General features: G+C 45.2%; 1 protein-coding gene across 3 annotated transcripts; it reads left to right on the top strand.

The window, feature by feature from the left end:
* Window positions 1-41669: 41669 nt before the first annotated feature.
* Window positions 41670-140589, top strand: CDC42EP1 (CDC42 effector protein 1). Of its 3 annotated transcripts, XM_029590049.1 has the most exons (4): window positions 41670-41837; window positions 73680-73761; window positions 73866-75000; window positions 136541-140589. In XM_029590049.1, the coding sequence occupies exons 3-4, from the start codon at window positions 74583-74585 to the stop codon at window positions 137467-137469; spliced, it is 1347 nt and encodes a 448-aa protein (XP_029445909.1). In that variant the 5' UTR covers window positions 41670-41837; window positions 73680-73761; window positions 73866-74582; the 3' UTR covers window positions 137470-140589. The 3 variants fall into 3 exon arrangements, with proteins under 3 accessions (XP_029445909.1, XP_029445910.1, XP_029445908.1); XM_029590050.1 differs by lacking the exon at window positions 73680-73761 and having other exon boundaries at window positions 73933-75000; XM_029590048.1 differs by lacking the exon at window positions 73680-73761.
* The last annotated feature ends 3590 nt before the right edge of the window (window positions 140590-144179 follow it).

Raw genomic sequence — 144179 nt, 5'->3', positions numbered from 1 at the left:
TTCTTTTTTATTTATTATGATGTTTAATTATGATATATGTTTTTGTTTGAAGGCAAGGAAGGGATAAATATGATGTAAAAGTTTGAAACTCCATGTTAATTATAGAAAAACTAATAAACAATAAATTAAAAAAAAAAAAAAAGGTGTGATGATGTAAAGTTGGAAGGAGGGAAATCCCTAGCTGTTATGGCTGTGGGCCCGGCTAGGGCTAGTGAACCCCCCCACAAGGGCAGGCCAGGACTTTAGGACAGATGCAAACAGGTCTAAGGATCTTTGCCCTTGTTGCATCCGTCAGTCTCAGACGGCTTCGCCCGACATGCCTCATCTCTATTTCAGCCTTCTACACTAGCCTCGAGAGAATGGCATCCGTAGCGTCTCCTTGCCGCACCCTCCGGCGTCCCCGGAGTGGCTTTGGTGCGGCTTCCCACCATGTTGACCTGAAGCCTCCTAGGGCGCGTACGCGCGCACGCCTCACATCCTATAGCAGTGTTGATGCGAACCTCGGGGGCGTCCCCCTCAAGTGACGTCACTGCTTCCAACTACAAAAGGTTGCCCATTTGCTGACTCTCACCGAGTTAGCAACGGATTGGATTTGTTCCGGTCTGAAGCTGCTCTGCTGCTGCTGGAAGCTATCTTCACCCTCCGGGGTTCTACTAACTTGGGTACCCGCTCCTCGGGGGCCCTTTGCTTATTTCCAGGTGCCTATCCTGAATCCAGGTACTCGCTCCTCGAGGGCCTGTGTGTCTATCCTGGTGCCTGCTACCAATTCTTCTACCTGTTGGAACACTACCTATCAGCTACAGAGAGTGAGTACTACTTCTCCCAGTCTGTTCATCTACAGCTCCTCGTTGTCCATGGGGCATGGGGCCCTACACCACCATTGTGGAACGGGACTCCTCTGCCGAGGATCTCAGACTGTTGTTACCTATCCTCTCTCTACTGCTTATTGGGAACTCTATCTACTCAGCTACAAGGGAGTGTGTAATAACATCTGCCAGTCTGTCTCTCCTACAGCGCCTCACTGGATATCTGCATCGGGGCCTTATACCACCATTGTGGGACGGGTCTCCTCCGCCGATAGCCTTTGCCCTCACTATGTCACAGGGGCCGACCAATGGCACCAGTAGCCCCTGTGACATAGTAAGGTCATAGGCTATCGGTGCCATTTTGAATACCAGCAGCCGATGGCGTGAGTACAAGAGATGGCTCCCGGACTCCCTGCTGGACCACCAGGAAGTTTTGGTAAGTTTTGGGGGGATCAGGAGGGTGGGGGGTTGTAGTTAATTCAACTTTAGCCGGGAAACAAATAAGAATGAACGCATGAACGTATCGGGGGCCCCCCTTGCCAAATGCAACGTATCTGCCCCCCGACGAATACGAACACCGAATGCAACTTATGCCGTCCCTCTGCACATCCCTACCGCCAAGGATCACAGACTGTTGCTGTCTAATCCCCTCTCTACTGCCACCTCTGGTGAACCATACAAGCTGCATAATAAAGATTTATTCTCTGTGTTTGTGCATCTGAGTCTAGCCTGGTGCTATAGTTCCCTACGGGGCTCCTCCCATTGGGCATCACTATCACTATTACTCCTAAGAATCACCAAACACCTCGATATCATAACAGATTGCTAACTCCATGGATTCGGCTCAGCTCACCGAGTTGCAGGCCACTCCAGGCCTGGCCCAGCGAATCATCGAACAACAGAACTCGCTGGATAGCTTGACTGTGGCCTTTAATCTACTGCACTCACAGATGAACGCTTCTACTACGTCAGGTAAAGAAGAAATACCGCCAGAAGTGACGGTTAAAACAGTTGTATCCCTCTCTGCTCCTATTCGCTTCTCAGGGGAAGCCTGGAGATGCAGGGGATTCCTCAATCAATGCTGTATGCATTTTGCACTTCAACCTAATAATTTTCCCACAGCTTATGCCAAGACCGTCTTATCTGGACGGAAGGGCACTAGCTTGGGCTTCTCCGCTGTGGGAGCGAGATGACCCCATCCTGAGGGACCTTGCTGGGTTTCTGGAACTGTTCAAATCCGTGTTTGATGACCCTGCCAGGTACACAACCACAGGATCCACATTGGTTCATCTACAGCAAGGTAATAAACCTTTACCAGACTTCGCCATTGAGTTTAAGACTTTGGCGTCAGTGTTGAATTGGGACTCGAGATGCCTGAAGACCCTTTTCTTTGAAGGCCTGAACTCCCGGCTGAAAGATGAATTGGTGGCTCGAGAAATGCCTGAAACCTTGGAGGACCTGATGAAGTTAGCCACAAAAATTGGCCAACGAATTCGGGATAAGGTTCAAGAGGTTAAAGGTTCCAAGAGACCTAGCCAGGGAGAAATCAGAGTCAAAACTATACCTAAGCCTATTCAGTCTAAATTGGTTGCTGGTGAAGAAGAACCTATGCAACTAGGCCGTAGTCACCTGACTTCTAAGAAGAGAAGAACGCGGAGAAGATTAGGCCTCTGCATGTATTGTGGTCAAGCAGGCCATGCGGTTCAAACATGCCCTTCTCTCCGGGAAACGGTGAGACCTAAGTCCTGTGGGATGACTCTTCTTAGGTCTAACTGCACCTTCTCCTCCACGCTCTCTGTCAGCCTCCTTGATAAATGGACCACTTGAATTCCAGACTCTTGCCCTAGTGGACTCCGGGGCAGGAGGGAATTTTATACTGAGACGTCTAGTGGAACATCTGCATATCCCCAGTATAACTATTTATTTATTTATTTATTTATTTATTTAGCGTTTTTCTATACCGGCATTCGTGATTAGAAACCACATCATGCCGGTTTACATGCAACAAGGGGTGAGAACAAAAAACGGAACATAAACAAGTGCAAAGAGATCAAAAGTTACATTACAACAAGGGTCTTAAAACTGGGAAGAGAATTAGAATAAGAGAGCTGAGCAGTTAGGATTACATGAAGCCTCTGCTTCTGTTATCCTTTATCCATGGGGAGCCCTTACCGGGTGAAGTAACCCTACAAACAGAACCGGTCAGTTTAAGGACTGGAGCTCTTCATACGGAATCCATTTCCTTCTTCGTGCTAGAAAAGGCTATGCACCCCTTAGTACTTGGGTTACCATGGCTACAAAAGTACATGCCTCAATTCAACTGGGCTACTCTGGAGCTTTCACGTTGGGGCCCAGATTGTCATGGCAAATGTCTGAAGGAAGTTTCACCATTACCCTGTATGCCTATGACTCCGTTGATGCCTGGGCTACCACTCCAATATGCATCATTTCAAGATATGTTCTCTAAAGAAGCCACTGATATACTTCCCCCACACAGATCTTATGACTGTGTGATCAATTTGAAACCGAATACCGAACCACCTAAGGGAAGAGTTTACCCCCTCTCGGTGGTGGGAAATAAAGCGATGACTGAATACATCCAAGAAAATCTGCAAAAGGTTTCATAAGGCCATCCAAGTCTCCTGCAGGAGCAGGGTTTTTCTTTGTGGGGAAGAAGGACGGAACCCTATGTCCATGCATTGATTATCGTGGTCTAAACGAGATCACGGTCAAAGACCGCTATCCCTTACTGCTCATCTCAGAGCTGTTTGACAGCCTACAGGGGACTAAGATCTTCTCCAAGCTGGATCTTAAAGGAGCATATAACCTTGTTCGTATTCGTTCAGGTGACGAATGGAAGACAGCTTTTAACACCAGGAACAGATACTTTGAGTATTTGGTGATGCCCTTCGGCTTATGCAATGCCCCAGCTGTCTTCCAAAACATGATGAACGACATCCTGCGTGACCTACTCTACCAATGTGTCATTGTCTATTTGGATGACATCCTGATCTTCTCTCAAGATCTGAATACCCACATTATGGATGTCAAGAGAGTGTTACAAAGACTGCGGGAGAGCCGTCTATAAGCTAAGCTGTCCAAATGAGAATTCCACAAGGAATATGTACCATTCCTAGGGTACATAGGGTCTAACAAGGGGTTCCAGATGGACCCACAGAAGCTGGAGAGCATTCAGAAATGGTCCCAACCTACTGGTCTAAATGCTCTCAGAAGGTTTCTGGGATTTACAAATTACTATAGAACCTTCATTAAGAATTACTCCTCACTGACTGTGTCTTTAACAGCTCTGACAAAGAAGGGTGCCAATGTTGCCAATTGGTCTATAGAGGCTGTCACTGCTTTCCAAAAGCTGAAGGACGCTTTCTCCAGCAAGCCATGTCTCCATCACCCGGATCCTACACGCCCCTTTATTGTCAAGGTGGATGCCTCTGATGTTGGCGTAGGGGCTGTATTAAGTCAAACCAGTGACTCCAAGATCCTGCGGCCATGTTCCTTCTTCTCCAGACAATTCACACTGGCTGAGAGGAACAATGGAATTGGAGATAAAGAATTATTGGCGATAAAGATGGCATTCGAAGAGTGGGGACCCTGGCTCGAGGGTACTCAACACCAGATTACGGTTTTTACTGACCATAAAAACCTAGAATACCTTCGTCACGCCCAGCGCCTCAACCATAGACAGGCGAGGTGGTCCCTGTTCTTTAACAGGTTTGATTTCATCTTGAAGTACTGACCTGGAGATAAAAGCGTCAGAGCGGATGCCCTATCTCACTCCTTCCTATCTGAAGATGTGCCTGGTGCTCCACAACACATAATTGAACCTGAGAGAGTCATTCTATCAGCTACTCACCCACTACCTGCGGGCAAAATGATTGTGCCTATCAACCTCCGGAAGAAAGTACTAACATGGGCTCATGACTCTAAACTGGCTGGACATCCCGGTCAACGGAGAACCCTGGCAAAGCTGCAAAAATTCTACTGGTGGCCGTCTAAGAGAGAAGACGCCTTCGCTTATGTAGCGGCCTGTACCAACTGTGCCAGACAAAAACCTCCGTCCGGACATCCTTGGGGTCAGCTACAACCTTTACCCATACCGGATGAGCCCTGGACTCACATCGCCATGGACTTCGTGGTAGACTTACCCCTCTCCGGGGGCAACAACACTATCTGGGTAACAGTGGACAGATTCTCAAAGATGGCTCACTTTGTGGCTCTTCCTGGCTTACCATCTGCCAGTGAACTTGCAAAGCTTTTCATCAGCCACATATTCCGCCTGCATGGAATACCGAAGCATATCGTCTCAGACAGAGGCATACAATTCACAGCCAAATTCTGGAAGGCTCTTTGCAAGAAGTTTGATAACACTCTCAACTTCACTTCATCTTACCATCCGCAATCCAATGGCCAAACTGAGAGGATCAACCGTACCCTCAAACAGTTCCTCAGAGCCTACGTCTCTTCACGCCAGAATGACTGGGCTGAACGTCTACCGTGGGCCGAGTTTTCCATCAACTCTCATCCAGCAACATCTACTGGATCAACACCATTCGAAGTGGTATATGGACGACTACCTTCATCACCTTTGCCACTTCTGCTTTCAGTGTCGTCCCCGGCAGCACAAACCACTGCCGATGAGATTCAACAACTTTGGAAGAAGACAAAGGAAATGCTCATCAAAGCTGGAATCTGAGCAAAACGAGACTATGACATTCATCATGGCAAGGCTCCTGAACATAAGCCTGGTGATAAGATCTGGTTGTCTACGAAGCACCTTAGATTGAAGTTGCCATCTGCTCGCTTTGCTCCACGCTATGTTGGACCATTCCCAATCCTCTGACGTCTGGGCAATCTCTCCTACAGTCTCAAACTTCCTCTAGCAATGATGATCCATAACGCGTTTCACGTCTCATTACTGAAACACTCATTCTCAACAAATTCAGCACCAAGACACTAGATCTCCCTTCTGTTTACACAGAAGAGGACATTGAGTACAAAGTAGACGCTATACTTGATGTAAGGATGAGAGGCAGAGTATGGGAATACTTCCTGTCATGGGAGGGCTATGGACCAGAAAATAACTCATGGGAGCCTATGTCTAACATTCTGGACAAAGAGATGCTGAACCAGTATCATCGTGCACATCCTCGGAAACCAAGACCAGGTAGGGAGTCTGGAGAAGGTCCTTTGAAGGGGGTACTGTTGCGTCCGTCGGGCTCAGACGGCTTTGCCCGACATGCTTCACCTCTATTTCAGCCTTCTCCACCAGCCTCGGAAGAATGGCGTCCGAAGCGTCTCCTTGCCGCAACCTCTGGCGTCCCTGGAGCGGCTTTGGTGCGGTGTCCCTCCATGTTGACCTGAGGCCTTCTAGGGTGCGCGCGCATGCCTCACATCTTATAGCAGTGTTGGCGTGAACCTCAGGGGTTTCCCCCTCAAGTGACGTCACTGCTTCCGACTACAAAAGGTTGCCCATTTGCTGACTCTCGCCGAGTTAGCAACGGATTGGATTTGTTCCGGTCTGAAGCCGCTCTGCTGCTTCTGCTGCTGCTGGAAGCCACCTTCACCCTCTGGAGTTCTACTAACTTGGGTACCTGCTCCTCTGGGGCCCTTTGCTTATTTCCAGGTGCCTATCCTGAATCCAGGTACTCACTTCTCGAGGGCCTGTGTGTCTATCCTGGTGCCTGCTACCAATTCTTCAACCTGCTGGAACACTACCTATCAGCTACAGAGAGTGAGTACTACTTCTCCCAGTCTGTTCATCTACAGCTCCTCATTGTTCATCTGCATGGGGCCCTACACCACCATTGTGGAATGGGACTCCTCTGCCGAGGATCACATACTGTTGTTACCTATCCTCTCTATACTGCTTTTTGGGAACTCTATCTACTCAGCTACAAGGGAGTGTGTAATAACATCTGCCAGTCTGTCTCTCCTACAGCGCCGCACTGGATATCTGCATCAAGGCCTTATACCACCATTGTGGGACGGGTCTCCTCCGCCGAGGATCACAGACTGTTGCTGTCTAATCCACTCTCTACTGCCACCTCTGGTGAACCATACAAGCTGCATAATAATGATATATTCTCTGTGTTTGTGCATCTGAGTCTAGCCTGGTGCTACAGTTCCCTACGGGGCTCCTCCCCGTGGGAGTCCCTATCACTGTTGCCCCTAAGAATCCATCAAACACCTCGATACCATAACAGGCCTATACCAGCCACCTCCCCTGCAGGTTGAGCCCTTGGGTTCTGGCGGCCAGCAGTTCTTAAGACTATGGCTGACGTAGAGGTGCAGGCAGTACAGGACTGGAGACTTGACACAAGGCGAGGCTGGAATCAGGCAGGCGTGGAACTGGAGTCTGGACCCAGGTGCAAGTAAGAGTGGAACTCTGGAACAGACTGGAACAGACAGACCAGGATAAAAGAAGGACTGGACAAAACAGAAACAGGTAAACATAAGAACATAAGAAAATGCCATACTGGGTCAGACCAAGGGTCCATCAAGCCCAGCATCCTGTTTCCAACAGTGGCCAATCCAGGCCATAAGAACCTGGCAAGTACCCAAAAACTAAGTCTATTCCATGTAACCATTGCTAATGGCAGTGGCTATTCTCTAAGTGAACTTAATAGCAGGTAATAGCAGGTAAACAAAAGCAACAGACTGGAAACCAGGCCAGAGAATGTCTCCAGGCAGGACTATAGCAGAAGGCTAGAAAGACCACAGGACAAGGCAAGGGCAGAAGGCCTGGGAAGGCCAAGTTGCAGTCCAATGCAGGACAGGGCCAAGCAGAGAGCTAGAGAAACTCAATTCAAGGTAGTGAGCAAAGCCAGAGGCAGGTTAAATAGGCAGAGCCCTGCTGAGTCATGGGATCTGGGCAGGGTTGCCAAGTAGTCAAGAAAGAACAAGTGCTATTTGCAGAAAAAAACAAGCCCAAAACAAGTCCAAAACATGTGAGATTAATACTTCTTTTATTAGAATATATTTATATACAGAAAACACTTTAAAAATACTTTTGTGAGTCTAATGGAGGAAATACAGTGGCTTGAAATAGTATTCAACCTCCTAAAATGTAAGCAGATTTGTGTGGATTACAAAAGACACTTGTATAGATTGTTATAGGCAGTATGTTTATTGCAAACCAGTATGCTAATTCCACCCCCCCCCCCCCCATCCCCTCCAAACAAGTCTTAGGCCCCTCACACTCATTTCCCCCCTCCCAGTACATCTCCAGCCCCCTTCACACACATTTCTCCCCCTCCAGGTACCTATTCTCTTTCATTGTTGCCAGGTGAGTGCTTCACTCCCTTCAGCGTTCAGCCCTGCCATGCTACATAAAAGCTTCCTCTCCTGGAGGTTCAGAAAATTGTGGTGCAAGGCAGCAAGAGTACCATGCCATGCTACGCCTGACTTGGTCACGCAACCCTGCTGGGCATCCTTCCTGAGTGCCTGGACTGCCAATTGGCTGCCCCAGTGCCTTGAGACTGCTTGTTATAGGCCTGAATGAAAAGTGGGTGGGCCAATGATAGGAAAAGGAGGGCACAAGTCCTGCCCACCAAACCCAAAAAATGTGATTTGGAGAAAAAAACCCCCGCCCAATTATGAGCAACCTGCGAATACAAAAAAACCCCCAAAAAAGAATGGCTATAAAAACAAGCACAAACTCATGGGAAATAAGCGAGGTTGGCAACACTGGATCAGTGAGACTATGACTGGAGTGAGAGTAGGAGCAGCTCCATGGGGACCTATAGTGGTTGGGGGACTGCATAACAGGCAGAATCACAACAGTAGCATTGCTGAAATAAAACAATTAAAAAAAAAATCTAGCCTTTGCTTATCCCGCCCTCACCTGATGCAGCTTATTCTATCCAAGGGGTTCCAGTAGTCTAAATGGGTAAAGAGAGCCCTGCTGGAGCCCAATCTGAAAAATGTCACCGGCCGGGCCGGAGGCTGGCACCACTTTATCGTATGGCCATGCAGCATCCAGCTGTACAACAAAATGGTGCTGCCTCAGGGCCACCTGGCACCATTTTCAAATCAGCACCCAGCAGGTTAGGAACAACTGGGGATTGCTTCTGCCTCATTTGAATACTGGAACCCATGGATGCAGTAAGCTTTGTTGGAAGGGTAGATGATAGGAGAAGGCCTGGGAGTATTTAATTGTTTTATTTCTATGGTGCTGGTGGTGGGGGATAAAGTGGGAGATTAGTGGTGGGAGACTGAGGCAGGGTCCCAGGCTGCATTATGAAACGGAATGAAAAACCCAATTAATTTTATTGGGTATTTTTCATTTTCAAACAACACAGAACAAAACAGAGTGTTTCATTGAAAATTTTTTATATCGTTTGAAAACAAATGCACAGCCCTACCTACCAGCAGACATGGTGGCAACCAAAGACAGAATTCAGGGACACTTGGGATGGGGGTGGACGGTTTGAGATGGGGTTCTAGAGAACTATTTTCTGAAGAACAAACCAAAACTCAGTAAACCCTGGAAGTAAAAATGCTGTCCTTCTCAAATACTTATTTCCAGAAATAATTGTCACGGCCAGTGCTGAACAGAAGCTGCTTTTATGGTGTTAAACGATCCAAACAGGACTCCCCATTACCACAGAAAATGGCTGCTGGTAAGTAACCTGAAATGGTGCTGTGAACATGAAGGAGCTGCAATCCCTGAAGGAACCAAGGACTAAGAATCAAAGTGCAACTAAAGAAATTGAACTGGAGGTTGTCTTCCTTACAGTGCAAGTCTCTTTATTTCAAAAGAAAGAGGAGAAATTGAAGGAAGGTATTTCCTGCTCAGAAGATGCTGTGATACTGCTACAGGACAAAGTCAAAATCATTGCTGAACTGAAAAGGGATGCCAAAAGATGCAAATCATAGAAGTCTGAAAAACAATCTGAGAATTTGGGGGATCCCATGACGAACCACTCCAGTGAAATTTATGGAGACATTTCTGCCAAAGACACTGGAAATTCAGTTGATGAAAGACTTGGCATGTGAAAGAGTGCATGGAGTGGCTTCCCATAGAACCAGCCATAAAAAAAAACCATACACAAGACACATGGTGATTCATATCTTGATATAATCTCAGCTATTGAAAAACCCTCTGCTGTGAGAAGGAAAGATTTTAAATTGTCACAAATCTAAATAAAGTCACAGGGCAGAAAAGGAAGAAGTTTGACTCTGAAAGCAAGGATTGTGCTATTCAATGAGGGTGAAAGTCACTGGGGCTGATGTGATATAACCCGCGCTAAAATCAGAGTTAGATTTTAGCGTGGGTTTTATTTTACACGCATGCTAAAATGAGTGGTCCCCGCAGGATGCAGTAAGAAAATTCTTTTTCACTCAGCACAGAGTTAAGCTCTGGAATTCATTGCCAGAGGATGTGGTTACAGCAGTTAGTGTAACTGGGTTTTAAAAAGGTTTGGATAAGTTCCTAGAGCATAAACTGCTATGATGGTAATTAATAAGCAATAGTAGCTTGTGATCTGTCTAATGTTTGGGTACTTGCCAGGTTCTTGTGGCCTGGATTGGCCACTGTTGGAAACAGGATGCTGGGCTTGATGGATCCTTGGTCTGACCCAGTATGGCAATTTCTTATGTTCTTAATGACGTAGTAATAGACCATGTGGCCATGCTACCAATCATAAACTTATAAACTATGCAAAAAAAAAAAAGTGATCCTCTCCCCAACTTAAAAAAAAAACTTAGCAGGGGACTGAGCTGAACACCCCTACCCTCCTGAACCCCTCTCCCTCAAATATGCCAAACCGCTCACCTTAAAAAACAGTAGCGTCAACACTTGGGTTGGGGGTGCCAAGGCTCGTCAGTCCAGTGGGCTACCATCCAAACCCCCTCATCTTAAAAAAATGAAATTGCCACAAGAAAACTTCATCTTCCACCTTTCTGAACCTATTTTTAACAATCAGAACACTAAAAAAACCAAAACAAACCTACACCCCAAAAGGCCCTGCCTCCTCTGACATCCTGCTCCTTCAGCTGAAAGCCTTTTGATCCCTCCACGGTGAAATTCAGTGAAAGACCAAGCCCCCTTTTTGTAAGGTGGGAGCAGGATCTGCCTGTTTGGGAGGGGAAGGAGGACGTGCAGGAGTTGGGTTTGGTGCTGTGGGAAGCTTTACGTCTGCCTCTGTGCAGGCGTTAAATTTCCCACAGTAAAAGGAGTTGTGCCAGGCAGCCTCCTGCTTAGTCTGCCTCCTTGCACTGCAGGGTAACAGCTAATAAGCCTTATTACCCTGTAATTAGCAGGAGAAGCGCTAGCCTTACCACTGGTTTTATAGTGCTGGTTTTTCTGTCGCTAAAACTCCCATTACATGCCGGGGTTAGGTTAGTGCTGAAAAACCTGCACTAAATAGGTAGAAAAACCCGCGGTAAGGTCAGCGCGGCTTATTACATTGGCCTCACCGTGAAGAGAGAGGGTGATTTTCAAAGGCATGTCACTGGGTAATTGACCTGTCTGAAATAACCCTGCGTTCCCCCAGCACAGACTTCTGTTGCACGTCACCTTTTAGCCAGGTGGGGGGGGGGGTTTGGAGGAAACAGTGCACATGTATCCCCTCTCCCTGGCTCAGTGCTCACACAAATAGTAAGTGCAAAGTATGTGAGCCCCTTCTACCCACACACTTTATGCAAGCTAATTTGTAAAGAGAAACCACCCAGGAAGTTTCTCTTTCAAAATGATCTGCAAAGCATGCACGCCGAAAGTGCACATTTAACTTTCCAACTAGGGTGGCCTTACTGAATATTACTGAATATTGCCTCCACTAAGACAAAGCATTGAGGAGTTCTGAAGGGCTACAAGATTACATTGATTCTCTTTCACAAAACAAAATGGAGACTGATTCATAGGTGCAGAAGAAGACAAACGGAGAATACCAAGGCGTAGAAGTGAATTCTATGTACTCAAATCCTGACTACCAGTTTACCCAGCCAGTTCTGATTTGCATGATTATCATTCCAAACAGGATTTGAGTTTACGTGAGCTTCTTGATTACAACTACAGAAAAGCTGCGAGTACCTGAGAGACTGAGGAGGAATTACTGTGAGTCAGTTCATATGAAAACGGTAGAGTTTTGGATCTGCTGGCAGATTTGTTACTGGGGATAGCGAAGTCTGATTACAAATAAGAATTTATTGTAACAGCTACGCATTGTGAAAAATCTTACAGAGATTTCCTATGAAATATAATGGACATTCAGAGAATGCATCATAGTAACTTAGGCCTAAATGTAAGTTTGCAGATATGTACCGATATATAACTTTAAATGTGAGTCAAAAAGTCTTGCCAATGACCTATGGCTTTAACAGAAAATATGGAGATGAAGTCATGAGAATGTACAAAGTAAACACGATCTTTGGGACTATGTTTTTGCTTATAACATGAACTGACCTAAAAGTGACAATCTTAATGGGGGTCATTACCCAAGAAACAAAGATGGTTGGAAAAACCAGAGAGACAAAGTGAGTCCTACTGATGTGGAAGCCTTTGAGTGAACTGTTGCAATGCATGTGATGATCATGATGATATGATTCATGAAGATGTGACAATTGGTAAATCCATGTATTGAAAACTGTTGTATATTCAATCCAATTTATTCAGTTTATAGTCAATTTTTTTTTCCAAAACTCAAGGCAGATTTACCAAATTAAAAGAGGGAATACAAAATAAAAAACACTAGAACCATTACAGCATTAAAAAATAACAATACTAATACAAATACAAACACAAAAGTAAAAACAATCAATAACTTCTTTAGCCTATAACCAAATAGCAACATCCAGAGGCAGATTGGTCTGTCAGGGGATCAAGAATCCCCCTGCTGGCCAGTGTGGTGCAGGAGGAAAGGCAGTGGTAATGGCAGCCTCATGTTCTGTCTGATTCCGCCCCTTTAAAAGCACAAGGGTTTGCAGGCTGGTGGCATTGCCTCTTTAAGAGGGTAGACTCAGGATGCCTTGCTTTCACTGGTTAAAATAGCAGCCAGCAGAGGAGCTGAGGAATGGAACAGGAGCAGCAAAGTCCAACAGTGAGGTAAGAAGGGAGTGAAGGAGATTAGGACACTGATGGGCAGAGAGTCTGGGAGGATGCCCCCTTCTACATTCTCAGTGCCCCTCCTTCCGGTCTGATTTATTTTGCCACCTCCTGCTCCCGACAATATCCACATAGAATAATATAATTAAACCTAAAAGATAAAAGCATTTACATATAATTGCAAATTTGTTCAAGGCCAACAAAAAAACGTACATAGGAATATGTGAATTTAACTGTAAAAGCAAGAAAAAGATCTACTTTAATTTGCAAAGTATAAAGGCTTCCAGAGAATTCCTGCGACAAGTAGCAAACATATGGAGTAACATCATGATGTGCATCTGTTAGTAAACACACCACTTGACCATTAAATGTAATGCATTGAGCTTTGTTAATGACCATGGCTTCCTTTGAGAATTTGGAGGAAGGATCATATCATACAGGGCATATTTTTTACGCAATCTGGATTATAAAAATAAATATATAGGTCTTAAAAGATAACATAAGAGGACATTTATTTATTTATTTTATTTATTTATTAATCGCTGACAGATTTCTAAGAATGGGGAGAGGTCTGCAAGTTTAATGTCAAAGATTATCGGCAGTACATAACAAAATATGTTTAATATTAATAGACATAAATTGTATGTAGTTAGGTAAGATACCGCAGTGTGTCAAAATGCTGGAATCTGAGAGGGCTCGTACAGTCTCAAAATGAATTAGTTTTTATGTTATTGAGGATGGTATGGAATTGATTCAGCGACGAGGCTATGGAAAATGGTTCATGCATACAGTAATCTAGGTAAAACGAGTGAATGGGACTGATGTTTCAAGGGAAGGGAAGGCAAAATGCAGAAATGTGTCTGGAATAAGTGAAATGATGAGGCTGAAAAGTGACCGAGTGACAGAGAAATAGGCAGGCCAGTATTTAGGAATAGGCCAATGTAGGTAACTGCCTCTGGCACCAAATTTTTGTAGGTGTCAGAGAGGCCGCTACCACTGCCATGCCTAAATCATGGTGCTTCCCTCCTCTAGCCTCCAGTTCAGCAACAACAGCAATTGAAGATTAAGAAAATCCAACGCTGGTTCAGCACAGGGCCTTCTGCAGCCCTCCCGCACTGATGGACACTGTGATGCTCTGCCTCATGCACAAGTTTCCAAGGTAGCAGAAAGCCCATTTGGGAAGAGGAGGCGAGGCGTTGCAGGGCTGGGCAAAACGCACGAAGCTGCAAGGGGCCCCGCACTGAATTTTCTTAATCTTCAATTGCTGTTGCTACTGACTCAGAGCCAGCACCGCTATAGGAAAGTGCAATTTGAAGGTTGGGGGATGGACATCTTGAGAGGAGGATTTGACAGGAGGATAATATCCCCCTATACACACCCCTCCCCCCATTACATATATGAGGGGAAAACCACCTTAATGCGGCCTTGGAAATAGGAAGCCATTTGTTTTCTTATAGACTGATTCCAACACATAGTACTGCATTGCTGTTTTTAGATCTTTGGGGGGGGGGAAGTGAGGTCTTTCATGGGAAATGCGAGGTGTGGGAAGAAAAGGTTGAATAGCAGATTCCTCCTGCAACGTCTTCTGAATGCATGGCCAAATGTTTGATTTAGGGTAATTTTACGGTTCAGACCTGCTGCTGGCAGAATTCACTTGCAGAAATTGGAGAAAGATTTTGGGGTAGATCTTAAAAGAAGCGCGCACGGGGTACATTTGTGCGCTCTACCCGGCACGCACAAATGATCACCCAATTTTATAACATGCGTGCGCATGTTATAAAATCCAAGGTCAGCGCGCGCAAGGGGGTGCACACTTGTGCACCTTGTGCGCGCCGAGCCCTAGGGAAGCCCCGATGGCATTCGCTGTTCCCTCCAAGGCCGCTCCGAAATCGGCCTTGGAGGGAAACGGGAATGCCATCGGGGCTCCCTTGGGCCCTGATGGCCCAAGGGGAGCAGCCTCGGAGGGAACTTTTCTTCCGTTCCCCCCCACCTTCCCCTCCCTTCCCCTATCTAACCCACCCCCCAGCCCTACCTAAATCCCCCCTACCTTATTTCAAGGAGTTACACCTACCTCGCGCATGATATAAAATCCAGGGGTCAGCGCGCACAAGGGGGTGCACACTTGTGCACATTGAGTGCGCCGAGCCCTAGGGGAGCCCCGATGGCTTTCCCTTTTTCCTCTGAGGCTGCTCTGAAATCAGAGCAGCCTCAGAGGGAACTTTTCTTCCGCTCCCCCCCCTTCCCCTCCCTTCCCCTCCCTTCCCCTATCTAACCCACCCCCCAGCCCTACCTAAATCCCCCCCCCCCACCTTATTTCAAGGAGTTAGGCAGGCGTAACTTGCATGCAAATCTCTGGCTGTGCCGGAGGCCTCGGTCCCACCCCCGGACCAGCACCACGCCCATGACCCCGCCCCCTTCCCGCTCCTTTTTCAAACCCCCGGGACATACGCGCATCCCAGGGCTTGCGCGCGTAACCCTTTGAAAATCTACCCCTTAGTGTATGGTGGTTGCTGATATTGAAATGATGTTATAAAGATAGATGATGATGTACAATATGCTGGTAATATCCTCCCAGATATCTTAGTGCTGTTTTGTTCAAAATAAGGTCCAAATTCAGAAGCACTTTGCTGGATAACTCAGAAGTTATCCGGTTAAATGAATATTTGGACACTTAGCCAGCTAAATTCTAGCTGGATAACTTATTATCTGACTAAATTTGGCTGGATAATTTAGGGATATTCCAGGGGCATAATTGGGAGTAGCTGAGATAGCCAGATAACCAGCGGCGGATTCCCGATGAAGACTGGCCCGGGGATTCGCCACCCAGGAGATACCACATGGTCTGCCAAGCGCGGCTCTGTCACAGCAGCACTCGGCAGACCACGTGACTAGCGCAACCGGCCCACTAGGGGCTGCCCATTCACCCGATAGGCCAATCCGCCCCTGCAGATAACTCATTCAACTAAGTCTGGTTGTCTCGAAGATCTATCCTAAAGTTAGACAGATAGACTTATCTGGTGATAGCTGAGTATATTCAGTGACACACATGCACTGCTGAATATACAGGCTAAGTTAGCCAGATAGTTTTATCCAGCTAACTAGCTGAGCCATAGAGTAGCTGAATTTGAACCCCCGAGTTTATAGAAAATTCTTGTGAATTTAATAAAAATATATGACACAAAGAAAGATGCTTGGAGTAGATACAGAGGATGGTGATATAGGGCAGGGAGAAAAGATGATTAGGGACAGAGCAGAGTCAGTGCTGACCCAGTAAACACAAGCAACTGGTCAAATTTGGTGGACCAAGATGTCCTTATGTGCCAGTACCTACTATTATACTATAATATTATCTAGTCTATGTCCTGTGTATTAAGGACATTACGCTATCAAAGACTGGACTGCAGGTCCCAGTCAGCTAAGCATCCATCCTTAACTGCTTCAGTATTACAGTTTGTTGACTCTGCAGAAAGGTATACAATGCAAGCCCAATTTGCAGGCAAATTTCAAACTATCCATCTTGGTGCAAAATCTGCGGGTACTTTTTACCTGTAGACCTTGCACCAAATTTCAAATGTGCGTGCATTCACATTCACCTTGAAAATTGCCACGAGTACAAAGTACCTGTGGACTTTTGCCCCTGCTTTTCATGCAGGCAAAATTTGTGCTGGAAAATAACGCACGTAGATTTGAAACGTCCGCCTGTGCACGTTCTTTCGGGGAACCAAGGCCTGCGCGGACTTTCGGCCAGACCAAGCAGCAATTTTCAGACAGCCAATCGATTCAGGTAAATGATTTTGGAATGTGCCCGCCCTGTGACTGGGGAGGAGGGGATGAGAGGAGAATGGGAATTTCTATTAGAAAAAGACTTGTTCATTTAAGAACAATGGAGGGAGTGCTGGTGGAATCTGTCTGCATTCCAATGGCTTTGGAAGGTGCCTTTCCTTGTCCACCTTTTCCATTTCTGCTACCTCTCCTTCTTGTCTTGCTCCTCTCCATTCCTCCTTCCAGTTCATCCCCCACTTATTATGAAAACATATCTTCACTCTCTCTCCTCCCCCCCAACCAGTTTCCTTCCCTTCTCACACACACAAATACACATTACCCCATCAGCCTCCTCCTCTCACAGAATGTTATTCTTATTATTATTGTTTAAAATTCCTTCATCTGTGTTGCATTTTCCCTTTTTGCTATTCTGGAAATATAGGCAAAGCAGCATGGGGGAAGGGTCAGGATAAACTGAACCTGCTCCAAGTTTTATGGTTCTCCCCCACCCACCTACACCATCAACCCTTCCCTTTCCCCCCAGCCCCATAAGAAAAAAAAAATCCTGAGGAAAAAAATCAGACTTAAATGTTATTGGTTCAATCCAGAGAATAAATTCCAGAGAGCTCAATCAGCATCTGTTTCTCATATGTTTACCGATTCTGGTTTATAACCATTATGCAACATACAATCCTTTTTTCATCCCCCCGACAAGGCCACCAATCATCTCTCTGCCCACACACACACACACACAACAAGCCCATACTCTTCCACCAGAAATCCTAGTACCTCTGCTTGCAATCAGAGAGCCCTGAAACCCTGTTCCAATTATAACATTTCATCAGATGCGATGCCTATCGGAGAACTTCAGGGAGAGAGACAGAAAGAGAGACCCACACACAAATGGACACACAAGAAGAGAAAGAGATTATTAGCTTTATGAGGCAGGGAATTTTCTTCTCTAGTGCACTTATGTGTTTACCTTGCACATCATTGGCATTATCTTACAATAACAAGATGGGGAAAATATCTGGCTGCATTAAGAAGGATCTGTCTGCCCCCAGTTGGATCCCTGGGTCAGGTTTTCTCCTGCTAGGGTTGGCTGGGGTCGAGGATGCTGCAGAGAGGGAGTCATGGTAATTGCCAAAGGGTGACACCTAGTGGCCAGATTCAGAGCGCAGGATAGCAAGGTTCCAGAAGGAGCCTTTCGTCATGCCACTGGCCCAGGCTGTCAAGACAATGACTGACTAATTGTAAGTTGGTAGTAGATATACAATAAGGGATAAATCCCCAGGAAGTTATGAATGAAGGTGCATGGCCTCAGATCTCAGCCCCAGGAGCAGGAGGAAACTGCTGAGTAAAAAAAAAAAAAAAAAAAAAGGAAAAGGAAGGACCTATCTGCCTTCATCCTTTTATTCACAATGGGCCAAAGCTTCTCACAGAGGTGGGGGAAAGGGGAGAAGCAGTTTCCTATAAATTCCAAACTTATACCCTTTGGGTCAGAAATGGAGGGGGGGGGGTCCTATTTTCTGGCTTTGAGCTCCAGAATGAGGCTGAATGCACCGGTTATATCCCATACCCCCTTTCAAACATCCCTTTCTCAAGGGGAGGAGTTAAGATGGCGGCATGACAGTAGCCACAGTTCTGAGCTGTTCTGCTTCTCTGGTTCTAATACCTTCAATCTTGCTATGCGTCTAAGTGAAAAGGGAAATTTTAGGTTTTTCCAGCTGAAACCCAGCTACTCCCAGGTCAGCGTTCCATTAATGAGTGTGCTACCAAACCTCCTGCTGTAGGGGACATGATCCTTGTTGATGGGCTTGCGAGAGGAACATTGATCTTGTCTGGGGAAATATTCTCGAGTCCCTCTGATCTTAAACCATTGCCAGTACAATGTTTTACCTCCCCTGTTATGGCACTCGTGTCCCTGATTGATAATCTCATTGGAGCCGCGTCAGAGGGAGTTGCTGTGGGCGGTTTGGAACCATGGCTTCGACATCAGATGATGTGAGTTCTAAAGTGGACCACCTGGAAGCCTTGCAAACTGGTGTTTCTCTGTGTGGTGAGTCCACTCTTTCTGCTCCTACGATGCTTCAGTGTCCTCCTGTGTCTCTACATCATACGGGAGGTTCACAGTTTGTAGCTCCATTTTTTAAACCAGCCGTGGCGACTCTGGACTCCATTTGGGAGTTGGTAGGCAAGTTGGGGTTTGAATTCCATGAGTGTTCTACCAAAGTCTCTTCAATTTATTCAAGATTAGACTCTCTGACTCAGGATCATAACTCCCAACTGATATCAGGATTCAAACTTTGGAAGATGATATGAAAAGTGTCCAGAATGTTAATGCTACAATGATCCAGAAATGAGGGGCTTTAACCAGGAAAGTGGAGTTTATTGAAAACCGTTTAAGCCATTTAAATCTGTGTTTTTTAAACTTTCCTAAAATTATTGGAGAATTGCCAAGAATTACCTTACGGAAGTATTTAATTGAAATATTACATATTTCCCCAGAAAATATTCCTTCTTTTAATAAAGTCTATGTTCTTCCGTTTCAATGTTCCAGAGTTAAAGAGGTGCAGTCTCCACCTGATTTGGAAAACTTAACTGTGTTCCTGGAATCCTCCACTCTTGAAATTGCTGAAAGGGCATCGTTACTGGTTTTATTTGTTTATGCCAAAAAATAAACGTATGCTGAGTTAACATTCAAGTGGTTGTGTGCAAACAAAAACTATTAGATAATTAAAGCATAGAAAGTCATTTTAATCAGGGAAAATCCAAAGCATAGTCCTTGTGAAATAATAACTTCATAAAGTATCCTTGAAAAGTAGCGGCTTAATCAAGCTGCCTAAAGCTCAGTCCCCTGACACGGGACCGTGTTTCGCAATGCTACATCAGGAGGGACAGCAACAAATTCAATTAAAGTACCCTGTAAACAAAAATGAGAGTGACAGAAAATATAGTAAAACACATGTCCAGAAAAGGCATAATGCAAGAGGCATACAAAATCAAAGTATTATACATACCCATTATAAAAAGGCTGTATAAGAAAACAAAAACCAGTTCTATCATTGATAACAAATCCCTTTTTATGGTATTTCTATTTATGTGCTTATATCCTTATGGTTTCTGTGCAAAGTTTATTTGCTTTGTAATTATGATAAATGATTAATATATATAAATTTAAAATAATCCCTTTCCACAATACACCCAAGACATTTCAGCATCGATCTTCATGTCCATTCCCTTCCAAGGACCTACCCTCACCACACACACCCACCCAACAACCTGCCTCCACATACAAATACTTGGTGTGAAGGAGGTTCCCTAGACCTCCTTAACCTGTGCCTGGTCCACCTTAAATCCCATAGAGGGAGAGAACTTTGTGGGCGGGACCCACCTGGGGAGGATAAGAGTCAGAGCCCAGCTGGGATCAGTAGGTCAGGCCCAGGTCTCCAGGAAAGGCAACTCCTGTGTAACATCGCTGTCCTAACACTGAAGTCTGTGTATGACTTGTGAGTATTGAGAGTACATTTCCTGAGGTAAGGCAGTCTACTAATCTGCATAAGCTGAAAGTGCAAATAAAGGTAAAAGTGTTTGTGAAAAGGCTGGAGACAATGTGTGGTTTTTATGCCCCCAAAAAAGCAAGCGGAGAGTAAGTCCACACTCGATATATAATTATATAAGGAAGTAGAGAAAATTAGAGTAGTCCTTACAGCTTTATAATTTTTATGTCTTTATTCAAAAGAGACTCCTCAGTCTTAGATTGATAAACTGGTGCAATAAAGGTTGATGTCCCCCGACATGGATACCGTATTTCGCCCCACAGCCTGCATCAGAAGGGACAGTAGACCAAAGTTTATCTACTTTCATAGATTGATTCTGTGATTCTGTTGGTCTACTGTCCCTCCCGATGCAGCCTGTGGGGCAAAACACGGTATCTGTGTCGGGGGACATCAACTTTTATTGTACCAATTTATCGATCTAAGATTGAGGGGTCTCTTTTGAATAAACGCAGAAAAAAAGGACTACTCTAATTTTCTCTACACTCTACTTCCTCATATGGTTTATGCCCCCAGCCTGAAAAGTTCCATTCAGAATCCAACACTTGGGTTATAGACAAATCCATGTTTCACTGTGTCCTCTCGCAACTCCCTCATATCCCTTCCCTCTCATAAAACTATTTTGGTCCAACATGCAACATCCACATTCCAACACTTTTCCATCTTGAGGGAAACAACCTCGCTTTAATGCTACTAACATCTTCCCTTTATTCTTTTCCTTAGTAGATGCTGTGGTGCCAAGTTCCAACTCTTTTCATTTAGATTTAGTTTGTTATCACTATACTTCGATATATTTTTCTGAAAGAAAAAGAAATCACACAATCCCCCCACCCCCCATTTGCCATTCAACAAGTTGATAGCTTTGAGCACATCAAAGCATCAGCCTCAAAATCCCAGGGGCGCACAGCAAGGCCTATAGTGCGTGGAGGTAATGATGAGGGAGGGGAAAGTTAGAGAGTTGGAGAGATGGGAAAAGCCCACAGTCTTTAGGGATATGGAGCATGACGAATAGATCTACTCTGGCACCTCTTCCTGACCTTATGGATGATTACAAAGGGCTGCATTTTCAAGGGATTTAGCCTCCACCAAACTACAGAGTTAGGCAGCTAGATCCCATTGGGAGGGGAGATAATTACCCCCTCCCCCCAATAGTGGCTAAATTTAGCCATTCAAAAAATGTACAGTCTTTGGGGCAGAGTTAGATTGGTGAAGGGCAGTTGGCACTCAAACCTAGGCATTGCCATAGAAGGCCTAAATCTACATGGTTCAATTATGGAGAATTTTCAGCCACAAAAACTAGTCACTAATGCTAAGCTGAAAATTACCTAAACTTAACTGGCTAAAATCAGGGCTCCTAAGCTGAATGCTGAGCAGTTTTTTTAAAATGGACTCTATGTGTCAAGTAAGTAGAGGCATCAATGTTCTCTGCTACTTGTAGTAGTGGCAAACTTTTCTATGTAGGTGTAGATGCAAATTTCATGTTTCTGGCACTATCATGTGTACTTGAAAATGCTGAATGAATTCCTTGCAGCTTCCTCTACAGTAAGCAAATCCCAAAAGTTACCAAGAATGTCTGTAAGACATGGTTAAGGTGCAAGAGATATCCTAGCTTGGAGATAGGGGGAAGAGCTATATGACTCTTAATAATTCACAGATTTCTCTTCATTGAAAAAGTCATGGGACATGGGAAACAGGCATCTCTGGATCTTCAAGTCAAATAAATAACAGAAAAATAAAGAATATGTCAGAGACAGTAACAGGAGGCATGATGTCGGGATCAAGGTGCTTGGGGAAGAAATGGCTGATCTCAAGACACATCTGCCTGCATTCAGAGAACAATAGTCTGTAAAGCTTGTATGATGAGAAGTTTCTCTTCTGAGACCTTGCTATTCATTGGGACCAGGGGGCTTATGTTTGGTTGCGTATTCAGATCCTTTGGGAGATGGATCACAACTCACGTTCTTTTATGGTTTTTTGAAGAGGACAGCAGATAACCTACATGCTTTCTGCGGACATGTCTCTCCTCATGGATCCAGACAGCCTTTAGTCAAGAGCTTGAGAATTCTATTTGGCACTCTTGTCTCAGCAGTCTTGATGCCTGCAGGATTTTATGGGAGGGGCTTTCCATAATCAGTTGAGGTGACAAACATTTAGCCAAATTTTCTGAAGCCCAGCATTCCTTGCCCCATGGAGTTCTATCTTAGTCCAGCTCTTCTGGAATAAGTGCTAGTAGAGGCCCTTGAAAGGGTGCTACCACTGTCATTCCATTGCGTAGTATTAACCTTATTACTAAAGAAAAGAGGTCTTTGTGATGTGAAACATCACTACCTGGTTTTACTGCTCTGCACAAACTATAAGATCCTGACTAAAGATATCTTGCTGTGACTGAAGTCTGTGCAGGCAGACATGATTCGCCCCAACCAGTTCTGCAAATTCCTGGTCTGTAATCTGATTCACCTTTCCCAAAGACTAGTATGTTATTCAAATTTCTAGCATTAGATCAGGAGACAGTGTTTGCAGGATAATTTCATAGAAAACCTACAGGCATTTTGATTTGGCCGATATCTCGTTGGACTTCTCCAACATCTGTTTGGCTCTGTAGATTGCTTTATAAAGATCAACTGGTCCCTGAGTGTGCCTCTGGCATTTGCTTAAGGGTGCCCTCTGTCTAGACTCCATGCAATGTCCATCAAGCCTTTCCTACACCCGTTATTCAGGAAGCTTACCATACTTGTGCTATATGAACCTAACTTGCAGATGCCTCTCAGTTTTTCCTAACAATGTGCTACTCAAGGCCCAAGATAAGGTTGTTCAGGACAGAGTGCAAGATCACCAGCAGATCTATTCTATCACATCTTCAGCAAATATCGACTGGGCCAATTGTTCTGGATTTTTAGAAAGATGACAGGTGGATGGGCTCCCTGATGACTTCCATAACCTAGAATTGAGCAGATTACCTGCCAAATACTAAAAGTCCACTTACTGACTGTGAATTCCATGATCTTTGTCAACTGGCATGAGCTGAAAGACAATATGGCTACTCAACTGAGGACATGGACAGATTTGCTGAAGTTGCTGTCCCTCAATGGCAGGGCCTTGGTAACAAACCAGCTCTGGCAAGCATGCTCCGGCAGCAGTTCATTTCCCCAAGTCTGACTCCTGAGTTCTTAGCCCAGACCCAGAAAAAGTTGTGGATTTCTTCTGGGATGGAAAATACTGGATGTTGGCAGGTGTTCTGAGCCTCCCTCTAGAAGGTAGGGCCTGGTATGTATCCAAATCCAGGTTCTTACTTGCCACTTCCAGACCAAGCAGAGGCTCATATATACAGACCCACCTCCACATACACTAGCCTATTATTTCCTTCACCAGTTGCACATCCTGTAATATGACTGGTTACTTTTCTGTATCCATCTTACAGGGTCATTCATCACAAAGCGTTAGGGCTCTAAAGCCCGTGATAATGCCATAACACCCGCGATAATGCCATAATGCATGCGTTATTTTTTTGCATTGTGCGATGAATATGCAAATTCAGAAAATTTAGTCAAAGGGGAGTAGTTTGGGTGGAGTTAATGAAAATGAGGGGTGTTTATTATTGTGTATGGTATGCCTGATTTGGGGGGAGAGAGAGAGAGAGAGGGAGAGAGCCTCTAGGATAGCACATATATTAGTCATCTATTTATATCACTATAGGAGGGTCATCTAGTAACTCGACGTGATGTTTTGGTTGTGGTCTAGGGTTTGGGGGCCAGTTTTACATGCACAGGCAGATGAATGAACTGCATAGTACACATCAGTGAAGATTTGACGTGATTTGGAATGAGGAAAGGTACACAAAGATGAGATTTCTACAATGTACTCTCGCCCTAGCTTGACAGCTCCCAGGTACAGAGTGCATCAAGCTAGGGCAAGAGTACATTGTAGAAATCTCATCTTTGTGTACCTTTCCTCATTCCAAATCACGTCAAATCTTCACTGATGTGTACTATGCAGTTCATTCATCTGCCTGTGCATGTAAAACTGGCCCCAAAACCCTAGACCAATACCAACAATACCAAACCCTCACCTCAAGTTACCAGATGACCCTCCTATAGTGGTATAAATAGATGACTACTATAAAAGTCTTATAAAGAGAGTCTCTCTCTCTCTCTCTCTCTCTCTCATTACCCTAGCCACACCCCTTTTTTAATTACAGACATTATTCATGCAAAATTTATAGCATTTTGATGCATCTAGGGGATGGGTTGCTAGTCTTCTCTGAAAATCTGATGAGTTGGTTTGTGATCTCTGCATTAAAAGAACCACCTGTGATCATAATCACAGAATTCCTCACTAAACCTCTGCTTTACATCTCCTGGTGCAAGCATGCTCAGATCTTCCATGGTTTGCCATCAGCTAATATCAGTTAGAGTAACAAAGGTAGGAAATCCCATGGATTATGACTGATTAGATGCCAACAGTGACCCTAACAAATCTCATGGGTCTAACAGTCCCTTGTGTCACATCATCTGCTCCAGGAGAGCAAGGGTGCTTCATCTCTTGACTAATGTATCTTCCTCGAAAGGTTCTGGAGACTTGAGTTCCCTATCCACTTTTTCTTTTTTTTAATTTTATTGAAATTTTCAAATACAGACAATAGTTATCACTTATTCAGAATAGTACAATAAATCATAACGGTGAAATAAACAATGTCTGTGGATTTGTTTCTCTTTCTTCATTAACAATTGACTCAACTAGGTAACCCCCATTCCCTCTTCCCTGTCCCCTCCCCCCCCCTCATTCCGCTATATTTTCGGTACGTTGCTGTCCTCTATTGTGTATATTCGGAATGGTTTCCGCAATCCAGTGAGATGGTTGGTCCTGAATTTGTCTTTTAATTGTAGCTCCATGCTTAGAAGTCCTCAACAACCAATGAAGTGACTATGTGTTTATCCCCCCTGGGGAGCTTAATGTTCGCCAAACCAGTATATGGGAGGGTAGCGATCGTGTTGCACCGCTGTTAAGAAATCCAGATGACGGTATACTTGCAACTTCGTCTGTACCTCACTCAAGGTGGGAATTCTATTGGATTTCCAATACTGGGCAACAGCAATTCTGGCAGCTAGCAAAATATACATACATAATCTCTGCTGATATCTATTTAGAGCCTTAATAGGTGCATTTAACAGGGTGGACAATGGAGCTAACAATACTATGGTCTGAAATATCTGATTCATCCAGTGATTAATAGATTGCCAAAATGGAACTATCATCCCCATCCACTTTTGAGTCACAATTCTCCAAATTTGCTTATCAGTCAAGCCACAGACTCCCTCAGCCTTCCCATCCCAATAAACTTTCCAGGTTGGCAGAATTTACTAGGGATGTGAATCGGGCTTCGGATGATTGAAAATATCACACGATGATTTTAAAATTGTCAGAAATCGGGGGCTCCGCCAAAACGATAGGAAAACCCCACGATATTGATCATGGGGGTTCTCTTATCGTTTTGGGGGAGGGCGGGAAAAACAGCACACAAAAATAACCCCTAAACCCACCCCGACCCTTTAAAACTAATCCCTTAGCTTCCCCCACCCTCCTGACCCCCCCAAAAACTTTTTACAGGTACCTAGTGGTCCAGTGGGGGTCCCTGGAGTGATCTCCTGCTCCCAGGCCATTGGCTGCCACTAATCAAAATGGCCCTTTGCCCTTATCATGTGACAGGGTATCCGTGCCATTGGCCGGACCCTGTCACATGGTAGGAGCACTGGATGGCCAGCTGCATCTTGTGCTCCTACCATGTGACAGGGGCTGACCAATGGCACCAGTAGAGCCTGTGACATAGTAAGGGCAAAGGCTATCGGCGCCATTTTGAATACTGTCAGCCGACGATCTGAGTGCAGGAGGTCGCTCCTGGACCCCCGCTGGACTTTTGGCAAGTCTTGTGGGGGTCAGGAGGGTCCCCCAAAACTTGCCAAAAGCCCTTGGTGGTCCAGCGGGGGTCCAGGAGGGATCTCCTGCACTCGGGCCATTGGCTGCCAGTAATCAAAATGGTGCCAATAGCCTTTGCCCTTACTATGTCACAGAGGCTACCGGTGCCATTGGTCAGCCCCTGTCACATGGTAGGAGCACAAGACAGGGTCCGGCCAATGACACTGATACCCTGTCACATGGTAAGGGCAAAGGGCCATCGGAGCCATTTTGATTAGTGGCAGCCGACGGCCCGGGAGCAGGGAGATCACTCTAGGGACCCCCACTGGACCACCAGGTACCTGTAAAAAGTTTTTTGGGGGGTTGGGAGGGTGGGGGAAGCTAAGGTATTAGTTTTAAAGGGTCGGGGTGGGTTTTTTGTTTATCGGCTTGGGCGCAGCCGATAAACAAAACCGCGATCGGGCCCGATGAAAAAAACCCCACATGTGAATTGGAACCGGAATCCGAACCGATTCCGGTTCCGATTCACATCTCTAGAATTTACCCCAACTTGATTCTTCATCCATTTAATGCAGAACCTCTAATCACTGATGTTGCATATCATAAGAACATAAGAAATTGCCATGTTGGGTCAGACCAAGGGTCCATCAAGCCCAGCATCCTGTTTCCAAAAGAGGCCAAACCAGGCCACAAGAACCTGGCAATTACCCAAACACCAAGAAGATCCTATGCTACTGATACAATTAATAGCAGTGGCTATTCCCTAAGTAAACGTGATTAATAGCAGTTAATGAACTTCTCCTCCAAGAACTTATCCAAACCTTTTTTGAACCCAGCTACACTAACTGCACTAACCATATCCTCTGGCAACAAATACCAGAGCTTAATTGTGCGTTGAGTGAAAAAGAATTTTCTCCAATTAGTCTTAAATGTGCTACTTGCTAACTTCATGTAATGCTCCCTAGTCCTTCTATTATCCGAAAGTGTAAATAACCGATTCACATCTACTCATTCAAGACCTCTCATGATCTTAAAGACCTCTATCATATCCCCCCTCAGCCATCTGTTCTCCAAGCTGAAAAGCCCTAACCCCTTCAGCCTTTCCTCATAGGGGAGCTGTTCCATCCCCTTTATCATTTTGGTTGCCCTTCTCTGTACCTTCTCCATTGCAACAATATCTTTTTTGAGATACGGCGAGCAGAATTGTACACAGTATTCAAGGTGCGGTCTCACCAGGGAGCAATGCAGAGGCATTATGTCATTTTACCCGTTTTATTAACCGTTCCCTTCCTAATAATTCCTAACATTCTGTTTGCTTTTTTGATTGCTCCAGCACACTGATGCCTAGATCTTTTTCTTGGGTGGTGGTTCCTAATATGGAACCTAACATTGTGTAACTACAGCAAGGGTTATTTTTCCCTATATGCAACACCTTGCACTTGTCCACATTAAATTTCATCTGCCATTTGGATGCCCAATCTTCCAGTCTTGTAAGGTCCTCCTGTAATGTATCACAATCCGCTTGAGATTTAATTACTCTGAATGATTTTGTATCATCCGCAAATTTGATAACCTCACTCATCGTATTCCTTTCCAGATCATTTATATATATATATATATATATTGAAAAGCACCGGTCCAAGTAGAGATCCCTGAGGCACTCCACTGTTTACCCTTTTCCACTGAGAAAATTGACCATTTAATCCTATTCTCTGTTTCCTGGCTTTTAACCAGTTTGTAATCCACGAAAGGACATTGCCTCCTATCCCATGACATTTTAGTTTTTTTAGAAGCCTCTCATGAGGAACTTTGTCAAATGCCTTCTGGAAATCCAAATACACTACATCTATCAGTTCACCTTTATCCACATGTTTATTAACCCCTTCAAAAAACTGAAGCAGTTTGTTAGGCAAGACTTCCCTTGGATAAATCCATGTTGACTGTATTCCATTAATCCATGTCTTTCTATATGTTCTACGATTTTGATCTTTAGAATAGTTTCCACTATTTTTCCTGGCACTGAAGTCAGGCTCACTGGTCTATAGTTACCCAGATCGCCCCTGGAGCCCTTTTTAAATATTGCGGTTACATTGGCCACCCTCCAGTTTTCAGGTACAGTGGATGATAGGTTACAAATTTTAACTATTAGATCATAAATTTCATTTTTGAGTTCTTTCAGTACCCTAGGATGCATACCTTCCGGTCCAGGTGATTTGCTACTCTTTAGTTTGTCCATATGGCTTACTACATCTTCCCGGTTCACAGTGATTTGGTTCATTTGATCTGACTCATCACCCTTGAAAACCAGCTCCAGAACTGGTATCTCCCCAACATCCTCATTAGTAAACATGGAAGCAAAGAATTCAGTTAGTCTTTCTGCAATGGCCTTATCTTCCCTAAGAGCCCCTGTAACCCCTCGGTCATCTAATGGTCCAACCGACCCTCACAGGTTTCTTGCTTCGGATATATTTTAAAAAGTTTTTATTATGAGTTTTTGCTCTATGGCCAACTTCATTTCAAATTCTCTCTCACCTGTCTTATCAATGTTTTACACTTAACTTGACAATTGTTATGAATCAGCTCCTGTGGAAGGAGGAGTTAGCAATCTGTTATGCTCTACTTCTTAAGAAGGGAGGAGTTAGCAATCTGTTACGAACTGGCTCCTGTGGAAGGAGGAGTTAGCAATCTGATATGCTCAGCTCCTGTAGAGGGAGTAGTTAACAATCCGTTAAGGTATAGACTGCGGAGTTGCAATCTGTTATGAATCTGTTGCTGAAGACTCCTGATGGGAAGGAGTAGCATTCTGTTACCAGCGGAGTGCTTGGAGAGGGCACTCAGCTGTAGAGGAATGTAGATAGGTGGATCCTTGGGCCGATGGCAGATGACTGCGCCCCCAGGAGGATATCCTGAGAGGGACCACCGGCTAGGCTTGGGTATGGAGACAGACACAGATAATTCTTTTATTAGACAGGTTAGTAGAACCACCAGAGGTGGCAGTAGTGAGCTGATATGCCTGGCAGGGCTGAAGTCCCTCAGGTACTGGAACAGCGATCCCAGGATTGCTGAGCTATGGAGAAACTATAGATAGTGAGTAGACAGGGTATGCTGTGTTCATAGCCAGAACTAGATGACAAAACTCACATAAGGTCTCAAGGAAGCTCAGTAGCTGTAAAGGGTTAGGCCCTCAAGGAGCGAGTACCTGGTTCCAGGGAAAGCTCTGAGAGAGCGATGGTAACTCACAATGTCTGTATCTGCGATAGCTTCCAGGCAGTAGAGAATCTTCAGAGTGTTCAGGAACATGGGCCCTCGAGGAGCGAGTACCTGGTTCCAGGGAAAGCTCTGAGAGAGCGATGGTAACTCACAATGTATCTGCGATAGCTTCCAGGCAGTAGAGAATCTTCAGAGTAGTCAGGAACATGGGCCCTCGAGGAGCAAGTACCGGTTCCTATCTGCAATCTGCAATCCCCTCAACTCTCCGGCTCGAACACTGCTCCAACATATTCAGGAAGAAACTAAAGACTTGGCTCTTTAGACAGGCCTACTCTGAGACCTCAGCCTCCCTGTCAACACCCCTCTGAGCCCTTTCAACCCTGCTCCTTTTGTAATTAATTTATCCACAATGATTGCTTAACCCAAGTTATTTGCCTTCACCTGTTATTACTTTGGTTGTTCCGTTTTTCTTCTTGCCTGTTCTGCTTCTCCGGTTTTCCCCCTCCCCCTATCTGTTTTTTGTAATTCCTACTCTTTTAAGTTACAATGTAAACCGGTATGATGTTGTATACTAATGTCGGTATATAAAAGTCCTAAATAAATAAATAAATAAAGAAAAATCTGAAATAAAGAAAAGAGAGCGAGGCTCCCGAGGAGCGGGTACCCCTGGTAAGTCTGAAGAGGCAGAGTTGCTTGGGCGAATCCTTGCTAACTCAAATCGGTAGCAAATACTGAGACCTTTTATATTGGAAGTGGATGACATCATCCCAGGGGGATGCCCCCGAGGTTCGCGCCCTTGCTGGCCCATCAATCAGATCACGCGCACGCCCTTCGTCATCAGGCAACATGGCGGATCCGCAGTGTCATGCTGGTCCGGGGACGCCGGAGGAAGACGGCATGAAGACGCCGCGGCAGCTAACCATCCATCAGACCCAGAGGGAGTCGCCACAGAGGTAAAGAGGGCGGAGTGAAGGTGTCGAGCAGCGACGGACGCATCAATGCTTATGTTTTATCCTATTTTCTTCAGATGGATCCTTCTTCCAATTTTTGAAGGATTTTTTAAAGCTAAAATAGCCTCTTTCACCTCACCTTTTAACCATGACGGTAATCGTTTTGCCTTCCTTCCACCTTTCTTAATGCATGGAATACATCTGGACTGCGCATCTAGGATTGTATTTTTAAACAATGTCCACACCTGACCATGCATATCCTCTCCCACATAGAGACCTTCTGGTGGGATGCTGCCAACACATTTGATGGCAAGGACCCATGGTGGGTGAAGAGGCATTCATAGGGTTAATGGTTCCTCCTTTCAGAGGTCAGATTATAGCTGCTCTGCAAATGCTGGAGCGCTAGAAGAAGCAAGGTAGAGCACTGCAGGCCTTGTTGGAAGCTGGATGTGCTATTCTGTGAATAAACATGTCTGCTGGAAGAATTGACTCAGAGACTTTCATCTGCTGATGAGAGCATTCCACAAGCTAACAATGGACAGCCTTCTACCCCCAACTCATCTCAAGACCCACAAGGGAACTAAGCTGGAGGTATTGCAGATGAATTATTGCAATGCATTATTGGTAGGGATAAATCATCATACCTGCTAAATAAATTGCATTTAGTTCAGAAAACAGCAGCAAGATTCATACTGGGAAAATGAGGGAGCATGAGAGCTAAGCCACGGCTCAAAACTCTGCATTGGCTGCCAATTTCTTCTTATGTGAAATTTAAAATGCTGGTTTTTAACTGTTTAAGCTGTCAATAAGGAGACACTGATCTACCTAGCTAGAGTGCTTAAGTGGTATCAACCAAGAAGGCAACTAAGATCAAGCCAGGATGCATTTCTACAGATCCGGATTTTTAAGGAGGTGCAAAGGATGCACCTCTAGAATAGGACATTTTCAGTAGTAGCATCCACAATATGCCTAAAGAAATAAGATTGGAGAAAGATTACATGAAATTTAGAAAAAAAAGTTAAAACATGGTTATTTCCTGTGGCTCAAGGAAGTGTTACGGCGACCGGCCACGGGTTCTGTGGCCGGTTCCCCTTATCTCCTCTCTGTGGCCTTGTCGACTTCCCTCGGTCGTGCGGCACAGCGGGGACGCTGTCACCGCCCTCCTCCAGGCCCTATCTCGCAGCCCATTCAACACCACCGAGTTCCCTTCTCGTCGGGAACTTCCCTATCGCACGCGCGCGCGCCTCTCCCCGAGATTTAAAGGGGCTGCGACGCGCTAGGGCTGCCGGGTCTCCCCAGATGACATCATCCTCACAGCCCTATTTAAGGCAAGCTCTGACAGCCAGAGCTTGCCTTTGCAACTGGTTTCCTCCTTAGTTGTCTTGGCTCCCTTCAAGCTGTTTCCAGATTCTCAAGGCTACTTCCTAGCCTGACCGCTGCCTGAACTCAACCTCTGCCTGTTCATTGACCACGCCTGACCGCTGACTGAACCCGACTTCTACCTGTTCATTGACTATGCCTGACCGCTGCCTGGAACCTGACCTCTGCCTGTTTGACTATCCACGGACTGACCACTGGTACTGACCCCTGCTTTGGTTGACTACGCTATCCTTGACTCTGGCCTTGATCCTCGCTCTACATTCAGAGACTCTGTTCTGGCCTTCCCTGGCTCCAGACTATCAAACCTGAACAGAGACCGTGCACCCTTGTTCGTGGTGGGCACACCCTTGAACTTTACCTCTTGGAGATCCTGCGAGACCCACCTAAGACCAGGCGGCCCGGGTAACCAAAGGCTTAACCTGATGGAACCCCGGGTTGCTGTTGGTGAAGCTCCAGCTACCCTCTGTCTCCTCTTGTGCTCCACCTCCTGGTGGCAGGCGCTCTCTGGGTCCAACCAGGGAGCCTACCAATCCTGCACCAGGCCAAGGGTCCACCTCCAGTGCAACAGGAAGGGACGGCAGCAAAAAAGGTTGTTTCCTGTGGATTAAATTATTTGTAGTAAGGAAGGCAAAAAGGGCTCAATCAAGGATATGAAGGCAGAAGAAAAGAAAAACAAATTATTTGATAAAATTCAGCATAGTTCTTTTGATCATTTATGTGTGTTAGAAATTTAATCTGGTATTTTGTTTGTTTGATTTTATTTATTGTATTTTGTGTTGTGTTGTTTGTTTTTATTTTATTATTGGAGGTGTTTTACATATGTAACCCAAACTGTGTTATTCACTACTTTGAACAGATGAAACTGTTGCACTGGAGGTGGACCCTTGACCTGGTGCAGGATTGGTACGGCCCTCTGGTCGGACCCAGAGAGCGCCTGCCACCAGGAAGCGGAGCACAGGAGGAGACAGAGGCTAGCTGGAGCTTCGCCAATAACAGTCTGGGGTTTCTGCAGGTTGAGCAGGCAGAGGTAAGTTCCATGCAGCAGACAAGAGAATGGTCAGGCAGGCAGAGGTCAGTACCAGAGATCAGTCCGAGGAGGTACTACCTGAGGATAAAGGAACACACAGAGACTGGAACAAGGAGACACTGGAACAAGGAACACTGGAACAGGGAGACGCTGGAACAAGGAGACGCTGGAACAAGGAAACACTTGGAACAGGATTAGGCAAGCTTACTACACCACGGTGTCGACCCAATTGCCAAGGCGAGGTCCTGGGGGACAGGGCCTCGCTTTTATACAGGAACTAGGTGTCGTCATCGGGCTGCACCACGGAGCTGGTTCCTGCCCTTGGTCCTTTAAAGGGCTGAGCGGTCCGCGAGTGCGCGCCTAGGAGCGGGGCCAGCGCCGGAGAGGACGCTGCACCCTGGCGTGGAGCTAGGCCCGAAGTGGAGGGCCTGAGAGACGCCGCCTCGGTGCGCCGTGGACGGGCAATACTGGCAGCAGCGGCAGGAGAGGATGGCCCAGGACCCATTAGTGCCGGAGCAAGGTGAGCAGTCCCGGGCGCGGGCCTAGCGCGGAAGGGATGTGCAACAGAAACTATCTGTATTAGTGGTATACACAATTTTTACAATAATAATTCTGCATGGTGCCGAAAGCATGGACAAGCTGCTAGCACACCTCTTGAAATCCTTCCCCTCTTGCCCCTTTTGTTAGAGAATGGAGTTCCATGTTTCATGGTTTGTTTATTTTTTATTTGTGTCATACTGCAGCACCTTTTTCTTTTGCTAAGTATCCTATTGCTATAGTTCCGGCTTCATTGCTCTTCTTTGTTTATTTTTGGGCATATCATTTCCACGGCCCTGATATACAGGGCAGCGGCCTCATCACTTTCCTTTTGGTTCTTGCCAAAATGTTAGTGTAGAAGACCAGGGGGACAGCACTTTGATCAGGAGACACCTCTGGAACGCAATGCTCTGTTCTAGACAATGGTGCGCTCCCATCTCTGAGCAGAACTACACTGCGGTATCTGCCAACCAGTGAGCAGTGGCGATGTACTCCGCTTATCCCCCATCCCTCTGGATCAGTGGTTCTCAACCCAGTCCTTACCTAGCCAGTTAGATTTTTGGGATATCCACAATATATCTTATGAATATGCATGGGCTTGATTTGCATATAATGGAGGCAGTACATGCAGATCTTGTTCATGCATATTCACTGTGGATATACCCTGAAAGCTTGACTGGCGGGGTGTGTCCCGAGGACTGGGTTCAGAGCCCCTGTTCTGGATTATATTTTGCCTTTGAGTAACCTTGAGCAATGTTTTTCATTTATGATTAGATGTCAGCTTATAACTGGTTTATGTTTGAATTTTTGTGTAGATCAGTTTCTTCTTAGTTTTCCTTAGAAGAGGGCATCATATTTGCTTTCAATGACCTGATCCCATCTCAAGAAATCAGAAGGTTATAGATTTAAAATATACTTAATTTTCTTAGAGAAATCAGAGCTACAGCTCCAAGCATTCAATGGGGACAAACCAGGAGTGGATCAGCCCAGGCCTGGATTTACACACTGCCCTAGTAGAGCTGTGCCCAAGGCGGCAAAACTCTGGAGGCAGCAAATTTCCTGCTGCCCTACAGGCCTTCAGTGTGATTTGATTCCTACCTCTCCTGCCCCTGACCTTGAAACTGATTAAGTTCCCATCTCATGCCTCTGCCTGGTCCTCCATTTCTTTCCCTTCTTCCCTCATGCTGCTCTCGTCTCCCGTCTGGCCTCAGAGTCCTAGCTCTTTTTTTCGAGTGCTGCTGTTCTCATAAGGCAGCATGCGAAGGGACAGAGGGAGCCTGTGGCCCCCACGCTCACAGGCATTGAAGTGTCCCTGACCCCTCTGAGCTTCCGTGCTGGAGGTGGGGGCCTGTGAGCCTGGGGCCGCTGGCTCACTCGGTTCCTGTGCACGCTGCCTTGTGAGAACGGCAGCACCAGCACAGTAACCGGAGCTCTGAGTTCGGTAGGAAGACGGCAAGAGGCAGGGAAAGAATTGGAGGACCAGTCAAAGGGGGAGAGGATGGAAATTAAAACGGTTTGGGGGGTAGGAAGGAGGAAATTGCAGTTTTGCAGAGCATGGAGATCTGCTGGGGGTGACGGGATGGCACAGTCTACCTATAATGAAAGTGCCTACGGTCGGCAGAGGACAAAATCTGTCCCTGGATCAGCCTGTTTGGGTTGATCTGGCTGAGGTGGCAACACCAGACTGTTACGCACCCTGTCTGCGCCCGGCCCGCGCTTGGGCCTGCTCACCTCCATGGTTCCATGGCAGGTCCCGGGTCAGTCTCTCTAGCGGCAGCTGGGCTTCCAGGTCTTGGTGTCCTGCGGCGGCGGTTGCCGGGCCTTCCACTGCACACCAGGCCTCACGCCAGAGCTTGGCGTCCTCGGCTGTGTTGGCCACGCCCCTACGCATGCGCGTGCAGACCGTCCGGCCTCTTGTAGGGCCAAGGGCGGGTCCTAGCTCTGCGGTGCGCCCTGAATGATTCCCTGTGATAAGGAAGTCCCTGCTTGTACTTCCTTGCTTTGGCAATCGGGTCGGCTTACGCTAGATTGTCACTGCATTTGTATCTTGCTCCAGTCTTGTTCCAAGTCTCGTTCCAGGATCCTTCTGTTCCAGTTCTGTTCCTGCCTTGTTCCTGTATCCTAGTACTCCAGTGTCCTTCTGTTCCTGTTCGTCTGTCCGTCTTCCCAGGTAGTACCTCCGGACTGTCTTACTGGTACTGACCTCAGCTTGTTCCTTGACCTGCTGGTCTACTGCCGGCCTTCTGACTCCAGTCTGCTCCTCGACTTGCCTGCCTGCTGCCTGCCTTCTGACCTCGGCCTGCCTGTGACTTCCGGAACCTGACCTCTGCTTTGCTGACTACTTCTCGGACTGACCCCCGGAGGCTGACCTCTGCCTGCTTGACCACGTCACTAGATTCTGGCTCTGTTCCTAGCCTTGTCATCACCTACGCTATTCTGGTCCTCCTTGTTCCACCTGACCTCCAGTCTCGAACCTGACCACGCTCCCCTTCTGTCTGTGGGCACGCCGGACTTCCATCCTTCCAGGAGGAGACCCTGCGAGGCCCACCTAAGTCCAAGCAGCCCGAGTCCCTACGGGCTCCTCCCGGGGGGATCTCGGGCTTCCAGTGGTGAAGCTCATCCTAGCCTCTGTCTCCTCTAGTGCTCTGCCCCCATGGGGGCAGTTGCTTCCAGGTCCCTACCAGGGAGTTGTTCTCCATTGCTCCAGGACAAGGGTCTACCCCCGAGCGCAACACAGACTGAACAGGATTTGTTTATATAGCAAGTTACAAATGACATCGCACCAACAGCATGAACCAATCATATGTCATTCAATGTAAGATTATTTATGACTTTTCTGCTAATGTGGCTCATTTCCAGGGGTTAAGAAGGGGAGCAGCTATAACTATTTTTCAAAATCAACAACTTAAAAGAGAAGTATTCAAATTGTACAAATTTTCAAATTATGTATTTTTATTTGCTCTGAACACTTCTGAAATACTGCACAATATATGGCATGTTCAGTTTTCCTTCAAGTATCAATGATCAATACATCAAGCATTTAAGGGTCCATTCTCAGTCATTGGGTGGCTAGCAAAGTTAGCCGGATAAACTTGTGCAGCTAATTTAGCTGGTATAGTCAGTCATGCGGATGTGCTGCGGAATATACGCGGATATCTTAAAAGTTAGCCGGTAAATATATCTGGCTAACTTTAGGAGTGCTCTTCATCAGTCCTAAAGTTATCTGGCTACATTAACTGGATAATGCTGAAAACCAGTGTTATCCAGTTAACTTGACTGGATAGTGCCACTCTGCCCTGGAATGCCCTTCACATTGCCGGCTATGTCAGGGGCAGTCAAATCAGCAGGGTTTTCAAATCCCAGGGTTTGCCCAGCTAAGTGCCAAACTTAGCCAGAAAAATGTGCCGAATATGGACCTCTTATTGTCCAATGAGAGACCCAGAAATTCCAGGTAAAGGGCTTTTCACAGCACAAAATGGCTTAATGATAACTATTACCATTACTAACCACTCGCCAGCATTTCTCAAGAAATACAAAAGTTAAGACAAGCCATTGTTTTAAATTGAACACTGATTAAAAACTGGCAATGGCGTGCGTTCCATTCGCCTCAGGGATCTGCATAGAACGCTGGGTGTCGGCCAATTCCAACATGAGATTTCCATCCCCGCATTCTAGGCCACACTGAAAAGATTAACGATAACATACAATAAATAATGATATGACGTTAAAGCGTCTCCTCACTGCCAAAAGTCACTCTGTGAAACTAAGCTGCTCGGGTTCCTTGCGTGTGAGTCTGCTTTGCCTTTTTCCAGGTCTGCTGTGCTCACTTTCCCACATAGTGCCCCTCTGCTGCCCTCTTCCTGTTCCTGCTGGGCGCCAGTGGCACATGCCACCACCAGTTTCCAGGCTATGCGACGTCTGGTGATGACATCATTAGGTCAGGACCGGTCACTGATGATGTCATGAGCAGCAAGGGGAACATGGCTTGCAGTAAACCAATTCGTCTTCTGTTAAGCAGTGACTGAGAGGAGAACGGGGAGAAGGGGAAGTGGGTCTAATCAGAGAAATATGCAGATATGACCTGTAAGTCAGCGAAGAAGGAAGCACCTGAAAACCCAGACCTCTCCCATTTCCAAAAAGTGACACTGAGCAGCACAGAGATGCCCTAAACAGTGAGCAAAAGGTACGCTGTGATGCAAGCCTGGAGTCAAAGACTAAGCAGTGGAAGCACCTGAAAAGCCTGTCATGAGCACTTAGAGTGCAAGCCGAAACATTTCAGTGCTGAGATGTAGGGGACTCAGGACCGGTGCAAGCATATTTGGCACCCTAGGCGAACCTTTGGTCATTCACCTTCCCTCCCTCAACTTAACTACTGGTTGCAGTGGCTCCAGCAAAGCACTCCCTTCTTTTAAGTTATTGGCTCTGGTACAGTACCCCTCTAGTCCCACACTTGCAGGATTTTGCCCCCCCTCCCCCCACACACATACACAAATCTTGATGCTATAGGGAACCATCTAGTTTGCCTAATGGAAGCACCAGCTTAGAAGTAAAATGAACTGATTCAGACAAATACTCGTACAGCATTCCTGCCGGCACTACTGAAATACTGCAGTTTACAGCATTCATAGTTTTCTTTGAAAGAAATGTTGTGTCACCTCAGTCCTCCTACCTGGCCATTGCTATGTGGATATGACAATACAAAGTAGCCTTAGCAGCCACTCATATCAAGGGTGCCCAGGTCAGGAGAGGCTGAGCGAGTCCTGGCTTTCCCCCTTCACAGGCATAGAAATTGAAAGCTGGTTTTCCAAAAAAAAAAAAAAAAAAGTTCATAATATCTATGCATGCAGAGAGGTAAAACCAGGACCAGTTAAGCCTGTCCCTTTTGACATGGAACTTTATGGGCACCTCCTGACCTCAAACCGCAGGCCATTTTGCCATATACCTGTGTCTCTGCTCCCAGGTTTTGTCCTTTCTACCCAGCAGTCATGTAAAGGTAACACTGCACATAACAGTGAGGACAAGATTCTAAGAACCAGAAATCATATCCTTAATAAAATGGCACAATTAATAGGCAGGGTTGGACTGCCACACTTCCATACCCGCTCCCCTCCCCTTGGGATCTGCAGGCGATGTGATGAGATTGTCCAGCTTCTGCTTGGTTAGTGCCAGAGCGGGTCAGGGTGAAGGCAACCTCCTCCCTTCCCCCCACCCCGGCTGGGCTGCCTGCCCATCTGCCAGCAATGTTCCCAGCTCTGCGGTATGTGACCTTGGAGCCGAGACAGCCAGTAAGGGAGACGGGAAACATCTGGTGGGCTTGCATAGCGAAGGGGAAGGGGGCTCCAAGTTACTGAGGAAACACAAGACCAGAACCTCTGCAAGCAGCAGAAACAGGATATGGGAGAGGGAAGAGTGAGGGGAGAGTAGGGATGATGGGTGGGGGGAAGTGGGTAGAATTATGCTCTGTAATAACCCTCCGAGTGAACGTGTACTCCTGGAGGAGGCCCAGCACGGTCTTGCCAGCGCCGCCAATTAAAGCGAAAGCCTCAGCCAGACACAATTGCAGGAAAGGCCTCACCCGGGCTCCCGACTTCCAGCTACCAAACCTCTGGCTTTGAAATCTTAGAGCAGGGAGCTCTTCCTGCACCTTGGGACCCAGCTCCTGCTTACTGTCTCTCTCCTGTATTTCACTTTTTTAGCCTTCTTGGCGGAGGCCTGAAAATATCCTCACAGAAATAAGATGGAGGAGGGAAGAGGGAATCTGTGGAACTACAGAGAAAGGTCCTGAGGTTTAAAGAACATGTGGGGAACTGCTTTACTGCTGAGACTAGTTTCTGGAACTGGTATACTGTATACAATAGCAAAAGAACTAGCTGGCACATACACAGATACTGCATACCTATGCAATGAGCTACAGTCCTGCCTTTCAATCTGGCCATACGTGAAAAAAAATAAATTTCACTGAATTTCATACATGACACACATGGGCAGATCTAAGGTTCTGAAAAAGAAAGGGTGCAGTCAGATAGTATGGTGCATCCTCATCCCCCCAACTCTTTCCCCTTCTCACTCTTCCTTTCTGCTTTCTCCCCCTCTCTTGTGTTGTTTCCAAGATCCCATCCATTTCCCCAGCCCCACCAGATCCTCTTCACCTACCCACCCCCTCCCAACCAGGTTCTTCCCCATCGCCCCTTCCTCCCCCCCCCCCCCTCAGGTAACTCTCCATCTCTCATCCCTCTTAAATTACTTTCCATCTCCCCCTATTCCACCCCCCCCCCTTGGGTTCCTCCTCATCTCCTCCTCCCCTGCCAAGGTCTTCTTCATCTTCCCCTGCCCTTAAATTCCTCTTTGTCTCTGCCCTCCTTTTCCTTATGTTCTCCTACATCTCCACCTTCCTCTTTATCTTCTTCCACATCACCTCTCTCTCCTACATATTGTACACTCTCCTCCTCCTCCTCCTCCCCTTCAGATTCCTCTCAGATTCTTGGGGCACAATACTAAGGACAGAGTAGTGGCAGGTCAGCAGGGTGGTCTGGGGTGCTCCACCGCATCCCCATGGTGCGGGCTTCCTGTGTAATCAGGAAGCATAGGATGAGGAGAAGCAGCTGCAGAGACTGGTACCCATGCTGCTGGCCTGCCGCTACTGCCACTGCCAGGGAAGAGGGGAGGTGGAGGAGAGAGAGAGAGAGATCAGGAAATGGAAGGTGAGGCTGGTGAAAGGCTGGGGCACTGCTTTTCAAGGTGATCCTAGAAAGTGTGCACACACAGCCTGCTCTGCTGTCAGCGGTTGAGTCCCTCCGCACTGCACCAGTCCCAGTGGGTAGGGTGGCTACATCTGGGATAGATTTGTTCTGCGTATTAGGGTTGGGACGAATTCCTGCTGTAATGCACCGTAGCTAATCATTCAGAGGGAAGTGAGGAGTTACAAGGAGACGGGAGAGGAGGTAAGAGAGCCATGAGTGATTGCACAGCACAGCTTCTCATAGCCAGCATCTTTTCCCTAAGCAGGGCCCTGCCTGGCTGTGTTGACAGACAAGAGACAAATATAAATTGTTCAGTGACAAAGTCACATTCTGTGTTATCATGGCTACCAGGTCCTCCACACCTGCAGAGGTTTCTCAGTTTGAAGCTAATCTGATCTTCCATATGGAGGTGGGAAACTCAGAAGAACAGGCACCTGTGGCAGAAGGAAGGAGGAGTAAGCATGCACGACTGGACCTGAGCCATATGCATAGACTGGATCTGTGAAGGTCAAAGGAAGAATGCAGAATGAGTCAACAGCAAGAGGAACTGCTTCTGGATAGTGGACAATGGACATTAGAGGAAGGGAGAGAGTAGGGAAGAGAAGAGAAAGGAAGGAGGAAAGAAAAAAACAAAAGGGAAAAGTTGATGGAGAAAGTGTGAAAATCTCTAATTTGCTTTCTCACACAAACATCCCTACTTACTGGCCTCTAACCCTTTCTGCATCCTTCTTCCTAATTCCCTGCCCAACACCACCACCACGATATTCCACACCCCTGCTCTCTCCTCCTCCTACTCTTCCTGCTGCAAACTGAATTTTCAACCTTAGCACCTCTGATAAAATGGCTATTATTGTTCTGTAAGACCTTTTTGGTCATAAATACTTCAAGGTATACCAGCTTTCTCCTTCCCAGATACAAGGGTGCACAATCACGTCTCCGAACCAAACCTTTCAATGGATTCTTACTGTGAGTGAAACGCAATCACAGTAAAACTGTCACTCTCTTAACTAGGGCGTTCCCCCCCCAAAATATCAGCATGTCTCAGTCACTCAGTGGATCAGCAGATTGAGAGGTACCAGTCTGAACTTCCACTGTGATGGTCCATTGTGCGGCTTCCTTTGCTTTCTGCTGATGCTGCTCATGGAACAACAAGGCTTTGACTGTACTGAGAGGCAATGGGTCAGTCCAGGATCCCAGTGTCTGTGCTGTCTTGTCTGGGTTCCTGCCAAACTTGTATCTCTTACCCACTGGGGTAGGGGTGGGGATAGGCTAGGGAATATCAGGCAACTATCCTTTGGCAAAATCTGAGGGTCTGCTCAAGCCTGTTGTAAGGTTTAGCTCTGTTGCATCAAACCCCAGGAAGGGAGGAGGGCTGGGGCTTGGAAAAAGGAGGGAAAGAGCAAAGGCCATTCTAGTGGTAAAAAGAAACCCTCTGTGCTGCAAGAGATATGCCAGCAGTCTCACCACGGGCCTCTGCCAGCAGGTAACAAGTTGGCAGAGGCCTGAGGTACCAAAGAAGGGGCAGTCAGTACAGGAAAATGGCAGAAGCCCTCAGAAGGTCTTTAAAAAAAAAAAAGTAGAGTTTAAGGTACTTTTTCTCCGCTCCTAGGCGAGCAGCTCCCCGTTGCCTGCCTGCGCTCGGGGCTCACCCTCCTCCTCTGCCATTGGGCAGGCGGTGCCGAGCTCCACTTTTCCCTGCCTCCTCTTTCCTTCTCCCTCCCACCGCCTTCAGCACTGAGGCACAGAGGGCTGCACGCAGCAGCGGAGAGGGGAGAGAGTGGAGCTAACTCCAAAGAGCGCGGCAGCCAGGGTGAGACAGGGCATTCTCCAGGGAATCCAACCGAAGGCACCCACAGGAGCCAGAAATGAGAGCCCTAACAGCCAAGCAAGAAAAAAGGTAACTAACCACTAAAAAAAACCCAAAAAAACCCCAAACCCAAATGCAGAGAGGGAGTTGTTCGTATTATAAAACTCATACATGTTTTTGGAACAGTTTTGACAGATGCTCTGTGAGGGTCACAGCCTGTCAAGGCATTGCGTCTAAACTATTTATTTATTTTTTCTTTTCCTCTGTAAAATCTGCCTGCTCTCTCTCTCTCTTTTCCCCCCTCCCTCTCCTTCCCCGTTCCTTGTTTTCTTCTTCTTTTTGTGGGAAGAGGGAGTCGCTGACAGGAACAGAAACCGTAGCCAACGGGGCATAAAAACAGAGTAAAAGTGCTGAGCGGGCTGTTTTCCCGCTCACGCCTCGGCTGTCTGAGGGGCTGAGCAAAGAGCGGCGCGAGGCACACGGGCCAAGCCTTCGGCTTGCATCCAGCCCCAAGCCTGCCTGCTCTAATAACAACTGCCTTCTCGCTTGCTCCTTATATGCTTACTAAATACACACTTTTTTTTTTTTTTTTTTGCAGTGCTGTATTTTTTTTTTTTTAATAAGTTTTTGGCTCATGTTCTTTGGGTAAAACTGTCTTGCCAATAAAGTTCTGGAAATCCGAATCCGGCTTTTGGGATTTGGCCCTTTCAGTGGATAGGGCGGCGTGGATCCAGGATGGATGAGGAGTTTGGTCATGGCAATACGTGAGGGGGTTCTGCTGGTCCCTGCCATTGGAGAGGTGATCTGGTGGGAATCACCGGGAAAGTTAGGGATTTTTTTTTCCAGAACAACGCTCTGGAACAAGATGAGGCTCCAAGGATTCGGCTCAGAAAGCAACATCAGGAATGGGTTTGTTCTTGGGAAAGGGTGGTGAATGCATGGAACAAACTCCCAGTGGGGGGTGGAGACAACAGGTAACAGAATTCAGGAAAGGCTAAGACAAGAGCAGAGGATCCTTTGATGAGATGAAGTGCAGGGAAAGCCAGAGATCAGCTGGGTTCTGTGGCACTGCATCTATGTTTCTAGGGTCAGTTCCTTTTTTTCCTAGGATCTGCCGAACATCCTAAGATTATCTCCTGTGGAAGAATGGGGAGGTTGAGTTATTTCAGATGTAAACTGCCATACTGCTATGCTTTGTAATATCAGTTTGCCTATATTTGATCTGAAAACCATTCTTAGTTTTTCTTCTCTTTTTTTTTTTTTTTTTGGGGGGGGGGGGGGGGGGGGGGCAAAGCTATGTGGTCATATAATGTTAAGTTTTTTGGCATTGAAAACCTACTCTTTTTGTTGTGACCACACCTCCTGTCTTCAGAGGTCTCGCTTTCCCTGAGGTCAGGCTCCAGCTGTTATGTCTGCTGCATTCCTACTTCTGGATGAATTGGATTGGTGTTAACACAGAGGTCTAATGGCAAACAGGCATGCAGTACCCTGGCCTCTGCATTTCTCCTTATACCTTGCGTTTTATTTCTTCTTCCTTCCCTCACTTTCCTCTTCCTCCCTTTAAATTATGCTTCCTCTTACTTTGCACTTCGTTCTCTGTCAAATATCTCCATTGCTTTCTCTCTTTCTCTTGGTCCTCCTTCTCATAAATTGAACAGATTCTGGAATTCTGTGGGTTCCCTTCAGCCCCATTTCCATAGCTCTTTGGCAGTAAGGAATGTCTAAAGTGACCAATGGGGAATAGTTGAGCAGGCTTCACATATTTTGCCAGGGGCTGTGACTGTAGGAATGCTTCCATAATCCCTTCAAGCACAGGCACCAGCTTGAGCACAGCCAAAACCATATCATTGTCCAGTGTCACCTCTTCAGTCTCTCCTCTCCTCTCAGCTCCCGCAGGTCCATTAGATCGAATAGACAAATCTGATATTGAGGGTGTTCAGATCCCCATGGATGTGGCCCTTCTGCCTCCAAGGATTTCAGATCTGGACTAGGACCTCAGGGGGAAGCTATGGCCTGAAGAGCTTTGATACCCAAAAGGTTTACATGTTTGTTTACTCTGGCAGAGATCCCAGCTGTGGGGAAAGAGACGGCTTTTGCTCCAGTTCTGCTCGCAGATTCCAGAGATGGCTGGGAGAGAGGAGTGACTTGGAAGAAGGGGATGGGTAGGGAAGGCATTTGACAGAGAAAGATGGTGTCTTTAGTTCATATTACTAAGAATTTGGAGATAAGAGTAGCCTTGGGTTCATCCCCCCCCCCCCCCCACACACACACACTCACAGCCAATTATTAACAAACATTTTGTCCATACATCAGACTCCCAGAAAGTGAAAGGATGTTTCAAGAACAGCACTTACAATTAGTCAAAGCATGTAATCTTTGCTGGGTTCCCTGGAATCTGATAACCAGCCTGGAATGAGCAAATAATGAAAGGTCACTGGTCATGACTTAGCAGCAGCCGCAGCAGCAGCGCTCAGCCCCCGACCAGAAAAGTGCTGAGCAGAAGCAAGGCCGGTGCAGCTCAAGGCCACCACCAGCAACAGAAACCGCACTGGCTCATTGTTTTATCGATTAAATATATCTGGCAAAAGATCAACCAAGTTGTCAGGCTTTGGCCACGATCTCTATCAGAATTTCAGTGGCTTTCCAGTGCCCGAGGGCAACAGTTGGGCCACTGTTGCCCACCTATTCACTGTATTTCATCATTTGCTCCATTTTGAGACCTTGAGGGAACGGAGAACACTTCTGGCTACCTCTAGTGAAGATGAGACAAACAGTCCCAGGCCCCTGAAGGATGGAAATTAAGGTGCAGAGATGCCAAAACCTTCAAGAGTCAAAGAATGATAAAAAGAGTAAGAAAGGGCCAGAGTTAGACAAAAGAGAAGGGCTGCCAGAGAGTGGGGGAGGAAGAAAGAGTTGATTCTCTATTAATTTACCTAATCTAGTAGATAAAGAGCAGACACCGAAGGCGGCACAGGAATGGGTTACCGAATGAAAAAAGGTTAGAGAGAGATCCAGTTCCATCTCTCACAGCAAATGATCCACAAATTGGATGCCCTGCACTCTTCCTCCTTCTAGCAGCAACCTAGTGGTGCCAACAGCTAGTATGTAAAGGCAAAAGACACATATAAGAACATAGCAGGAAGCTATTTAGGAGGATGCTATGGAACAAGAGAAGAGACCCAAGGAGGAAAGGAAACACATCTGGTGATAAATTGGTACAATTGCACCCCAATTTTATGCACAGATACTAGGGATGCTGCAACACCCCAAAGTTTCAGGCTTCTCAAAACAGTTTTATTCACTCAACTTCCCTGCTTATGGTTATCTCACCCTAACCAAAGTGAAATGCTTCCATCTGTGCCAGCTCATTTGAGGTGACCTCTCTGTGCCATAAACCAGTCCCAGAACCATTACTTATTCACTGCATCATAGAATCATGAGCAAGACACTCAACAACTCTGTGCTCAAATTAAAGGCCTCATTTATGAACCATTTTTCCCTTAGACACAGAATGGGAGAAAAGCCTTAGTAAATCAGGCCCTAAGATAGTAGAATTGCATTTTGTTTGACTTCTATGCCGCTTTGAACCTTGGGAAGACTATTTTGGACTAGAAAAGTGGGATATTCACTGAAATAGAAATAGATTTGAGCACTTTTAAGCACTGACCTTGTAATCATGTGGTTTTCTCTAACTTACACAGCACATGAAGCTTTAAAAAAGTGCCTATGAGTTTCATATCACTTAAAAAAAAACCCCACATGTCTTGCTTTTATGCAGAAGAACAAGTCATTATACCCCCCTCTCTCGTACAGTGGCCCATTATTGAGCAGTGGAACAGTTCCTTGTTTCCTTACACAAGATGTAACTTCATGGACTTACAGAGCACAGGGGTGGGGGAGTGGGGTCTTGTAAACCAATAAGATAGCTGGTTGACAGCATTCTCCTCCCCCTTCCCACCTTTGTTATCTCTTGGCCTACACATGATGTACTCTTGTGCAAGAGAACAGCCATTAGGCCATTCTATTAGTAAGTGCCTGGGGAAGTCTGTTTACTAAAATATTTTTAGTTAAAAAAAAAATGAGAGAGAGAGCTTTATAATATATTAACAGATGCTGCAAGTGATGACTTCTTAGATGGAAGTCACTGACCAGGTCAGAAGGAAATGCATTATTTAAACCAGAACGAGATGACATCTCTTACACCATAAGAGACATCACTTACAACACAGATTAGCTTAGTTAAGAGGGCATGGAATGTTTGCAGTGAGGCTAGTGAGCCAATTATGCTCAGTGCCCTGCTGTGCTTGGCAATTCCTAGCATTAAGAATAATACACAGCTAGGAGTGCTGCACTCACCCCTGACTCCTGTGAATGTAAGAGCTTTATAATGCCTCACTCTCAGTAGAAAACAAATCATTATTACAGTACCAGGTCCTCCAGCCTGCTCATAACCCTCATACGGGGAGTTTACAAAGACACAAGAGCCATCTTTTTCAGCCAGGCAAATCCTCTCTCTGTGGGAGACAAAAGCTTGCCTTGCAGGCTGAAATTTGGACCAAAAGCAGTGCTGCTATAGTCACAAAGTGAGTGAAAGTTCCTTTGCTTATTAAATCTGGACCATTGCACAAATCAGTTTGGCAGATTTTAAGTTTGTATCAGGACTTCTGATTGGTTCACAAAAACCATCCGATTGAAAACATATGGTAAATATGGACTGAAAGTGAGGTCCACAGAGGAAAACAGTTGACTGCAAGGCAGAGCATCACAACCAACAGAGAGCTGTATTTTTGTCAAAACTTGCAGCTGACAAAAAGACTGCCGGACAGAGGGCACCATGCCCTCCCGAGCAGACCAACATTTTTCCAATATAAAATGTGCCAACCTAGGTTTTCTTTATAGAACAGTCTTCAGACATGAAGAAATAATTTTGATGATGTCATGTTGACATCTGTCTGCTTTGTCTTCTTAGAAGGCAACAGTTCGTCCTGTTTTTAGTCCATACGATCTTCTCTGAACTAATCCAGAGTCACGAAACAACGCAGGCTTCATCGGCTACTGCTCTTCAAGAAAACAACAGTTTATGTTCTGACATTATTATTACTAGCATGATGATGATTAGTCACTTGTATAGCACATACCAGGTGTACACAGCACTGTACAGAGCCAAATGATGAACATTTCCTGCTCCCTAGAGCTTGCAGTCTATTGAAGACAAACAAGAAACAAATAAGAGGCTGTAGTGTTAAAACAGGAAACCATGATTGGGAAGAACTAAAGCAGGTGGATTATGGGGGAGGTTTATTTGATGACGGGGCAACTGTAACTGAGTGAAGGTGCAAGCAGTAAGGCCTCTGAAGAGTCTGCATAAGAAGATAGTGTAGACCAGCTGAGGGCGAGTGCACACCACTCAGGGGCCCTCTGACATGTTGCCTGAGTCACAGTGACACCTTGGGGCTTCTGATGTTATTGGATGGAAACTGGGGACCTCACTGTCTTCCCAAGGATTTACATGAAGAGGGGTCCATATCTGATCCCCACAATCCCATCTCTACCATTTATACTACAATCTCTCAGAGGTTGAGAGGAGAACCTGAGATGCAAAAAAGTAAAATTTATTCCATGCCTGCTATGTTGGAAGGCACACAAAATCCGCAAAGCTGTCCCAAGAATCAGACTTTTGATCTATGCAACAACTTTTATTTGTTCTTCTGTTAAGGAAGAAGAGTGGCTATTAGCAGAAGAATTAACTTTGTAAAACAGCTAAACCGCTGAAGCTTTCAGAGGAAAATCCAGCTGTTTCCACATATACTAAAACAGTTTTTTTTTCCTGTTCACTAGTATACTTCAGTTTTCTTACAAGCACATAACTTCAGACAGGAGAGTTTCTTTTTTAAATTGTATTCCCCGCTTCTCCCCCTGTCTTAAAGCGCAGGCTTAACTCTCTTGGTAATTCTTTCTTTCGTTCCCTGTTTCTCTTTATGGCACAGATTATACAACACACTTGAACATCAACAGATTACCGTGGTCTGAAAAACACTCTTATAGCAACTCAGTTTCCATCAGACATGTTAGTGGGATTTATCCAAAGCAGTAAAATTATGATCAGAATTTCTGGTCTCATGTACGTGTGTATATGTGTGTATATGTTAGCTCGTGATTATACTTGGATCAGAGCCGGTGCAAGAGTATCTGGTGCCGTAGGTGAACTGTTGGTCATTCACCCCTCTCCCCCAGCTTACTTCCTGTACAGCACTTCATCCTACTGGCAGCAGTAGCTCCAGCACAGTTCTCTCCCGTTTGGTGATATTGGCTGTGTTACAGCACCCCTTTGGGCCTCATGCTGGTAGGATTTTGCCGCCCCCAAAATATTGGCCTTGTAGATGACTGCCTAATTTCCCTAATGCAGGAGTGGCCAACCTGTGGGTCGGGAGTCACATGTGGCTCTTTTATGTGCAAAATGTGTCTCTTGTCCCCCTTGCCAAATGGCAACCAAGCAGCACTGCAGAGGACAGGAGTGAAGGGGCTGGATCAGGAAGCACATACACAATAGAGTAGGGCAGAGAAGAGCCATTCTGCTTTAGTCCCTATTCTCCTCCTCCCCCTTCCTGACCTCACAATGCTACCCTTTGCTGCAGATGCAGAAGGGAGGGGCTGGAGCAGGGATCGGAGTGTTTTCTCTGCTCACCCCTGCTCTACTCCGCCCCACTTTTGCCTGTAATCTGCAGCAGTGGTGGAGGACATGAGGGGAGGGGGAGAGGGTGAGGCTAGATCTGACAGGACAGCAAAGAATAACCAGTAAGCAGACTGTTCCAGCCCTCACCATCCTGTCCAACCTCCCACCCCACCTGCTGCCTGGAGTAAAAGGGCTCTTTTCTGGTCTGTTTTCTAGAAGGGAGGGGCCAAAGTATCCACAGTCCCAGGCCCAGCAGCTCACTATACTCCCAAGATTTAGGATTCTGCTAACAGTATTGGGGAGGAGGGAGTCACCTAGAGCTCCAGTCAGGCCAGAATAATTTGTGACGAGAAAAAGGGGGTGAATGCTGAAATGGGTTTATGGGAGAAGGGGGTGAATGTAGTTCATTTAATTTTTGATAAATACATTGGGAAGAGTGCATGAATTGAATGTTGGAGGAGGTGAGGGATGTGAATGCTTGAAGAAGTAGCGATGCAAGAGGACGTGAATGTTTCTGAGGGCAGTGACAAGAAAATGGGTGAATGTTGCAAGAGTTGGGGGAGCAGCAGCACAAGAAGGAGTTTATGCTGTGAGGAAGATGCATGGGGATGGGTGAATATTGTTTTCCTCCTCATTTCCCTGAAGTCAGCAATGCAGTTTGGCCTACCTAGCACCTTACTCCTCTCCAAGATCCAGGCTGAGATCTGTTCTGCAACAGGTGTGAGGGGACCAGGGCTTGAGTGGAGGAAACAGTGAAGAAGAGAGGGATGGGATAGGGTATAGTTAAGGCCGGCGGAAGCACTAGGCGAGCTAGGCCTGGGCCCAGGGTGCCAACCATTGGGGGGGGGGGGGGGGGGCGCCACCGCCACTTGTGAGCCAATGAGGCAGGGTAAGGCGGCCGTTTGAAGCAGCAGAATTTTGAAGCGGCAAAAAGTGCCCCTTCAAAATTCTGCCCAGCCCCTGCCACACTCTGTCTCCCCCCCCCATCTCGCCACCTTCCTGACTCCCCCAAGACTCACAGAAACCCCTGATAGTTCAGTGGGGGGCCCGGGAGTGATCTGCCACTCCCGGGCCGTCAACTGCCATTAACCAAAATGGCGCCGGTGGTCTTTAGCCCTTACCATGTGACAGGCTACCGATGCCATTGACCGGCCCTTGTCACATGGTAGGGGCAATGGACAGCCCAGGAGTGATCTACTGATCCCGGCCTGTCGGCTGCCACTAACCAAAATTGTTCTGGTCATCCATTGCCCCTACCATGTGACAGAGGCCGGCCAACGGAACCGGTAGCTCCATCACAAGGTAAGGGCTATAGGCCGCTGGCACCATTTTGGTTAGTGGCAGCCAACGGCCCGGGAGCAGCAGATTGCTCCTGGGCCCTCCAATGGACCAATAGGGGGTGTCGGGAAGGTGGAGGGGTTATTTTATTTAAATTTGGAGGGGTGGCACAGGGGGTGGAGTAGTGGCAGCATGTGGTCCCTTCCCCTGGAGGTAGGAGTTGGGGCTGGGGTGGGGGGCGGCGCAAGGCAGAAGGTGCCTAGGGTGCATAATCCCATTGCACCGGGTCTGGTATTGCATGAAAGTCATGTTGGGACAGTAGAAGGGGCATAAGATAGTCAGGATTAGGGGTAGATTTGGTTAAAAAAATGGGGAAAGACAGTAGAGAGGTCTGAGAAAGCCATTGGGAGGGTATGTGTGCAATTAAATCAGTGGTGATGATTGGTGGGAGGGTAAAAAATAGAAATGCTATGGGGGGGGGGGGGGGGGGGACGGGACGACAGAGGTGGTGATGAGAGGGTATGTGTGATAGAGAGCCAGAAGGTGTAAAAAGGAGGGAGGGGGAAGATGAGTGACAGTCATAGGTAGTGAAGGTGGAAGGGAGAGTGAGAGAGAGCACTAGAGAGCCTGAAGGGGGAGAGGGAAGGTAACAGAGTCTTAAGGGGTGATGGGGCAGGGGAGAATGGAAATTGGAGGAGCAAGTGGGTGGCAGAGTGAGAAAACCTGATAGTGATTGGAGGTAGATGTATTTGAGAGAGACATATGGGAGGGGCAGTGCAAGAGGGGGTGAATGCTTCTGGGGGAAGTGACTTGAAAAGGGGTGAAAGTTGGGGGAGATGGGATATGTGTTTGAGAGTCAGAAGGGATAATGTTGGAGGGTATATGTGAAAGCCAGAGAGGGCACTGGAGCAGAGGAGTTATAAAGAGAGAGAGAAAGAGAGAGAGAGAGAGAAAGAGGGTGGGGCAGAGGAGAGAATAAGAGAGATTGGGGGCAAGGGAGATACTGCTGGTGGACAGACGAGAGGGGGTGCAAAGAAGCGCAAGGTGTGGGGAGGGAAGCGTTGGTGCTGCTAAGCCCTTGTATTTGTTCTTGTGGGGTTTGGGAAATGTTATGCTGGGCTTGCAGAGAGAGAGATAGTGGAAGGGATAGGGTGGAGGATTGAGAGAGATTGATGGGGATAAGAGTGAGAGAAAGAAAGACATTAGGCAGAGCATGGGGGAGAGAACATGGCAAATGCTGGTTAAGACAGGTGGAGATAGTTGGGAAGACAGAGACACTGGTGGGGACTAGTTGAGAGGATAGGGAGTAGAGGAATTGAGAAAGAAACTTGTGGAAAGATTGAGAGATTGGGGGATAGAATGAGACTGTGAAAGAGAGAGACTGGTGGGAGGAAGAGTATGGGAACTGAGAGTGAGAGAGACTGGTGGGAGGATTAAGAGATTGGGGGACAGGATGAGATTGAGAGAAAGAGAGAGATGGTGAGGACATGGTGGAGAAATTGAGAGAAAGACTGGTTGGAAAATTGAACGAGACTAGTTGGGGCAGGATGGCAGGATTGAAAGACTGGTGGGGACAGGGTGCAGGGATTGAAGATTTATGAGGGATTGAGAGAGAGTTAGAGCAAGAGAGAGAGAGACTGGTGAGGACAGGGTGCAGGGATTGAAGATTTGTGAGGGATTGAGAGAGAGCGAGAGAGGGAGACTGGTGGGGACAGGGTGCAGGGATTGAAGATTTGTGAGGGATTGAGAGAGAGCGAGAGAGGGAGACTGGTGAGGACAGGGTGCAGGGATTGAGGGAGAGAGCAAGAGCGAGAGAGAGAGAAAGAGACTGGTGGGGACAGGGTGCAGGGATTAAAAGAGATTTGGATGGGAGTAAGAGAGAGCGAGAGAGAGAGAGACTGGTGAGGACAGGGTGCAAGGATTGAAGATTTTTGGGGGATTGAGAGAGAGCGAGAGAGAGAGACTGGTGGGGACAGGGTGCAGGGATTGAAAGAGATTTGTGAGAGATTGAGAGAGAGCAAGAAGAGAAACCAGTGGGGACAGGGTGCTGGGATTGAGAGAGAGCAAGAGAGAGAGACTGGTGGGGACAGGGTGCAGGCATTGAGGGAGAGAGCAAGAGCGAGAGAGAGAAAGAGACTGGTGGGGACAGGGTGCAGGGATTAAAAGAGATTTGGAGGGGAGTAAGAGAGAGCGAGAGAGAGAGACTGGTGAGGACAGGGTGCAAGGACTGAAGATTTTTGAGGGATTGAGAGAGAGTGAGAGTGAGAGAGAGAGACTGGTGGGGACAGGGTGCAGGGATTAAAAGAGATTTGGAGGGGAGTAAGAGAGAGCAAGAGAGAGAGAGACTGGTGAGGACAGGGTGCAAGGACTGAAGATTTTTGAGGGATTGAGAGAGAGTGAGAGTGAGAGAGAGAGACTGGTGGGGACAGGGTGCAGGGATTGAAGATTTATGAGGGATTGAGAGAGCGAGAGAGAGAGACTGGTGGGGACAGGGTGCTGGGATTGAGAAAGAGCGAGAGAGAGAGACTGGTGGGGACAGGGTGCAGGGATTGAAGATTTGTGAGGGGGTTGAGAGAGGGTGGGAGAGGGAGATTGGTGGGGACAGGGTGCAGGAATTGAAGATTTGTGAGGGATTGAGAGAGAGATCGAGAGAGAAAGACTGGTAAGGACAGGGTGTAGGGATTGAAAGATTTGTGAGGGATTGAGAGAGAGCGAGAGAGATAAACTGATGGGGACAGGGAGCAGGGATTGAAGATTTGTGAGGGATTGAGAGAGAGCGAGAGACTGGTGAGACAGGGTGCAGGGATTGTGATTTGTGAGGGATTGAGAGAGAGCAAGAGAGAGACTGGTGGGGACAGGGTGCAGCGATTGAAGATTTGGAGGGATTGAGAGAGAGCGAGAGAGAGACTCGTGGGGGCAGGGTAGAGGGATTGAAGACTTGTGAGGGATTGAGAGAGAGCGAGAGAGAGAGAGACTGGTGAGGACAGGATGCAGGGATTGAAGATTTGTGAGGGATTGAGAGAGAAAGCAAGAGAGAGAGACTGGTAAGGACAGGATGCAGGGATTGAAAGATTTGTGAGGGATTGAGAGAGAGCGAGAGACTCGTGAGGACAGGGTGCAGGGATTCAAGATTTGTGAGGGATTGAGAGAGAGCGAAGGAGAGAGACTGATGGGGACAGGGAGCAGGGATTGAAGATTTGTGAGGGATTGAGAGAGAGCGAGAGAGAGCGAGAGAGAGACTGGTGGGGACAGGTTGCAGGGATTGAAGATTTGTGAGGGAATGAGGGAGAGCGAGAGAGAGAGACTGGTGGGGACAGGGTGCAGGGATTGAAGATTTGTGAGGGATTGAGAGTGCGCAAGAGAGAGAGAGAAAGACTGGTGGGGACAGGGTGCAGGGATTGAAAGAGATTTGTAAGAGATTGAGAGTGAGCAAGAGAGAGAAACTAGTGGGGACAGGGTGCAGCGATTGAAAGAGAGCAAAAGAGAGAGACTGGTGGGGACAGGGTGCAGGGATTGAAGATTTGTGAGGATTGAGAGAGAGCGAGAGAGAGAGTGAGACTGGTGAGGACAGGGTGCAGGGACTGAAGATTTGTGAGGGATTGAGAGAGAGTGAGAGAGAGAGAGAGACTGGTGAGGACAGGGTGCAGGGATTGAAGATTTGTGAGGGATTGAGAGAGAGAGAGAGAGAGACTGGTAAGGACAGGATGCAGGGATTGAAAGATTTTTGAGGGATTGAGTGAGAGCGAGCTAGAGAAACTGGTGGGGACAGGGTGCAGGGATTGAAGATTTGTGAGGGATTGAGAGAGAGTGAGAGACTGATGAGGACAGGGTGCAGGGATTGAAGATTTGTGAGGGATTGAGAGAGATCGAGAGACTGGTGAGGAAAAGGTGCAGGGATTCAAGATTTGTGAGGGTTTGAGAGAAAGCGAGAGAGAGACTGGTGGGGACAGGGTGCAGGGATTGAAGATTTATGAGGGATTGAGAGTGCGAGAGTGAGAGAGACTGGTGGGGACAGGGTGTAGGGACTGAAGATTTGTGAGGGATTGAGAGAGTGAGAGAGAGAGACTGGTGGGGACAGGGTGCAGGGGCTGAAGATTTGTGAGGGATTGAGAGAGAGTGCGAGAGCGAGAGAGACTAGTGGGGAAAGGGTGTAGGGACTGAAGATTTGTGAGGGATTGAGAGAGCGAGAGAGAGAAACTGGTGGGGACAGGGTGCAGGGATTGAAGATTTGTGAGGGATTGAGAGAGCGAGAGAGAGAGAGAGACTGGTGGGGACAGAGTGCATGGATTGAAGATTTGTGAGGGATTGAGAGAGCGAGAGAGAGAGAGAGAGACTGGTGGGGACAGAGTGCATGGATTGAAGATTTGTGAGGGATTGAGAGAGAGCGAGAGAGACTGGTGGGGACAGGGTGTGGGGACTGAAGATTTGTGAGGGATTGAGAGAGAGCGAGAGAGAGACTCGGGACTGAGTGCAGGGACTGAAGATTTGTGAGGGATTGAGAGAGAGCGAGAGAGAGACTCGGGACAGGGTGCAGGGATTGAAGATTTGTGAGGGATTGAGAGAGAGCGAGAGAGAGAGAGACACTGGAGGGGACAGGGTGCAGGGATTGAAGATTTGTGAGGGATTGAGAGAGAGTGAGAGCGAGAGAGACTGGTGGGGACAGGGTGCAGGGATTGAAGATTTGTGAGGGATTGAGAGAAAGCGAGAGAGAGTGAGAGCGAGAGAGACTGGTGGGGACAGGGTGTGGGGACTGAAGATTTGTGAGGGATTGAGAGAGAGTGAGAGCGAGAGAGACTGGTGGGGACAGGGTGTGGGGACTGAAGATTTGTGAGGGATTGAGAGAAAGCGAGAGAGAGTGAGAGCGAGAGAGACTGGTGGGGACAGGGTGTAGGGACTGAAGATTTGTGAGGGATTGAGAGAGAGCGAGAGAGACTGGTGGGGACAGGGTGTAGGGACTGAAGATTTGTGAGGGATTGAGAGAGAGCGAGAGAGACTGGTGGGGACAGGGTGTGGGGACTGAAGATTTGTGAGGGATTGAGAGAGAGAGCGAGAGAGACTGGTGGGGACAGGGTGTGGGGACTGAAGATTTGTGAGGGATTGAGAGAGAGTGAGAGCGAGAGAGACTGGTGGGGACAGGGTGTGGGGACTGAAGATTTGTGAGGGATTGAGAGAAAGCGAGAGAGAGTGAGAGCGAGAGAGACTGGTGGGGACAGGGTGTAGGGACTGAAGATTTGTGAGGGATTGAGAGAGAGCGAGAGAGACTGGTGGGGACAGGGTGTGGGGACTGAAGATTTGTGAGGGATTGAGAGAGCGAGAGAGACTGGTGGGGACAGGGTGTAGGGACTGAAGATTTGTGAGGGATTGAGAGAGGGCGAGAGCGAGAGAGAGAGAGAGAGAGAGAGAGACTGGTGGGGACAGGGTTGGGGGACTGAAAAAAGAAAGACTGGTGGGGGCATTGAGAGAAATGACTGGGAAGAGGAGGGGATTGAAAGAGAAAGCAATGGGGGAGAGTGGGTGGAATGAGAGAGGGAGAGATACTGTTTGAAACGTGTACACCACCCCCCCCCCCTCACCATCCTCGTCTTTTGAAAACACGAGGCTCTTTGGCATTGCGCATTCCAATTTTTTGGCTCTTGATGCACGAAAGGTTGGCCACCCCTGGCCTAATGAAGCACCAGTCCTGACTTGGATGGGACCCAATCGAAGGTGGTCTACAGCCCCTGTCATCTGGTCCCATGGACAGGTGCAGATACGTGAAGCAGGTCCTCTCAGCTCCTCTTGATCTCATCGCTCTGTCTTCCAAAAATTGCCTGCCTCCCTATCTCTGCCTTGAAACCACAGCAGTTTGTATTGTGCACTGGAATGTCTAGCACTGAGTGAGTGAGAGGGAACAGTCTCAGTATGTTTGATAGTTCCCTTGTCTCTCTCTGCCTGCAATCATTCTTATTAAACAAAATTATTCTTTTTGGTAATTCCTTTTCCAGTAACTACTCCAGCAAGCTCCACTTTCTCCAAATTCTGTCACAGTTCAGTAACTTTTCTAAAACAGGCATGCAAGTCTCTCTGCTCAAAGTGCTGGCTTCAGCCCTTCTGGAATCTCCTGGGGTTTGTCTGCTTCAGCAGGAACTCAGAGTGGCCTGTTTAGGTTTTCTCACACATGAACGCCCAACCTTATTCAAACTTTTAAAGTTAGCACAGGAAAAGAGGTTTAATAAGTCTCTTTATTGATTCTATTTCTCAGGACGGGTCTCATATTATGAGTTCTCAGATTCCCCAGTGTCTCTGTTCCCAGGCAGTAAATGTCCATTTTAACTTGCCTCCAAAAAATTCAATCGTCAGCCTTTGTTCCTCACACTTCTCTTGTAAAACTCCTTCTGGGATTATTTTCTAGGCAGTAACTTCTAATCTGTGCCAAATCTTTCCGTGTTTCCATGTATTTCCTTTGCCTGCCACACGCTTTTTCTTGCATGATATCACACAGCCATGGGCTATCTTAGCTCAGCTTCCAGCTCCCCTTAAAGAGACAGTAGCAGCCACTAGCCCCCAGTACATAAATACACAGTGAAACAGTTTTCCACCTTTTTTTGACATTTCTACAGTTTAATCATTGATTACAATAGCTAGTGGGATGGGCGGGACTTTAAAAAGAGAATGATTACGTGAGATTCACTTGAGAACAGGAACCACTCAATTTTACTTGGTAAAAGCTGAAAGAACTCAGGACTTTGCCCTAGAAATTATCTGTAAAAGAAAAACCAAGACTGAAGAAAAAAACCCCTAGAAAAAAATAACAGCCCAAACCATCTACATAAACATTTTGGAGCCAGGGCATAAAAAATCTGGAAATCACATCAGAAACCCTACTTCCAACAAGGTTTACACAATTATTAACCAGTTAGACCAGTTTCTGTCCTGTCTGTGTTTTCAGAACGGTTTTCATTAAGCAAATATATACTGAGATATTCATTTTACAGTTGAAAAATATTGGCTTCCTTAGAAGGATACAGAGAGCTCTGCTGGCAATATTATTTTGAACCTTCCACTGGGAATCTGCTTTTCGACTGGTCACTGCTATCTGTTATGGAGGCCATGTCTTTCTGCTGACCGCCTTCACAACAAAAGTTTTTTATCTGAACAACCATAAGAACATAAGAAATTGCCATACTGGGTCAGACCGAGGGTCCATCAAGCCCAGCATCCTGTTTCCAACAGAGGCCAATCCAGGCCACAAGAACCTGGCAATTACCCAAAGAAACCACCTCCTCTCCTCCTTCCTCCCCCATCTCTTCTCATGCCTGTACCTCCACACCTCTCATGCTCCATCCTCTCTAACTCCTCCACCTTCTCCACTCCTCCACACACCACTCCTCCACTCCCTTCTCCACTCCTCCACACACAACTCTTCCACACACCAGTTCCCACTCACCACCTGTCATCTGGTCATCTGTTCTGCATTTACAGTGAAGTTCTTCACTGTACAACCAAAAGGTAGTTAAGATGGATGGCACAGAGCTAATGGCTCAGCAGCAGCAGCTTTCACATGACCAAGTGACAGAGACACTCAAAGCAGCTAGAAATGAGCTCCTAAGATGGCTTATCTACTAGTTTGTAAAAAAAAAAAAAAAAAAAAGCATAAATACATTCAAAAATATATCATAGCTGTCCATCAGGTGCAAGATTTATCCTCCCAGCTGACTTGAACAGGAAGGACAGTTCCATATTAAACCATAGCTTTTGCGGTTCAGGAGTGATAGCCCTCAGTAGAAATGCACTTTCCCCACAGCAATTAGAATGACACCTCATTCAAAAGGATATCCGTTATGCATTGCCCAAATAGCTTATATTATAGATGCTAAATGTTAAATGAACCTCTCTGGTGATGACTTCACTTCAAGAGCAAAGGCCACAGGAAGCATGTGACCTGTCAGAACTATTTCTGTGGCCCAAATGCCAGAGACGATAATCTCTCTCTTCCACAAGAAAGTTTTCACTGTCTCTGCAGCTGCACCTGCTTTTCCTGGTTCTCTCCCTCCCCCCAGCAGAAACTGGGCAGTGAGCACACTGTGTCAGAGGTCAGGGTAATCTGGAAACAGGGAATGGCTTGTATGGTTCAGATGCCTCAGCAGGTACATAGACCCAACGGGCCAGATTTAAGCTTTGGCTCTGCTGTAAGGCATTTTAGGCATCCTCTTTCTGATTGTACTGTTCACACATCCCTGTGTCCATTGATGCTGCCAGTAGCTGTAGATATGTCCAGTGTGTATTTAAATACTTCAACAGACATTACCCCAATCAGTTCCGACGTGGAACAGTTTCACAGTTTTATTGCTACAAATATGAACCTAGATTTTAATGTGGAGGTAGCCTTAATCATGTTTAAATTGTCTTCTGTGGTTCTATTAGTAGCTTCTATCTAGAACAGTCCTTTAGAAGAAATTTTTATATTGCCCTGGAGAATATTACAGGTTTATAATGTTCTACCCTCCCCCACCCCTTAATCTCCCTTTTTCACTGAGCATCCTCCTAGTCTCTTTGAAAATGCTGAATATATTTAAACATCTTCTAAGCTCTTACTGCAGAGCTTTCCAAAGCTGTCCAGGTGATCCCACACTTAGTCAGGTTTTCAGGATTTCCAAAATGAATCTGCATAGATGAAGACTCACTCTGTGCAGATTTATCTCATGCATATTCGTTGTGGATATCCTGAAGACCTGACTTTGGCTGTGGGGTTATCAGGATAGCTTTGGGATATCCTATGTTATTGCAACATCAGTATCTTTCCGGGAAAGCAAGATGACCATACCGCGCCCATGTCCAGATAAGGACCTCAGCAGGTTTGCCACCTCGCTCCCAGGTCAACCAAAAAAAGCTGATCCTGTCCCAGTTTTGCCCCATTGCATGCCATATTTGTAGCTGTGAGCCTCTTGGGGAAATCAATGAGAAAATGAAAACTACAAATCCATGCATGCAATGGAGAAAACAAAAAAAATCTAGGACTGGATCAGTTGGCCTGGAGTGAGGTAGCAACCCCAGATCTCAGCAAGACTTCATGCAGTCACAGCAGAATCCCTTTTTCCCTGCTGCTAATGATTCCTCACCTCTATGCTGATCAGCACATTGCAGTCAGAGGTCACATCCCGCCTCCTGCAACCGGTCTGATTCCTTCATATGTTACAACTTGTTTCCATATGTTTTTCCCAAGCCCTGGGATCCTCTCAATATGCAAGAAACCACAGCAGCACCAGGAAAAAATGAGCGGGCCCGCCTCCGGCTAGAAACAGAAAAGGCAGTCGCTGAATTCTCAGGTGTGGCCCCAGCTCCTGCTTGCCTTAGATTCCCCAGGTAAGCAGCAATTAACGCTGCTCCTCACCCCAGGAAGGTGCACCCAATCAGTGTCAGAGAGAAACAGAGACCCTTCTCTTCCTGTCCCCAAGAACTGCCCAATTAATTATGCTGGGGGGGGGGGGGGAGCAAGAAGATCCATGTGCTGCTGCTGCTGCTGAGACGGATGAGAGAGGGCAAGATGGTAACTAGGGGATTTTTCCCAGTCTCGGAAGATCTGTGGCCTCAGCCTCTACTGCTTTTTCCACAGGGGAAAGGGGATCCTGCTTTACACTTGCCACCTGCTGCCTCCAGAAAGAACCACCAGCGCTGCCTCTGCAGAGATCCAAGGCCCTTGCACTGCATCTAGGCAGAGGACTGGGGCTTTTCCCTGGAAATCAGAGAGCAGCTGGGGAGTACCCAGGTTTTGGGTGCTTTTAGAATTTGGCACCCAGGGCATGTACCTATGTTGTCAATGCTGAAATCCGGCCCTGATCTAGGCATTTTCTAGGATGAGCAGCAAGGAGAAGGGAGAGAGGAAGAGGCAAGGAGGGGTGGAGGATATACAGCAGAAAAGAGTGACATGGAGAGAGGATAGACAGCAGGAGGAAGGATATGGACAGAGGAAAGAGCAAAGGAGGAAGGGAAGAGAGGAGAAGCACAGGAGAACAAGAAGAGAGAGAACGCAGGATGTAGGGTGGAGGGAACAGTGCAGGGCAAGGGGAGGAAAGGAGTGTAAGCACTGGAAGAAGGGAAAGAAGGCAAAAGGAAGAAGAAAGAGGTGGAGGAAAGAGAAAACTAGATAGAGAGGGGAGTGAGAGGTAGGAAAAGGTACAAAAAGAGATAGGGGAAAACAGATGAAAAATTCAGAGCCAAAAAAGAGAAACAAAGAATGAAGAAACAAAGCTGAACTTGAAAACAAAATGGAAAGAGCTAAAGAGAGACCAGTGAGAGAAGTGGAAAAACAAGAGAAAAGAGAGTAAATCAGAGCAGAAAAGAATGTCAGAAACACTAAAGGTTGGAAAACTATTTCATTTACTGAAAGGAAATAATAAACTAATCCATGTAAAATATATTGGGACCCAGTGTAAAGTGTTATGGGCTGTATGTATGCTTCATTCCACATACAGAGAATGGATATGCTGTAAAAAGCTGAATTTGATTTAGTTTTTTTCCAGAGTGTATTTCCCATGTTGTCACTGGTAGTTTGGACTTAAGGAATGTGTTCCTTAGGTATCAGAAAACATCATATTTTAAGACAAGTTGCTACAAGGCGTCACTGGAACATCTCTACGCTGGTCACTTGCTTGCTACAAGGAATCAAATCTGTCCCCTCCCATCCCAAAATATGGGAACCTCCCAGGATCGATGGAAGCTTGAAATGCGACCCTAGAAGACAGAAGCCTGGAAGCTGCAGAGGAGCCACAGAGGAAGGGGAAGACCAGCGGCATTTACCTTCCAGTTGCCTGGTTGTTAGACAGGGTCTTAGATGATCCCATTCCTTCTGCACAGGGTGCTTATTTATTTATTTCAGATATTTATATGCTGCCAACTCTACAGCTGTAGGCGGTTCACAAATTAAAAAAAACAAACAATTAACATTACAGCTTTAATTATAAGGTAACGACACGATCCTGAAATTCCTTCATGTTACATACGCCTGCTCAAACAAAAAATGTTTTTAACGATTTCCTAAAAAACTTTGTGCAAGATAACAGATGCGGTGATTCAGGAAGCCAGTTCTAAAGAGATGGCGTGGCAACAGAAACATGCTCATTCAAATGGGCATGGAAGATAGAGGGAATGTCCAGCAAGCCCTTCTCAACGTGCACGAGCTGGGTTATAAATAAAACATAAGAAATTGCCATGCTGGGTCAGACCAAGGATCCATCAAGCCCAGCATCCTGTTTCCAACAGAGGCCAAACCAGGCCTCAAGAACCTGGCAATTACTCAAACACTAAGAAGATGCCATGCTCCTGATGCAATTAATAGCAGTGGCTATTCCCCCAAGTAAACTTGATTAGTAGCCGTTAATGGACTTCTTCTCCAAGAACTTATCCAAACCGTTTTTGAACCCAGCTACACTAACTGCACTAACCACATCCTCTGGCAACAAATTCCAGAGCTTTATTGTGCATTGAGTGAAAAAGAATTATCTCCGATTAGTCTTAAATGTGCTACTTGCTAACTTCATGGAATGCACCCTAGTCCTTCTATTATTCGAAAGTGTAAATAACCGATTCATATCTACTCATTCAAGACCACTCATGATATTAAAGACCTCTATCATATCCCCCCCTCAGCCATCTCTTCTCCAAGCTGAACATCCCTAACCTCTTCAGCCTTTCCTCATAAGGGAGCTGTTTCATCCCCTTTATCAAAGCAGTGATTAATATCATCTGCCTACATCTCACACAAGCCCATCTCAATAGCCACTTACCTAGCAAGCAAGGAAAATGTTCTGGTAGACAAGCCAAGTCATCAATTAGACCCTCAGGAATGGTGAGGGCCGAACCTAGTGGAGGTGCATGGCCTGGAGAAAAATCAGCCAGAGTGGAGCCTTAAAATGCTGATGTGTAGGATTGTGCCCAACAAGAAATTACAGTGCAGAGGCTACCATGGTGGCACAGGGTCCAGAGTAGTCACCCCAATTTGCCCCCACCACCAAGGATATCCCTACAAGTGATCAATGAGTCAGATCGAACAGAATCTTTTCTTGGTGAGGAGCGCCTGATATAGAACTGTTCACAAAGGATCAGAACAAGAGGGAACCAGTCTTTTGTTCTAGGAGATCAGAGGGCAGGCTAGAGTCAGATGCTGTCTCCCTTCAATGGGAAAGAGGACTTTTATATTCATATCCTTCAATACTTCCAGTAGCAAAATCCTTGCTAAAACTCAGTGAACACTGGAGGAACTGTGATTCTCATAGCTTCCTTTTGACCGAGACAGATTAGGTTCCTGCTCCTCTGGAATTTAGCTTTCAGGGAACCAATCAAGTTGGATATGTATCCAAACTTAATATTGCAGATGTAGATGCTTCATCCCAACCTCCAGGTCTCTCACCCTTCCAGTCTGGATGTTAAGAGTGGGGTAATATTTTTGACCTCTCCAGTCGCTCGAGTACTTCTAGCTTCTAGGAAGGAATCCACTAGAAAGTCTTATGAGGAGGTTTGCTGTCTGGTATGATGGCAAGGACTTAGATCCTTTTCCCATTCCACACAAAATTTATTGGATTACTTTCTATATGTATATCTCAGAGTCCGGGTTCAAGGCCAACTGTGTTAAGGTGCATCTCACTGCGACTCGAGCATACCAGCACTGTGTAGAAGAAAGACTGATTTATGTGCAACCCTTAGTTGTAAGATTCATACAAGGCTTGCTTCATTTGATGCATTCCATCAAGCCACCTGCTGTGTCGTGGGCTTCACTATGCTGTTAACACAGCTGACAAAGACCCCTTTTGAGCCTCTGGCCTCCTGTGAGATAAAGTACCTGATCTAGAAAGTCACTTTTTTTCATGGTGATCACTTCATCCTGCAGAGTCCAAGAACTTCAGACCTTAATAATTAGCTTTCTTGTACTAAATGTAATCATAACAGGGTGGTGCTGCGCATGCATCCTAGGTTTCCACCTAATATTGTGTCAGATTTCTGCCATAATCAGTCAATCCAATTTCAACATTATGTTCCAAAATCTTATACCAACAAAGGTACCGTAAACAAGCTCTGCACACCCTGGATTGTAAGAGAAACGTCACCTTCTACCTGTAGTGAATTAAAGCTTTAGAAGATCCACTTAATTTGTTTCTGTTTTTGCCCCTAACTAGCCTTGTATTGCTGTTTTGAACAGAAGTTTGTCAAATTGAATAGCAGACTACATATCCTTCAATTACACCTAAATAGATTTGATCTTAGAAGAACAAGTCAAGGCCGATAATGTCTGGGGCACAGCTATGTCGGAGACCCGTCTAAGATCAGGCACCCTCTAGTGAGATGATATCCAGAGCAGCAGCATGGACTTCCGTTCACACATTTACATTACACGATTGTTCGGATGCTGATTCCTGATGTAACAGCAGGTTTGGGAGGTCTGTAATCCAGGGTCTCTTTCAGGGTTAGAATCCAACTCCAGTCCCTAAGTCCCGCTTTTATTTTGTATTGTCTTCAGGAATTAAGAAGAGAGTTTTAATTCCATAAGGCTACAAGTACCTGGCAAGTACCCAAAAACTAAGTATATCCCATGCTACTGATGCTAGTAATAGCAGTGGCGATTTCTAAGTCAACTTAATTAAAAGCAGGTAATGGACTTCTCCAAGAACTTATCCAATCCTTTTTTAAACCCAGCTACACTTAACTGCACTAACCACATCCCTTGGCAACAAATTCCAGAGTTTAATTGTGCACTGAGTGAAAAAGAATTTTCTCTGATTAGTTTTAAATGTGCTACATGCTAACTTCATGGAGTCCCCCTAGTCTTTCTATTATCTGAAAGAGTAAATAACCGATTCACATTTACCCATTCTAGATCTCTCATGATCTTAAAGACCTCTATCATATCCCCCCTCAGCCATCTCTTCTCCAAGCTGAACAGCCCTAACCTCTTTAGCCTTTCCTCATAGGGAAGCTGTTCCATCCCCTTTATCATTTTGGTTGCCCTTCTCTGTACCTTCTCCATCGCAACTATATCTTTTTTGAGATGCGGCAAGCAGAATTGTACAGAGTGCAAGTAGTTCCACCTTATTAAGCAGTTGCTTGTTTTTCCTCCTTTTGGGGCCAATGCAAGTGCTGAGCTCAGCACACCACTAAACACACAGTTGGATGCGCGTTTTGGACGAGCTAGACATTTGCCCAATGTAATATCAGGATTAGCAGGTCCAAAACGTGCATCCAGACTGGCACGTAGCTAATAGCGCTCATCACATGCAAATGCCATGTTGATGAGGCTATTAGCTGATACCCTCAACTTAAAAAAAAAAAAGTGTGACAGATGCACACATTTTAATGCTCAAAAATTAACGCCAGTCCAAAGCTGGTGTTAAGTTTTGAGGCACCCCAAACTATGCTCAGAAGAGCAAAAAATACAGTTTTTGTGTGGTTCCTCCTACTTATTATTGTTTCAATACTAAGCTGGAGGAACCACAGAAAGCTGCAACAAAAAAATCCAAAACAAACAAAAAAAAAAACTTGACAGCGTTCAGGTTAGGAACAGGAGCGCTCAATTTACAAGCGGCCGCTTTCCTTACCCGTGCACAGCCTCTTCTGGGCGCTCGATGGCGTGGATGCGCTAGGGATGCGCAGATTATCCATTGCGCATCCCTTTTAGGGAGCCAGCTCATTAGACTATTAGATCGAGCGCCCAATAGAGGGGATGTGCGGGCATTCAAAAAAACGTGCGTCCAAGTTGGTCGCACGTGTTTTGCACGCATGATATTGCATCGTGCCCCAAAGTTGTTAGATAACCCTTAACTGGAAAGCCCCGTGTGGGACTGCGTTGAGCTGCTTACCTTCAGGGAAAACAATGTTGCTTACCTGTAACAGGTGTCCTTTGAAGGCAGCAATTCCAAAGTCACACAGTCCCTTCCTTCTGGAGGTGCGCTCCTCAGCTTAATTACAGAGCAAAGGCACGCCATGCGGATGTGATGCAGGAACAAAGGTGCTATCATGCCTGCTCAGAGAGGTGGTTCCCTTTTAAAAATTGCTTAGCGTAATATTCACGTGCTAAAAGTGCCTGCGTGATTTGCAACTGCTATTTGTAAAACCCTTGAAGGGGTGGGTAGGGGAGGGAAGTAAAATAGTACATGTGTGCTTAAACATGCAAACAGTGTGCGCTATTTTATTCCCCCAACCTGAACATGCCCGAAGAAATGACCCATTTGAGTGCAGCTAAAAGCGTTCAAGTGAACCCCACGTGGACATTTTAGCCTTTGAGGAGAGCAGTTTACAGACAGGACAATGTACCTGGGTAAATCAGGGTTTACTATGGAAACTTATGCGAGGCGGCGAGGTCGCTACAGGGCTTGGAGTGCACAACGAGGCGGCTAGGGCCGTCTCGCCCTTAATTTCTCTTCTTAAAGTTGTTCCTGCTGCTGTCGGAGGGGGATCCTGCCGCCTTAGATAACAATCGGCTGGGAGGCAGACCCAGCTAGAGGCTTAGCAGCAGCGGCCATGTTGTGGTGCCTATTCAAATTTGGCGCTGGTGGCAGTTGCCTGTGTGGCCTATGCCTTAATCTGGGCCTGTGTTTTATATGTTTTGTTGAGTGCAGAAAACGTGATTCACTTTCATAAAAGCCGTGTGCAGAAAGCATAGGTTAGGAGCACCTGTTATACACATAAATCCCTGGTACAGGACCCCCCTATACCGCAAACTTCAGATTCGGCCCATATACTAACTGCTGCCCTTGAAACTTTACTTCACCGCTGGCCAGCAGTTACATTTACAGCATTATGGAAATATGAGTTAATTCTACGCAGCTTTCTGTTTTGGGGAGCAATAGGCTAATGTCACGGTTAACATGGGATTTGCATGGAACAGCATTTGATATGCGCTAAACTCCTTGTTACATTGGGAGTAACCGCACACTGACGTACATACTTAAGCTCATCTTATTGCATCGAGACCTCTCTCTCCCCTACAGGCTGATGCTATACCAAGCGCTGGCTTCAGCACTCGGTTCAACACGCGATTGAATGCACGTTTTGGACACGCGTCCATAACCCCCGATGCAAAACGGAGGTTGGTGAATCCAAAATGCGTGTCCATTAGAGCGCGTAGCTAATAGTGCTCACCACATGTAAATTCATGTTGATGAGGCTATTAGCTGTTTACCCCGATGCAAAAAAAAAAAATGTGCGCCCCACGCGCACATTTTTACTCTCAAAAATGTAACGCCTGCTCCGGAGCAGGCGTTAATTTATGAGGAGCCGAAAAAGCATACAGAAAAGCAGAAAATCGTGGTGATATTAAGTCAGAGGAAATGACAAAGTAGAACTGTTAAAAAATAAATTAAAAAAAAGTGTGCTGTGCACAAGTTAGGAAAATGGATACTTGTAAAATTGAACGTCCGTTTTCCTAACCCACTGACAGCCACCTCTCTTGGGCGCCTGCTGCCGAGGCGGCACTAGGAGCTCACAATTTCCCCTAGCGCCTCTTTTTTACCATGGCAGCCCATTTGCATTTTGCATCGAATGCCCCAGAGAGGTCAATCAGTGTGCATTAGGAGAGAGGGCGCTCAATCATGAGTGCCCGTTTTCTGCGCTCCAATATTGTATTGGCCTGTTAATCTCTTCCCTTCCTGTCTTGCCTGTACTCTTGACAGAGCGGCAGCTAATGCCCAGTGGCTTTGGCTCCTCGTCCTGCCAGCTCAGGGAGGCAGCTCTTCAGATCGCTGCATTTGCCCGAATCGCAGGAGCCGGCTCTTCTTGCAATAGCAGTGGTTCCAGCTCCTGTCCTGCCGGTTCACAGAGTTGCCTCTTCCAATTGCCACACTCACTCAACCCAGCTCTTCCTGCCTGTGTTCAGGGCAGCAGCAGCAGCTCCTCCTGCTCCTGCTGTCTAGGAGTGAGACAACTCAGGTTCTATGATCAGAATGGTGAATTCTGAGCTAATTCTGCATCACACAGTGGCACGAATCCTCTGGGGATAACTCTCAAGCTGATGCAGTAAGCTGCATGTTAAGATGCTCTGCGTTGGTTTTCAGCACACAGTTTCAGTACACAGATAAAAAATTTTAGATTACCATTTTTTTAGCTCCCAATGCAGTAAGCGAATGCTATGCAAATGCATAAGGAGTTTAAAAAAACACAAAACACATTGAGTTTAAAATATGCATTCGGCATAGATCAAATGCACATTTTAACTCGGGAAGGAGGCGTTCCTGACAGACTTAAGCATTCCTGTTAGCTGCCGCCGCCACTTATCTGAATAAATATAAAATTATCTGGCAAGTGGCGGTAAACCCGATAAGTACAGACTTTTTGTATTTACTTTTTTTCCTTTTTAGAGGGTTTTCAGTGCCAGCACAGTAGCACTGGAAACTTAACACCATCTCTGACCAGGAATTAAGTTTCCATCATTAGGAATACCTGGGTTATTGCCAGCACACCTCGCTGCATCAGAGAGTTCTGCTTAATGCCCTCATTTCCATGGAATTTCCATGCAAGATTGCTAAGCAGGACTCCCGTTTTTGAATGCACATTTTATAAGTGTAAAACTTCTTGCTGCAATGGCAGTAATGTTTACATTCACAAAACGAGCATTCAAATGCAGGCAAAGTTGTGCGTTGGCCTGAATGCACCTTTCTGCAGTACCCAATTAAATGTGCTGTCTTATGAGAGATTGCTATTTCCTAGTTCCTCCGTGGAGGATGTATGCACCATCACAATCCCACAATAGTCTTAGCCACACTATAAAAAAAAATAAAAAATCAATGTTGTAGAGTAGAATGATGCTAGCAGGCACATATGGTGAATTGAGGAGAGTATGTGCTGTCATGTAGGAGTTCTATACGGTGACAATCAACGCTTTCTAGCCAGTACGTTGTTTTGAGCGAGCATTTTCAGGATCTGCAGGCCGGTTGCAGCGCAGAGATCAGCACGGCTGGCCCACAGCTTTTGAAAATGTTCACTCTCAGTGCTATCATTGTACACTGTGAGCAGCATGGCATTAGGATTGGTCCACGGCAGTTTTTGCTCAAGGAAGCGCCTCCACGGTGCTGGGGCAACAATGCTGGCGTTTGCTGACCCCTGCTGTGTCCCATCATACAAATACTAAATAAAACTATTGACTGGTAGCCATCGTGAAATTGACCCCTGCAGAACTCAATGGGATTGGTCCTCCCAGGTCAATGAAGAGGAACTGTTAATAGTTCAGTGAATCCTTTGTTCCAAACAGCTGTGCACCCATCTAACAGAAGCATGATCTAAATTTCATTTTCTTAGTTTGTTGGTATCATGAGGCAGAATCAGAAGTCATTGCTGCTTGCCGGCGCACCCCCAGTGCTCAAGCATTACCGTGCAGTTCCATGTCTGGAGGGACACTGTCCCAAACTAAAGGGTAGACTCACAGCAGCCGATGGTCAAGACCAAGGCACCAGAAAAGAATCAGAAGGCAGACAGGCAGCGTTGAAGCAGACAGAGTTCATGCAACATCAAGAGGCAGGCCAAGATCAGGACAGGCGGAGTTCAGTTGCAGTCAAGAGGCAAGCAACAGGTCAGGGCAGGCAGAGTATGTTCAAGATCAATAGAAAATAAAGGTCAGGGCAGGCAACTGACAAGGCAGCGTCAGGCATCAAGCCGCATCACAGGAGAAAGGAAGAAAAAAACACAGGAACCAAAACCTGTCACCCAGGCATTAGCTCTGAGGACTGAGCATTCTTTTATAGGAGTAGTGATGATGTCATCAGGGCACGCCCACAGGAAATAAGAACCTAAGAACATAAGAAATTGCCCAGCATCCTATTTCCAACAGAGGCCAAACCAGGCCACAAGAACCTGGCAATTACCCAAACACTAAGAAGATCCCATGCTACTGATGCAATTAATAGCAGTGGCTGTTCCCTAAGTAAACTTGATTATTAGCAGTTAATGGACTTCTCCTCCAAGAACCTATCCAAACTTTTTTTTGAACCCAGCTACACTAACTGCACTAACCACATCCTCTGGCAACAAATTCCAGACCTTTATTGTGCGTTGGATGAAAAATAATTTTCTCCGATTGGTCTTAAATGTGCTACTTGCTAACTTCATGGAGTGCCCCCTAGTCCTTCTATTATTTGAAAGCATAAATAACCGAGTCACATCTACTCGTTCAAGACCTCTCATGATCTTAAATACCTCTATCATATCCCCCCCTCAGCCATCTCTTCTCCAAGCTGAACAGCCCTAACCTCTTCAGCCTTTCTTCATAGGGGAGCTGTTCCATCCCCTTTATCATTTTGGTTGCCCTTCTCTGTACCTTCTCCATCACAACTATATCTTTTTTGAGATGCGGCAACCAGAATTGTACACAGTACTCAAGGTGTGGTCTCACCATGGAGCAATACAGAGGCATTATGACATTTTCTGTTCTATTAACTATTCCCTTCCTAATAATTCCTAACATTCTGTTTGTGTTTTTCTAAATTTTTTTGTCTTTTTACTTATGTGCTCTAATGAGCAGGTGTAAGTTCCACGCGCTGGCCAGCTGCCGGTGCGTGCTTCCCCAGGACAGGGCCTAATGCTCGCTGTCCCGGCCGGCCCCCGCCCCACCTCACCCTGCTCAGATGATGCCTCCGGCCCCGCCCCTATTCCCTCGGCCGGCACTTCTGTGCGCTCTGGGGTTCATGCGTGCGGCTGGGCCTGTTATGAAATGCGCGTGGTGCGTGCAAGGCCGGGCCATGAGCGTAAACCCCGAAATTTACGCGCGTAGCCCTTTTAAAATCTGGACTATACTGAATAAGAAGGATACTGCGCTGAATTGCAGGAAGTGTGAATTTAATGCTCTCCACTTCATAAGGCTTTGGATCACTTTCAATGCAGATAGGGTACTGCCTGTTAAAGCTGTGTATGTGGAAGAGGAGAGTGCATCGTGCTTCACAGTCCTAATGGGGAGGGGGGGGGGGGGTTGTTAGTCAATACTGGTGATGCTATTCACACAGTGGCTCAGGGCTGCACAATAATTCACAATCCTTTTAGTGCAGGGGCAGAAAATATCAGTGGAGTTGGTACATAGGATATGACGGCAGACGGAGACAGAAAGGCCCCATTTAGCCTGTCTGTTTCCCTTTCAACAGACCACACTTGCTCTGACTTTACCCTCACTTCCCCACCACTAAGGATTCCCTGTGCTTGTCCCATGACTTCTTGAATTTCGATGGTTTGGTCAATGGCAAAAAAAAACAAAAACGTTCCATGCAGGGCAGCGCTAGGCAGCATGCCCCAGTTCAAGTGACAGTGTCCCAAACGCCGAGAGAGCCCCACAAAAAAGAAAAAGGAAACCACATTGCAAGCTGTCCCTGTGCCTGCAAGCATTTGTGCTTTTAAGGGGGGGAGGATGTGCCCAGTACGTGTAATTTGTAGGCCAGCACTTTCCCACCCTGCACTGCTGCCACTGCTGTTTGTTTGTGTCCCTGGGCTATATTAGTCAGAAGTGGACTAGCCCCCACCACCCACTTCCTTTGGAGGAAGAAACTGTTCCCCTCGGGCCTCAAATCTTTGTGATGTATTTATATTCCTTTCATATTCTGGTTTTCCTTGAAAAGCACAAGACAGTGGATTACAACAAATGGCGTGAAATGCATTAAGTGCAGGTAGAGGGGGAGTTACAGGGTTTAGTGGTAGAGTTAGGTAGTAATAGCAAAGGCAGTAACACAGGAAAACCCAAACAAGAAATACAAGGCCACAGATTACGGGATTATAACAATCAGTGGGGCCGATGCAATACAGTGCGCTCAGCCGAGCGCACTGTATAACCCGCACCCTGACGCGGGTTCAATAGGCGCTAATCCACCCCCTAATGCAATAGGGGATTAGCGCCTATTTAACCCACATCGGACGCGGAGTGAATAAAATAGCGCTCATCACATGCAAATGCATATGAATAAGGCTATTACTCATTCACTTCACATGCAAAAAAAAAAAAAGTGTGCATCTGAGACGCACATTTTGCTTTCAGATATTAATGCCTGCCTGGAGCAGGTGTTAATAGCTGAGTGCAGGTAAAAGAAGTACAGAAAAGCAGAAAAAACTGCTTTTCTGTGCTTCTTTTCTTAAGTAAAAAAAAAACTCAAAAAACCTCTGCAGACTGCCGAGTTATGAAAACTGACGCTGGTAAACTCGGCGTTGGTTTTCATAACCGGCCATCTGCCAGTAATGAAAACGGACGCCGAGTTTACCGTCCTCGGTCTTCATAACTGGCAGCCGTGGCGGGGTTGCATGAGCAGGGGGGTGCTAGGGTCGCGCAAGCGACCCTAGCACCTCCTTGCTAGCGCGACCCCCTAATTTGGGTATTGCATGGCTCACCCCTTGCGGGTGTCATGTGCGCATTACGAAAGCGGGCGCTGACTTTTCCGTGCATTTTATTGCATCGGCCCCAGAGAGCAGTAAGTGAAGGGGGGGGGGGGGGGGGGCAGGGAGGGAATCTCTGCTGGATACTCAGGAGATACAGGAACCAATCACATAATGCAAGCAGGTATAAGGGAACTTTAATATATAACAATTGGGTGTCGATGGAGAAGGGAAGATCCCCTGCAACAGAGCCTGGTAGGAGAGGTTTTATGTCGTTGGAGAGTTAGACTCCTACAAAAAGCCTAGCTAGCAATGCCTCTGGTTCTATGTATCCACTATCCTTTCTGTGAATAAATACTTTGTTATATTACTCCAGAGTCTAACCCATCCCCCCACCCTCATATCATGACCCTTTGTTCTAAAAGTTTCCTTTCCACCAAAAGTTGTTTGCCTTTTGTGAATTATTATGCTTTTGAGGCACTTACATGAACCTTTCATAATCCCCTTCTCCTTTCCTGTCTTTCAGGATATGCATGTTGACATCAATAAGGGCTAGATTTGTTTCAGGCAGAACTAAGATTTAAATAAAAATACAAAAAAGGCCTGCGAGTTTGTTTGCTTGCACAGTTTTAATGGTCATCAAATTGTAGGTGAGTCCTTTTAATTGGACTGATTGAATAATACATCTGTGATTATCTTTTGAGAGCTCTGCACCCTATGCTGGCCTGATGAAGATGGGTGCAGCCCTCCAAAACTACACTGTGGAACAAACACAATAAGGACATTGACTTTCTCACCCATTGGGGGGGGGGGCCGATGTAATAAGACCCTGCAAAACAGGCGCTAGTTATGAGCCGCGGGTTTAGATCACCGCGTGCGGCTGAAGCTGCCGCTTCCGCGGGATGCAAAAAAACATAAATTAAACAAACGATTTGCACGCAGAAATCCGCGCACATACGAGAAAATGTGCATACCTAAGCGCGGTAAGGCTCTATGTAATAAGCGGCCGCATCCGCGCTCAAAACCCGCGCCGATAATCCGCGCATAAAAGTGAGCGAGCTAACGGGTCTCCCTATTAAGTGAAAGTATGACCCTGGAAAGTAATTTTAATATTTCCAATAACTGTGCTGCAGAAAATACGGCAAATATTTTCATGGATGCGAATTCACACTGGCATAGCAGCGAGCTAGGTGCTCAGTTTGTATGTGAGTTGATTAACAATCTTGCCACTCTTCTGGCCGTGTATCTGTCCAACAGGGAAGCTCCTACCTAAGCTGGCCACTCGGACGCCTTGGAAAGCGCTCAGCTAAGCTGGCCATTCGGACGCTGAGATAGGTGCTCAGCTAAGCTGGCCATTCGGACGCTGAGATAGGTGCTCAGCTAAGCTGGCCATTCGGACGCTGAGATAGGTGCTCAGCTAGGTGGTTTTCAGGAAGCTCGGATGCCAACATAGGCCCCCCCCGAGTCGGCGCTGACATTTAACTCGTGCCCGGACCATGGCGGTAAAAAACCCCGCACTAGCATTCGTGAGGCTCCCTACATTGCCTATGATTAACTAATTACCTCTTTGCATGCTCATCAGCATGCATTCGCGCAGGAAAAACTGCTGGTCTGTAAGCGCGTTCGTACGTGCTTTTTTCCGTGCACAAAACCTTTGTTACATCCCTGTATAGGGATTTGCGCGGGAAAACGCGCATACAAATGCGCACATATCTGCGCACAAACCCGTGGCAGCTTCAGCGCGCCTTATTACATCGGCCCCATTATGAGGTATAGGCGCCCACTGAAAGTGTAAAATGCTCTGCCTCCGTGAAGCCCCACCCCATCCCCTCAACTGAGCTATAATTGTAAGGTAACTCATAAGGGTCTTGGCATATGCAGACAACCTCATGTCCAGCTGACTCTGTACTATGTAACCCTAGTGTAATTGTGCTGTCTGTTCACTCACCCAGTAAAGGGAGTGTATTTAATAAGGGATATTCAGGTGCCGGAGGCTGATGAAGGGAGCAAAGCTCTCCAAAGCTAGGTACAGATAGATTCTGTAAGTCTAATAAACGGTCTCACTTAGAGCTTGTTTGTTAAGCCTTATTTCTCCATATGCAAGTGGGAGTAACAGAGCAACCATACCTCTCGCCTTCATTCTTGAAAGAATGCATTTTGTTTTTTGCTCAAGGTTTCGATTTGTTACAACTTCAGAAATAGTAAAAAAAAGAAAAAGAAAACCCAAAAAAAATTACACAGCAAAATCTTCTATAAACAAATGTAAAAAAATACTTTTAAGAATCAAACAAACCATCCAGACTGGGGTTATTTTTGTTTGCAGATTTTTTTTTTTGGGGGGGGGGTGGGGGGTGGAATATGTGTCCCTTCCAGAATCTGCAAGAAATGAAATCCTTACGTAAAAGACACATTACTTCAGAACTGTGCATGCAAACTGACTTACAGTAATTTTGCGACTTCTTTTGTTCTGTGTGCCTGGAACTTAAATCCTTCCCTACATCTCACATTATAGGGTTTCTGGTGAAACCTCGGCACCGTGTAGGCCAGGCTAACTGGCCTACACGGTGCCGAGGTTCTTTACTTTCCTAACGGTGGTGGTATGACTGCTACCACTCAACTTTAATCAACCTTGTGGTTTTTAAGTCATTTGTTGCATTTTTTTTTCTGTTAAATATCAGAACTGCAAGTCCCAGAATGCAGCAAGAGAAAGCTTAAGGAAATCAAGACAGGATCAGTTTGTCAACAGATGAAATGACCCAGGTACCTCTTGTCAGTCTGATTGTGATGGGTCACTAACAGAATATATTGTAACATGAAATTTTCTTTCCCGTAGATGCTATCTTACATTTTCTTCTTTTTTTCAGGATATCCCTCATGGGAGATTGAAAAGCCTTGTCCTGACGTTTCCTTCTGCTCTCATCTATTAAACAGAGCCTGGAGAGAAAGGTGGTGACAGACGGGGACACAGGATAATCCCTAATCCCAGCTCTTCTTGTTTGCGCCAGCCTTTAATTGCCCAGGTGGGCCCTAATAGGAGCTGTCTTTTCTGATACCGGGTGCACCCACTGGAGAGATACAGCGTTCCAGGTCACCTCTTCCAGGTCCTTTGCAGTCCGTGCTCCTGACATCACACAGCACATTACCGAGGGGGCGGATTCAGGGGCTCCGAGGTACCCAGGTGGATGCAGACTCCACACCAAAGGGAGCAAAGTGAGTGGCAGCTGCACAAGAGGAGTTTGGTAGCCGAGGAATACAAAAAGTGCCTTGTGGCTCCACAGTGAGCACCAAGAGGAAAAGGCATTTGGAAGGAGGAAAAAAAGGTTGTACATAAAACCCTCCACAATTCTTGTGTTACTTGCTGCCTTCGGGTTTTAAACCTGTTCTTTTTGCTCTGCTGACGGGTGATCCTATAGTGCTGTAGATACATTTTTGGACAGCAATGGAAGTCCAGTGCATATGATTCTGCGTGTGGCATATATTGAAGGCAGAAACGACTGGATTGCGTACAAATTTTAAATCCCCGAACAGGGAAGGGAAGAATTTTTCCACTTGGATTTGGCAATCTTTCTCTCTCGGTGGAGATGAGTCTGGGGAAGCTGCCTGTGATAAAGAGCCTGGTGTCAGGCTCCCATAACAGGCGGCGCCTGAGGTCAGAGCTAACGCTGGACATGATCGGCCCGCCCCTCGGTGACTTTCGCCACACCATGCACGTGGGGCGCGGGGGCGATGTTTTCGGGGACACGTCCTTCCTTAGCAACCACGGCGGGACCCCCGAAGCGAGCAAGGACAACTTCTTCCTGCGCACCCTTCGGCAGGTGAGGAGGTCGCCACTGCGCAGCCGGCAGAGCCAAGAAGAGGCGGCCCCCCCACCGATCTCGCCCATCATCAAGAACGCCATCTCTCTGCCGCAGCTCAACGAGCCGGCGAACGGGGCCAGCGAAAAGTTCACCTTCAAAAGCAACCCCATCAGCTCGTCAGCGGAGACGCAACAACATTACGGTAAGAAGTGGGGAAGGGGCATGCGCGGGCCACACTGTTGGAATCATCTGAGGAGATGCATCCTGTCCCAGTACTGGAATCTGCGCCCTCTGAGGCCACAGATACTGTCGTCATACCGCAGGCCCTTTTACTTGGGGTTTACCACCTGACTCGGGGTGATCCAGTTCTGGTTCTGCTCCACTCTTGTCTATGAATTTATAAATCCTGCCCTAACAAAAGAAATGTGAACTTAAAAGTCCATAGAGGCAGTTGGAGGAAACCAAAATTGGATCAGCTTCTTGGAGTTGACCTGGGTCAGATGGCAACCCTATTTCTACTCCTGGATTAGTTAATACAGCGTTCAGTTCTGGACTGGCTAGTTTGGCTTCACTCCCTGCTCATTTAGTCCGTAAGTAGTTTTCCTTTGTGCAGAAAAGAGAGAAAAAAACAGGCTTAACTAATCCAGAATCAAAACCTACCAAGGTCGAGCATTCTAAAAATGAAACATCATCATGCTTGTTGACAAACTTCAGAGGCCTTTTGCATTTCAGCAGTGTTCCTCCACTTCCCAGGATGATAATACTACTGTTCCAAAAATGAGATGTTCATTCCTCCCCCGCACACAGTGCAGCTCAGAGTGCTGCACCCTCTCCATGCACGCCCTCTTCCCCCTCCCTCCAACCCCTAGATTAATTCATACAGCAATAATTTGCACTCACTTCTCTCCCGTTTGCTGTGCGGCGTGAACGCAATGAGTAGACGAGTCTAACTGGAAGCTGCGCCCTAATCAGAAATAAATATGTCAAAACGGTGAACAAGTTAACTGTATTCTGGGAGAAAATGTTAAATCTTCCTTTAGCTGCTACCAGTGTGATATTTTAGGGACTCTTATTAGTAGTCCTGAAAAAGATGGATTTTTTTTTGTTTTTTGCACGTGGCAATACCCTCTTATCATTTGACATGGGGAAGAAATAGGCAAAGATCTTGATTGGTCCAATGAAGAGAGGCCAGGTTTGATTTGTTGTCTTCAGGGAGACAGGATGAACATGTAACTTCCTGCTCCTGAAATAATAATAATAATAAAAGCATTTTGAACATTGTACCTGTAAATAGTTACATATTAAGCGCAGATCTGATAGCTACATAAAAAGAGAGCAGTGCAGTATAAATTATTAAAGGCAATATTTAAACTATTTCAAATAAAATTCTATACATATTACAGGTTGTGACAAATTTTCCTTGGATCATCTAGGAGCCAGCTCAAAAACTGAGGAGCCAGTGGCTGAGAGGTCTCTCAACCTCCTATTCATCCCTACCAAAGTTGACAAGCAGAGAAGGGAAAGTGGAGCATCTTCCTTCCTACACTGGCTTCCCCCTCCAGGCTCTGCCACAGCTCCCTTCAGGCTTGATTTCCTTTGGCTGTCTTCCCATTCTGTGTCTACTTGGGGGGAAAAAAAAGCTTAATAAATCAGACCCTTAATGTGTTGTCGCTTCACCTATTGTCTCGGCCGATCCCTCAGCAGTCTCTCACTCTCTCTCAATGCCCCTCTTCCCCACCAGTCTCCAGTCTCACTTCCCACCCTACCAGCCAGCCATCCTCCTCAGCCAGCCAGTCACCCCTACCCCCAGGCATCCTCCCTAAACAACCTCCCCAGCCAAATACAGCCAGCCCCATCCCATATTTACCTCTATAGCTCCCCCCTCATCTTCTCCCCTCTCTCTCATCTACTGCTTCTTTCTTATATCCATTTCCTGCCTGCCTCCCACTTCCCCGGTCCATTTCACTCTCTCCATTTCTGGTCCCACACCCATCTGGCTCTTGCCCCTTCTAGTTTCCTATTTTGCCACTGTTTCTCTCCTTACCTACTAATGCCCATCTCTCCCTCTCTGTTTCTTTCCTCCCCTCCCATTCACCTTCTCTCTGGCTCTGGTTCTGGTCCTGGTCCCTTCATTGTTCTCTCTGCTGTCATCTCAAAACCAGCTGCACTCTTACCAATCGCTCTGTCCTGTCCCCACGCAGCCTCTCCTTCAGGACTCCCCCAGATTCCATCACTGATGGCTACATCCCCCCCCCCCCCTCCAATGATGTCTCTCCCACTTTCCACCCATGGTGCCAGCAACAAGGACAGGGCCTTGCATCCTCTCAGCTGTGTGATACTGGTAGCCAGTTTCTCGCTGCAGGGCCTTTTCTCTTCCAGGTCCCACATCATACACATCCCGTGTAGAAAGGGTGTGGGGAGGGGGCCCACTGCAGGGACAGTCTGAACTCCTGTAACCGCCTTCCTTCCTGCTACCAGGGAGAGTTGGGACATGTTACGGGATGACCCTCAACAGAGAGGAACCTCAAACAGACACAGCAATTTATATCACACACCAGCAGGGCTGTCCTTGGGTGGGTGCTGGGAGGGGGGGGCATTTGAGGAGGGCCTCGCACCGCCATGCTAGCCCCATCCCCAACACTATAATTTCTTGTCAGTCGGCATTCCAGGGCCCTGCTGCAGTTGATTCACCCTGGGCCCCACACCCATGGACTTGCATTTATTGAGGTACGGAAGAGGCAATTTTGAAATGGTCTGCATTGAGACAAAGTCCCTGGATATATTTAAAAACGCACAGACTTTTTACCAGTTTTCAAAGAGGATGTGGGCAAATGCTTTCGTAGTGCGGGCCCTTTTCTTCACGGAATATAGCATGCAGACATTTGAAAATACCATCTGTGTGCATTGGTTTCTTCCTCTGACCTGATCACACCTCCAGGATTGCCTCCCTTAAATGTGGCTGAGACGCACATGTTGTGGAGTGCCATGCTAGCTGTTAGTCGCACTTAGGGAGGGCATTTGTCCAACAACCGATTAGCATGGGGGAAAAATGATTTTTACCTGTGTAAATTGCTTGGAAAAGCGAGGTGGAGGCTATATACAGAATATAAACTTACAGGGGGCTATATACAGAGTGTAAACTTACAGGAGGGAAGGAGGGGTATAGGCTAAACGCATGCTATTAACTGAGAGGAGGGGGGAGGGAGGGATAGGCTAAATGCAGGGAATAGACAGTGTTGGGGGGAGGGGCTAGATACAGTGTGTAGACAGAGAGGTGGTGGGCGGGGTACAGCCCATATACAGATTATATACTGATGGAAGGGAGGACAGCAGAGATTAGTTTAAATACATACTATATACAGACTAAGTATAGAAAGTTCACAATGTAAGGATGATCAGGCTATGCAATTTGAAAATAGCATTAACAGGATTACAGTTTGAGAGATTTGAGTATAGAGTTAACAGGATTTCAATTTAACTACATATTGTGTACAGGTTATATCTAGAGGCATTACAGAATATAGATGATTGATTAAAGGGTCAAGGCTAAGAATAGAGAAATTCTAGGTTAAATATACTATTTGCAAGTTAAATAAAGGGTTAAAGAGTAAATGTAGAGACAACTGAAGTTCAATTTAACTATATTCTAAATTTATACTGTCAAAAACTATATATGGAGAATTTACAGTATAAAAGATAATCAGGATATAAAAAAGGGATTGTGTGTATGTGAGGTTGCTAGCCTGTGTGAAGGGATTGTATATGTGAGATAGAGCCTGTGTGAAGGGCTGCATGAGAGAGACATAGGTAGCCTGTGTGAGGATGTATGTGTGAGAGAGAAAGGGAGCTTGTGTGGGTGTATATGCAAGAGAGCTCTATGAGGAGATGTGTGTGTGTGTGAGAGAGAGAGAGGAGCCTGTATGAGGGTGTGTGTATGTGTACTAGAGAGAGGGAGCATGTGTGTGAGAGAGAGGGAGGGGCAGTACTGAGAACGGGGTCAAACTCTGGGACTGGCGATAGAGTGGAAGGGGTTGAGTCTAGAGGTTGAGAGGAGAGAGATACTGGCAGGTGGAGGAGTTGGGGCCTGAGAGGGCAAAGTGGCCAGGGGAGTAGGGAGAGCGAGCGGAAGGGACACTTACAGTGAATTTCTAGGGAAATTCTGCTCAAAATATTTAATATTCTGCATCTCTAAGTAACAACTTTTTTTCTGTAGTAATTTAAAATGTAATTACTTAAAGGCTGTCATGTAAATTGTGTTATTTTGACCAATATAAAGTTTGCAGAATTTTGCAGAATTTGAATTTTAAGTTTTTGTGCGCAGAATTCCCCCAGGAGTATATCACAGAATTTTCCCCCTTTTATATTCTTTCCAAAAAACAAACTCAAACAGAAAACCCTCTATCCCAACTTCACCCCCCATAGTCCTCATCCACACCCACATACATTCAACCTTTTGGCTGTTTCCTTACATCCTTCTCACCATTCCACTAAGTAACCACAACCTATTCAATTTTTTTCCTTTCCTCTTTAGAAGCCTTTCCTCCTCTGTTTTTGCAGTGAGAAAGTTTTGCTTCCATTCCCTCCAGCTGCATTAATTCTATCATTTTTGTCTTGCCAAATGTTCAGAACTTATGGTTCCTCTTCTATCCATTTTAATAACACATTTATGTGAAATTTCTAGGGCCCAGTTGATACATTTTCTACTCTCTGTTCAGACTCCACATAGAGCAATATTTATCCTATGAATAGTACACATCCTCCTGTACACTTTTGTATTGCCAGAATTACTCCTTTCCAAAAACCTGTTACCCTATTACAAAGTAAAAATTAATGTGCTAGGCTTTCTTGCTCAAACTTATATTTGTTACAATTTACTGTTTCATCAAGTCCCATTCGATGTCTTTTAACATTATCAATATAGCAATAGTGCAGTATCTTAAATTGCCTTTCTTTCATAGTAATGTCTGTGTATTATTTATGTAACTCCTTAAAACAGGGGTTCTTAACCTTTTTGGGAGTGTGGACCTCATTTCAACCTCTAGAATTTTCACGGACCCCCACATGCTTCTCTTTAATTTTTACCTACAGTTTTATGTCATATATAGAAACGTTATTAATGTAATTGCAACGACATAATTATATGCACACCAGATTAATTCATTATGCATACAACTTATTAAACAATGCTTACTGACATAAACTGAATACATATAATTGCAATGCACAGCAATTAATGTGCAAGAATATACTCAGATTCAGTGATTTATATAGTATAACTACATTCAGCCACACAGCTGGATCTGTCTGCAAATATAGTTTATTGAATATTTTTGTATAAATAGAAACTAAACCAGCTTACAACAGACTATGATACTGAGCAGCAATACAAAAATAAAAGAAAGTGTGTTTCAATGAAAGAACAAAAACAGAGAAAACCATTATACTGTAATTAAATTAGCAAAACCACAAATAAATCCATTCCCCAAAACAAGAATAGTAGAGTCCCACGTTCCCCACATGAACACAGACAGACCCTCGCCAAATACAGAGTAGAGACCATAAAGTAGACCTACAGACATGCAGACAAAACCAAAACTGGAAACTACAAGTAGCCAAACTATATGCAGTGCAAGAATGGAAAAAGAAACATCACTACCCCTCATAAAACATCAAACAGTACAATAAAAAATGTAAAATATCATAATAGTACAACCATATTAATAAAAAGAATAAATATTTCAAAACAGTTGATGAACAGAATAACATCTAATAATTAAAACATACATTTTTTTTAAAAATGTACCAAATACCAATAAAATATTGCAAAACAGCTGACACATCAAATAAAAATAATTAAAACTAATGGGGATAAAAGAAAGATGGATGCTTTAGATGCAAGGTAACAAGCTATCACCATCAGCTGGGGCAGCACTGAGTGCTGTAAAATTGGAGGGCCCCAGTAGTGGCTTCAAATTTGTTTTTTTGGGTTTTTTTAATATTTGTTTGCCTATAGCTTAAAGGGCCCTCTTTAGCAATAATCTTCTGACTGTTGATGCCAGCCCTCTTCTCTTCTGTGCACCTACACCCAGAATCAGCCAGGGCTCCAGTTAACCTTCACTGGAAAGTATTTTACCTAATTATAACCTGCAACTACACTGTTACCTAGAATCAATAGGATTTCTCATGGAGGTAGGCATTAGATTCCTTCTTCCCCAATCTCTCCATTCCCCATTCTCTTTTGTAACTCCAAAATAAGACCACGGGATTCACTCCAATTGAATCCAACTGTCTTGTTTATTTTCTTGCACACATACAACTCAACAGGTGTAGGTTCCAGTTACGAGGTAGTTGTAAGTCAAAATCCCAACACTGCCAGTACATCAATGGAGGTTAATGCTGTCTGATGCAATCTGATAATCCACATCAGGCAGGGCTGCTTATATCTGAGATTTCACTACACAGTGGACTGATACAACCCTATGTACTCACATAAAGATGGTTTGCCCCATGCCTTAGCAAGAGGAATCCCAATAAATCAATTGGGAATTCCCCGCCCGGAGCATGCTAGACAGGGAGATCTCCCCTGTGCTGAAGCTCTCTAAGGAGTGACTCAGCTGAAATTAGAGCATGCTTAGATAAAAGAGCACAAAAACATTAACTATTCCATAAGGGGTGGTGGAGTACCATTTTAATTAGTAACCATTGGTTACGTAGTCCCCTCCTGAAACCTGCCCTCCCCGACAGGTTCACTTATTTAACAACTATTAAGTAACTTGATGATAGTCAATGCAATACATTTAGCTGTAATTCAATTAAAACAGCAACATATTATATGGTGCAATCATCCATCACTTAAGACACATGACACAACATTATTATTAACATCTTATGGCTACAGTGATAACTTAAGGTTAGTCCCTTTGTCAGAAAAAACCAACTATGATGGCAGACAACTAACCCTGGCAATATCCAAGTCCACATATAAGTGATGTCATGGCCACAGGTGTCACTGTACCAAAATAAATTCATAAAACAAGGCAATAATAGTGATATGATGGAAATAGCTTGGTCTTTCAACTTGTCTGTGGTACTTTCTATAGAGGATTTTTTTTTTATTGAAAGTTTAGTCATTTTTACATGAAAAATCAAAGACATTTTGAATCAGTGCATATACATAAAGGAAAAAAAAAAAATGAAATCACATTATGATATCAAAATAAAGTCTTCAATCAAGGGGGGACAAAACCAAGGTAACATGAAAAAGAAAATAAATAAAACAGAGCATACCAGTAAACATTATTTATTTCCAGAACCCCAGAGGCCTTTAACTAATAACAGTTTTATGTATAAGAAATGTATCTAAATGAGCTGGGTCAGTAAAAATAAATGTATTCCCTTGAAATGTAATAATACATTCACATGGGAACTTTAAAAAGAAAGACGCTTCCAGAGCTAACACCTGCTTTTATAGTTCAAGAATGTTTTCTTCCTCATCTGGGTATCTCTGGCGAAATCAGGAAAAACTTGAATTTTCTGATCACAGAATTTCCCCATTCCTATACTTAAAATATTGTTTAAGGACCAAATGTCAATATCTAAGGCAAAAGGTACAATAAGAGTAGATTGTGCAGATATATTACCATTAGAACTTTGTAGAAAATCAGAGACATCTGCACTCTCGAAGGAGGAAAAAACGAATGCTTCCTTATTACTAACCATGTCCTTCATAACTGGTAGATAATAACATCTAGAAAGTATCAATTCTTTATCAGATGCAAATTGCAAATACTTCACAAACATACGTCTTAAATAACTCCCTAGGAGCTAATAATCTGGTTTTAGGAAAATTTAACAACCTTCTAGCCCTAATCGTGTTTTCCAACATTTCACATTTATTATGTAATAACAGATTGTCCTTGATATTAGCAACTGCAGTAGATAGTAAAGTAGTGACAGTATTAGCTATAGCAGACATCTGAGATTCAACAGAATCCATTCTGTTCTCTAATTCAGACAATTTGGATGAGGTCCCCGAGGAAAACAAAGACAAAGCTGAGGTATAGCCTGAGCCAAAGATGACTCCATTCACGAGACAACTTTCCACATGTCTCTAAGGGTGATATTTACAGGCTCAGACAAATTCTGTCCTATCATAGCTCCTCCCAGATTTAGCATGAGTAAAACCGCTGCAGGTACCAGCATCCTGGTTATCCTTCTTCCGGAGACCCCACTATCCACCATAGGCAGAGAAGAACTGAGGCTTCCCAGCTCTGTTGGATTAACAGGAGAAATTTCTGCCCCTTGATTTTCCACTGGAGGGCATCAAGATCTTGTTAGACACATCTGAGTCCACTTCCAGAGACCCAAGAGTCTTTGCCAACTCTAAACCCTTATTTGTGTTTGCTGGTAGTGACACATCAATAACCCCATTCTGAGCATATACAGAATTAGTAGTCCCCAGTAAAGCTGAGTGAGGTGGTGGAGGGAGAGATCTGGAGCCAGAACATAGAGAAACTTCTAGTGCTTCTGGGCTAGGGAATTCCCCACCTGAGGCACCAGGCCATTGAAATAAGTTCATTGGACCTCTTACTGGTGTCGATGCACTCGTGGGCCCCACAGGCTTTCCTTTTCCCTTCTTCCCCATAAGTAGGTTCTGAAACAAACAAAAAAAGTTAACCAGTTCCTTGGGTTGACATCATAGCAGGCCGCCTTCTCCTCGAGGATCCTCCAGTCTCTGCTGGAAAAATGGCACCGTCGGGACAGCTGGTATGCCTCTCACAGCCCTCTCACACAACGCAGGGTGCTGGCATTTGTAGTCCAGGCACCTCAGGTTGATGTCACAGCAGGTCGCTTCTTCTTTGAGAGTCCTCCAATCTCTGCTGGAAAAATGGCACCGTCAGGACAGCTGGTATGCCTCTCACAGGCCCCCCCACCCGATAGAGGAATTTTTAAACAAGAAGTAGTACCTTAAGGTGAATCCTTTAGGGCACATCAATTAAGGTGAAACTGCATCTGTAAGAAGTAAAATAATCTCCAGGTAGATACAATTATACACCAATAATTAGATCTTTATCATTGGGCAATCTTGGTCCAATCACAAAGGTGCACAATCCTGGAAAGGAACCATTGCCACTCTCTAAATCTAAGGTAGGCATTATCAGAAAAATGTACACTAGTTCTTGGATGAAAATCCCCTTTCAGCAGCTTCTGGTATGACTTTTCTTCATTGTACTGGGAAGAAACAGAAATTAAGTACACAAAACACAACAGAAGCAATCAAAGCAGTTATTCACCCAATGGGTCAAACAACAATAATACTGCCTGTATAATAATTATCAGGCACTAATAAGTGAGAGACTACAGTCAGTGCAGATGATGTGCCCCTAGCTTCCCACCACTGTGCAATCACAGGAGAAACTGCATAATTAGCTTGTTGCCCCATACAGTATTTTACAATCTGCCATAGAATCAACATTCCTGAAAGTTTTAACACCTCTTAATATTTTGAACAAAGCTGCAAGGTGCTGCCTGCCTTCAATTTCATCTCTCTCTCTGCCTACTCCTGCTCCAGCCCCTCCCCTCACAAACAGCCTGCAGGCAGCCTTCTTTTGTTGTTCCTCCCTAGTCTTCTTCCTCGGGTCCTGACCTGAAGATGGGGAGGTAAAATTGAGATGAAAGCAGTCCAGAATGTTTGGTCCCTCAAAGTTTAATTAAATCCTTATCAAACCAAAGATCACATTCATATGATACAATATCTAGATGAAGTGATGACCCTGTAGAAGAATTTCTAATATGGCTAGCCAGGACAAACTCATGTCCCAGCACCCACCCTCTCACAATCGATAGCAAATAAACCCTCAGACAATAAGTGAGGATCAAACAGGCCGCAGCTTTATTGTACAACAATCAGGTGCCCGAGCTCAAGAAATTTACATAGGCCTCACTCTGCACCTGCCACTCGCCAGCAAGGTGCACAGATCCAGGTCATCCAAACCTTGAGCCATTAACATTTGAAATATTCACACCCATGGCTCCCGCCACCATCCAGCAAGGAGTTGTGACAACAAGCTCCCGCCACCCTCCAGCAAGGAGCCTTACGCAAGACAATTGCACCCAATTGTCCTGCCGTAATTCCAACCTGACACCTGTCGGGTCATTACACCATTAAGCACCACATTGCATCTCTATCGGCTCGGGCAACCCGCCACAGGCACAGGATGGACCTATCCTGTGATCCCCCCCAAAGATGCGGCCTAAATCCCTAATGCAACAAATCTTCCAAGGCCTCCTGAAATGTATTTAAGAACAAATCCAGTCCTATAAAGGATAGATGCACCCCGTCAGGGCGAAAGAGCCCATGCTCGCAGTCCCAAGACCACTCATCACAAATGTGACGTCCCCCGAACAATGTTAACCAAGAGCCTTGCCTGCCTCGCCAGGTGCCACTGACGCCTCCTCGGACTCCGTATCGAGAAAGTGGGCTGGAGAAGGGGGAAGGCACTAAAGATGACTGCAGGCAAGAAGGTGCTGCCGTTGTTCCGGGGTAGCCAAAATCGGCGAGGCTCCAGCCGATTGGCTACCCCATCCCCAGGGGAACCAAGGGGTTCTCTCCACGTCCCCAGAGGTTTGGATTCAAACCTCGCATTCTGGGCCAGCCAATGGGCCAGCGCGCCAGCGCAAGGCCCTATGCGCATGGCGGCCTCCCGGGTCCAGGCACGATTCGTGCCTGGCACCCACATTCCTCCGGGCACCCCTGTACTTTATCGGGGTGCCCTTCTCATCTTTAGTCAAAGGTTCTTGCACCTGCAGCTGTGGCCAATCATTCAGCATTTACAAAGACCCAGATGAGTTTTTGGAAGTCTGCAATTCCTGGTGTCCCATAGCTGGCAGAGAGGGCACTAATTTCAATTCACAGAAGTATGACAAGTTTCAACTTGTGCTCTTCAACCCCTCTTTATATCCATTACCATGTGTCCAATACATCTGCACATATCTTTCCATGTAATTAACAGCATGACAAACTGCTGATGTTGAGGACATTTTCAGCATACATAAGCTCATACACTGGGAAAGACAAGGACTTTCTCAAGAAAATATAAAAAAGATGGTTTCACTTTATCAGTTCAAAACAAAAGTGACATTTCACAGTTAAAAGTTGGTAACATATGTCTTAACTTGATAAATTGTGGATTTTTGTGTTTGGTACATTTTTTATTTGTAAATAGTTTAAATATTCTTGAAAAACAATATGAACGATTTTCAATATAAAACATTGACTTTTTTTGCTTAGTCAGAGAGGTAAAAAAAAGTATGCAAATTTGCCATATAAGTGTTGCAGAATCTTGAAAAAATCTGCCACAGGAAACTGGGGGCTTTGCTCATAGCTCTGTGAGCAGGTCTTTCAGAACTCCAGTCCAATTCCAAGGGGACTTCAGGAATTAGTCTCTTCATCAGAACATGGCAACTTCCCTTGTAGGAAATAAACATAGGCCATATTCATTTTTTGGACCTATGCCCAACTGGGGAGGCTGGCTTCATCCCAGAAACTCCATCAGGTCCCCCCATTGCACAGTCTTCAGAGTCTTATTTGAAACAAGAACAAGTAAAACATTTCTTCAAACCAGAACTGTAAATGAACCTCAGCAGCACTTATTAATGCTGTTCTATTCAGCAACAATTTTTCTGGAGTCTGGAGTAGATGATTACTCAGAATGATTAGAGTCTGAGTTCTCCACAACTGACCCAAATCCCAGCTTTCTGGTGACTATGACATATTTTTCGTTACTGTTATGGAGGTGGACTCTTGGACCGAGGGAGAGTTGGCGCTGCCTGTAGGGAGGTACTCCCCAGGCCCCCACCATCAGTAGGCAAGGAGGATGAGGAGCAGAGGCCCCGCTGGGGCTTCACCACTACCAGCCCGTGTTCCCCTTAGGTTGAGCCCTCGGGTGCCAGGGCCGGCTGGACTTACTGTTGGCCTCTGAGATGATGGTCGTCCAGAAGAGCAGTGTGAAGCAGCAGCAGCACAGTCCTTCAGCCCTACAAAAGGGCTTCTCTGCCACTTCCTCGGTGCCTTTGCAATGGATCCTCATGGCTACCATGGCTCTTATTTATTTATTTATTTATTTATTTATTTTAATTTTTTTCTATACCGGCATTCGTGAAAATATCACATCAAGCCGGTTTACAATAAACAATGGGTGATAACCGGAACAGAGAACGAAATAATATGAACTATAAATAATATAGATGCAGTTACAATAAACAGGGAGACGTACAACTAGGAGCAAGAAGAAGACAAGATAGAAACTTTAACAAAGTGTATAAACCTGTAGAATGGAGGAATTTCCAAAAATGGATGTTTGAGAATTACAATGAATTGTTCCGTACAAGTATGTAGTTTAACAATAAAGGCGAAATCATAAGTAATGAAGATTCTGGATGATAATAATGCTTAGGGGTAGGATACCAGGATGGTTATAATAATAAAATATGTTGATTGGAGGTTGAAAATCGGATAGAATAGTTTTTAATCTGCGTCTGGGAAGGCTTGTTTGAAAAGCCATGTTTTAAGTCTTTTTCTGAAAGTCAGTAAGCAGGGTTCCTGTCTAAGTTCCGTTGGTATGGAGTTCCAAAGCGTGGGTCCTGCTGTGGAGAAAGCCCTATCTCTGTAAGTTATGTGGAGGGAAGTTTTGGAAGGCGGTACTTGTAGTGACTCTTTGTAGTACTCTCTTATGGGTCTGGAGGAAGTATGTTTTATGAAAGGGATTTGTAGGTTGAGAGGGGCGATTTGTTGGATGGATTTGTAGATTATGGTGATTGACTTATAAAGAATTCTGAAATGAATTGGTAGCCAGTGTAATTCTTTAAGGATTGGGGAAATGTGCTCTCTTCTCTTTGTATTAGTTAGGATTCTGGCTGCAGTATTTTGAACCATTTGTAGTGGTTTGGTGTGTGCTGATGGGGTACCTAATAATAAGGAATTGCAATAGTCTAACTTGGAGAAGATTATTGCTTGTAGGATAGTCCTGTAGTCATGGTTGTGGAACAGTGGTCTTATTCTTTTTAGAACATGCAGTTTATGAAAGCAGTCTTTAGTAGTTTGGTTTATGAAAGCTTTTAAATTAAGTCTATTATCGATGATTGCGCCCAAATCTCTTACTTTTGTTGTTTGTAAATTAGTTTGAGGAATTGTGGGTGTGTGGCAGATCTCAGAGGATATGAGAAGGAGTTCCGTTTTTGAGGAATTTAGGATTAAATTCATACTGGAAAGGAGGGAGTTGATTTCTTGTAGACAATAATCCCAAAGCTCGAGGGTTTTTTTAATGGATTCTTTGATTGGTATTACAATTTGGATATCGTCGGCATACAGGTAGTGTTTAAGGTTCAAATTGGTTAAAAGCTGGCAGAGAGGGAGGAGGTAGATGTTAAAGAGGGTAGGTGAGAGGGATGAACCCTGGGGAACTCCTTGTGATGAAGGGTAGCGTTTAGATTCTTTGCTGTGTATTTTTACCTTGAAGCCTCTATTTTTTAAGAATGAGTGGAACCAGGACAGTGCAGAGCCCGTTATGCCGATGTTCAATAGTTGGTTTAAGAGCATGGAGTGGTTAACAGTATCAAAGGCGGCTGAGAGGTCCAAGAGAATCAAAAGATAGGACTGGCCTTTGTCTAGGCCTAGGATGAGGTAGTCTGTTAAGGAAATTAGGAGAGATTCTGTACTTAACGATTTCCTGAAGCCATATTGTGAAGGGTAGAGAATTTTGTGGTCTTCCAGGTAGTCTGATAATTGAGAGTTAACCAGTTTTTCCATGACTTTAGCAATGAACGGGAGGTTTGAGATAGGGCGAAAATTGGAGGGGTCGTCTGGGTCTAACTTTGGTTTTTTCAAGAGCGGCTTGATTGATGCCATTTTGAGGTCGTCAGGGTAGAGTCCTTTAGATAAAGAGCAATTGATTATGTCCGCCAGAGCTTTGGATATGGTGTCCGGAATAAGGAGGAGTAATTTGGAAGGGATTTGGTCTAATGGGTGTGTCGATGGTTTCATATTTTTCAGTATTCTATGGATTTCCGAAGTTGTAGTGGGTTCCAATGTGTTGAGTGAGATGTTTTTGTTATGGTGTATAAAGGTACTATGAGGGGAAGAAGTATTGAGCAAATTCTTAGAAAGAAGGTTGGCTATTTTGTTGTTGAAGAAGAGGGCAAGTTCCTCTGCTTTTTCTTGGGCTTTGTTAAATGGAATGTCAGGTATTTGGATTTGAGTTAAGTTGGAGACGTAGGCGAATAGGGCTTTAGCATCAAAGATCATATGATGAATCTTATGAGCATAGAAGTCTCTTTTGATTTTTAGCAAGGAATTTTTGTAGTGATGGAAAGCAAATTTGTAGGTAGAGAGGGTGGACGCTGAAGGAGATTTGCGCCATTTGCTTTCTTTCCGTCTGAGGGAAAGTTTTAGATTTTGTAGTTCTTCATTAAACCATGGTTGTTTTTTTGGAAGGTTGTGTTTTAGTTTTTTAGTTGTTAGAGGACAGAGTTTATTAGCTGCAGTTTCTGTGATATTATTCCAAGAATGAAGTGCTGAATTTGGAGAGGAAAGGTCCATATGGGGAAGTTCTAAAATTAGGTGGTTGTGGAGGTCCTCGGATGTACATATTTTCCTATAGGAGAATTGTTGTTGAGGGGCGAGGGAGCTGTTTTTTTGTGCAAGTGTGATGGTGGTCGAGATTAGAGAGTGGTCCGACCAGGGTACTGGTTCGCAGATTGGTTGAGTTGAATTAGAGATACCAGAATTAGTGAAGATGAGGTCCAATGTGTGACCTGCTTTATGGGTGGGTTCCTTGATAATTTGGTTGAAACCTAAAGCAGATAAGGCGGTAATGAGAGTTTTCCCATTTGTAGATAGAGAGGGATTGTTAACATGTAAATTGAAGTCGCCGAGTATAATTGCTGGAGAATCTAGATTGATGTGGGAGACTATTAATTCCAGAAGAGGAGAGGCATCTGAGTCGAGAAGGCCTGGGGGAGCATATACAAGAAGGATTTGAAGATAGTTTGATTTGAAAAGGCCTGTTTCCAGTTTGTTAGGAGAGTTGACTGTGTATTGGGTGAAATTCAAATCTTTTTTGGTAGCAAGAAGAATTCCTCCACCTTTTCTTTTCTGTCAGGGAATTGAGAAGAAGTCATATGAATGTGTAGGTAATTGGTTAATTAGTGCAGTGTCTGTCGGTTTGAGCCAAGTTTCTGTTATAGCGCATACGTCAGGATTTGCGTCTAGGAGAAGATCGTTGAGAATGGGCGTTTTCTTAGTGATGGATTGGGCGTTGAATAGAAATAGTGAGAAAAATGTTAGCCCTAGTAATTGTGTAAAGGGAGACGCAATAATGGGAATGAGGGCTTTATAGGTGTGAGGATGAGAAATCAGAGACTTACTAGTTGCGTTATGTCTTCTGTGATGGAGAATCGGAATCGAGAGACCACAGAGCATGATGGTTAGAAATAGTCGAATGTCTTGTTGTTATTTTTGAAGAGAAGAATTAATGGTTTGTTGTATGAATGGGGGTGGATAGGTAGGAGAGATTCACAGTAGTTTTGTGATTGAGGTTTGAATGAGATGTGCAGTTAGAATGAAGATTGCTTGTAGGCTTGGAGAATGGTCGAGTGATTTGAAGGACTGGTAATTGAAGAAGAGTGGTAGATGTTGATTGTTAAGGGAGCGTGTTGTGCCTCCGGGGTGCACGAAGGGGCGCACAAAGGGGCAAGCCCCTTTGTCGCGCTCCTTCGGCGCGCGACGCCGGAGGGTGAAGAATTTTAAAAGTCCCTCTCGATTTGGATTGGCTGTTCGCGGTGGTGGGCGTGCCTAGGAGTCGAGGGGCTGCCGCTCAGCCGCGAGATCGACGGTCAGGCTCGCCGGGGGGAAGGGAAATTAAAAGGCCTTGTCTTGCAAGGTCTTCTGTGGTCATCTTCCTGTCTCTATAGTCTTCATGTTCTTTGTTGAATGTTATTGATCTCCATATTCTTCATGTTCCTGGTCTCCTTGTTCCTCATCTGAGCTCCTTCATGTTGCCTGTTCCATGTTCCTGGTCTCTTGTCAGTTCCTCGTCCAAGTCTTCTGAATCTTCACCTTGTCCAAGTCTTCAGTCAAGTTCCTGATGTCCATGTCTCTGTTCCAAGGTCTGACTTCTAGATCATCTCTCATCATTTCTAAAGGCGTGCCAGTTTCATGGTCCATGACCAGTCTACGGAGGGTTGTGTAGGGCACTTCCAGGCACAAGGCCTGTTCCAAAGTCCATCTTCACTGGATCAAGTCCTCTCAGTCCATCCTTATTTTTAGAGTTCCAAATTCCAAGTCACGTTCCTAGTCAAGTTTCGAGATCCTAGTCATGTTCCTAGTTCCAGGGCTCATGGAGCTTGTCCAGCCAGCGGATCTCCATGTTCCTCATTCCAAGGGATGTCTTGGCTCCTGTCCTCATCTGAGTCTCAGTCCTGAGCCTGTCTCGCTCCTGGCATGGTCTGTGACCAACCTGTGGCAGGTTGTGTACGGCGCGCAGCGGGATAGCATTTCCATGACCAGCCAACAGCGGGCTGTGTAGGGTGCACTGAGGTGCAGTGCCCATGGAAACTGAACCCTTACCTATATCCATGTTCCTTGTCTCCAGAGCCTTCGTCCAAGTTCTCATCCAAGTTCCAACCCTTCAGTGTCTTCATCCATGTTCCCCATCATACCATGTCCTGTACTCAGCCTTAGTGAGTTCTGACGCAATCGCCATACCAAGTGGCAGGTCAGAAAGGGCTATCGAGTGGCTGGAGAGCTACCCTAGAGACCAGCATTGCGTTGTTGGGTCTCAGTCCGTGTGAGCAGGTTCAGCAGAGGTCTGAGAGCTATGTTTCAAGTCCAGCCCGTGCCTGGATACGCTCACCTCCCACGGTGTCTACCTTAAAGCCTCACCCTGAGGCTGTGCCGTGATCCAAGGGCTCACTCTCTCATGAGCAAGTGACTGCACCCTGTGCTTGCAGTAACACTCACACAGGTATTATGTCTCAATATTTTGCGTTCGTGCCTGTTCTCGCCCTCGCTCCACCCTCTCTACCTTTGTGGCGACTCCCTTCGGGTCTGATGGACAGATGTTGCCGTGGCTTCTCCTTGCCGTTCTTCCTGGAATCCCCGGGCTGGCCTGACGCTGCGGATCCGCAATGTTCTTGATGACGTAAGGGCGCGCGCATGCGCGCGCTCCAGAGTTTGTACCAGCAAGGGCGCGAACCTCAGGGGCGTCCCCCTGTAGTGACGTCATCCGCTTCCAACTTAAAAGGTCTTTGCTTGAAACTACGAATCGAGTTAGCAAGGGGAATTCTTTCTCAGCTGCTCTGCCTCCACAAACTTACCAAGGGGTACCCGCTCCTCGGGGGCCCCACTATCTTTTCTTGATTTCAGATTGCTAAGATGGGATTCAGTACTCACTCCTTGAGGGCCTACATCCCTGAATGCACAGAATATTCCTTACTACCTGGAAGCGATCGCAGATGTGAATACAGTGAGTTCTATTATAGATAGGAACCGGTACTTGCTCCACGAGGGCCTATGTTCCTAATCTCCGAAGACTCCCTTCTGTCTAAGACGTTATCGCAGGTATGGAGATCGTGAGTCATTATTGCAGATAGGAACTGGTACTCGCTCCACGAGGGCGCATGTTCCTAAAACCCTTCTCAACTCTCTTCTATCTCAGAAGCTATCACATACCTATATTTGGTGCACTACTATTTCAGATTGCAGATAGGAACCGGTACTCGCTCCACGAGGGCCTATGTTCCTAAAACTCTCCAAAGACTTTCTTCTATTCCAGAAGCCATCTCATACACAGATATTGTGAGTTCTCATTCCTGACAGCATATAGGAACCAGCACTCGCCTACGGTTCCTGTTCCTGAATATACTGAAGACTCTCTGTTGCATAGAAGCCATTACAGATATCTACAATTGTGAGTGTATCATCTACCACTGGTTATGTATCCAGCATACCCTGTCTACTCACTACCTATAGTCTTTCTACAGCTCAGCAACCCAGAGACCGCAATTCCAGTATCTGAGGGACTTCAGCCCTGCCAGGCACCTCAGCTCACTACTGCCACCTCTGGTGGTTCTACTTCCTGTCTAATAAAAGAACTATTTGTGTTTGTTTCCATACTCCAGCCTAGCTGGTGGTCCCTCTCAGGATATCCTCCTGGGGGCGCTGTCATCTGCCATCGGCCCAGGGATTCACCAATTTACATTAAGTGTTCATTCCTTACACTACTAGAGCGGTATTATCCAGACTGCCACTCTGTGGGAAGCCAACCCACTACAGATCGTCAACCCCGCCTGCGGAGTATTACAATTGTTAGTTCCTCTCCTTTGGCGGAGTGATCCATAACTGGTTGCCAACTCCCTAGCGGACTTATAACAGATCGCTAACTCCTAGCAGTGGATTGATAACAGATTACTAACTCCTCCCTCTCCTGGAGGAGTTCCATAACAGATTGTTAACTCCTCCCTCTCCGGGAGGAGATTTATTACAGATTACTAACTCCTCCCCCTTTCAGGAGGAGATCTATAACAGATTGCTAACTCCTCATCCTTCCAGGAGGAGATCTACATCACAATATTGGTTTATTTAGAAATGGTGATAAGTATTCAGTCCAGATCATTTCACAGTGGGTTCTCTTCTTAAACAGCACACAACACAACTAGAGACAAGATTTCCAGACTTAACTTCACAGTATAATATTAATACATGAGGAGAAGAGCTCACAGGTCTTCCTCCTGAATTCCAAACCTTCCTTTGGCTTCCTAGTCATCTAAATGCTGGGAACATCTTCCAGATGTTGCCCTCCTTTTGAATGTCTTGAGGACTAATCTGTATCCATAGGGGTGGGGCATACAACAGGCTATGTGCCATCTGAAGCTGGCTTTTTCTGAGTCATTCTGTGGCTCTGTGCATAAAACACCAGCCCTGCACCAATAATTTGTTTTGCCCTAATACACGTCCCGCTCCATCTCCACAGTCACATTGGGATCTATTCCTTTTTCTCTCACAGGGACATTTAATATGACTAGCTCCTTCACTGGAGGATTAACCTCTAGCACTGTAAACAGTTCCAGTGACTCCAGTTTTGTCATGAACTTACTGAGATCTTCCTAATTCTGCAGCAAACAGTTCCAGGGATGATGGTCTCCAGCAATGAACTCTTCTCAGGTAGTTCAGCTTTCACCCTACTTAGAGCCTCCTGCAGAACTCAGCACAATCCGCTAGCCACCTATGTTACCAGCGAGGCCATTTTCTTTTCTCCTGAAAGATTCAGTTGATCTAAACTAGTGGTGTCAGCAGGGCAGTCCTCCTCTTCCAGAGTTTCCTCAGCGATTTCTCTCTCGCTGATCACTAGCAGCGGCCCACGCAAACCTCCAGCCTTAGCTACTGCTTTTTCCCCTGCTTCCTTTCACTGCAGGTGCTATTGCGATTTAGAGCCCACTGATGACACTAGGGAGGTGATCATGCTGTGACTGACTCCGCCCCATGAATCTCCCGCTCTGCTAAAGTGCCTCACACCCACTGAGTAATGCTCTATACTTTCACAATTTTCAGCTGCTTTGCAACAGTTCATGCAGTGTGCTCTGTCCACCATGCTCCATACTGCATCGCTGCTCAGTGCACAGTTCAGCACTCTAGCCCATGTGCACGTGATGTCATGCTGTCCCCAGATAGGCACTGCATAATGGCTCATTCTTCATGCCCAGAGGACGCAACAGTTCTAGAGAGTTGTTCCTCGTTTCAGAGACTCTGCAAACCTTTACTGAAATTCAAATGACAACAGATTCAAACGACAACAGGTTCTAATATGCTGCAATTGCACCAAACGTTATTAATGCACAAAACAGTTCAGAATTCGATTTTTATTGCCAATTTGTAGCCTGTAATTATACTGTCTCCCAGAATCAGCAGGATTTCCCAAGGGGTAAACTTGCCAAAGCTCTCCAAGGGGTGACTCAACTTAAGGTGGAGCATACTCAGATAAAACAGCACAAAAACATTAGCAATTCCACAAGAGATGCTAGAGTACCATTTTAATTATCAACCATAGATTATATAATATGTGTAGAAATATTCTCTTCCTTTCCCCTATCTTCCACCATAAAGAAAGATGTGAAAGTGTCTGACTTCCAAATGCTAACATTAAAGTGGGTTTTTTCTTTTCACTTGCAAACGTTGGCCCAGATTTACTAAAGGGTTTGACAATTTCTTAGAAAGACTGCCACGTTTGGATAGATGACATTTTTTGCTCTCAAATTTAAAACTGAATCAAACGTCTGGAATCAACTGCACAGGTCCTACAAACTGAAGGAGGCCACTGTATTTTGTATTCCCCATTTGTTCCTGCTGTTTGCATAGGGTGTTGCAAGCACTAAAGCTGGACTTGACCCCCATGCCCTCCAAAATATGTGAAAGCTGTGTGTCGTTGCAGAGAGAAAGTGAGGAGAAGCAGAAGGTTGAATGACACAGGCTTATTCAGGCTCTCAAGGCCTACCCTCATTACACAGACACAGCCTGATAGAGCCCCAATGTAATAAGGCGTGCTACACTGTGCACCCATGTTAATGTGTGATTGTGTGCACATTTATGAGCATGCAACTTTATTCTTGATTTAATTAAGAATTTAGCGCACAAAAAATGTGCACACAAACATGCATAAAACTCTGCCCTCAAATTGCAGATACCATCTAAATCCTTTGTTAATGAAGGCAATAGCTATTACTCCCTAATGCAGAGAGCTGTGTAGGCTTAACTAATGTTTTCTTAATGTTGGAAATGTAACTTCTGGTCAGAGGTGGAGTGACGTTTCTGGGGCCGCTGTTAGTCTATGGGGTTGAATCTGAAGTTCGTGGTGCAGGGGATTTATGTGCAGAAAATATGTGAATCATGTTTTGTGTGCATAAATCATGTTTTGTGCACACTAAAGCATGGCTTTGTGTGCATACATTTTCAGGCTGGAGTACCTTTTTTAATTCTTGTTGCATTAGCATACCATTTGCTTACTTCATTGTGAGTTGACTTTTTTTAATTCATTAGTAAGGAAAATGTTCAGCGCATCATTTTTTATTCAAGTCATATTACATCGGGCTCAGAGAGAAACAGAGGCTACTGCAGGGGATATAGAAACAAAGAGATAGGGTGAGATGCCAACTGGAATACACTTGGCTGTCATCTAGTGTCTGCACCTAACATTTATACATTAGGCTGAATCCACAATTAGGAAGGAACATCTAAAATTAGTTTTTGGGATGACTATTCACTTGGCTCTTAATCACAAAGAATAAAGTCCTGAGGGGAATGGAGGGGCAGGTTACCTCTGGTATCAGTGTTTTTTTCACAATTAAAGAATGCTCACAATTAAATGTTTCGTAATAGAAGCTGAAAACCAGGATTGGCTCACATGTCTCATATGATCTGGGGTCCAGCTCCTTCCCTTTATCATAGGGCTTCCCAAAACTGGCCTTTGGACCCACTCAGCCAATTAGATTTTTAGGCTATCCACAATAAATATACATGAGATACATTTGCATATGCTGGGTCATGTGAATCTTTCAAACATGTGATGTAAATTCCACGATTCCCCATAAAATTTTAAAAATCAAAAAATGTTGGGGGGTTGTTGAGTTAGGCATAAGAGTTCAGTTGGAGTTTGAACTTGCTAGCTAGTTTGAGTTGCATTTTATGATTTGGGGTCCAGTTTTCAGAAATTTGCATTATACGCTTAGAAATTCCTAGGCAGATCACCAGATGAATTTTTTGGCTCAACTTCCAATCTAGGGAAAACCGATTTTCCCCAACAACTTGAACCAGGCTGAAATCTCCAGTCCTTGTGGGTTTTAAAAGATCCATGCCCAAAAGCATGATGAAACTGATAGGCTTGCAGTTTTTAAATACTTTTAATAAAAAATAAATAGGACATGCAAACATCACATATCAAACACTTAGCTTTCCAACACATTTATCATACTGATGGACTGATCTATATAAAGGACGAGGAACCCAATATTCAACAGCACAGGAAGCAAACAAGTTATCCGGCTAAAGATAGCTGGATAACTTGTCCAGGATATTCGGTGGGGCACTGCTGATTAGGTGCTCTGCTGAATATAGCCGCATAAAGTTGTAGTTAGCCAGAAAAACCTATCCAGTTAACTTTAGGACTGCTCTCCTACACAACCTGACTTAGGCCTACATTTATCAAAATGCAGTAAATATCGCATGTGGTAGGAAAAGGGGTGGTTTTATGTTAACAGCCCGTTTAGCGCAAAGTGCGATATCTTAGCGCTTCGCATAGGTATTACCTCAGAGCGTTCTAACTTTTTCACACTTTGCAGTACATACCACAATTGTTGCAATTCCTACCTACAACCACGGGGGGGGGAGGGAGGGAGGGAGGGAGAGAGAGAGAGAGTGAGTGAGTGAGTGAGTGAGTGAGTGAGAGAAGAGAGAGAGAGAGACTAGCTATAGGGCCCTTATAGTATGTAGGTATTAATACTTCTATATGAGGCTCACCTAGTAACTCGAGGTGAGGTTGAAGTAGTAGTAGTAGTGTAGGGGTTAGGGGCCCCTTTGACATGCAGAGTGAAACGTACGAACAGAACATTACACTCTGGTGAAGATTTGGTGACCTTCTGAGTGAGGAAACTCACACAAAGATGAGATTTGTACAATGTTCTCTCAACCTAGCTTGATGGACTCTCTACCTGTGAAAACGCCATAAAGCAATTTGATAAATGACCCCCTTAGCCAGATAACTTATCCGGCTTTCTCTGAATATTGGAGTTAGCTGGATAACTTATTCGGCTAACTGAACTCTGCCCTAGAATACACCCGGAACTCCTCCAAGTTATTTAGGTAATTTTTATCTAACTACCTAACCAGATAACTTGGAGGAGGTCAGAGTGCAGGAATTTTAAAAGCTCATTGCTTGATGGGCTAAGCCCTGAACTTAGCTGGACAAACCATTTGAATATTGACCTCAAGATGTATTAAAGAAGCATTTTTCCTTGTATGAGAAAAATGCTTAGTGCAGCTGGCCTAGAATGTCTAAGATTTTATGCAGTGCTGGAAGTTTAAATTCCAGGCCCCCAAGCAAAATGTTCAGAGAGGGCCCCCAAAGCAGAGGCCCATCCCTCTGATCTGGAAGCTGAAGGAGGGAGGGACACTCTGAAGGTCTAGGAATAGAGAATATAGGGGGTTCCATTGTCAGAAAGCGTTTGACAATGTTCCCCATGAAAGGAGACTTAGGAAATTAAAAAATCAAGAGATAGGATGCAGTCTCTTATTGTGAATTGGTAACTAGTTATAAGACAGAAAACAGAGGGTAAGACTAAATGGTCAGGTTTCCAAGTTGTTTAACATATTCATAAATATCTGGAAAAGGGAGTGAGGCAATCAGATTTGCAGATCAAACAAAATTATTCAAAAGTGGTTAAAATAGTAGCAGATTGCAAGGAACTGCAGAAGGACCTTAGGAAAAGAGAAGTACCCCCCACACACATCCCTTTTCACCAAGTGTCACCGTGAGAGCCCTGGATTCACTCAACTAGGGTGGGGGGAAAAGTTTCAGAGTTCTGTGCCATGAGGGCAGGACATGCCTGCAGTTCCCCATGAAAGGAGACTTAGGAAATTAAAAAATCAAGAGATAGGATGCAGTCTCTTATTGTGAATTGGTAACTAGTTATAAGACAGAAAACAGAGGGTAAGACTAAATGGTCAGGTTTCCAAGTTGTTTAACATATTCATAAATATCTGGAAAAGGGAGTGAGGCAATCAGATTTGCAGATCAAACAAAATTATTCAAAAGTGGTTAAAATAGTAGCAGATTGCAAGGAACTGCAGAAGGACCTTAGGAAAAGAGAAGTACCCCCCACACACATCCCTTTTCACCAAGTGTCACCTTGAGAGCCCTGGATTCACTCAACTAGGGTGGGGGGAAAAGTTTCAGAGTTCTGTGCCATGAGGGCAGGACATGCCTGCAGTTCCACTGGGCAGAGGTTACCTTCAGAAAACCCCCCACAATCTAAACCTAGTATGTGCTCCAAATAGAAAAAGGTTACTTAAGGTAAAATAAACCAAGTTTCAGCCAGTACAAATCAAAGTCCACAGTAGAAATAGCAGAAAAAAATCCAGATACAAGAATGCAAAGTTCAAAAACTTCTCCAAAATTACTTTCCAGAATCAGATTTTATAATCCCATAAATCTCTGCCAACGTTAGCCTTCTGCTTCTTCCCTGGGTTCTTTGCTGTTGTCCAGAAGAGGTTACAGAGTCTCCTCTAGCTTTTGCCATACTGGGACAGACCAAGGGTCCATCCAGTCTGGCATCCTGTCTCCAACAGTGGCCAATGCATGTCACAAGTACCTGGTGGCAGGTCCCATAAAGTAGTTCTGATTTCTGTTATTCACTCTCAAGTATAGCAGTTGGTTCTCTGTAGTATACCCGGCTAATAATGTCTTGTGGACTTTTCCTCCAGGAACTTGCCCAAACCTTTTAAATCCCCCTTGCTAATTGCCTTAATCATGTCCTCTGGCAATAGATTCCACAATTTGTGCACCGAGTGAAAAAGCACATTCTACAATTTTTTTTGAATCTCCTGGTTGTTAGTTTCATGGAGTGTCCCCTTGTTTTAGTATTAGTTGAAAGGGTAAATAACTGTCATTTGTTAACTCGTTCCATCTCACTCATGATTTTATAAACCTCTATCATGTTCCCTGTCAGCCTTCTCTTTTCCAAGTTGAAGAGCCCTAGCCTACGAGGCCTCTCATCATAGGAGAGATGTTTCATCCCCTTCATCATTTTTGTTGCCCTCCTCTGTACCTTTTTTAGTTCTTGAGATCATTCTTGAGATGGGGTGATCTGAGCTGCACAACAGTACTCAAAATGAGGTAGCACCATGTCTTGATACAGAGGCAATATTATATCCATTTTTATTCTCCATTCCTTTTTGGATCATTCATAACATTGTATGTGCTATTGGCCCATTGTCGTGCACTGAGTTGAGGATTTCAACATATTGTCCACAAGGACTCCAAGGTTCTTTTCCTTGGTAGGATTCCCAATACAGAACCCAGAATCATGTACCTGCAATTGGGATGAATTTGCCCTATGTGCAACACTTTGCACTTTTCCACATTCATTTTAAGCTGCCATTCAGTTGCCCAATCTCCTAATCTCACAAGGTCCTTCTTCAATTCTTCACAATCCGCTGCTGTGTTAACAAATTTGCATAATTTTGGGTCATCTGCAAATTTGATCACTTCACTTATCATCCACTTTTCCAGATCATTTATGAATATGTTAAACTGTATTACATTTGACGGTTTATGGAATGTCCCTGCAAGCCACTGCACTCACTCCAAAACTGCCAACACCTGGACTCCTCTTGTGCAGCAGAATGCCGCCAGAACCGCTGCCCCCAGCACATCCCCCTAGGTGTGCACATGCCTGATATCACTATATTTAAGGGGCCTGTGCAGAGAAAATGCCATGGTGCTCTTGCTGACATCACTGCCCTCAATCCTAATAAAGGGCCCTCTAGATGTCCCTATTTTGCCTCAGCAACAGGCTTCTTGCATCCAGTGTGTAGTGTATGTTGCTTATCTGAGTTCCTGTCACCAGTCTCTGGTGTTTCTGCTTCAGCTCAGCCTTGCCTCGTCTCTCCAGCCTGCCCAACCTTATCTTATCCAGTGTTCCTTGTCTTCCACCCTCCTTGCCTCCCCTTCAGACTGAATCTTGAATTTGAGCTTTGCCTGGATATTGACTATTCTCGCTTACCACCTGCCCCTGACCTGTATCTGGACACTTACTACCCTTGTTTGCCACCTGCCTCTGACCCTTGCCTGGCCCTGGATCACTGCATTCACCATTCCCATAGAGACTCTTGCCTAAGTCCTGCTGGCCTCCAGAACCCAAGGGCTTAATCTGCGGGAAAAGGGGTTGGTATAGGTGAAGCCCTAGTCCATTCTTTCTCTAGCGTAGCTCCACTATCAGTGTGGGCTTGTGGAGTTTGTCTTTCAGGCTCCATCAACCTCACCACAGCACAAAGGTCCACACACTCATTACAAATAGCACAGGTCCCAGTACCGATCCCTGTGGTACTCCATTAACAGCCTTTCTCCATTTGTAAAACAGACCATTTATTCATGCCCTCTGTTTCCTGTCTTTTAATCAGTTTCCAATTCACAATAGAACATTGACTCCTACCCAAAGATTTCGTAATTTCCTGGAGTCTCTCATGGGGTAATTTATCAAATGCCTTCTGAAAATTCAAATACACTATATCAACTGGCTCACTTTTATCTACATGTTTATTTACACCTTCAAAAAATTCTAAAATATTGATAAGATATCCCCTTGCTAAAACCATATTGACTCTTCCCCATTAAGCCATGTCTACCTGTATGGCCAACAATTTTTCCTTAAAGAATGGCCTCTACTGTTTTGCCCAGTACTGATGTCAGACTCACTGGTGTATAGTTTCCTGGATCACTCTTGAGCCCTTTATAAAAATTGATATCACATTGGTCACCTTCCAGTCTTCAGGAATTTTCGTTGATTTACATAATAGGTTACAGATTACTAGTAACAGGTTAGCAATTTCATGTTTGAATTCTTTTAGAACTCTGGGTGGATGCCATCCGGTCCCAGTGATTTGCTGTTCTTTAATTTGGCAATATGATCTATCCTCCATTGTCACAAATATTTATTTTAGTTGATCAGAATCTCCACCATTAAAGAATTTTTCAGGTGTGGGTATGTTCCCAACATCCTCCCCCATAAAGACCAAGGCAAAGAATTAATTCAGTTTTTCAGCATTTCCTTATCCTCCCTGCGCACCCCTTTTAGCCCTTGATCATCTAGCAACCCAGTTGACTCTTGCACAGACTTTTTGCTTCATATATACTTGAAAAAGTTATAATTGTTAGTTTTTGCCTCACTGACAAGCTTTTCTCAGTCTTTTTTGGCCTGTCTAACTACCGTTTAAATTTAACTTGCCAATTCTTACGCTGATGCCTGTTTTCATCATTTGGATCTGCTTTCCATTTTTTGAATGATAACTTTTTAGTTTTAACTCTCTCTTTTACCTTTCCATTAAACCATGCTGGCAGTCATTTGGTCTTGTTTTGACCTTTTATTTGGGCTTCTAAAATGTTATTTTTGAACAATGGCCATGCTTCATGCAATCTTTTAACCCTAGTAATGGCGCCTTTTAGTTTGTTTTTTTTAACTAATTTTCTTATTCTATGATAGTCTCCTTTTTTAAAGTTTTGCTTAATGTTCTCTCTCTGATGATTATGTCAGATTTGATTCCATTATGATCGCTATAGCTTAGTGGCCCCATCACATTAAACCTTTACACCAGGTCATGTGTTCCACTGAGAACTAGATGTAAAGTAGGTACAGTTCTAGGACCAGTTACTCCTGATAAGATATTGACCCAGTCAATACCGGGGTAATTGAAATCTCCTATCATTATTGTGTTGCCAAATGTATTTGCATTTTTAATTTCAGCTAGCATTTCACAGCCTATCTCTTTGTTTTGGCCAAGTGGCTGATAGTATTTGCCCACTGCTATACTCTTACCCATCACACATGACATTTCTATCCATAAGAATTCCATACTTCATTTTGTTTTCTACAGGATTTTTAGCATGCTTGACTCTATCCCATCTTTTAGATATAGTACCACCCCTCTACCAATTTGATCTGCCTTATCACAGGCTCTGTGGCTGGTGAGCAGAAACCAAGCTGGCACTGTAGCTGACGAGCAGGGACCAAGCAGGCTCTGTGGCTGGCGAGCAGGAACCAAGCTGGCACTGTAGCAGGTAACCGGAACCAAGCAGGTGCTGTAGCAGGAACGGAGTGACGAAGCCAAGCGAATCACTCTGGGGCACAGCACAAAAGGAAACCAGGAGGCTAACCCATTGCAAGGCCAAGACTGGATGGCCGCGGCCGGCTTATCAAGGCCACGGCGTCTGACGTCAGGAACTGGGCGGAGTCACCACTGGCAGGAAACGGGCTAGAACACCCTGTGGTGCCTGTGGTGCCTGTGGTGCCGCCACGAAGGTGCCTGTGGACACCCTGCTCCTAGGCGCACGTGCACCAAGTGGTGCGCGTGCGCCTAGGAGCAGGGCGTCCACAGGCACCTTCGTGGCGGCACAGCCCCAGCGGGGACGCCGCCAAACAGGCCGCAAGCCAGGGCTCCGGAGGTGGGAGCAGGTCCGGGAACAAGGAGGTAAGGGCCTGGCCTCGGTGCTCGTGGCCAGGACCGCAACACCAGCAACCTGGTTCCACTAACGTTAAGATGGAGCCCATCTTGTCAGATTAAGATCCCCTTCATACATGTATTGAAATTCTGGGGTCCTGCACATGGAATGGGGAGCATTCAGAGAATGCAACCCTGAAGGTTTCCTACCTAAGAGCCTAAAGTTAACCTCCAGATCCTCCTTCCTGCGCCTTCCTATGTCATTGGTGGCTCCTCCCCAGCACTCTCTAAATTCTTATCTAGATGGCGTGTGAGATCTGCTACCTTTGTTCCAGGCAGATCAGTTACCAAGTGATTCTCACACCCACCAGCTACCCAGCTATCTACATTCCTAATGATGGAATCACCCACTCAGTGGCAGTCTAAACTTTCCCTCCTGGACACATAGCCCTGGACACATATCCTTGGTACAAGGGGATAAAGCATCACCTTGCTAAAGGATCACTTCCTACCACATCCAGGTTATGGTCTCCTGCCAAGTGACCTTGCTGCTCCAAAGCAGAATAAGGGCTATTTGAGTGGTGTAGGGACCACTCTAACATGTCCCTGAAGATCTCCTCTATATACCTCTATGTCTGCCTCAGCTCCTCCGCCACTCTGACCTCCAAGAGATCAGACTTGTTCTCTGACAGCTAGGAGTACACACATATAACCTCTCACCAACAGGAAATATACCATACATTTATTTATTTATTTATTTATTTTTGGATACCGACATTCGATCTGGCATATCACATCGGTTTACAGAGAACAAATGAACTAGGAGGATCAGAGTCTTCCTATTGAATTGACTAAAACTTAGTCAATTCAATTATTAACAGATATGAACTTAAATTAAATAGAGTCAACATTAACTGATATTAACAGAAAAATTAATTGATACTATCAGAGAAATTAACATTAGTTGCGATTATAAAACTTTCTTGTCATTGTAAGCATTTTTAACGAGAATCAGTGGCGGGGGATTATGGTGTCTCTATGCATAACTAAAGTGCTCCTTCTCAGTGTCGTGGAATGGCGTCATGGTATTGAAGCAAAGGCTTTTTGGAAGAGCCATGTTTTTTTGGTTTTTTTTGAAAGTTTGGGTTGTGGGTTCCATTCTTAATTCTGTTGGGAGGTTGTTCCATAACATAGGGCTGGCTAAAGATAGAGCACGCTTCCTTATTGCATTCAGGTGTGCCAATTTCAGAGAGGGGGTTTTAAGAAGCCCTGTATTTGTGGAGCGAAGGTTCCTGGGGTGGACGTGAAAGTGTCATGTCACATTCAGCTAGTCAAGTTTATCGGTGTACAGTGTTTTATGAATGATGGTTAAAGCCTTGTATTGAATTCTGTATGGGATGGTCAGCCAGTTTAGCTCCTTGAGTATAGGGGTGATATGGTCTGATCTTTTGCTGTTTGTAAGTGTTCTGGCTGCTGCATTTTGTAATAGCTGTATTGGCCTCATTGTATGCGGCACTCATTGCAAAATGCTGGATAGCCCCCAACTGTCTGCATCTTAATTTTATTGAGTTGCTAAAGTTTTAAAAGCTGATTAAGGAATGGGTATGTCTCTCAGTTTAAAAGTTTTTAAATGATTTATTTGGTGTCTTTTAAATATAAGGTTTTCAAATTGATAACTAGATGACTTATGTTAATTTGTGAATGACCAGCAGCAAGACTAAAATTAGTGAAAAAACTAAAATCAGTGTTAATTGTATGTTATTCTAAATCACAGATTGATGCTTATTTTAAAAAATGTCCTCCTAACTGGGGGAGGGGGAGTAATCTATATAACAAAAAAGTGACTGGGGTGGGTGGGAGATGGGGAGGGGGATGGGTCAGTATCAAGCTAGTGACTAGTTGCCCAGGGACTTACCTTTTCAGATCAAATAAATGACCTTTGCAAACTCACAATTGTAATACAAATACTAACCTTTACCAACTCTCAAAATTAATCCAAAGTCTATTTTTCTTAAACACACATACACTAATTCTTTCATAATACTCACAACTCATTAAATGACCTATGGAAAATCTTCACATTAGCTTTTAGTGAACAGATGTTCCCAGGTTGCACTTTTGGACTGCCCAAAGAAGGTTTTCCTCCTTCTAGATCATCCAAGAGCTGGAAAGTCAGGCTAGGACAGCTTCTCCTTGTTATGTCTCCCTTTCTTCCAATTCTTGTTTTTCAGATTTTCAACCAACTTCTTTAAAACTTTGCCAAGAACTCCTCTTTGTGCCTTCTGAGAAGCACTTTTATACTCCTTCTATTGTCTTAGCAAGAGAATGCTTCCTCTGATGGAACTCCGGTGCAGTTGGGGCAGAGTTATCAGGAACACTGCAGTCTGTAGGACGAGGAGCCAGATTGGCTCTGGGGTATCGAGTGGAGAATTTGTTGGAGTGGCTCTGCAGTTGAAAGAAATAAGGAATGAGAGCTTATCTCTACAAGGACTAGGACTACAGTAGTTGCCCCATCTGGTTCCAGGACCAGCTGTTTGGGGAGGCCTGGTGCTATTACACTGGAGACTATCTGACTGGCCTTCACCATGCAGTAGCAGACAGTAAGTAAAAAGCTGGAAGGTATGAAAACTTCTAGGAGTTTTCAAGCAACTGTTTGCTAGACTGGAAACCACAGTAGTTCAGCACAGTGGTAAACTGGAGACTTTTGAAATGCAGCTTACGTCTGCTTAAAATGGGAATGCCAGTATAATACGAGAAAAATATAGGTATTCAGCTAAAAGTGGAGACGTTAAAAATAGGATGAGGTGTTTGAATATAAGAATCCTCACTTTCCTTTAGGTTCTGATGACCAGTCTTGTTGAACTGTTTAAAAGATACTTGAGGGAGTTTTTGATGATACTGGAGTATTCTTTACCAGATTGAACAGAGTATTTTTTATTCTTTTTAAGAAGCATCTTCAGATGATCAAGGCCAAGCAACTGCAGCCAGTCTGGATTTTATAGCATTTCTTGAAAGCTCCTTTGAAGAGGGAATTAATTGTGCTATTCTCCTGGTCTGTTTTGTTTTTTGAATCAGATAAGAGCTCAGTATTGAGACTTTTCCTCAGAGCTAGAAATAGCTTGTATATGGGCCAAAAGGTGTGGGTCTTTCCTGATGTTAGCGGAACAAGCATAAAGCGATTTTGCAGATGTGCCAGGAAGTTGTTGCGTAAAAGGGAGAATTTTATTTGCGGTATCCATGTAAATGCTTGATTAAATTGGCTATTATCCAATATGTTTATTTTGACTGTAAATAACTTAGGAAGTTGCTAGATGCTAAGATTTCTCTATAATTAGGTGGTGGAAATTAGTTGGTGGTGGTGATTAGTAAATAGAAGGCCATTGTGATGCATTAGTATTCATAGCCATATTTTTTTCCCTAACTGGTTTGACTTTTTCTTTTTCTTCTTCTTATTATTATATGATATTTCTTCCCTTATATTTAGTTGGAACCAGTTTAATAGTCATGAATGTTTAGTCCTAATTTCTTATTTTTCTTATTTGGTTGAATTAATATATATTTAACTGATTGCAAATATGTTTGTAATTTATTTATAAAATTCTATAAATAAATAGTTTAAAAAATGTTAGGAATGATCCAAAAAGAAATGGAGAGTATAATGAAAAACTTCATATTGCCTCTGTATTGCGCCATGATGCGACCGCATCTTGAGTACTGTGTGCAATTCTGGTCACTCTGTCTCAAGAAAAGTTACAGCGGAACTAGAGAAGGTGCAGAGGAGGGTGACAAAAATGATAAAGGGGATGGAACATCTCTCCTATGATGAGAGACTATGCAGGCTAGGACTTTTCAACATGGAAAAGAGAAGGCTGAGAGGGGACATGATAGAAGTTAATAAAATCATGTATGGGGTGGAATAGGTAAATAAGGACAAATTGTTAACCCTTTCAAGTAATACTTAAACAAGGGGATAGTCTATGACCCTAACAACCAGAAGATTTTAAACAAATCGTAGAAAGTATTTTTTCACTCCATGCACAATCAAGCCTTGGAATCCGTTGCCAGAGGACATGGACAAGGCTGATTTAGGAAAGGTTTGGATAAGTTCCTGGAGGAAAAATCCATAACACATTATTAGCCAGATAGATCAACGAAAGTTATTACTATCCCATGGAGGGAATAAGGGGAAATAGATCTGCCAAGTACTTGCAACCTGGATTGGCTACCATCAGAGATAAGATGTTGGGCTCGATAGACCTTGGTCTGACCCAGCATGGCATTTCTTATATTCTTATATTCAATCTTAGGTCCTCCTACCCTCACATGGTCCCCTCTGGGTCCTCCCCATCCTCCATCCATGGCGAATTTCAGCATCCACTTCACATCCTAATCCATCTACAGCCCTTACCTCATGTAACCCCAACCCGGCGTGAGTGTCCTGCATGGGTGAAGCCATAAAATATTAAAATAATTTCTTTACTCTTGGGGCAGGGACCCTGGCTAGCACTTCTGTCTCCCTTACATCCCAAGGTATGGATGCTTTTGACTGGGGGAAGAAAGGAGTCCTCTCAGGTCCCAGTGCGGGGTGGCTACCTTCCAACTCTTAGTCCCCTGTATTAAGTGAATCTTCCCACTTGGTGCTATGTGCTGGGTGCCAAATGAGATGCCAGGACAATGGATTTAGTGTCCAAAAATAATACTTTACTGCAAACAGCTTGATAAAATGGCACAAATAAATGTTTCCAGCTCCACTGTTTCCTCTTTTCTCTCTCTTTTAGTATACAGTTTTCATGTCCTCTATCTGTGCAAGAGTCTTGTATCAGGGCCGGGAATCCCACTGCTGTCCTGGATTAGGTTGAGCAGTAGACCCCTCAGGTTAGGGCCCCTTTGGTTGGCGGGAACCCCTCTCAGATGGCAAAAATCTTTGCTTGGCACAGCGAGTTAATGTCTCTAGCTCCCCAGGGTTGCCTGAAGATGCTGGATGGGTATCCTCCCCTATTTTAGATGATTTTATTACTCACAGTTAGTATCTTCTCTGCAGATGGATCCCTGGTGGAAGGGATCCTGGATGGAACTTCAGGTCCACTGATGGGGTAAGAAGAGGGGCAGAAAATCACTTCCTCCCAGATCTCGGAAAAAGAACTTCTTTGTCTCTCAAATTAGATAACTTTGGAAATCCTCTGCAACAGGTCACCACCTCGGATGGGCAGGTCTTCCCTAAACCTGGGCATCTTCAACTCAGGGTTCCCCAGTCCCTGAATCTCGGAAAGGCCCAGGCCTTCAGCCGGGCTTCTTCTAACCAAAAGTCCAAAAATCCAACACAGTCCCTGAGCAACCACTCTGCACCTCGTGTGGAGAGATCAGCAGTGGAGCCCTGACTTGCCCTGGAAGGGTCTCAGAGATTGTCTAAAGTTCCCAGTAGGCCCAACATTAACCCAAGTTAGAGAGAGAGAGCACTATCTTTGGCAGGACCATTATTATGGAACACATTACCCCTGGAATTAAGGCTAATGAAGGACTTAAAACTCTTTAAAAAAGGCTTAAAAACATGGCTCTTCAAAAAAGCATTTCACAGTGAGGTAGCGGAATAACAACAAAGCAGGAAGTCAACAAGAGAAAAAAGCAGAATTGCTTATTTTTTATTATTTTCTCACAATTAAGTATTAAATTAGAAAGACAGCTAATCATAAATGGTAACCACACCCATTCCCCATTTAAAGTATATGATTGAACTATGTAACCGTATAATAATGGCACCCTATGGATAATTGAGAAACCACATATTTGTGCCTGACTGTAAACCGTTGTGATGGTGCTCTACTATACGACCGTATAGAAAAGTTTTAAATAAATAAAAATAAATAAATTAAATAAATAAACTTAGAAAGCTTGAAGATTTTTTCTAACTCTCAGCTCAGACTGCCCCCAGGGCACTTTGCTGACCTCTGCTAAAAAGTCTCCTGCAGGGAATATGCATTACAGCCCTGCCACTGGGAGGGCTGTCACAAAATGAATCCTACCCCTAATTATTTCTCTAAATGCACTACTAGGTTCATTTCCAGGACTTAATGGTAACCTGGAAAAATGCCAGGGTTATACTCATATGGTCCTAAACCAAGCAGCAGACATCTTTAGATCATGGCCATTAGACTCCAAATTCAGCATGGCACCAGGGATTTTTGTTTTGTCTTTTCAATTGTTTTTGTTTTGCTTATTTTTGGAGAGGTTTTTATTAATTTACTCTTTATTTTTTTCTATATTTTCATTTGTCATTTTTTCCTTTTCTTTTCTCTCTTCCCATCTCTCCCTGCTTCTTGCATTTCCTTCAGGCACTCTCTCTTTCCTTCCTTCTCTCTTCCATCCCTCCAGGATCTCTCTCCTCCTTCTCCCCCCATACACTCATGGATTTGGATTTAATTGTGCACCTTTCCAAACCCATGCTTAAGGTGAGTTACAATTCAGGTAGAGTAGGAAGTTCCCTGCTCCAGAGATCTTACAATCTAAGTTGGTATGGAAAGAAAAGGAGAATGAAATGGTTTATCCAAGCGCACAAGGAGCATCACTGGGAGAGGCGAATGTGAACCCTAGCTCTAACCACTAGGCCATTCCTCCCTCTTCCCCTTCTCTCTCCTTCCTCCAGACCTTTCCCCTTCTGCCATCCAGATATTATTTCCATTCCCTTCCTTCCATTCTTTCCACCCCACAATAATACAAGGCGGTAAGTACAGCAGGTAACTCCAGGCCATGGCAGTGGCAACTGTAGTAGCTCTTTACCCGGGCTCTGGCAGCACTGGCTGACTAAGCCCCAGGACTGTTGCCATATCGTTCATCCTCTATAAAAAAATAAAAAAATAAATAAAAAAGTGAAGACAACCTTTGCATATGGATTTTACAGCACTTTTCAACATATTGCTGACCAAAGAGTGCACGCCTTGGCCTATGCCAGTTTCATGATGCACAAGATCAGCACAGCCAGCCAGCTTGTGAATTTCAAAGTATATGATGTGCCAGTGGGCAAAAACACTCTGGCTTCCAGATGGTGGGATTTGCCAGCCACCATGAATCTCCATCTGTCCATAGGCATGATCATTTCCTTCCTCATAGTCTGAGGTCATTTTTACTAGGATAGGTGACAGGTACATCGTTCATGTAACCACCAAATTTGACCATGATCAAAGTATAGGGAATAATCTACAGATGGAGGGATTTAATCAATAACATAGCGGCCGATACAGTACAGTGCGCGGTCGTGATGGAGCCGCGCTCGGCAGACCATGTGATGTGTCCTGGGCTGGCCTGGGCGGCGAATACCCGGGCCGGTCCGACATCGTGAATCCGCCGCTGCCCAAAGAGAGGCGTTAATTTCTGCCGCCACCGGGAAAGTGCGCAGAAAAGCAGTAAAAACTGCTTTTCTGTACCCCCTCCAACTTAATATCATGGCGATATTAAGTCGGAAGTCCCAAAAGTAAAAAATAATTAAAAAAAAAAAAGGTAAAATCGGCCCGCGGGTTGAAAACCGGATGCTCAATTTTGCCAGTGTCTGGTTTCCGAACCCGTGGCTGTCAGCGGGCTCGAGAACCGACGCCGGCAAAATTGAGCGTCGACTATCAAACTCGCTGACAGCCACCACTCCTATCAGAAAAGAGGCGCTATGGACGCACTAGTATCCCTAGCGCCTCTTTTTACCGCAGGCCCTAATTTGAAAAATTTTTTTTAATTGAATCTCGCGCACAGGAGAGTGGTCTATGCGTGTGCCGGGAGAGCGGGTGTTCGCCTGCGAATTTTATTGTATCAGCCTGATAGTGCTTTATATACTTAATTGAAAAGTACTAAAGACAGATTATATTTATATATCATTTACAACTAACAACTCAACATTATAAGAAAACCATACAGAAAAGTCAAGATGAATACATCTTTGCTGTTACACATGGACCACACTAATTACGGGAATCTTGATACAAAGGGACAAAAATTAGAAGAGTCCTCTCTGCCCTAAGAATTTTATCCATTACGTAAACAGCATAATACATGCCATGAAGAATGTTCAAAAGTCTGAATGACTGAGTCTTTTATTCTATCATTAAGTTGATCAGTAAAAGGAATCTATTTTGTTGTCTTGTTCTTTGGACAGCTGCACTGATTCCTTCCTGGTGAAGAGTCTGGAATCATTTCAGAGAACCACACAGCACAGAAAAGAAAATAAAGGGTTCTTGATGTAATTTAAACAAAGTGCAACTCTTTGCCATCACCACTGCATAACAACTAGCTTTTATTCCCTACTCAGATGTGACCGTATCCTGTACAAGGGACATGTCTTCCAAAATCCAAATCCTTGTGACAACAACCACAGGCTCAGCCACATGGAAGACCCAGGCTCAATTCCTCTGTTTCCTCAGCTCAGCCGGGCTGGAGATGCTGCGGATCCAGTGTTCACAACTCCTAAAGGCAGGCATGCCCAACCATTGAGCAGTGGTGACCCCTAGTGGCTAGACTTAGGTGCACATGTAATATATTCTAGATCTAGAGGGAGCCGTAGTCTTTAGTCCCTGACCGAGAACTGTCTTGATGACTGGATTAGGTGGGTTGTAAGGGAGAGGAGGGTATAAAATGGGAAAATCCTATGGCAATTGCAAATGAAGGCTCCTAATGGCATAACCCTCTAGATGCTGTCTCCAATTGTGCTGGAAGCCCAGGGCAGCTGGAGAAAGCTGCAGGTCCATAAAGAACTGGAACATTGGTGTGATCAATACAATTTTGCTGCCTGATCCCAAAAGCCCTTAATGGGACAGCATTCCCAAAGGGAGTACCAAAATATAGCCAGACAGTATTTCTTATATTTAAACATAGTAGTAATCTAAGGTAATAGCAAATCAAAATGGCATCAAATGGTAATGTGAACCCCTGTGTATGATCCTGAGTTGGGTTTCTGTAGCAGAGGATGTGATCACGGTGACTAGCATAGCAGAATTTAAGATGAAAAGTTGTTGGAGGAAAAGTCCATAACAGATTATTAGCCAGGTAGACTAAAGCCAGCTATTGCTAGCCCTGGGGGTGAGTGTAACAGGAATCAGATCTATGTAATAGGATCTACCAGGTACTTGTTGAGGCTCCGGTGCTGGCGGAGTGTGGTGGACACCACCTGTGGAGTGGCGCAGGATAGCATGACTGCTGGAGCTTGGGCTTGGCCTTGGGCAGTCCAGCCTAGCCTGCACAGGCTGTGCAGGCTAGGCTGGAGCTTAGGAACAATGTGCAGGCTGGGCTGCGGCTCAGGAATGGACTCTAGCTGCGTTCAGGTAAGAGTGAACTGGAACACAGAAACTGACGGGAGCTGCGTGCAGGTAAGAGTGAAATGGAACTCAAGAACAGACTGGAGCTGTGTGGAGGTAACAGTGAACTGGAAAAGAGTGCAGGTAAGCATGGAACTAGAAGAGAGGCTAGGGCACAGACCAAGACTGGACAAGGTCAACACAGAACAGGAAAGCCCGAGGGCAGCATAGGCAAGAAAGGCCTTGAGGAACAAGGCAAGGAGAGGTCTAGCAACAGGGAGAGGCAAAGGGAAGCCTCAGGGCTAGGCTGGGCCTTGGTAGGCTGGAGGTCAGGGAGAAAGAAAGAGGCCTTGAGTCAGGAAGAGGGCCAAGAGGGACCTTAGTGCTAAGCATGGACAGAGCTGAAGGGTGAGAGGCCACAAGACGAGAGAAGAGCGGAAGGCTGGATGGCCTGAAGGCAGAGACTGGAACCAGAAAGCTCAGAGGCCATGAGGTAAGACAGGGCAAGGCTGTAATCAGAAGGCCCAAAGGCCATGAGACAAACAAAAGAAAGGCCTGAAAAGGCTGCAAGGCAGAAGTGGCTAGAGCAAGGAGGCAAATAGAACTCAACTTCGAAGCATTGAGGCAGGGACTGGACAAGGTTAAATAGGACTGGAGTCTGGGTTTGGTGTAGGCAGGCAAGATGAGCTTGGAGAGCCAGGAGAACGTGCTCATGGATGTCCCCTGGTGGAGCAGAGGCTATAGGATTGGCTGAGGCATGAAACCAGTGACATGCTGGAGAATACAGTTCAGTGTGGAGCTCACTGGAGTCCTCTGGTGGAGGGAAGGCTGCACAGCAGCTGGAACCATAACACTTGTGACTTGGATTGGCCACTGTTGGAAACAGGATGCTGGGCTCATTGGACCTTGGTTTGACCCAGCATGGCACTTCTTATGTTCTTAATTCTGAGAATGATTGAAACGAAATGTTTCCTGACAGGTTGTGAACCTAATTGACAGAAGTTTCCTCAGCATACATGGCTAACCATTTATGAGCTACAAGCTAAACACAACATCTCAGTCTTTTTCTCTATATATACTAATTTGTTACATTTCTGTGTTGATCACTGTTACATTCCAAAAACCATATTTCCGCAGTATTTTGGGGATATCAATAACCGATTTCATTTCTTTATGGTCTACTCTCAGCATCTTACCAAAAATTGTCAGTAAACAACTTTAACTGAACACAAATACAATTAAAATGATTTTCTCATAGGACACAAAGATGACAATTTGGTATGCATTTCCCATGGCTAAGTGAGAGTTTACACGTGTAAAATGGGCTTCTGAACATTGCCCAGCCAAAAAGTGGGTAAAATTGTGTGCGCTGTGCAACAGCATGCACACTTCCTGCTGCTGAGAAAAGGGGTGTTCCTAGAGGCAAGAGGTCAGAGGGTGCCTGTACATGCATTAAAGCTTTTCTTTTCCAATTTTTGATTGGCCTTAAGCTATTATGTACAGTATATATTATTGAGCTGCATGCCTTTCTGCACTGATAAGATATTAATGTTGGGCTTGCAGATAAAATAAAAAAATGTACTTTCATCAGGCTCATATTTGTTTGCCAACTCAGTGAAGGAATTAATTGTTTTCTGGTCTGCCTGTAGCATATCTTAAATATTTAATCTCCTGAACCCAATTGAAAAGCATCGTCATTACATGAGGAATAACCCATATGTACAAAAGTCTAAATGACTTAATCTTCCTAACCACACATTGAAATTTGATTACATTATGTTAAAGGGGGATTTTTTTTTTATGAGTGCAGTGTGCAACGTGTTTTAAAAAGTAATCTCTCTAGAGAAAGAAAACTAAAGTTACAAGGCTTCATAGTTCAGTCTCTTGCATACTGCACATGACAGGTTTTACAAGAGATTCTCAGCAAAAGTCACAAACAGTTCTGGTTTTCAGGATATCCCTAATGAAGGGATATCAGATGTATTGGCATACACATGTTCTGAGAACAAGACTAATTTGCATAGCCTGGTTACCCAGAAAACCTCGAGGATCCCAGCGGAGAACCTCTGGATTGTACTCGGGGCTCTGGAGTCTCCATGGCAAGGGCCACAAATTCTTGCCCTTGCTGCAGAATAGGCTGATCTCCCCGGAATCATGGGAAACCAAGAGCTGGGTCTGCATACACACGCATCTTTTCTTCCCTTCCCACCCCTATCTCAACATGCCTGCCCTGTCTGCCAGTTGGCATGGAGGGAGGAAGAGAGGGGATTGCCATTGGATGTAGTTTTAGGGGAGTAAGAGAGAGCACTCGGGCTGTGGAAGCTGAGAGGGCACCAAGAACGGGGTGAGGGAAAGAAAGAGGATTGAAAAGGGGATGAGGGAACAAGAGCAGAAAACTCTTCTTCCTACCCCAAGTTGCTGCAGGAAACTAGGGGAGCTATGAAACATAGAAACATAGAAATGACGGCAGAAGAAGACCAATTGGCCCATCCAGTCTGCCCAGCAAGCTTCACACTTCTTTCCTTTCATACTTATCTGTTTCTCTTGGCTCTTAGTAACCTTTGGTTCTATTTCCCTTTCACCCCCACCATTAATGTAGAGAGCAGTGATGGAGCTGCATCCAAGTGAAATATCAAGCTTGATTAGTTAGGGGTAGTAACCGCCGCAATAAGCAAGCTACACCCATACTTATTTGTTTACCCAGACTATGTTATTCAGCCCTTATTGGTTGTTTTTCTTCTCCCCTGCCGTTGAAGCAGAGAGCTATGCTGGATATGCGTGAAGCATCAGTTTTTCTTCTCCCCTGCCGTTGAAGCAGAGAGCTATGCTGTATATGCGTGAAGTATCAGTTTTTCTTCTCCCCTGCCGTTGAAGCAGAGAGCTATGCTGGATATGCGTGAAGTATCAGTTTTTCTTCTCCCCTGCCGTTGAAGCAGAGAGCTATGCTGGATATGCGTGACGTATCAGTTTTTCTTCTCTCCTGCCGTTGAAGCAGAGAGCTATGCTGGATATGCGTGAAGTATCAGTTTTTCTTCTCCCCTGCCGTTGAAGCAGAGAGCTATCCTGGATATGCGTGAAGTATCAGTTTTTCTTCTCCCTTGCCGTTAAAGCAGAGAGCTATGCTGGATATGCGTGAAGTATTAGTTTTACTTCTCCCCTGCCGTTGAAGCAGAGAGTTATGCTGGATATGCGTGAAGTATGTTTTACTTCTTCCCTGCCGTTGAAGCAGAGAGCTATGCTGTATATGCATTGAAAGTGAAGTATGCATTGAAAGCCACATTAACTATCAACAAATATTGAATAAGCCTAATAATTGGTAATACCTATAGTCTTTGAACTCTCCGTTAATTTTACATACTCTTACCCACCCCTGGGTTTTTTTGTTTTTTTTTTAATTTGGAGATAGCAGCCCTCCATCCTTCCGCTCCGTGAAGGTGGAACACCAACCACTGGCCACTGGCATCCCGCTCCGTGAATGCCTCTGTGGCTACTGCCGCTCCGTGCAGTGTTTTGCTGCCTCCTCTTTATACGCGTCCTCTAGACCTGATGGACCTTATCTGTTACTCTTGGCTCTTAGTAACCTTTTGATTCTATTTCCCTTCTACCCCCACCATGAATTTAGAGAGCAGTGTTGGAACTGCCTCTAAGTGAAATATCTAGCTTAATTAGTTAGGGGTAGTAACCGCCGCAATAAGCAAGCTATACCCATGTTTATTTGTTTACCAAGACTAAATAATTCAGACCTTGTTGGTTTTTTTCTATATATAGATCTACTTTTCTTCATTCCCCCTGCTGTTGAAGCAGAGAGTTATGCTGAATATGCATTGAAAGTTAACTATGAGACTTTCTCCCCTGCCGTTGAAGCAGAGAGCTATGCTGGATATGCGTGATGTAGCAGTGGTGGCCAACTCCAGCCTTCAGGAGCCACAGACAAGTCTGGTTTTCAGAATATCCACAATGAATATGGATAAGATAAATTTGCATGCACTGACTTCATTGTATGCAAATGTGTCTTCTGATTATTCATTATGGATATCCTGAAAACAAGCAGTTGTCTGTCCACTACTAAAAAAATCAAATCTCAATCCAATGGATCCTTCCAATTATAGGCCCATTTCTTCCCTACCTTTTTCTCAAAAATTCTAGAAGCCTCAGTTCTGAATCAGTTATCAGACCAGATTGAAAAATTTGAGCTCCTTGACCCCCATCAGTTTGGTTTCCATTGTACACTTAATACAGAACTTTTACTTCTCTCCTTGACACACAGTCAGAAGAGGCATTGACAATGGCGGGGGTGGAAGGGAATTGGAACCAAAAGGTTACTAAGGGCCAAGAGTAACAGGTAAGTATGAGAAAAAACCAAGTGTGAAAGCTTGCTGGGCAGACTGGATGGGCCGTTTGGTCTTCTTCTGCAGTCATTTCTATGTTTTTATGACAATGGCCATCAGTTCATCTTAGTTTCCCTTGATATTTCATTGGCCTTCCATATCGTAGATCATAACATTTTTCTCTTCTGTTTTCAAGAAACAGGCTTATCTGGCACAATGTTAAACTGGTTTCATTCTTATTTATCAAACTAGTTTGATAAATAAGAATGAAACCAGTGGCAGAGTCAGGTTCTTTCCCCCCCCCCCCCCCTTCCCCTTCCCCTTGCTCATATACCTCAGTCACACATCATTTATTTATTTGACATTTTCTATACCGATCTTCATGACAAGATTCATATCAAACCGGTTTATATGGAACTTAGGGATTAAACAACATAACCATATAACAGGAAGGCCAAAGCACAGTTACATATAACAGGGAGATTAAACTTGGGGGCTAGAATAGCCAGGAAGTAAAAGGATAGCAAAAACTAGAGGTAGAATACATATGTATATACTGGGGCTGGACCGAGAGTCTAGCCAATTGGGCTGAGTCTGTTTGAGATGTATGTTGAAATATTGAAACTTAAGGGAAGGCTTGGTGGAATAGCCAAGTTTTAAGTTTTTTTCGGAAGGTTAGAAGACAGGGTTCCAGTCTTAAGTCCGTCGGCAAGTTGTTCCAAATGACGGGACGGCTGTGGAGAATGCACGTTCTTTGGTGGAAGTTAGACGCGTGGATTTGGTTGGTGGGACATGAAGGGTTCCTTTATATGCTTCTCTGATGGGTCTTGCAGAGGAGTAAATTATGAATGGGATCTGAAGGTCAAGAGGTAGTTGGTGTGGATGGATTTGTGGATTATGGTGAGTGTCTTGTGCAAAATTCTGTATTTTATTGGCAGCCAGTGCAGGTCTCGGAGGATGGGTGTGATATGAGCTCCCCAGTTAGTGTTGGTTAAGATTCTAGCTGCTGCGTTCTCCTCCCCCTTGGTCACTCACCCCCCCTTTCCTCCCCTGTCCCCACTCCAGCTCTCTCCCCTCACACTCACCCCTCCCCCTTTGGTCACTAACCCCCCCTTCACTCCCCTGTCCTCCACTCCCTCTCACCCCTCACACTCACCTCTTCCCTCTGTGTCGCGGTGGCCCGCCACGCGTTGCAGTGGCAGAGTCAGGTTCTTTCCCCCCCCCTCCCCCTTGCTCATATACCTCAGTCACACATCGTCCTCCCCCTTGGTCACTCACCCCCCCTTTCCTCCCCTGTCCCCACTCCAACTCTCTCCCCTCACACTCACCCCTTCCCCTCTGCGTCGTGGTGGCCCGCCACGCGTTGCAGTGGCAGAGTCAGGTTCTTTTCCCCCCTCCCCCTTCCCCTTGCTCATATACCTCAGTCACACATCGTCCTCCCCCTTGGTCACTCACCCCCCCTTTCCTCCCCTGTCCCCACTCCAACTCTCTCCCCTCACACTCACCCCTCCCCCTTTGGTCACTAACCCCCCCTTCACTCCCCTGTCCCCACTCCAACTCTCACCCCTCACACTCACCTCTCCCCTCTGTGTCTCTCCCCTGACACTCACCGCCCCCTTCATTCTCCCTCCCCTCACTGTCACATCTCCCCGCCTACTCCCTACCCTTTCGTCAGTGACAGCACACCCTCTCTGAATCTCCTTCCCTGACTCTGATCCCCTCCCGCTCGCAATGCCCTCCCAGCTGATCCCCCCCGTCCCTCTCCCTCTTGTGCAGCTCTGCGCGGCCCGCTCCCAAAGACGCGAGGTCAGTGAGGATCCCTCCCTGTCGTGCATGTGAGCCGTACCAGATCGCGCTGCAGCTCCTCCCAGGTGTTGAAGTTTGGCCGGCTGACACCACCACACCCGATATCGCTGCCGGTCCGCCGCTGCTGCTCCTCCCAGCGCCATGTTGGTCCCACTGTGCCCGACGTGCACCGCTGCTGCTCCTCCCAGCACCATGTTGGTCCCGCTGTGGCCGACATGCGCTCCCGCCTGCTCATGTGCAGTACAGCAGCTTCATTTCCCAAGGTAGATAGCGTGTATTGCATGTCTGTCCAACAGATGTCACTGTTTTCTCCATACACATGTAAAAACATGTTTTTATCTGTAACTGTGTGACATCTATGTAATCTAGATAGAGAAGAACCTTGCCGAAAGTGAAAGCAAGGTTGTATCCAAATTTGAAAGCAATTAGTGCAGTAGTTTCTGAGATTACGATCACAGCAAGTAAAAATTCATAAAGACCGTTCATCATTTTCTCACATTAAAACTGGAGTCCCTCAAGGCTCCGCTCTCTCCTCACTATTGTTCAACATTTACTTAGCCCCAATTTGTAAAATATTATCAAATTTGACAGATGCATATAAATTATATGCAGATGACATTCAATTTCTCATCCGTATTTGTTCATCCTGGACTGATACACAAAATCATATCAATCTTTGCTTTTCCTCTGTCAAATCCTGGTTAGAACATAACAAATTAAAACTTAACATGTCAAAAACTGAATTTCTCTCATTATCCATTCCATACTCCCCTATCTATCAATCGACTATCTTCATCAATTCCTCTTACTTTACAAGAAATAATCAAGTTAAAAGTCTAGGAATTGTCTTAGACAGTACCCTTTCTTTCAAGCCTCAAATCCTACAGGTTGTAAGACAAGATTTTTTTTCGACTTTGTCTACTTGCTGGTCTCAAAAAGTTATTGTTTCTGTTTGAATTTCGTACAGTACTTCAAGCCTGCATCTTTCCCATTGTCGACTACTGCAATATTCTCTACATTTGTCTTCCATTTTCTACCTTACAGCCATTTCAGTTACTTCTAAATTCAGCTGCTTGATTTTTGACAGGTGCTAAACGATCGGATCATATTACACCCATCCTTATTGATCTTCATTGGCTTCCTTTCACCGAACGTATCAAATATAAACTTGCTATGACTGTATACAAATGAATCCATGATGACTCCTGCCCTTGGGCAAACTCATTACTCAAGTTTTATCAACCAGCATGCTCTTTACGTTCCTCACAGAGCAATTTTCTTGAAGTCCCTTCACCAAAAATGGCTCGCCTCCATCTTACCCGTGAATGCTCAATCTCCGTTGCAGCCCCTGAATTTTGGAACTCCCTCCCTATTGAATTGCGGTAGTCTGTCTCTCTAAAAGACTTTGAAACTCTTCTAAAAACCTTTCTATTAAGGTTTGCTTATTTTTAATTCTATTTCAGTTTGACATGCATTTTATTATATCTTATTTTATGTTATGTTTCATATTTTGTTTTATATGAATTTTTTTATGCTTGTTACTGCCGTAAGTCATCTAGACCACTCGTGTGGTAGGCGATTCATAAATTCAATAAAATGTAAAAAAAAATGTGAAAAATGAAAAGAAGGCCTGCCTGTGGCTCTTGAGGACCAAAGTTAGTCACCCTGTATTATAGAGTTTTATATTGGAAAGTAGCTGCCCTTCATCCAATGGCTATCAGAATCTTTCCAAATTAATTTTTGCTTTCTTAGAATTCCAAATAAGGTTTCAAAACAAGGAATAACATTGTTTAATAGCTTTACGGGCAGGGCTTAATTTGTGGGGGAAGTGTCTGTCTGGAACTGAGTTCCACCACTTTTCAGATTTAAGGGACAGAACAGTGGGGGTTCCATCTGCTTCCCTCCAGGCAGCCTGCAGGGAAGAGTAAGATGAGCCTGGAGCAGATAAAGAAGAGCCACTCTGCTCCCTAATTCAGCCATCCCCCTCCAGTTGTTCTGCCCCCTTCCAGCCTGTTGTGCAGAGGACAGGAGGGGAGGGGGTGATCCTACAGCAGACACTGCAACTCAAAGAACAAATACAAAAAGGGGTTGAATTAGCACAAGTTTGAAACTTGTGAGTAGTAATGCCTATTAAGGCTTTAACTGTGGCTACTACACTACTGCCTACAAGTTTCAAATTTATGCTAATTCAGTGCCTTTTTGTGTCTGCTACTCAGGGTTTCATTTCTGAAATAATAATCTAGAATGGTGTTCTGCCATCTTTTGTCCAAGACCCGAGGAAGTGCAGCAGATCTGATGGTGTAAATCAGGTTTAGTGGATTATAAACAGCCAACGGTTGAGCACTGGTGGGGACTGAGGATGGAGGCTCACTGGGGTAAGAAGATGGAAGAGTGTATTCAAGTATGTATTTGTAATAGTGTGTGTGTGTGTGTGTTTGGGACAGAGAGTTCACAACCAGCCTGGCCTCACCCTGTTGTACATGTCACACCTGGCCTGGACCCCCGCTCCCTCCCCCTCCTCCCCACTTAGGCTCCATAGTTCCACTTAAGAACATAAAAAGTTGCCATACTGGGTCAGACTGAGGATCATCAAGCCCAGCATCCTTGTTCCAACAGTGGCCAGTCCAGGTTACAAGTACCTGGCAAGTAGCCAAGCATTAAATAGATTCCATGCTACTAATGCCAGTAATAGCAATGGCTATTCCCTAAGACATCTTGATTACTAGCATATTATGGACTTCTCCTCCAGGAACTTACCCAAACCTTTATTTAAACCCCGTTACACTAACTGCCCTAACGGCATTCTCCAGCAACAAATTCCAGAAGGTAATTGTTGCGTGAAAAATAATTTTCTCTGATTTGTTTTAAATGTGCTACTTACTAACTTCATGGAGTGCTCCCAAGTCCTTCTATTATCTGAAAGAGTAAATAACCTGATTTACATTTATCCATTCTGGAGCTTTCGTAATTTTATAGACCTCTATCATATCCCTCCTCAGCCATTTCTTCTCCAAGCTGAACAGCCCTAATTTCTTTAGCTTTTCCTCATAGGGAGGCATTCCATCCCCTTTATCATTTTGGTCACCCTTCTCTGTACCTTCTCCAGTGCAACTATAACTTTTATGAGATGCAGCAATCAGAATTGCACACAGTACAATACTCAAAGTGTGATCTCACCATGGAGCGATACAGTGGCATTATGACATTCTCTGTTGTGTTCACTATTTCCATCCTAATAATTGCTAACATTGTTTGCTTTTTTGACTACTGCAGCTCACTGAGCCAACGATATCAATGTATTATCCACTATGAAACCTAGATCTTTTTCCTGGGTGGTAACTCCTAATATGTAACCTAACATTGAGTTATCTACAGCATGGATTATTTTTCCCTAGTTGTATCACCTTGCACTTGTCCACATTAAATTTTATCTGCCATTTGGACTCCCAATCTTCCAGTCTCGCAAGGTCCTTCTGCAATTTATCACAATCCGCATGTGATTTAACTACTCTGCATAATTTTGTGTCATCTGATACTTTGTTCACCTCACTTGTCGTACCCTTTTCCAGATCATTTATAAATATATTAAAAAGCTCCGGTCCAAGTACAGATCCCTGAGGCACTCCACTGTTTACCTTTTTCTACTGAGGAAACAGACCATTTAATCCTACTCTCTGTTTCCCGTCTTTTAACCAGTTTGCAATCTTTTTATCTACAAATTTAGCCCTGCTTGGAGAAGAATTTTCAAAACATTACACATGTAAAAAATAGCATATATGCACATAAGTAGCCTCTATTCGCATATTCCATATTTTATAAAAATAAAAAAATACATGCATATTTTCACTTTTGCATGCACATATGTATGCATAAAAAAGGGGCAGTCTAGAGGTGTTCTGAGATTTATCAACATATCATACAACTCTAGGTGGCTTTCAGGACTTTACAATCATAAATAATACATATAAAAAGAGGACAAAATCATAAGAATACATGTAAAAGAATAAACTCTCTATTCCCTGATGAAAATATTCAGTCATTGCATATATTCACCAGTCCAACACCGATGAATAGAATTTTAATCTGAGTACAACATAGTCTGCATTTAGTCTTCAATAAGATGTTTAATTACCTCATACTCAGGCCCATTCAATAAAGTCTGCAGGAGAGCCGGAGTTCCGAGGTGAGCGCCCTCTCTCCCAACGCACACCCAGGCACCTATCCTTATTGGCGGAAGCGGCGGCTTTACCGGCATCGGTTGTCAATCCCGCTGACAGCCATGAGTTCGGAAAATGGACGCCGGCAAAGTTGAGCATCTGTTTTCCAACCTGCGGGCAGACTTTTAAAAAAAAAATTTTTGGGGCCTCCGACTTAATATTGCTATGATATTTTTTAATTTCGCTATGATATTAAGTCGGAGGGTGTACCGAAAAGCAGTTTTTTCTGCTTTTCTGTATACTTGCCCGGTGCCGTCTGAAATTAACGCTTGCCTTTGGCAGGCAATTATTGAGAATAAAATGTGCGGCTTGGCTGCACATTTTACTTTCCATATTGTGGGAACTAACTAATAGGCTCATCAACATGCATTTGCATGTGATGAGCACTATTAGTTGTTTTTTTTTTTGGGGGGGGGGGGGGGGGGGGGGGTTGGCCGAGTGTTTTCCGCGTGCTATTACTACCCCTTACTGAATAAGGGGTAATAATAGCGTGTCAAAAACGTGCGGCCAAGCAGGGGCTAAACGGTACGCTCAGCTGAGCGTCAGCAATCAAACACCTGATGAAACAAAAATGTTTTCAGTTACTTCTTGAAAGCCTTAAAGGTGAATTTTAAAAGCTCAGTGCACCCATTGATTAGGGGGATGTGCGAATAAGTTGGCCTTGCGTGGGCTGAGCAAATTTTAAAAGCCAGCGAGATATGCGTATATCTTCCACAGTGTTCACATGTAGAAAGTTTTCAAAAAGGGGCAGAGTGTAAGCTTGGTCTGGGCGGGGCATGGGCATTATGGGGCATGAAGCTGAGATGTGCGCGTAAATACTTATGCAATCTGTTGTGCGCTGAGGCCCCCTGCTGTGGAACTTTACTTCTGCTGTGAATGATGTGCAAATTAAAAAATAAAGATAAATAGGCAGATCTGTGGGGCTAACTGGAGGGAGTGAAACCTATTAAACTAGGAGTGTTTGGACGATCATCTCATAACTGGGCGAACCGGGGATGAACTGGTAAAATTCAGAATAGCATCGGCACACACCTCTCTTAAACAAGCGGGATTTGCGCCCCCATGAGCGCACACCCACTTAAAACTTGGCACACATGTGCACGTGGCCAGGCTATTTTTTTAATAACATGCATGCATATATGCGCGCAAGTTATAAAATAGCCATGTCCTTGGGCGTGGGCCGATGCACACGTGCACATGTGCGTCTGTGCAATAGTTTGAAAGTTACTGTCCCTATGCATTCCATAGACCGCATCTCAAATGGGAACAAGTTCCATAAGAATGAAAACAGTCTTTCTTGTGACTGCAAATCAGACTGATAGACAGATGATACTTCCAATAGGCCTCGCTTTGATGTCATAACAGCCATGTTGGGTTATAGATGTGTAGCATTTGATTAATCGTTAATAAAGAATCTAATTGTAACATTTTATGTAACAATGCAGTTTTAAATTGAATTTGATGCTCAATTGGGTGTCAGTGTAACTCCTTTGACACTGGAGACATATGCGTTCTCTTAGTCACACTGGATATCAATTGAGCCACAGAGTTTTGCAATACCTGCAAGGCATGTACTGTATGCTTAGGAAGCCCGATAAATAGGGCATTACAATGATTCAGGGTGGGTAGAATCATTGCCTGAATTGTAGATCAAAAGACACAACTGTTCAATAAAGGCTTTAGAGGACACAACAGTCGCAGATTATAATATCAGGATTTAATCACAGCCTTATTCTGTGCAGATATCTGAAGATTAGTATCTAATATTACCCTCAGACTCTTGGCCTGAGTTACAATGTGTTATGGGCCCCGGAGTCTGGGAAACCCATCTGGGGAGCGGCATGGGACTGCAAGGCAGGACTCAGAGAAAGACAAGGGCTAGTCTTCTGCCTAACCAGCATCCTCCTCCGCAGGTTGAGCCTTTGGGTTCTAGGGGCCAGTAGGTGTCTGTGGTGGCAGTACATCATAGTGGTGATTCCACACAGGCAAGGCTGGAGCAAGGCTTGGACAAGGTAAGCAAGGCTTAGCAGGCTGGACAAAGCATACTTGGTTGGCAGGTCAAGGCAAGGCTGGATACTAAGCAGGACCTGGAACTAGACAAGACAAGGGTGAGACAAGGCAAGGACAGGACTCTGGTACAGGCAGGACTGGATACTGGAACAGACAGGACAAGACCAACAAGGCAGACTAGGGCAACACTTAGACAAGGCAAACTAGGGAAACACCGAACAAAATACAGAAGCCCGAAGGCAGCAAGGCTGGAACAGACAGAATAGGCCTGAGGGCCCCAAGGCAGGATGCAAGAGAGAATAGGCCAGAGGCCTTAAGACAGGGAACAGGGCAGGAGAAACCTGAGGGCCTCAAAGCAAGGCAAGAGACTAAAAGGCCTGTAGGTCACAAGGCAAGGCAGAGGGCCTGTAAGCTACAAGACAAGATAAGAACAAGGCTGAGGTCATGGAATCAGGAGTGACACCATGAGAAAACAAGGAGAAACAGGCAAGATAGGTTTACATAGGGTTGGAACTTGGGCTTGACAGAGGCAGTGAGGAGGAAGTTGACAAGACCAGAGATGAGGCATACTGAGGGCATCTGCTGATGTGAGGTGTCATGAAGGTAGGATAAGGCTGTATAACAGGAAAAATCCCAACATAATGGTAATTGTTACTTTCAAATGAAAAAGAAATTGGCAGCAAGTTTTAGAACCCTGTATCACCATTACTTCTGTTTTTTTTCATATTTAGTGCAAGCATATTATGAGTTAACTACTGTTTATCTGCTGATAGTATAATAGATATTATCCCAAAAGTCTCAAACCACATGGGCAACCGAGATAAAGAACTGTATATTTTCAGCATAAAGACCATATCTCGAACAGAGCCTGGCCAACAGTTTATTAAGTGGAGCCATGTAGATGTTGAATAAAATGGCAGGTAATGTGGAGTCCAGCAGGACACCAATCTTTAATGGCTGCCAACTAGAGAAACTTGAAGGCAGAACAACCTTATGCATTCTCAGTAAGATATGATGTAAACTAATCAAACAAGTAGAAATGGTGTAGCGCTGGAGAATCACGGATCCTTGTGGTGAGTTAATCAAAAGGCCTTTTATTCAGGGGTACTTAGAGCAAAGTTTTGGTCCCCCGATACGGGCCATTAAATTAATAATTGACAGGATTTCAGTAGCTGAAAATTATCCCATTTTGCAAATAATGGAATTGGAGACATTTAAAAATTGTTGGGGAAAAAAAAGAGCAAATGTCTGCAACTTTTCTGATGAACTGAACCATAAAATTCTCACGTAGCGATGAAACAGAATTATTCAAGCGAGATAAATCACTAGTGGTTGGCATTGTTACAAATCCTTTAACAATTTGAAATAACTCCCTCTGATTGTTATTAGCTGCTTGCAGTTGCAAAGCAAAAAAGGCTTTCTTGGCATCATCACTTGCCTTGTGGTATAATTCAAGCCGATTCCTATAAAGCAAGAATGTTGTCAGCAGACTGGGATCACCGCCAATGTCTTTAAAGCCTGTGCAAACTTTGCTGCATCTTAACAAGATAATGACCAAACCACTTTCAGGCCGTTCTCTCCAGGAGAGATGACTGTCAGCGGTCAGGAAAATGGACACTCAGTTTTATGAGCATCCCTTTTCCTAACCTGATCGCCAGCACAATTTTTTTTTTTTACATTCTCCTGTTTCGGTTCCTCTGACTTAATATCGCCACGATATTAAGTCAAGGAAACCTAAAAAAGGATCAGAAAAGCAGTAATTTCTGCTTTTCTGTAATTTTTCTGGGCTCCTCAAGAATTATCTGCTCTGGGCAGGCGTTAATTTTTGCGGGTTAAAATATGCGCATCGGGCATACATTTATTTTTTTTAATCAGGGGAAAATAGGTAATAGCCTCATCAATATGAATTTACATGTGATGTGTACTATTACCTACGCACGCATTTTGGACATGCTAACCCCTGTTTGGTATTGGGGGTTATGAACGCGTGTCCAGTCGCGTGTTGAGCCATGTGCTGTGGCCTGCATCGGCTTGTTAATGCTTTTACCGCATCTTACTTATGCAAACTACCCTGATTCGCAGCCCAAATGTATGCAAATATGCCTAATAAATATTCATTGTGGATAGCCTGAAAACTAGATCTATTTATGGCTCTCCAGGACAAGGGTGTTGCACTTCTGAAGTAAAAATATTTTAGGATATTGTTGCTCTTCCTTCCTAAGACCTTCTCATGATATAGATTTGCATATTCTGGTTTTGCATCCCCTGGTTTCCTGCAGCAGATTTTTCAAGATTTTTTGGCAAGAGTTAGCAAGTTCTGTGATAGAATTTTTAAAATTCTATGGCCATTATGTGGCAGATTTGCATAATTTTGCATAAAGTTTCATATCTCACTATGCAAAAACTTTTGTATTAAATCTTTCATATTGCTTTTAACAACATTTAAACTATAAAAAATACATGTAAAAAAAATGTACCATGTACAAAAATCTGTTTATCAAGTAAGATATAAGTTAACAACATCCAAACACTTTGAAGTATCCTATAGATTGCTTCTTACCTATTTATAAATCTGGTGATTTTTCTTTCCATAACTTGTTATAATGGATTCTTACATAAGCAGGAGTATTTACTGCTTCAGCCCAAAACTTGGATGGTAGTCTAGATATTATCAGCATTGCTCTTGCTTTAACTACTACAGTTACTACTACAGTTCAATTAGCATGTTTAGCAGTTACATTTTGGGATTGTGAATATGGAACTGTCTTTTCGTGATGAATTCCATACTCTATCAAATTCTCAATATTATCTGTGAAAAAATTAACTCCCATTGTTGATATGGATTCATTTCAGCTTCTTGACTGGCATTCTGAATATCGTACATAGTCAATCAAAATATTTAGGGCTTCGTCTTTTAGCTTAAGAAAAAATACATTCAACTTACAGCTGCAGTCATCTAGAATGACAAATACTGTATATACCAGCTACCACCAACAGAATCCACTAGCATGGATCCACATAAATCTGTGCATTGGTTCCAATGGATTTTTGCTAGGTTTCTTGGAAATTGCCTTAAATGGTTTTCTTGAATGTTTACCTTTCATGTGCATTTTTCATATATATCTAGAACTGTCTTTAAGTAAATACCTTTGATTTTCCAGTCTAGCTCACATATGTATTTATTTATTTATTTATTTATTTATTTACAGTAATTTCTAACCTGCCCAGTTAGCAGACATCTGTAGAGTATCACAGTTCAACTGTGCATCCTACAACATGGAATGAATTGCTTGTGCAATGTTTGCATGTTCACTTATTGGAAAAGTCTTGGCATTCATCCAATAAATGTCACAGTCTTTTGATATGAACAACATTTGTTTGCCATATTTTAACTTCACAACTGTCTATTGAAAATCACTTTCAGTCTAGCATCTTCAGCTATCAGACTTTTATGGTACCTGCCTCCAAATGGCTTGAATTGAATACTTTCTAATCCCACTGCTTCCTTGGACTTTGCCATCCATCATTGTTACAGATCTTATCCTGCACTGCAGTGTAGTTATGGAGTAATTCACACTGCTGTTAAGTGACTTGAGGCACCAAAATGTACTGACTATGGCTCTTTGTTGTCAATTGTGTGTAGATCTATAAAGATATTACTTCTTTGCGGATCCACTGGTGTTCTCTTCATTAGATGACTCTTTGGCTATTTTTGATGTGTGGTTATTTTTATTTTGATCCCATTCATTGTGAGAATTTTTATTTCCCTTGGGTACAAAATAGCAATTCCTTGCAAAACATCCACATTTCTTGCACTGATAGCATTTTATTTTCTCCCTCTCATTTTCACTGACGTTTCATGAAACTCTCTTTGCATTATATGATGATTCAGTATCTGAAGATGATTCAGTATCTGGTGTTCTTCTTGCAGAAAAACCTTTTTTTTTCTGAAATCTGCTCAGATATATCACAAACATCAAAACTTCTACCCACTCCATAGTATGTTGGAGGGAGTCCATGAATTGCTAGTGTTGCAACTTCCTCCTCCTCACTGGTAGCTCCTAGAGTTTGGAGTTCAGTAATGAGTCCACATCAGTGGCGTAGCCACGGGTGGGCCTGGGTGGGCAGGTGCCCACCCAATTTAGACCCAGGCCCACCCAACTGACACCGGTACTGCAAGGCTATCACGGGATCCCATCCCCGCGACAGTGAAGAGGAGAACCCATGCCTGGCGCGCCATCGCAGCACACGTGGGGAAGCGGTCCTGCAACCATATGGCCGACCAATCTTCCTGTTTGGGGGGGGGGGAGGGAGCGGAAGCGCCGCGCACAGCTTCCACTTCCTCCCCCCAAAGCAGGAAGATCAGCTGGCCTCTCCTGCTATCTTCGGGCCGTACGGCCGACCAATCTTCCTGTTTGGGGGGGGGGGGGAAGGAGAGCGGAAGCGCTGTGCCCAGTTTCCGCTTCCTCCCCCCAGAGCAGGAAGATCAGCTGGCCTCTCCTGCTGCCACCGGCCTCCTGCGTACAGCCGACCGATCTTCCTGTTGGGGGGGGAGGAGAGCAGAAGCGCCGCGCACAGCTTCCGCTCCCCCCTACCCAGCAGGAAGATCGGTCGGCCGTGTGGCTCGAAGATAGCAGGAGGCCAGTGGCAGCAGGAGAGGCCAGCTGATCTTCCTGCTCTGGGGGGAGGAAACGGAAACTGCGCACAGTCTTGAATGTGTATGTGTGGATGAGAATGGGAGCCTTGGTGTGTGTGTGTGGGTGGGTGAAAATCGGAGCCTGGGTGTGTATGGGAGTGAGAATGGAGTCTTGAATGTGTGTGGGTGAGAATGGAAGCTTGAATATGTGGGTGAGGATGGAAGCTTGAATGTGTGTATATATGGGTGAGAATGGGAGCCTGAGTTTGTGTGTGTGGGTGAGAATGGAGGTCTGGGTTTGTGTGTGTGGGTGAGTATGGAAGCTTGAATATGTGGGTAAGAATGGGTGCTTGAATGTGTGTATGTGTGGGTGAGAATGGGACCTTGAATGTGTGTATGTGTGGGTGAGAATGGGACCTTAAATGTGTGTATGTGTGGGTGAGAATGGGAGCTTGAATATGTGTATGTGTGGGTGAGAATGGGAGTATGGGTTTGTGTGTGTGTGGATGAGAATGGGTGCCTGGATGTGCGTCTGTGTGTGCATAAGAATATAAGCCTGAGGAGGGGTGAGAAAGTGAGAGCTTGTATGTGTGTCTGCAGACAATGTGAGCTTGGGGGGGGGGGGGCGGGGAGAGAGCATACGAGAGTAAGAGCCTGAGTGTGTGAGGGAGTCAGTGAGAGAAAGCATGTATGTATATATGTGTGTGTGTGGAAGGGAAAAAGACAGTAGTAGAAAAGACACTGAAGAGGAATTAGGAAATGAGCGACAAGGGAAAAAATGGGAAAAAGAGACCAGGACCAACTGATTAGAAAAATACAAAGATCAGACAACAAAGGTAAAAAAATAAATAAATATATATATATATAGAGAGAGAGAGAGAGAGAGAGAGAGAGAGAGATGTTAGCAATTTAAATATGTCATCTTTGGGAATGTGCATTCTTATATTTTTGTATTTTGCTCTTTCTTAAGTATTCCACTGTTCAGACATTTTAGTTTCTCAGGCTTTCTATTTTGGCTTTATCTACATGTTTCTGTTTCTAATTTATAGTCTCTTATTTCTATATTAGGTAAGTGTTAGTCTCAGTTTTGCCTGTGTGTGTGATGGAAATGCAGTATTTCTAGCATATAGTTTCTCTGTAGTAGTAGTCCAGCTTGTTCTGTTATTCCAGTAGGTGATGTATTAATGTTCTAGGGCCTGGTGTAGTATTTGCATTGCTGCTTTTTCATAAGGTTGCTGTTTGAATCCTGAGAGTCCGTGCTGTGACTGTATGGCAAGGTTCCAGATGCCTCTTTGCAAGAGTTTGTTACTTCACAAAATAGCAGTGGAGGGTTATTTTTTGCTGAGATGACACCAGAATTTGAATTTTTTTTTCATGTTACTTGTAATGTGAATTGCCCTAGCTCTGCGCTGCACCTATTCTGATGATTAATTATATTTTATTGTATTTATGAAGATTTCTGGGTTTCTGCAAAAAAAAGAATACATTAATTTTTGTTTTATTATATGATTGGATTTGATTGTTTTCTATACTTGAAATAATTGAAGTAAATTATTTTAAAGTTTCATACATGACACATAATGGCTGTTGCAAACTACTTAGAAAGCCATTCTAGGGTGCAGTATATGGTATTATTTATCAGTAAGAAAACAACTAGTAGACCTGCATGCCTTGTGCCCACCCATGTTAACCTTGTGCCCACCCAAAAAATCAATTCTGGCTACGCCACTGGTCCACATACTGCATGTACGGGGTAACAGACTCTTCTTTTTCTCATTTGTTCTTTATTCCAAGGATACTTTCTCTATTTGTCTGTTCCAGACATTGCCAGATGCCTTTTGCTATAATCTGGTTAATAACATAAGCTGATTGTGAAGTACTTAATGCCTGGACAATGATATTTGTGACATCCTGAGCATTTTTCTTCAAGATATTTTTTACTTCCTGTCGGGTCGATCCTGTAAGGCCGCGGTAATAACAGTGCGGCAGTGTCAGGCGCACCCTTCCTCCCCGCACGCACAGTTCTCTTCACTAACTCCCCGATACTCTCCTCTAATCGCATGCAAATGCATGCCGCGGCTTTAAAGCGGTAGGGAAGGGTTATGCCCGCGTAACCCATTTTACTGTATAGGCGCTTAATACAGCGCCTATACAGTAACCAGGGTGCGCTGGTACCTGTCATTTCAAATGTCATTTCAAATGACATTTGAAATGACAGGCACCATGAAGTGAAAAAAAAAAAACCCAAAATATGTAAAAACCTGAGTGTTCAAAAAAAAATTTTTTTAAATACCTGTTGGAGGGCCGCGTGGGTCCAGGCGGCTGGCGGGCGGCGGCGGGAGCCGGGTGGTCGCGTGTTTAATCTAGGCCGCGGGCGGGTGAGCGCCTGTTCCAGGCGGCGGCGGCGGGTGCGGGTGGACACGCGTTAGTTCGAGACGGCCGGCGGGCGGCGGCGGGTGGTCGCGTGTTAAATCTAGGCCGGGTCGCACAGGCGCGCATTCATTCATCCAGGCGGAGGAGCCGGCGGCTTTCGCCGCCGGCTCCGCCTGAATGAATGCGCGCCTGTGCGACCCCTGCGATTCGGCACTCAAGGCAGTCACAGCATTCATTCACTGACGTCACGGCATGTGACTGCCTTGAGCGCCGAATCGCAGGGGTCGCACAGGCGTGCATTCATTCACTGCCGGTGGGGGCTGCAGGCAGCCCCCACCGGCAGTGAATGAATGCGCGCCTGTGCGGACCCGGCCTAGATTTAACACGCGACCACCCGCCGCCCACCGACCGTCTCGAACTAACGCGTGTCCCCCCGCCGCCGCTGCCGCTGCCGCCTGGAACAGGCGCCCACCCGCCCGCGGCCTAGATTTAACACGCGACCACCCGGCTCCTGCCGCCACCGCCCGCCGGCCGCCTGGACCCACGCGGCCCTCCGACAGGTATTTAAAATTTTTTATTTTTTTTTCTGACAGGTTTTATGTGTCCCACATCATTACATTTTCTCGATCATCTCTGTATCGCTTTTTTTTTTATTGTGTTTTATTGTTTTTGAGTGTCTTAAGCGGTGTCGATGGATTTGTTACTAGACTCACAGTCCTAACTCCTACTAGGGGGAGGCGGTAAACTAACACGTTACGGCCGCGGCAAAACAGTGCGTTACTAGTGAGATAACCTGAGCGCGCGTTACGGTATCGGAGGGAAATAGCTAATTCCTTCATTATACAGCTAATTCGTTCATTTACATGCCGGGTGGGGAAGGGTTACGCGTCTGTTTTAAGAAGCGCTACGGATGCGCGAAACTGGAGACTGTATCGCTGGTTTGCCTTACGCGTCCGAATTGTGCGCAGCGAGCTCGTTACAGATGAGAAATCTTCAAATGAATGTTACTGTATCGAGCTGTGTGTAACTGTTATATGAGGGGGATCAGATTATCTGACTGTCCAAAGTCCCTTAGTTTTTAGAAGAATCATCATCTTCATCCTCCAGATTGGATAGTTGCTGGAATTCAGCATTTCAATATGATTTGTAGCAATTTCAGACATTGTTTCACTTTCAATTTGTTCACTAATTTTTTTGTCTACTACACAGCTGTTTAACAAATTATCTCTGCAATTCACAAAAACAGTTATTTGTATTGGTTTCACTCTGCAGCTTGCTTACCTGGCTTCTACTACTGTTTGTTTTTTTGCTCTTGTTTATGAGTTTATCTCACTCTGCTCTGGTTCTGGGATATCTATATCTGTTCTGGCTTTCTCTTTCTCTTCTTTTGTATTGCCTGGCCCTGTAATCCATTTTGTTTTTGGTTAGAGATTTGTGGCATAATGGAATATGTGAAGATAACAGAATGCCTTCTAAAGAAAAATAAACAAGCCAAGGATGTTTGTTCTCTGCCAGAGCAGTAAAACAGCACTGCCTTTATTATCAAGGTAAAATGCTGCTGTAAGAACATAAGAACATGTCATACTGGGTTGGACCAAGGGTCCATCAAGCCCAGCATCCTGTCTCCAACAGTGGCCAATCCAGGTCATAAGTACCCGAAAACTAAGTCTATCCCATGTTACTGTTGCTAGTAATAGCAGTGGCTATTTTCTAAGTCAACTTAATTAATAGCAGGTAATGGACTCCTTGAACTTATCCAATCCTTTTTTAAACCCAGCTATACTAACTGCACTAACCACATCCTCTGGCAACAAATTCCAGAGTTTAATTGTGCGTTGAGTGAAAAAGAACTTTCTCCGATTAGTTTTAAATGTGCCACATGCTAACTTCATGTCCTTCTGTTATCTGAAAGAGTAAATAATCGATTCACATTTACCCATTCTAGACCTCTCAAAATTTTAAACACCTCTAACATATCCCCCCTCAACCGTCTCTTCTCCAAGCTGAACAGTCCTAACCTCTTTAGTCTTTCCTCATAGGAGAACTGTTCCCTCCCCTTTATCATTTTGGTTGCCCTTCTCTGTACCTTTTCCAGTGCAACTCTATCTTTTTTGAGATGCGGCGACCAGAATTGTACACAGTATTCAAGGTGCGGTCTCACCATGGAGTGATACAGAGGCATTATGACATTTTCCGTTTTATTCACCATTCTCTTTCTAATAATTCCCAACATTCTGTTTGCTTTTTTGACTGCCGCAGCACACTGAAATGACAATTTTAATGTGTTATCCACTATGACGCCTAGATCTCTTTCTTGGGTAGTAGCACCTAATATGGAACCTAACATTGTGTAATTATAGCATGGGTTATTTTTCCCTATATGTATCACTTTGCACTTATCCACATTAAATTTCATCTGCCATTTGGATGCCCAATTTTCCAGTCTCACAAGAAATTCCTGCAATTTATCACAATCTGCTTGTGATTTAACTACTCTGAATAATTTTGTATCATCTGCAAATTTGATTACCTCACTCGTTATGTTCCTTTCCAGATCATTTATAAATATATTGAAAAGCACGGGTCCCAATACAGATCCCTGAGGCACTCCACTGCCCACTCCCCTCCACTGAGAAAATTGTCCATTTAATCCTACTCTCTGTTTCCTGTCTTTTAGCCAGTTTGTAATCCACGAAAGGACATCGCCACCTATCCCATTGTTATGGATCTAGTTAGTGAATCTCTTGATAGACGACAGTCTTACCTTAAGCCGTGGTGGTAACAGAACTCTGATCCGGGGCCGAGGCAGGCAGTAGGCAAAGGAATGTCCAAGCACAGTCCAAGTTGGGGTAGGCAGTGACAAACAAGGTCAGAATCCAATTCGGGGTCGAGGCAGGCAGCAAACAGAGAAAATCCAAGGCATAGTCCAAGTTGGGGCAGGCAGTGACAAACAAGGTCAGAATCCAATCTGGGGTCGAGGCAGGCGGCAGAAAAGAAGATCCAAGGCAGTCTGATGTCACAACAGGAACCAAAACAGCAAAAACGCAGAGGGAGCACCAGCACAAGCAAGCCTGTAGCTGAGGCAATGCTGTGCTGGGCTCAGGGGTTTAAATACCCAAAGTTCCCGCGCAAATGTGGGGACCTTCAGTGTTGCTGGGGATGCGTCATCGAGGGGCCAGAGCCTCGACGCGCTAAATGTCGACCTGTGCTGCCGCCGACAGAGGCTGCGCTGCTGAGAGGGAGTCGGACACTGTTGCCGCTGATGGGTAACACCCATGACTTTTTACTTTTCCTAGAAGCCTCTCATGCCTTCTGAAAATCCAAATACACTACATCTACCGGATCAACTTTATCTACATGTTTATTAACTCCTTCAAAATAGTGAAGCAGATTTGTGAGGCAAGACTTGCCCTGGGTAAAGCCAGGCTGACTTTGTTCCATTAAACCATGTCTTTCTATATGTTCTGTGATTTTGATATTTAAAACACTTTCCATTATTTTCCTGGCACTGAAGTCAGACTAACTGGTCTGTATTTTCCCGGATCGCCCCTGGAGCCCTTTTTAAATATTGGGGTTACATTAGCCACCCTCCAGTCTTCAGGTACAATGGATGATTTTAATAATAGGTTACAAATTTTTACTAATAGATCTGAAATTTCATTTTGAGTCCCTTCAAGAATCCTGGGGTGTATGCCATCCAGTCTAGGTGATTTACTACTCTTCAGTTTGTTAATCAGGCCTACCACATCTTCTAGGTTCACCGAAATTTGGTTCAGTCCATCTTAATCACTACCCATGAAAACCTTCTCCGGAATGGGTATCTCCCCAACATCCTCTTCAGTAAACACTGAAGCAAAGAAATTATTTAATCTTTCCACAATGGCCTTATTTTCTCTAAATGCCCCTTTAACCCCCCAATCATCTAACGGTCCAACAATTTAATTCACAAAAATAGGAAGCAAATTATTATATAGACAGAGCAGCATGGAAGTAGCTCAAAACAATTCAGTACTATCTAACTCAATACAGACCAGCTCAGTGACATGAAATGCATTTCCAACAGTTAAGGCAAAGCAGTCTGCAATACGTGCTGCCACCTGTACCTTGACACTGGCCAGTCTTTAGGAAGATTAATCACAGTATAACTCAGCTAAGACTAATCCATATGCAAAGCGACTGTTGAGAATTACAATGCAGTCCTTGTCTAATTTTTTCTCAGATGACTCCGATGTTCCCAATGCAGGGATGGGACATTTAGCCCTAGTCCTGTCTCCTCTGCTCAAAATATCAACTTGTTGTAGTGATGCCTCTTCTGATCTTCTTTCTGTGTCTCCTATCTCATTATCCCAATGTTTTGACACTTCTTTTGGAACAAAAGGAATTCAACTTCGATTATGGCCATTGTCCCCTCTTTTTTAAACTCATATGCTCTGCCTTTGTCAGTGTAATGCTTGCAGAGGGCTCCGATTAAGAGAGGGGTATAAATAAATTGATTTAAGATTGCGATATAAAAACTGAAAAATCTATTCAGAAAATTCTAGATGAAAATGTTATTTTGGCCCATCTCAGACTCTGCTGAATGATCATCATAGAAACTCACAATTGACTTAAATACAGACTGATGGGATCAACTAAGAGGAGCTTTCCAAAACTTTAAGTACCAGTATCTTCTTGTGAAAAAGAAATAAGAACAAAAAAAGAGACCATAAATAATTTTAATTGTTTTATATAATTCAGTTGCAAATGTAAGCAATGTTTTCCTGCTACTGTTGCTTTGCATGCATCTTGTATTGCACATTGCCCCTTATGCAGCAATGTATGACCTGGGTCTCCCTTGCATTGCAGGCTTGGCGTCTGGATTCTGTACCATCCCCCGTCTCTCCCGCACAGAGAGGGCTCTGGAGAGCTCTCCTAGCCTGGAGGCGAAGTTGGAGTTGGATGACCAGCTGTCTGACTCACTGCAGTCTTTCCAACTGGACTTTGGGCCTTCGCTCCTGAGTGAAGTCTTTGAGGTGTTCAGCTTACCCAAAGAAAATGTTTATGAGGAGGTGGAGCTTGGTCACACGTCACACTGCAATGGGGAAAAGGAGGCACCAACCATCTATGAGCGGGATGCATCGCCACATCGCCTCCATCCCAAGAGGCTTTTTGATACTGCCCGGGGATCCAAATGCAGCCATGTCCCATGGGAGAAAGAGGAGGCCTCTGAGGCCCCAGCATCTGCACCTTACAGAGTACAGGTTACTCTGAATGGAGGTCACCCATCAGTTTTGGCAGGCTTCCAGAATAAGGGGCCACCAGAGGACAGTGGGGACATGGGGATGAATCCTGGCAAAGGGCCTCACTATGCTAGGAGCATTAATGTGATTCAAGGGCATGAGAGCGTAAGCTTTGGACAGAAACCGGTGGCCACAGCTCACATCCAGAAACTCGTCTATGACAGCGGGGAGGTATGTCCAGGCGACTTTGGCTATGAGCCTCAGGTTTTAGCACATGAGCATGGTAAGTTGGGGTCTGCCATGGCCTCAGAAGGACAGGGTAGTGAAGAAGACAGCTGCAGCAGTGAGGAAGAGAAAAAGGAGGAAGAGGTGGAGGAGGAGGAGGAGGAGGAGGAGGAAGATAAAGAAGAGGAGGAAGAAGAGGAAGACGAAGAGGAGGGGGAGAGGGAAGTGCCAAAATTCAAAGCTTTATCCCTACGAGAAAGAAGTCACTATGCCACGCTCCACAATGACTCATTTGCATATGCAGATGAGGATGATGAAATCAAAGTATGACATTACAAGAGGCAACACTGTCTTTCTTAAAGGGACCGTGACCTTGTAAGCAGCAGCCTTTAAGGTTGGACTCTTGTCATTTTGGTGCCTGCTCCCATCCCCAACCCCAGTCTGCCAGATCATTGACAATGGAGGGTTTTCATCTGTTTACTGAAATCTGCAGTGCTACATAATTTTCTGCCCATACAGTTTGGTGGGGGTCAGCAGAAATGCTACGAAGTGGCACATACCATGGTCTGCCAATAACAGATGGAAAAACTCCACCCCTATGATAAGTAGTAAAAGCCAGTCCCTGGCCCTTCCCACTGGACAGATCCTCATGTGGAGGAGACACAGCTGAAAATAGAGAGAAAAAGTAAGAAAACAAAAGCGAGAACAAGAGAAACAGACTGATTGATTAGAAAGGACAAAGATAGTAACGAAGATGAAGAGAAAGAAAGAGGAAAACACATACATCCCTTAATGGGAGACAACTTTAACGCCATCCCCATTCCAAGTGTCTACACACACACTCACACACACACACACACACACACACACTCACCCTACATATTGTTCTGGGATAGTCCAACTCTCCATGCCTTTACTACTTGCCAAATTCCCACAGTATTCTGGGATCATCTGTGGGTAAAGTTTCACAAACCTTAATATGATACATGAATGCATTTTATATGTTTCTGAGAAATATAACCAGCATGCCTCAAATGCTGACTAAGGCTAATTATTATACTCCAAATATTGCCAAAGGATTGTTACTGTAGTTCATATACAGAGCAGGTGAAATACCCCAAATATTAAAGCAGCATAGCCATTACATACCAAATTATGAATCAGTACAGTCCTCCTGGACAGTGTTAGAAGAGAATAATCAGCCTATCACAGATCTCACCCTAGGCCAATCTCTGTCCAGTCTAGATATTAAAGAGGGGTAGAAGTAGAAGTGAGGAGTGAGCACTTTGGCTCTGCTGCAGACCAAGACTGGATCTGTGGCTGGGATAAGATCTGAACTCGTGTGACCTTCAGGTCCCCAGTAACCAGGCCAGGGGCCCTGCAGCGATTACAGCTGCTAACCCTCCTGGAATGAACTGCAAGGGGGTTGTTTCTTCTCTCTCTGCCCTGCTTTGGTCCAGAGGAGGAGGAGTGGCTGCAGCCTTGTGCAATCTATATTGATGGCTGCCAATAAGAACCAATTTCTCTAGTGCACCCCGCCCCCCCCCCTCCCACCAACACAACCACCATTTGCCATCAGATTAGTGGCAGGTGAGTAGTGTGGAAACACAGTGAGCATGCACTTACTGCCTTACCACCACTCCGTCCTGCTGCAGCCCTGCCAATTCCACCCTGACCTGAAAAAGAGAAGAACCTGAAAGCAGGGGGAGAGAGGAAGCTGGAAAGAAGGAGATGGGGGAAGGGTTAGGAACTTGTAAAAAGAGAAACCTGGAGGCTAGAAGAGGGGGGAAAAAGGAACGTGCAATGAGGCAGATGAAAGAAGATGATCCTGAAAGGAGGGAGATGGGAGAAAAGGAACCTAGAAGTTGCGGGGAGAGAGGAACCTGAAAGGGGAAATGGGGGAGAGGGGGATTTGAAAGAAGGGATATGTGAGCAGAGGAACTGCAGGGGGGCGTGTGGGGCGAGAGAGACTCCCTGAGACTGAACCTTGGGCTGCTTTGTGTCTAGGAATCAGAGTTTCAAGCTGGCAGCTGCTCTTATGATGCTGGTTTCCGTGTGACCTGCTTCTGCACCGTCTCCAGGCCCAGGCCCTGCTCTGGGTCTGGGTCTGGTTCCTGCATGCATCAGGCAGTACTTTCATATGCAAGGGGCCAAAGGTGTGCGGAGCTGCCTGAAACAGAGGGAAATCCCTTACTGAACAAACCTGGATCTGAGCTGGACTCTGGGCCAAGGTTTTTCAGGTCAGAATCAGGGCCAATTTACAGCTCAGCCACATACCCATATCTCATTAGAATGCCAAAAATATGGACCAGGAGCTGGCAAAATGTAATACTACAGGACAATCAGTGTACTCCAAGTATTAACAAAGGGCAGTTAAGCAATATTTTAAAGTATTTAATAATATTTATTTGTATGGTGGCCTCAGTGTCTACTGGACGAGATCACGAGTGGAGTGGCCATTCACAGTTCACAATTGCCTCATGATTCACAAGAAGGGTGGTGGTGAGGAATGGGGTTAAGTTATGTGTTTGAAGGTGCACAGTGAGTGATGGATAAGGAGCATGAAATCTCCCAGTTTGCAATTCTTCACTTTGACCCTTATACTCTTCTATCAGACCCAAAGTGGCAAAAATAGTGAGCAGGTAGCATACTGCACACTAACCAAAGAGGCAGTGTACTATTCAAAGTCTGACACTTTTTTTTTCCCTGTAAATAATATGTCTGGGACTCCAAGGCTTTGTAAGTGGCCTGTGGTTAGCGTGTGAGGAGGAAGGTAGGTTTGTGGAGGAGGTGAGATGAGAAAAGGGTCCCACCCTGACAAAACTGCAGAAAGCAGTGGCTCGGATTGTCTTCCCTCTAGCAACCAGAGCCAGCTGCTCCTTGACCTCTCAGAGTCAACAGATTGTCACCAGTGTGTCTCAGCATTTCAAGACATCTGTCTGCCACACAGAATGGCTTGGGAGAAATCAAGGAGAGGGGAGGATGCAGGAAATACTTGGGGGAAGAGATCACACAGGACAATATTCACCATTGATCGGTGAGGTCATGCAAGCCCCAGGCCTTGCTCCTGACCTCAAAAAAGAGCTTCAGGCTTTGGGCAAATCCCTCAGGAGAGGCTTGGATAGAGGAGAAGGGTGGTGGTGGCGATTGGAGGGGCAAAGGCAGTTCGGACGAGAACAGAGTACAGGAGGTGGGTATCCAGGGCCCTCCCAGCGTCACTCAGAACAAATTTATTTAAAGTATTGAACCTGCATCCCCAATAAATGGAGTCCAATGCTTTCATTTATCTGAGACAGGTGGAAATAATGACAACCTGGCATCAGGATTATTGGATTCCCACAGGACAAGCAGGATGGTAGTCCTCACATATGGGTGACATCACAGGATGGAGCCCAATCAAGGAACACTTTTGTCAAAATTTCTGGAACTTTGACTGGCACCTACTAGGCATGCCCAGCATGGCACTAAACCTGCAGCCAGCAGGGGTCCCCCTTCAGTCTTCTTTTTTCCACACGGGTTAAGGAGCTCCACAGAGATTCCTGACAGGAATTTTCCTCACGGAATTACTAAAAACTTTCATACCCCAAAGGGTCCCTCCTTTGAATTTTTGACTCCGCGGTACTCAGGTAAGTTTTTACCTGTTTTCGGTCGATTCCCGTCGAGTTTGGCCCTCGCGGCCTACTGGCCGTCGACTGTACCGCGGCTACATTTTTCAAAGGCCATGGCGTCAGGGTTCTGTCTGTGCTCAGACTGTACTCGTACCATGTCCATAACAGACCCGCATAAAGTCTATGTAATGTGTCTCGGGTACGAGCATGATGTTCTGACTTGCACCAAATGTGCCTTAATGACACCAAAAGGTCGCAAGGCCAGAATGGAGAAAATGGAACTTCTCTTCCGTTCTCAAACTACGATGCCGTTTGTTGCATCAACGTCGTCTGAACCAAGACAGTCCACTTCGCACCAGTATCGGCCACCGGCTGGTGACCGTCCGGCGTCGATGACTTCTCGGCCTTCGACTACCTGTACTCCCTCTCAGGACCGATGGGATCGTAGAGAAAAACATCGGCATCGACACCGGAAGTCTCAGATCATCGAAGGAAAATCATCGACCTCGCCATCATCTGAGCCGCCATCGAAGAACCCCCATCCAGAAAAGGCACCGACCCTTTCTGCGACCGGGTCACCGAGGCAACCCTCACCTGGACGGGTATCGGGAGCCGTGATTCTGCCTTTAACAGTGGTCCCTCCGGCTATGTCTCTGCCTCCTTCTGGAGCCGGGGCTGCTTGCTCCAGGTCTCCGTGAAGAACTGGACCGGATGGTTCAGGAGGCCATTGATAAGGCGATGCACAGATTCCAAGGTCTCCTGGCGCCGAAATCGGTGCCGGTTGCGGAACCGACCATTGATCCCATTCCGGCAGCATTGGCCCTGTTGCTCTCGAAGATGGAAGCGCTCATAGCCGCTTTTCCACCGATGGATCCTGGGTCACCGATGGCTCCGGTGCCTTCCCCGCTTACCGGGGAAACACCGTTCTGCATTCCTCCATCGGGAATCCTTCCAATGCCTCAACCATTGATGCCAATGCGCCCATCAGCGCCACCAATCCATCCATCGATGCCTGCACCGATGCCCTCGATGCCTTCATCGGTGCCTCCAGCACTTTCCTCGATGCCTTCAGATCCTAGACCAGGACCTTCAGGAATACCATCGTCCCATCCTTCTCAGGTTCCTACAGGGAGAGGTGCTGATCCCTACGACACCTGGACTGACGATTCATCTCAAGACACCGATGATTTACCATCGCCACCTTCTCCTACTGAAAGTAGGAAGCGTTCTCCTCCAGAGGACTTGTCCTTCATAAATTTTGTGAAGGAAATGTCTGAATTGGTTCCCTTCCAATTACAGACTGAGCAAGATGATAGGCACCAAATGATGGAGTTGTTACAATTCCTGGATGCTCCCAAGGAAATAACCTCCATCCAAAATAACCTGGTGAATAGGGATCTCCTCAAAAAGAACTGGGAACACCCTGGTTCTGTTGCTCCAGTCAACAGAAAAGCTGATACCACTTATTTGATCCAGTTAGCCCCAGGATTCCAGAAACCTCAGCTGGATCACCAATCTGTAGTTGTAGAATCTGCCCAAAAGAGGGCAAAAAGATCAAAGCCCCACTCTTCCTTTCCCCCAGGTAAGGAACAGAAATTCCTGGATGCCATTGGCCGGCGTGTCTTTCAGGGATCGATGCTTATCTCTCGGATCGCCTCCTACCAGCTGTATATGACCCAGTACAACAGGGTCTTATTCAAGCAGATACAGGACTTTGCAGAGTCTCTGCCTCAGCAATTCCAGGAACAGCTTCAAAACCTGGTATACAAGGGTTTCGCGGCAGGGAAGCATGAAATAAGATCCTCTTATGATATCTTTGACACCGCTTCCAGGGTATCTGCAGCTGCTATTTCAGCAAGAAGATGGGCCTGGCTTAAGTCTTCGGACTTGCGCCCTGAAGTACAAGACAGATTACCTGATCTGCCCTGCATAGGAGACAATCTGTTTGGTGAACAGATTCAGCGGACAGTGGCGGAACTCAAGGACCATCATGAGACCCTTCGCCAGTTCTCTCTGATGCCCTCTGAGTATTCCTCCAAACAGCCTTTCAGGAAGGATACTAAAAAGTCATTCTTCCGTCCAAAGAAGTCTATCCACCACCGTCTAGAACTCGTTCCACGAGACCTTTCCAAAAGGCCCAGTCTCGTCAATCGCAGAAACAAAAGCTGCAGGCAGCTCCTCAGCTGGGCTCTGCTTCCGGCTTTTGACTCCTGCATAGAGAGCAGCAGTTTCCACTACCTCAGATACCAGTGGGAGGTCGATTGTACCATTTCAACAACAGGTGGCACACGATCACCTCAGACCAGTGGGTCCTTGCCATAATCTCGCAAGGTTATCACCTGAACTTTCTCTCCATCCCACCGGACTCCCCACCTCTATGGACGTGGAGAACATCCAATCACTCACTTCTCCTGGAGCAAGAGGTCTCCCTCCTCCTTCAGTCCAGAGAAATAGAGCCAGTGCCCTACTCCCAACAAGGCCTAGGATTCTATTCCTGGTACTTTGTAATCCCCCAAAAATCAGGCGGCGTTCGTCCAATTCTGGACCTACGCGCCCTCAACAAGCACCTCCACCGAGAAAAGTTCAAGATGGTGACCTTGGGTTCCCTCCTTCCTCTTCTGCAAAAAGGAGACTGGCTCTGCTCTCTCTATCTCCAAGACGCGTACACACACATTGCGATAACTCCATCTCATCGCAGGTTCCTGAGATTTCTGGTAGGCCCCAAGCACTATCAGTACCGAGTGCTACCCTTTGTCCTGGCATCTGCACCACGAGTCTTCACCAAGTGCCTAGTTGTAGTAGCAGCCTTCCTCAGGACTCAAGGTGTTCACGTCTACCCCTATCTAGACGATTGGTTGATCAGGGCTCCCACTCAGCAAGCTGCTCTGTCGTCCCTACGTCTTACTTTACACCCTCTGATTTCGCTAGGATTTCTCGTCAACTACGCGAAATCCTGCTTGGACCCATCTCAAACTTTATCATTCATAGGGGCAGACTTGGACACCTTGCAGGCAAAGGCATTTCTGCCTCGACAGTGAGCTCTCACTCTCGTCTCTCTCGCACACCAGCTACAGTCTCAGCACCGCCCGACTGCACACCACTTCCTTATCCTGCTAGGACACATGGCTTCCTCAGTACAGGTTACCTCAATGGTCCACTTGGCCATGAGAGTCATGCAGTGGACTCTAAGGTCACAATGGACTCAGTCCGTCCAATCTCTATCGACCACTGTCCACATCACCGATTCACTTCGTCAGTCTCTAGCCTGGTGGCATAATCAGATTAATCTCCTCCAAGGCCTGCCCTTCCAGGCTCCAGACCCTCAAATAATTCTCACCACCAATGCTTCCAACCTCGGTTGGGGAGCCCATGTCACCGATTTGCAGACACAAGGAACTTGGTCTCCAGAGGAAGCCAAACACAAAATCAATT

This window comes from Rhinatrema bivittatum, chromosome 2 (genome assembly GCF_901001135.1).
Source record: "Rhinatrema bivittatum chromosome 2, aRhiBiv1.1, whole genome shotgun sequence".
In the NCBI taxonomy this organism is placed as follows: Eukaryota; Metazoa; Chordata; class Amphibia; order Gymnophiona; family Rhinatrematidae; genus Rhinatrema; species Rhinatrema bivittatum.
The sequence above is the reverse complement of the archived record's forward strand: the minus strand, read 5'-3'. Positions and strand labels throughout refer to the sequence as shown.

What these genes read in the sequence shown, in the direction of transcription:
- CDC42EP1 (XM_029590050.1), top strand. Translation starts at nt 74,583, where the DNA reads ATGAGTCTGGGGAAGCTGCCTGTGATAAAGAGCCTGGTGTCAGGCTCC. An exon ending in GGAGACGCAACAACATTACG is followed by an intron (nt 75,001 to 136,540) that starts GTAAGAAGTGGG and finishes CTTGCATTGCAG; the next exon opens with GCTTGGCGTCTGGATTCTGT.